This window comes from Dryobates pubescens, chromosome 8 (genome assembly GCF_014839835.1).
Source record: "Dryobates pubescens isolate bDryPub1 chromosome 8, bDryPub1.pri, whole genome shotgun sequence".
In the NCBI taxonomy this organism is placed as follows: domain Eukaryota; kingdom Metazoa; phylum Chordata; class Aves; order Piciformes; family Picidae; genus Dryobates; species Dryobates pubescens.
Window position 1 is genome coordinate 10233300 of NC_071619.1, and position 122451 is coordinate 10355750.

At 43.3% G+C, this 122451-nt stretch overlaps 2 protein-coding genes across 6 annotated transcripts; one reads left to right on the forward strand and one right to left on the reverse strand.

The window, feature by feature from the left end:
• Positions 1-26204: 26204 nt before the first annotated feature.
• On the reverse strand, positions 26205-88696 carry CFAP58 (cilia and flagella associated protein 58). The gene is made up of 19 exons (XM_054163590.1): positions 88688-88696; positions 87246-87392; positions 86437-86721; positions 80876-81021; positions 79240-79396; positions 78069-78263; positions 75316-75453; positions 72566-72725; positions 71731-71813; positions 70454-70645; positions 66704-66865; positions 63406-63552; positions 60017-60157; positions 58636-58859; positions 56688-56799; positions 54317-54421; positions 33331-33450; positions 31668-31801; positions 26205-26325 (listed from the first exon to the last, which is right to left on the reverse strand). The coding sequence occupies exons 1-19, from the start codon at positions 88694-88696 to the stop codon at positions 26205-26207; spliced, it is 2778 nt and encodes a 925-aa protein (XP_054019565.1).
• A 6929-nt stretch (positions 88697-95625) lies between these two features.
• ITPRIP (inositol 1,4,5-trisphosphate receptor interacting protein) lies at positions 95626-118787 on the forward strand. 5 transcript variants are annotated; one of them, XM_054163617.1, is made up of 3 exons: positions 95626-95708; positions 101024-101130; positions 115585-118787. In XM_054163617.1, exon 3 carries the CDS (start codon positions 115598-115600, stop codon positions 117245-117247), a length of 1650 nt encoding a protein of 549 aa, XP_054019592.1. In that variant the 5' UTR covers positions 95626-95708; positions 101024-101130; positions 115585-115597; the 3' UTR covers positions 117248-118787. The 5 variants fall into 5 exon arrangements, with proteins under 5 accessions (XP_054019592.1, XP_054019594.1, XP_054019596.1 ...); XM_054163619.1 differs by having other exon boundaries at positions 101024-101119; XM_054163618.1 differs by lacking the exon at positions 95626-95708 and adding an exon at positions 95920-96105.
• The last annotated feature ends 3664 nt before the right edge of the window (positions 118788-122451 follow it).

Sequence of the window (122451 nt, forward strand, 5' to 3'; positions counted from 1 at the left end):
TGGTTTTGGTTCACATAGAGCTGGTGCTTGAGGTCGAACTGATCCTGCACAAGAGAACTTAGATGACTCCCAAGGCCTCTTCCAGCCCTGCTCTGTACTACAGTGGAATAAACACCAAGATTATTTTTTTTCTCACCACTAGCTCCTTGAATGCTACATTCAGTCTACAGAATCACCAAGCAGCAGAGAAGAACTTGGCATTTGGGACTCTTGGCTCCATTAAAGCCCTTTGGTCCATATGTGGCTTCACACCATCATGTGTAGCACTTTGAGCATGCCTGCCAGCCGTTAGAGGCTATGGGACAACAGGCAGGCTGGCATTCTTTGTGGACTTGGGGCACTAAAGGAGAAAGGGAAAAGATGCCAACTGGCAGTGATAAAGGGGAAGAGATCCATTTCCCAGGCTATGCAACTGCACTGCCTGAGGTGAGGCCTTTTCTTTCAGCAGTCATGGACTGTGCCATTTCCCTCCTGTGAAAATTTGAGACATGGACCACCCCCTCCAGGAACACTTAAGGGCAGCTCCTGGAAGTGGTGGTAGGATCAGCAGAGGTAGAGAGAAAACAACCATTTATTCCTAACAGACTGGAAAACCCATCTGCCTCCCACAAGTAATGTCCAAGGAGTCTCTAGGAACAGGCAGATGAATAGCAATCAGGAAAGTACCAAAAACATCTGTGGACAGATGGCAAAGCCCCCTCCAATCTCACAAGTACCCATCCTGTAATGGGAAGTAGCCTGCCCACCTTTAATCAGTGACTGTCCAGCCCACAAGCAAGAGAATCCTGTAGCAATGCAGCAGGATGATGCTCCTCTATAATCAAAATTAATCGATTATGTTGTGCAACAGCTTATTCACTTTGATGTGCATATCTAGATAATTATTGCAGGTGTATGCAAAACAGGTTGTAGCTTATTAGGCTCCCTATTTTGTTTGGGTTTGGCCAGAATGATTGCCTAGGAAGAAAAATCAGAGAGCTTCAGGCAGTTATTATTGTTAAAAAAATGAAGTTTGTGGGAAGGAATTTGCAGTGGGGAAAAGAAGTCTTATTTTAACAACAAAATTGTTGTTGTTGTTGTTTACGAGCTATTTAAGTCCTGGGGTGGGTAGAAAAGGGGGGAGAAGAGGAATTTATCTGTTGAGCATATTTGAAAGCCCATTTCGAGTTTGAGAGGCACGGTCTCCAGTTTCTAAAAAGAAAATTAAAATAGAGGAGAACTTAATAAGCCATGAAAACAGTGTTAAAAGGGATATGGTTTTTTTAAAATGAACACAAGTAACTTTTCATACTCATTTAAGCTCTCAAGTATTTTAATTTATTCAGACACACTCACCATCATCCCTGCTAGAAAGGCTTGGAAAACAAGATGGCATTTAACTTCCCCCCTTCAAGTCACAGGAAGGAGCCTTTTTAGTGTAGAGCTTGAGGCACATAAGACACCCCAACCTCAGCAAACCTCATCCTCTCTTGCTCTGCTTAGATTGCAGAGGGTGAGAGTTGCACCAAGCACTCAGACTTTGCTCTGACTGGCTCTGCAGCCCACCAACAAAATGAGGAATAGCAACCTACTGCCAGAAGCAGACAGGTTGGAGATTCACACCACACCCTCACACCACAGTGACTTGCAGAGTGGAGGCCTCTGTGGTTAGGATGTTTGTACTAGAACTGAAATATCGGAGATCACATAAGGCTCAGACACTGTTCGCACAACATCTTAGATCCTTTTTCACCTCTTCTTCAAATCTGTTCCTTAATATCTCTTGGTTCAACTGTTGCTTTCTGCTTCACCATAAGAGCTCACCAAAGAACTTTTTTAATTCACTGCACATAAAATAGTTTTGACATCAGCTCAGTTTCTATCTCTTGCCTCCATATAGAACACATATAGAACATATAGAACTAGTTGTTTGGGTGGTGTTTGATTGGTTGATGGGTTGGACGCGGTGATCTTGAAGGTCTCTTCCAACCTGGTTTATTCTATGTATTCTATGTATTCTATATGTAACACCCACGGCTTAAAAGCCCAACCTCCACAGCAAGCAACAAGCTGGGCACCCAAAGGTCACAGGTATCATACCTGAGCAGCTCCTATGTTAAAACTGTTTCTCATAACCAAGCAAAGAAAAGACCAGAGTCACCTCCACCATGCAGCCAGCCATGAAAGACGGCAGTAAAAAAGAACAAGGCAAAAATCCACAGGGGATGTGGTATTTACATGAAGATGTGCATGCACAAAAGCCTTCAGATGTCAGGATTTTGTCACTGTTTAAGAAAAATAAAATGTCCATTCTACACTCTGAGTCATGCTTTTGTGTTTCCATTTTTGTTTGGTTTTGGACTTCTGGGTTTGGGTGGGGCTTGTTTGGTTGGTTGGTTTGTGGTTTTTCTTCTGGTTTTGTTTGGGTTTGTTTTCTGTCTTGGTTTTGTTTTGAAACTAACAAAACTAACACAGGATATATTCATTCACATAAAAAAGCATCGTTCTTGAGAGGCATCCTTGACATTGTGATTTAAATATATTTTTTTTAAAGTTAATTATATAGAAATGGAGGGGAAACCCCCACACACACACCTTTCAGGTAAGTGCTTTGCAAGGGGTAACTTGTTATAAACAGATCAGTGCTTCCTTCCAAAGATATTCCTAATTGGCACTAAGCTAATTACCACAAAACTCTCCCATGGTCAGCACTGACATACTAAATCACTCCCGCTGGCGATTTCTGGAGCTTCACAAAAGCCAGGAGTGGGAAGGATGAACAGTGAGAGGAGTTATCACCTGCTCACCTGGGAATGAGCTGCAGCTCCCACTGCTGCCGAGAGGTAACTCCCCTTGCGCTCTTCACACTCTTGTTTCTCTCCAGCCTTCCCTCTGAGTCAGCTCTAGTCCCTCATCCTCACTGACTGCGCCTGTCACAGCTCTTTTCTCCCACTTAACCACTACTACTTCCACCCTTCCACTCTGTTTGAACCACTATGAGCCTGAGTATTACCAACAGCACAAGTTAGCCAGAGCTTTTCTTGAAAGGCTTTTTCAGCCTTCCCATCAGTTAGCACAAACTCCCTGCAACTGCACCAAGACCTTGCTTCTTGCCCACAACAGATGTTTTATAGCCAGAGGAGAAAGAAGACATACAGCATTCAGTGCCAAATAGTTGGAAGTTTGGCATGTTGTCTTGTTATTGGTTTGTTTTCTCTAAAGGCCAATAGAAATTCCCAAGCAAGCAAACAAAAAATAAATCCATTTTCTTTCCATTTTCAAAAGTTGAGGTATTTCAGGATATCCCTATCAAACCCTACCTTAATCTTCATGGCCTGAAGAGAAGGGAGAAAAGAGGGGAGAGGGAGAAAAGAGGGGAGAGGGAGAAAAGAGGGGAGAGGGAGAAAAGAGGGGAGAGGGAGAAAAGAGGGGAGAGGGAGAAAAGAGGGGAGAGGGAGAAAAGAGGGGAGAGGGAGAAAAGAGGGGAGAGGGAGAAAAGAGGGGAGAGGGAGAAAAGAGGGGAGAGGGAGAAAAGAGGGGAGAGGGAGAAAAGAGGGGAGAGGGAGAAAAGAGGGGAGAGGGAGAAAAGAGGGGAGAGGGAGAAAAGAGGGGAGAGGGAGAAAAGAGGGGAGAGGGAGAAAAGAGGGGAGAGGGAGAAAAGAGGGGAGAGGGAGAAAAGAGGGGAGAGGGAGAAAAGAGGGGAGAGGGAGAAAAGAGGGGAGAGGGAGAAAAGAGGGGAGAGGGAGAAAAGAGGGGAGAGGGAGAAAAGAGGGGAGAGGGAGAAAAGAGAGAAAAAGGGAGAAAAGAGAAAAAAAAGAAAGAAAAAAAAGAAAGGAAAAAAAGAAAGAAAGAAAGGAAAAAGGAAAGAAAGAAAGGAAAAAAGAAAGAAAGAAAGGAAAAGGAAAGAAAGGAAAAAGAAAGAAAGAAAGGAAAAGGAAAGAAAGGAAAAAGAAAGAAAGAAAGGAAAAGGAAAGAAAGAAAGGAAAAGGAAAGAAAGGAAAAAGAAAGAAAGCAAGGAAAAAGAAAGAAAGAAAGGAAAAGGAAAGAAAGGAAAAAGAAAGAAAGCAAGGAAAAAGAAAGAAAGAAAGGGGGAAAAAAGAAAGAAAAAAGAAAGAAAAGAAAAGAAAGAAAAGAAAAGAAAGTGAAAAAAGGAAAGGAATAAAAAGAAAGGAAAAAAGAAAGGGGGGGGGGGGGGTTTGAAGAAAGAGAAAGAGCCAGAGAGAGGAAAAAAAAAAAAACCAAAAGGGGTAGGGGAAAGAGGTGATGATAAAGACAGGAAATTAATCTGAAAAAAGAGAGGAAAACTCCAAGTGTTTTAACCTCAATGTTTGTAATGCAATGTTGTTATTTCAACAGAAGCATGCATTTGGCTCTGCAGGAGTTTCCCAACTCTTTATTACTGCCAGGCATAAAGCAGAATTATCAGGAGGTTCCCAAATCACAGGTTTTCTGGGGAATCCTACTTGCACCAAATTGCCAGCATGCACCAGAGAAAACAGCAGTGGAGAGACCTTCTCCCCTGAGGGCCAGGTGCCTCCCCCAGGCTGGTCCAGCCCCACAGAGCTGGAGCACCCCAAAACCTGTTGCTCACAGGCATCTTTCGCCAGCTCTGGTCTTCAAGCTCTGTCCCAGCTGTAGTGTTTGAGGCTGTTGTAGAGATGAGAACTGCACACAGAGTTGCCCAGGAGGCTGATTCAGAGAAAGAGCTTAATTTAGCCTCTCTGAATCACCCTGGAGAGGAGATGGAGGCTCTCTGACTACAAAAGAACTGGGAAGAATAGCGGAAAGTTTGCCTCTGTGAATCCCTATCCCCAGTGTCACACAATCTGCTTCAGGGCTTAATCCACGTGGCCCAGATCTTAAACTGTTGCTGCAAACGCTGTCAAACAAACAAAACAAAAACATCTGGAGCAGAGCAGAGAGTAGCAGGAGATGCTTTCATTATGGTGCTACACACCATCCCAGATAGAGCATCATTAGAAGCAGCTCCCTGTGTGCCTGTGAGAGAGAGCCACCTGCACTCCCTTCCAGGGGGCCAGCTGGAGCAAGGGTGCATTTGAAAGTCAGGGGAACAAGCTTGGCAGTGGCATGGACATGCTGCAGTGTTTAAGCTTTTAGAGGTGGGGAGCAACCCAGCAACCTGCCAGTCAGCTCTGCACCCACTTAGAAATCAATAGAAAGTCGGGGCTCATTTATCTTTATGTTTTATGTAAAGGATCCTCAGCTGTTCTTGTATCAGAGAGAAACTTAGAGGAGGAAAAAGGTTCTCAGGTTAGCCTCTCACATCCAGAACATTTCCTTTCCAGAAAGAAAAATCTTGATTAAGGGGTTAATGGCTGGGCTACAGTCTCAGGAGAACTCTGTCTCCTCTGTAGGTTTGTGGTTTTTTCCCTGCAAACCTGCCAAGGGGTTTTCTATGACTGTTAAACTTTAGGGACAGGGTTTGCATGCTTGCATTACCTTTAAGTCAGTCTTCCTGCACCCCCCTTTTGCTTGTATCCTCCTCCAGAGCATTTCAAGCTCAGCAGTCAGCTTTGAACAAAACTGATGAAGGAAATCTGCTCTCTGCCCTTAGCAGAGGTGTGCAGTTCTGACTGTGTGATGAGTAGGTCAATTGTCTCAATCTTCTGCCTTTCTGTGGACCCAGACACTTCCACAGGGAAACACAGAGCTGATATGTGGACCACAGCCTTGTCCTCTGCCCAGGAATATAGGCATGAGCAAGGAGAAACATTGAGGCTACCATCAGTGCTCCACTGGGGGTGAGATTTCCCCCACCCACAAGAGTATTTGCCAGCTTGTAGAACCAGACAGTGTACTGGGGCTCTACTGAGTGATATACACTCAAAGAACAGATCTAATAGGGCTAGTCCGGTTTTTGTCTGTGTGTGGAGTCCGATCCATCACTGCAAATCCAAGCCTAGGAATTTACATAACACTAAGTTTCTTTTCTGGCAGGCCCCCTCTACACCTCATGTCTGTGTGCACTCCTTGTTGTGCCACACTAAGGCATGCTGGGCTGCTGCTGCCATCATCGTAATGTCACTGAGCTAAAACTTTGTTTAGAAGCTGCACCACATGCTCCAAGTCATTACCTGAAAAGATTCTGCTCATCACATCCTCTTGTTTTTACCAGCTTTGCTTCTTGCAAGTGATTGGAAGTGTAAAGCAATCTGGAAAAGTGACTGCTTTGCAGATCAGATGCTGCTCATCACAGAATGTTACAGCTCCTAAATTATTAATAGTAAAAAATGAAGTGTCCCAGAGCCACTCATTTCTGGAGGAGGGGGAATAGGAGGGGGCTAAAAAGAAAGGATTGTGCTATTACAGGTTATTTTTATCCAATGTTTCTATGCTTCTGTCATTAGCTAATTGATGACACAGCCTGTTTAATATTATGTCTGCCTTTGGTATTTATAGCTCACCAGTTACTGTAGTATCTAGGTGCTACTAACAAGCTGCTCTCTAGATGCATTTGCATGCTTATGGCTGGATTCTTTGGTGCAAGGAAGTAAGCTAGAAGTCAGCTCTTTCACACTAGCCAAGGATTTACTGACTGGCCTGCTTAATCACCTGTGGTGATGCTGGATCCTTCACCCAGTACTGGGATGCTGCAACAGTACAAATAAGACACTGTATTGCACAGTGCAACTGCCCTTAGACACCTCTGACACGTCTCCTGCACTTGCCACCACAGGATCCAGGGCTAATCCTGCAGTGGAACACCCCCAAGTGTCATTGTTGCCTTCAGCAGGGCCAGAAGCAACTCAACCCAAACATTCATACATTTGATCAAAAGCATGCATTCCCTGGAGAGAGGGAGAGAAGAGGGGCACATTTCCAGGCAACTGTCCAGTAAAATACCTCCAAATATCAGTGATCTCTGCAACTGAATTCACAGCACTGAGCAACAACATCGTCAGCTAGCTGAGGCCTTGCACTCATGGCAGATGGCACAGACCTTTGGGCAATGCTTCTCAGTGAGAGAAGTGGTACTATCTGCATGCAAAGCAATCTCTGAATGTCACAACTGCTCTCAGCTGTGACAGACAGCCACCAAACAGCTCAGTTAGACCTCTGACCAGAACCTCTCATTCCCTCAGTACATTACTAGGAAGAAAATATGCCTCAGTACATATTAATTTCTCTTTCCACCACCTACCCTACAGCTTCTGTCTGACAACAACAAATGCAGTCCCAAGGGCATCTTGTTCACAAAGAGCTCATCCCTTAAGACGCATGTCCCTCGGGCTGCCAGCCATCAGCAAGTCCTCTTGGTCTGTAGGACTCTGCAGAGCCCAGTGCAGAAACTTAGTGACTCAAGACCCACCAGGACAAGAGTTTGTGCAGAAGGTGACATGCACAGGAGCAATTAGCTACAGTAAAATAGCAGTTTTCCTCTACTTGTAAACAATGCTGCTGTCTGTGTATTTCAGTGCTGCCTTTACTGAGTAAACCTGAGTAATAATGAAACCTGGGGAGAGCACCTGAAGTGTTTTGTACAGGGTAAATGCTCTATAACATTAACAAATCAGGGAATGTTACTTCCCAAATAGCAAAATGCCAGGCCATTTAGATTAGCCATGCTCAGATTCCTGCTGTGATCAGTGTGTAATTGTCCACCAGCAAGGAACAATCCTTTAAAATTAGTGCTTGTCACAACTCCAGGCTGTCTGGAGCTGCACTTAATGGGGCTCATAGCTGAAATGCACAGAAATCCGCTTTAAACCCCAAATCAAAGTTTACCCTTTCCAGTAGCATTCTCTCTGCAGCTGCCCCCTGCCTCTTTTTCATCCCTCCTTCATGAGGGAATTTACTTCAGCCTTAAAAAGCATCTTTGTTTTATAGAAACTGGCACATAGCAATGCAGCTGCATGAGACCCACTAGCTGCTCCTCCCACAAGATCCACAGGGACTCCAGGGACTGATGTATCCCAGTTCAGCTTCACATTCCAACAGACACTGTACAGAAGAGATAAGGCATGAGGCAGGACTGAAGCTCAGTGACAGATGAGGGGGACATTTCACAGAATCAGTCAGGGTTGGAAGGCACCACAAGGATCATCTAGTTCCAACCCCCCTGACATGGGCAGGGACAACCTCACACTAGATCAGGCTGGCCAGAGCCTCATCCAGTCTGGGCTTAAACACCTCCAGGGATGGGGCCTCAACCACCTCCCTGGACAACCCATTCCAGGGCTTCACTACTCTCATGGTGAAGAACTTCCTCCTCACGTCCAGTCTGAATCTCCCCTCCTCCAGCTTCATTCCATTCCCCCTAGTCCTATCACTACCTGAGATCCTGAGAAGTCCCTCCCCAGCCTTCTTGTAGGCCCCCTTCAGATACTGAAAGGCCACAATTAGGTCACCTCTGAGCCTTCTCTTCTCCAGACTGAACAGCCCCAACTCCTTCAGTCTGTCCTCATAGGAGAGGTGCTCCAGGCCCCTGATCATCCTCGTGGCCCTTCTCTGGACACCTTCCAGCACATCCATGTCCCTCTCATAATAGGGGCTCCAGAACTGGATGCAGTACTCCAGGTGGGGTCTCACCAGAGCTGAGTAGAGGGGGAGAATCACCACTCTTGACCCGCTGGCCACACTTCTCTTCATGCAGCCCAGGGTCTGATTGTCCTTCTGGGCTGCAAGTGCACATTGACAGCTCATGTTGAGCTTCTCATCCACCAAGCCAGCTCCCCAAGACATCCATAGCTGCAGTGGTTGGTCTGGCCAGAGCATCCACCATCAGAAGAAACACCCCAGCACCAGGGCATTGTTAGCTGCTCCAGCTCCTCCATGTCTAGCCAGAACTTCTGTCACAGTGACAAGAGCACCTTGCCATTGCAAGTTTTGTTAATAGAAGTACTCAAGAGTTTGTTTCAACAAGTCGATATATTGTGCTAAAAAGCATCTAGTTAGAAAAGTCCTAAGCAGCTGTGATAGAGATTTCTCAGAAATGTTACATGCTTTTTCATTCATAAATACTGCCTGTATTTTTAAGTTGGAAAAGTTTATATGCCTTCAAGATTGCATTCTTCAGTGGCAGCTCCTCAACAGGAAAAACAATAGCTTTAATTTGAAAAGAGAAGAGGAAGGTTTCAGAGGCATCAGTTGAAAAGATTAGGTGGGCTGGGGAGAAAAACAGCATGATTAGCTCCTGTCTGCATCCAAATGCTTTCTGCAGGCTCTTCCAGTTAAGTCATTAAACAAAGCAACCCAGTTAGATAGCTTGGAGAAAGCAGTTTTGTCATTCTTCATACCCCAGCACACGCCAGCTTAGTGGCAGAGCTTCCTCTCCAGCTTTTGTCCCTGCCTGCAGGTTTACCCTGCTACACTCTATTTTCTCCAGCTCCTATTTCACTTGAAGCCTTCCTGATCCCTGTGAGCACATTTGGGGGACTGTCCAGAAGCTTACAAGACTTCCACAAGTACTGAGAATAAATTTGTCTCTGGCAATTAGATGGAGACATTTTTCTTCCTTTAGTCAGTTGCAGAGGGAAGCAGAGGAGTGCTTCTGCTTTCTCTCTGCACTCCTGTCACAGAAACAACAGCTATCAGCACAGGCATTGGCACAACAGATCAAAACAGTGGTTCAAATAGCTGAATAGCCTCCCCCCTTTTCAGGTGGAGGAAATCAAAGAGCCAGCTTCTGCCTGCAGAAGTTATGAAATCATTTGCTTTAGCACCTCAGCCTTCATCTGCCAACAGCTCCCCTACAAGGCATGCAAGAGAACAGAGTTAGAATCACAGAATCATGGAATGTTAGGGGTTGGAAGGGACCTCCAGAGATCATTCAGTCCAACCACCCTGCCAAAGCAGGATCAACTAGGGCAGGCCACACAGGAATGAAATCAGCTGGGTTTTGACAGTCTCCTGAGAAGGAGACTCCACAACCTCTCTGGGCAGCCTGTTCCAGTGCTCTGTCATCCTCACCATAAAGAAGTGTCTCGTCGTGTTGAGGTGAACCCTCCTGTGTTCTACCTTGTACCTCTCTTCTTTGTCCTATCACTGGGCACCACTGAAAAGAGGCCATCGCCTTCATCCTACGTTTGTCCCTCAGGTATTTGTAGACTTTGACAAGATCCCCCCTCAGCTTTCTCTTCTCAAGACTAAACAGCCCCAGGTCTCTCAATCTTCTTCATAGGAGAGATGTTCAAGTCCCACAGCCATCCTCACAGCTCTCCGTTGGACTCTCTCCAGCAGATCCCTGTCTCTCTTGAATTGGGGAGCCCAAAACTGGACACAGTATTGCAGGAGTGCTCTCCAAGCTCCCCCATGGGCTCCCCACCATTTGTCCTAGCTGTTGTGCTTGGGCTGACTCAGGGACATTGGGCAGGATGCCTTCTTTGACCAATACCCTTCTACTCTGGAGTTTATGCTGATGCAAGTCAGTAGAGCTGTGCTGACACCAGCACCAAGCATCCTGCCCTGCTTACAGTCCCATGGCACTACATTTCACGTAACCCAGACAAACCAATGCAACAACTGGAACCTTAGCTAGCTAAATGGCCAAGCTATTTCTCCAGATTAATCATCCCTAGATATGTTGCATTAGGCTTTCACAGCCTCTGTGGTTGGTGAGGTATTCACTGTCTCACCTCATTGGGAGTCAGGAAAAATGAAGCAGCTGTGTGAGCTGTCCCATTACTTAAACAGTTTGTTCTGAACCTGAAGCACCTCACAGGGAGGCAGCCAAGAATTCGTCCTTCTGTTTCAATAGTGCTGCCCCTTACCACAGTGGAAGTCTGAGACATTCAAAACTAAAATATAAATCCTCTACAAAGACAGGGAAGTATCTATTACTGCCCTATGCAAATCCACTGTTTCCAGAGGAGAAGCCCTGAATTTGTACAAACATTTAAAGTTTTTAAAGGTGCCCTTTAGCTATAAACCAGATTTTGCTCAGAGTCATGTCAGTAGCAGGAGACACATCCAATTCCTTGCACAGATCTTCCATTCAGTGGATGCTTAGGGCTGCTGAGCTTGAGAAGTGAAAGCAGAGCCAGAGAGAAGCCTGCATTTGAGATTTCCATCCCCCAAAAGTTTGATGCAGACTTCCAAAATGCACATCACCAGCACGGCTATCACCCAGCCTGCATTTCATCCACCAGGAGGCAAAAAATGAAACAGCTGAAAAGTAACCAAATCTTAACTTGAGAGGCTTCCAGAAACCTCACAATAAACTTCACTAGGAACCAAATGACAGAGCATCAAGCCATCCCCAGGCCAGGGAAACCCTGCAGAACTGGTCCACAGCCAGCTGCCAACCACAGTGATAACTCAACCCTGCCCTGGAAGAAGCAGCAATAATCAGCCTCCTACAGCAGCACTACTGGAGAGCTGGTCTCCTTCACCATCTCTCCAGTGAGACTGCAAAAGCACAAATAAGCCATCCTACTCACTTAAACACATCTTCTCCCCCTTCTCTTCCCCTGCTGCTTCTCCCTGCTCTTCCACCCCCCGTCCTCTCCCCCACCTCACACTATCTCTTTTCCTCTCCTCCCCCGAAATCTTCTTTGTGCCAGCTTCCACAGAACTAACTATATTCTGTTGTACGTTTAGGATAGAAGAGACAGAAAACTAGGACAGGGGTCCAGCTCCAAAAGGAGCAAATGAAACCATCCTTCCTGCCCATACAGGGAAGACAGAAGGGTGGACATGGCCACAGGCAGCAGGGCTTCACCAACAAGTTACATTATGTGAAAGCCTAAAAGTTTTATCATTGACTAAAAGCTGTTTATTTTTAGCACAGATGAGAACTGCTGCCAGCCACATTTATCTCCCAGATGAATCAGATGTTAATTACAGTACAGCAGCTCACCCCACCAAAGCATTGGTTGGGGTGGTGGCACTTGAATGCACAACATAACGCCAGTGTCTGGTCTGTTTAATGACCAGACAGCTATATCCTCTGGGCCTCATCCAAAGAGAAAACCTTCAGCTGAGCAAGGGGAGGAGAGTCCAGCAAGATACCACTACAACTGTATGCACATTTCTCTTCTTCAGAAAGATGGCACAGGATTGCTGGTGTTGGGCAAAGGTAGACTCTAGGCACAGAGGTGGGCAACAGCAGCAGGACTACAGAAGTGCCAGAGAACAGAACTGAGTTAAAGCTTCACTGCAAACCAGAGAACTGAAGGCAGGCAGAGTAACTTGTTGATGCAAGGACTATACAATCATAGAATTGTTTCACTTGGAAAAGACCTCTAAGATCATCAAGTCCAACCATCAACCTATGACTACCATGCCCATTAAACCTTCTCATGAAGTGCCATGTCCACATGTTTCTTGAATACTGGGCAACCTATTCTATTCTGTAGTCCTGCCTGGTGCTATTCAGATACTATCTGTTGGAGGGGAGAACTTCAGCCCACCTCATACAGGAACATCTCCTTCAGACAGCTCCTCCTGCACCCTCAGGCCCAACCAGCTTTTGACAGCTCTGTTTCACACTGACCCAGACTACCCAGTCCAGAAGTACTCCATGCCCCAACTGGCAGGAAAGCAAGAATCATAACCCATTACACTTGCCAAGCATGGCAGAGGGAACTGCCTGTGGCTGCAAGAGCACACAGGAGCCCTGTTGGAGGTGGTGGAAGTGGTTATCAGGCAGCGAGCACCATGAACATGGGAATGAATGAGGTGAAAAGTCTCCTTACCCAAGCCCCTCTTGTTGAGCCAGGCTTGCTACTTCTTTCTGGACTTCAAGATCTGGTTTCTGAGCATGGCTTGCTGGGTTTCAGCAAGTCTTCCTTCAACCTGTTATGTTATCTACATTGGTTTTGATGCAGAAATAAAAGCTCCTCTCCCTAAGTCAAATTCCATTTTTGTATTATAGAAGGAATTGTGTTGAGCTACAAGTGAGAAAATACATCACATTTGATATGGGCACATCACAGAAAGACTGGCACAAAAAGGCCACATATACCCTGAGAATAGATGAGGGCCCCTCACACACATGCAGCATTTCTGTGACAGCCTTAACTGCCCATGAGGCAGCACAGCAATGGGAAGCAATGAAGGATGCAGGAGACCAGGTCCAGGAGCAGGGAAGTCATTGTGCCCCTGTACTCTGCATTGGTTAAGCCACACCTTGAGTACTGTGTCCAGTTCTGGGCCCCTCAGTTTAAGGACATCGAGACACTTGAACGTGTCCAGAGAAGGGCAACAAGGCTGGGGAGAGGCCTTGAGCACAAGCCCTATGAGGAGAGGCTGAGGGAGCTGGGATTGTTTAGCCTGGAGAGGAGGAGGCTCAGGGGAGACCTCATTGCTCTCTACAACTACCTGAAGGATGGTTGTAGCCAGGAAGGGGTTGGTCTTTTCTCCCAGGCAACCAGCAGCAGAACAAGAGGACACAGTCTCAAGCTGTGCCAGGGGAAGTTTAGGCTCGAGGTGAGGAGAAAGTTCTTCACCAAGAGAGTCATTCGTCATTGGAATGTGCTGCCCAGGGAGGTGGTGGAGTCACCATCCCTGGAGGTGTTCAAGAGGAGATTGGACGTGGCACTTGGTGCCATGGTCTAGTCATGAGGTCTGTGGTGACAGGTTGGACTCGATGATCTTTGAGGTCTCTTCCAACCTTAGAGATACTGTGATACTGTGATATAAGTTCAGTCGCTTCTACAGCCCTGAATGCCTACTGCTGCTACTCCATGTTCTTTCAGCTCTGCCCTTTCCATCTCCTCCCCTAAATCCTCCACATCTGAGCCTAAGCTGAACCCTTAGTGCCATCTACACAGACCATTACTGAGAATCCAAATACTTTACCCATGTGCTTTAAACCTGGCGCCACACTGACCCTGGGTCAAGCACACAAATCAAGACCAGGAGATCACAACACCTCCAAGCTGATGCAGTTACTATAACCCATATACACCAGGAAATCTTGGCAGCAGAACAACACTATCCTTATCATCCTGTCTGTTAAGTATGTATGTGATGCTGTGTGTACACTACCCATATGTCCATCACCAACATGATTATCTTTTAAACATTTATGCTATTTGCTGCAGTCCTCCCCAATAAATCAGGCTGCAGTATCAATGTCAAGCCATCAGGGAAGAGCCTTTTATGCAGCAAAGCAGTGCTTTAAAATTGCTTATGGCTGCTGTAGTAAAATAATAAAAATAAAACCTACCCAGAGTTCCCACACAGTAATGACATTGCCTTTAAAAATGAATTAGATATTCAACAAAAATTACAGCCCCAGAGGGGATAATTGAAAAAAATGTTACAAAGTAAAATAAAATTAGAGAGAAGGGAGAACAGACCTTCAGCTCTGTAAGTCAGAGCAGCTTTTCCATCCTGAACACAGCAGTAGTGAGGAGCAGCACATGGGTACAGCTGTGCTGTTTTCCTTGCATTCTTAACAACACTTTTGTTAAATTAAGAGAAGTGGCATGCAGAATGAGGGTGTGCTGTGCCCCCACCCCAGTAGCCAAGGAGGAGGAGTCCTATTGGTATCCACAGAGTGCAGTCATTTCTCATCTGAGGGTATACTATGGTCCTGGTGCCTTGAAGTCCCTAGTTACCACCAGTCACCCACACAGAAAAACCAGCGAGATGTGCCCCCCAGAGCTAGGGTAGAGACTACCCTGGCACAGCAGCTCTCATGTGAAGCAACTTAGGACTCTTACTAATACTATTTCTCTAATTATGTTGTTTGCTTCAAGGATCAACAGTTACATCTAAGGTCACTCTTGATGGAGAGAGGACCCTCTGAGAGAGCATCACAGTGTCTCTTTCCAAGGCTGCATAGTTGGCTAAAAGGGTTTAACTCAGGCCTAGTGTAGGGGTGTAGGGTGGTTTCAAGAAACTCAGGCTCATGCTTTGTTCAAAACTCAGCCCACAACAGGTATGTCCCACACTGAGCAACATGCTCTGCACACCCTCCTGCCCAAGGGCAGACTTCCAGTGCTCTACCTGCCAAGACCCTGCCAATGCTACTGTCAAATTCAACTATTGAGCAGGTACAGGCATAGCTCTGTCTACCTAAGGGTGGCTTAGCCAAGTGCCATAAGCTTGGGGAAAACTCAGAAACAACTGTTTTGCATCAAGTGCCTGCCCATCTGGAAATGGCAATAGCATCCAGCAAGTAAAAGTCAGCCCTTGGCCATCTGGTTGAGGCTTAACAGCTCAGGACCTAGTGTAGAGGCAAAGATGCTCATTACACCGACAGAACCCTGCCAACGCCACCACAAGAGGAGTAGTAACAGCTAAGAGCACCCCAGCAGACCCAAGCTTACACCAAGGCCAGTGCTAGCCCTGCCTCCAGAGCCTGGCTTGACACACACATGGCTGGATGAACAGTAAGCATGAGGTTATGTCACAGGCACAGTTGTGCTCCCTTTCCAACAACTTTGGAGCAGCAGCAAGCAAGCAGAACAGCAATCTCTTGCACAAACCCACTGCTGCTATTCTAAAGAAGTGCAAAGAGGGGCTGCACAGTACAGAGAGAGGAGGGTGTTGTTACAGCAGCATTCAGAGAAAGAATTTGTGAAGTTCCCAAGAAGGAGACTGAGGATTTGAGCCAAAGGAAGCTGTTAAGATTATGCAAATGTTCCTCATGGGTCTCCCAGGAGTCCCTGGCTTTGCATCCCCGAATTCTCCAGCTCCTCATTAGTCTGTCTCTATCCCCTGTTCATCAAGCACACCAAAAATGTCATCCTGTTGTCAAAGGCTACTACATATCACAGAGGAAACATTTGCTCCCTCACTCTGGTCACTCTGTGCCAGAAAGACTAATGGCACCTGCCCTTCTCATTCTTTATTCTTTCCCCCAGCTGACATAATTTGGATTTTGAAGAGCTTGTTGCACTCTGTTGTTGCTTCTGCACAGCCTGGCTCCATGCACTCCTTCTGCCCTCTTAGCACCTGGAAACATATGGGGCCACAAAACAAATCAAACCACATAGAAACTTCTCCCACGTGGTACTCACCAGCCAAGGCAACAGGCACAGCTTGGAGAACAAAGTCTGAATTCACACACACACACACACACAAACCACACCAAAAACAAACAAAAAAACTTTAGTGAATTTCAGTACTGCAGGGTTTGAGCCTGAGCCAGCACAAAACCATAGGCTGGGTTGTTAGTGCTTCTGTGGAGCAAGTCAGGATCTACATACACCTGAAGAGCGGGATCTCAGAGATACATAGAATACATAGAATAGAATACATAGAATAAACCAGGTTGGAAGAGACCTCCAAGATCATCGCGTCCAACCCATCACCAATCCGACACCGCCCAAGCAACTAACCCACAGCACCAAGCACCCTGTCAAGTCTTCTCCTAAAAACCTCCAGTGATGGCGACTCCACCACCTCCCCAGGCAGCCCATTCCAATGTGCAATCACTCTTTCTGTATAGAACTTTTTTCTAACATCCAGCCTGAACCTCCCCTGGCGCAGCCTGAGACTGTGTCCTCTTGTTCTGGTACTGCTTGCCTGGGAGAAGAGACCAACATCTGTCTGTCTACAACCTCCCTTCAGGTAGTTGTAGATCTTCCCTTCACATGGGTACCAGGTCAGCTTCACACCCACTCAGCAGCAAAGGCCCTTTCCTAGCACCTCAGGTTTGCATAGCTCACTTTGCCCTCAAGGAAGCATCAAGTGAAATACAATGAGCAGCAGAAGTCCTAAAAGCAATCAGAAGACAGACAACCCAAATCCCTCTGGCAGACACACCAGGTTGGAGGCAAAATGAACAATGAGGGGGAAGTCCTTTTGGAGAACAAGCAGCTTCTACCACCCCTGAACTCTGCAAGCAGAGCAAGGAAGCCTGGGAAGCTGGGTTCAAAGGGGCTTTGACATCTGATCTGCACAGTAAATTAAGTTTATAGGAGAGAGATGGCATAAAAGGACTATAAATGCACAACACTGATTTATGCACAGCCCCAGCCCTGAGCTGTGGTTACAACCCTGTGATCCAGCTGGCTGAGTTTATCACCACAGCTCTCGCTAAACTCTACTCCAGTTCAGGGAGCAATTTCCTCAGGGAAGAGCTCATGGTTCTAGAATTGCTGCATCTTTCACTTTAAGGTTTCTTTCTTTGCCTTTGATGTTTTTTTAAAAATATCCTCAAACTCTTGAAAACTCCTAATGTTTGCCCAAGAACACAGTCCTTCCCAGCTCCCATGCTGCCCTTCTCCTCCAGGGTCTTTCAGTCTCTAAAAACGATTCAAGAGAAATGACAGTAAAGTTATACTCCATCAGCCTCTGAAAATGGTCTTTGTGCTCTTATTATTTGCCAGTGACACTCCATCACACAATTACCACTGTTATTTTATCTCTCTCTGCCTATAATGCTGACGAGGGAGCAGTAGACGGTGCTGGTGTTTAAGCTGACTAAGTGACTTAAATACATCAATGCCCTCAGATCACAGCATACAGCATAGAGCTAACCATTTATCATGCACTGGCTTGATACAAATACTCACCATGATATCAGGCAAAGCAATCACAAGAAAAATGCAAGATGATTTGAGCTTCAGCTGCCTGCAAGTCTTTTACAAGGGTGTTAGATGAAAAATTTCAGAAAAGGGATGAAGCATCTCACCTGGACACAGTTTTTGGTGTGCTGACTCCACAGGGAAAGCAGCCACTTGAAAAACTTCTCAGTAGATTTGCAGCTATGCTTGTAATGTTCTAATCCAGCTAGGGACTGCCCAAGGCTCAGTGCTGGAACTGGTTCTTTTCATGAACAAACCAAAGAGGAGAAATGCTTGAGGCCAGGATGCTTGGTATGGGGGACCTAGCTCAGGTGCTGGCTGTGAAGCATCTCTTCCCAAGCTCAGCCTCATTGCCCTGTCTGTGTGCCAGGACTGAGGCCTGCTCCCATCACTGCTGTGCCAGAAAGTGGTTAAAAACTGCAAGATGCTTGGATCCTGATGAAAAGAGCCTGCGCACCTTAAACACTTCCCTGAGGGACTCTGCCATAGACACAACTGGAAAGATGCTTCCAACTACCCTAGACATAATGTGGGTGTCTTTCCTGTGCAGGGCTGTTATATGGTTAGTGCTGACTCCATTCCTTGTAGTCTTCATCTGGAATGTGAGAGAAAGGTGAAATGCTGTTACGGATCTCACCACGTCTCTGTGAAACCCACAGTCTACCACAGCACCACCGAACAGTGGGGTGGGCAGGTGAACACTGTGGTGGTGATGGCACGTCAAGGACCAAGGCAAGAGCCATTCTCCAAGCAAGCAATTAACCCAAAACCTGTATTCCCACTTCTCTTCCCCTTCAGCCTCAGCATGAGCCCAGGGCAAGATCACGGATGACACTAACCACGTCCTGGAAGCCTTGCATGGTAGCATGCTTTTAACTTTCTCCATCTTGCAGGTGCTTGGAGAGACAAAGGATGAAGTTACCACACATTCAAATTAGGAGCAGCTCTGCAGTCTCTCACCCACCCTCAAGGGTCTCTGGTCCCAACAGTCACCTGCTCACTGAGCAACAGTTTGCCCACAGCATAACCCTGTAAGGCCTGCACTTACTAGGCTGCATTTCCACATGGAAACACTGTTCAGAAAACACTCTTACTGTTTTTCCAAGAGTCCAGTAAAATGCATGGAAGGGGTGATTTTTGCCCCTAGGATACCCAGTTGCTGCCTCTCCCATCAGGTGGCTGCCAGAGGCAGTTTCCCACTGAAGGAAGACTATCCCAGAGCTCCACATCATGGCGTCTTTAATTAAACCCCAGCAGCTGCTCAACCAGCTCAGCCTTCTCCTTCTAGGCTGGGGGAACCGGGGAGGAGAGGAGCACTCTGCCAAGTGGGCCAGCAGCCCTGACCAGCTCTTCTGGGGGGATTTGTCTGTGCATGCAGCAAGCTGTGGGCAGAGTTGACAGGAGGGAAGCCAGGCAGGTTACAGTGTGATGGGAGCATGAGAAGGCTGTTTTGCCTGACACCAGAGGGCACAGCAGTAACACAGACCCCAGTACTCCTCTGGGCTGTGCTCAGGTGAATTTTAGCTCACAATTTGGCACTATAAATCCAGAAGAAGAAAGAAAACAAAACCAAAAACAACACACCTCCTCTGTGACCTGTCTTTCCCATGGTATCTGCAGGACACCACAAGCAGCACATGGCTACTGCCTCGTTTTCTTTACTCAAATTTGGCTCCTTCCCAGGAAATGCCGGTACTGGTGCCTGGATGAAGGCAGAGGCCAGGCCCCACGGTACAGCAGTGAGTGACACCACTTTTCCCCCAGGCAAGACCCAGGCTATTTGGATGCATCATCTCAGGAGCTGGAGACAACCAAGGGCAAAGTGAGCACAGCCCTGGAGCACGAGATGGTGCTGGGGAAACCAGACCTGCCAGCACACAGAATAAAAGAGACTGAAGAAAGCAAGTCCCCATCTGCTAAACTTGATTGAAGCCCAGCAGAAATCTGCATGCTACCAGCAAAGGAAACAGGCAGGGAAGAGGGGCCAGGCAGCAGAGGGCTTGGGTAGTTTGCTGCCAGCTTGCACTAAAGCAGATAGGAAAGGAAAAATCAGTTATCTCTCAGAAGTAAATTACAAGACGTATCCCCCAAGAGCACAAGGTGAAGCTCTTGATCAGACAAGCAATGCTGGCATGTAATTCCCCTTGATATCACCCAATTTGAATTTTAGTGCTTGTGAAGGTACCTGACTGACAGCTCTGGAAACAGCAAGCATCTGTTCCCATGCAGAAGGAGCAGAGCTTACAGCCCTGGGCACAGGCATCCTCACACCGGCTGTGGCCAGAGCTGCTGAGAGAGGCTGCACATCTGGAGAGGGAAGACAGAGCTCATTTCCCTGCTCTGTCCAGCCCTCACATGTCCCACCAGAACCAGACATGCAGGGGCCAATGATAGCTTGTGGGGTCAATCATCTGCCCCGTAACAGGAAAGCAAAAATCAGATTTGCCATCAGAAATATAAGAGAACTCAGGGTTACAAATCACATCTTTCTGACACCTGTCTGGGTCACAAGGGCTAGGTGAGAGCTGCAGAGGTGGAGGCAAGCATGTGCTCAAACATTAGCCAACTACCAAAGAAGTAGTCTCTTGGAGACTCCCTTAGCACCTCCCCACTGCAGGATCCACCATGGGGTCTACTAAAGCTAAGCCCACCAGAAACCCTGTTGCCACCAGAGCCACCTCAGCACCGTAAGACAGAAGCACCTCATTTCTGAGGACATCCAGAGCATCAACATTCAATATCAATGGTGAGAGTCAGAAAAATAAAATAAAATCAGACTTGGATCCAGTCAATACACAGCATATTGAAAGCAAAGAAGGAATTACACTTGTTTACATGCAAATGGAAACACACTAAACCCTCAGCTAATGTACTCAAGCAGAGATCTGTTGGTTCCTGTAACCAAAGTACACTTAACTGCTCAGTTCCAGTTAATATCTCCTCTGCTGTGCTACATACCAGTTGAAATACTCATTTATGCAACGAGGACAACAGGATCTGCTCCAAAACCAAATCACAACAGAGATTGTTTTAAGGAATTTGGAAGGTAACTGTGGCAAGAAGAACTGACTAGTAAAATCTTCTCCAAATTCAGGACTGGTGCAAGTATCAGGACTCAACAAACAGCTGACCACTAAGAAAATAAAGCCCTGCAGGACAGTAACTGAGGACTGATCTGAAACATTTCAGGTCTACCTGTCTTTTTACTCTACAGCATCTGAATCAGCAAGGGACTTGGTAATTTCTGGAAGACTTGTGTACACTCAGTTAAAAATAAAACTCCAGTGATGAGTTTTCCTAACCTGCCAGGAGGGAATACATCTGAATGATAGCACAGAAATTGTAGGGGATGAAGTAGTTCAAACAGGGACCTGGAACATTTATTACCCAGCCAGTCCCCAGCGTTTGCCCTGCCATTCAGCCACACCACGTGCCTCCACACATCTTTCAACAAGGACTACAAAGAGGCACAGCTTTTGCAGAGCAAAATCAAGCAATTCTGAGGCTATTCTTAAATTTGCCAGTTACCACCCTTCAGGTGTGATGTGGTAGCTGAGCATGTGTTTGCTCATAGCCTGCTCTGATTGCAAAGAAAACCAAGTTTATTTAAACTGCTGCTCTGGGCACCTTTTCATTTGAAGTGACAAAGACTGTTTAAGCAAACACATTTTACTCTGCAGCTGGGGCCAGCGAAGAATGTACCTGTGGGTGATTCTTGCAGCTCAGCTGCCATGAGATAGCTCCTGGCCAAAGCAGTTCTAGAAAATTTTCTTTCCCACAGGAGCTGAGCAAAGGACTTGAACATTTGTTTTTATATGATTTTTTTAAACAAAATACATTCATCCTCCAGAAATACTCTGATTTTTAAACAAAACATATCCTTCCTCTGGAAATACTCTGTGCTCAGGATCAAATTTCAGGCTATTCCTGGGGAGGGGAGATAGGACCACATTGACCAGTTTCTTTCTGTTTTCTGTATGGAAGAATGGCTAACCACCCAATTCCAGTGCTGATCCCAAGAACACCACTCCCATACCATTTTTGCTTCTATCACCCTTCAGCTCTCAACGAGGCTGAGCTATCAGTGTGTTTTGCCACTACACAAACATAGCTCATTTCTGCAGGGGCACTCAGAAAATTAAGAGGGATCAACAAAAGTTGCAAATACATACTCCACTTGAAGTGCATTCAAGCCCCATGTAGAGATTCTAATTTCAGATTAAAATGGCTTTAAATTACTGCTTAGTCTTCTGCCAAGAAAGAGCCCTGAGAAATGGTTCTTGCTGTGAAGAACTGTGAAGTTTAAACAGTCAAGACTGGCTGAAAGCATAGTTGTTATATCCACTTCACACTTGGGAAGATTAAAGTGCCCACCATTGAAAAGGGTGGCTCTTGGCCACTTTGGAGGGAAATAACATCCTTCAAAACAACCTCTGCACTGATTTTTCTCTGCTTAGGTAAGCTGAAGAACTCTCACATACACAGAAGGGGGGGTGGGGAAGGAAAAAAAAGAGAGCACAAAAATAATGACATTATCTGCAAAATAAATAATGAAAATATCCCATTTATGATTATCAGAAAGGGAGCAGGACTGCCCTTAAAGCCAGCACAGGATGTGCAGCTAGGAAATTCAGTTACAAAAAACCTCTGAAGAGCCATGACAAAGTCAGCCCAGCCAGCCTCTCATCATCCTTGGAGGATGCAGTACCACCTTGAAAACAACGGAGACTACTCAAAAAGCATTCAGGCTATAAGACAAGAAGGATCACAAACAGAAATACATCCTGGTTAAGACACAGTTCCACAAGTTGTGTATGACTTACAAATACAGGTTCATCATTGCCCTCTCAGAGGGGACATTGCAGGAGATGAGCGCTGCACAAGCCAGCAAAGCAGCAGAGAAACTAGGAGACCCAGCAATAAGTACAGCTGAAATGTCTGTTGAGATAAAGACTATTTACTACTCTATTGCAGGGATATCAGATTATACAAAGGGAAACAAAAAAAACCCAGGAGAACAGGTATCAGCATACACAGCAGACGAAACCGCAAAACCAACCATCACTGTGTGCGAACCAAAACCAGAACAAAAAGGGCTGAACTCCAGCCCGGAAACTAAGAGACACAAAACCCCCAGAACAGGAAACTTTACAAACTATAGAATACATTGCAAGTCCCAGAAATCCCAGCCAATCCCTTGTCTGTCATACAGTGAGCATGATGTGGAAAATACAATCCCATTTCTCACGTTGCTCTGAGCAACTGGGCAAAGGGGGTAGTCCCATCCATCATGCCTACTAGTGGGGTCAGTCAGCTAAAACCAATAGAGGCACCAAGGCTGCTCTTCTGTCCCAATGTCAGGATGCAGCAAGAGCCACCTGCTCCCTAAGGGCCAAGAAACCACAATAAACTCATCTCCAGGACTAAGCTTGTTAAATGGTTCCCATGGGCCTAGGTGGAGCTGATCAGGGCCCTTAAACCCATTAGGGCCCCAGAGCTTAGCACCTGCTGCTCCCCTTACACTGTGGTGCTGGTAAAGGTCTGTGGGTGCCAAATCCTCAGCTTTTCCTTCTGAGGCATCCCTGGAGTTAGTAACTTTCAACATAACCAAGTCTGAGCTGTGACCTGTTTTTCACTGCTGTTGACTCAAAGGGTTCCCAGATTTAGAGCAGCAGGACACGTTACTGGGTGTGTAGTATGTGCTCCTGCTGCTCCAAATTCACAAAGCGAGTGTAAATTAAGGACAGGAATCTTGTGCCAGTTCTTTGGTAGCTGACAGGTGATCCCAGAAGGGTTGTGCTCCTGCCATTGAACTTGATAGTTCAGTGTACAGTGTCTTGTTTGTGTCCAGCTTATACAATACCCTGAATACAGACCTGCCAAACAAGATCAGAGCTTAAGTCTGACGTGAAGTTGCTTAAAAATATCTTCATATTGCAAGACCTCTGAAAATGAACAATATTACACACTTTGCTCACTGAAAAACACTCTAGGATAGATTTACTGTGCAAGCTACTAACAGCTCAAATCCAAACCAATTAAAGTGAAGAAAGAGTTCCTCTGACTTAAGTGCCATGGATCATAGCCCTTCGCCTCCATCTTTTCACGTAAGTTTACAGGAATAAGAAGTTAAAGATATGCTTGCTACTTCTAGGCTTATATCTTGCACAGACTGGAATTCAATTAACATTTTTCTGCAACAAAACTTGGAGAAGCACTTCAGAGCTGCTGCTCACAATGCAGAAGCGACTGAACAAATGATACTCTCATTAACGCTCTGCCTTTCCCTGCTGTGCAAGCCAAATCCTTGAACACTAAAAGCACCTCTGCATCAGCTGGGTTCACAGACATCCAGGGCAATTTTTCAAGCTCCTTGACTTTTATAGACCAAGGGGGAAGGGATTTGGTGTGCTTTAATCCATTCTATTATATGAACTCAGAAATGGTTTTCACTTTCTAGCACTATAAATTAAGCTGGCTGCAGTTATTCTATTCCTGATTAAGCTGAAAGTTACTGGCAATAATTTGATGACTAGATTTTCTTGCCCTTACTTTTTTCTTCTTTTTCCAAATTAACCTGTGAATTTAGCTTCCCTGGTCCTAAGTAAATAATGCAATAAAACTGGGGGCAGTAGCCAACACATTCACATCTGGATGCTTGAAACGGAGGGCAAACACATCAAAAGCTCCTGTATTTTGTAGGTGGAACTCACTGCATTTAAGTCCCAGGCCTTCAGACTGGAGGAACATGTATGAGAAAACAACAAACCTTTTGCACTCTTATGTGTTGTTTTTTTTAATCTAGAAGACTAATCACTTTATGTTAGACATAAGTGAATTCACCTTTGGAAGTCATTAGGCAAATGCTATTGCACTTGTTTTAGAGACCAGAAAAGAATCTCAGGTCAAGAATCATTAAGAACGGAGTTTTTTACCCAATCACCGCAATCAAAGATACTAACAAGGAAATCCAAACATGGTGGGGGGAGCAGGGGAACCTGTTTTCTTACTGTATTCATAAAAATCTATGCAATTAGGGAACAGATTCCATTTGCTTGGCTCCCCTTCCTTTTCTCTGACTACTGTAACACCTTGTCTCCTAAACCCTGATAACAGAGAGGGAAAGATGCACAGAGGCATGAACTACCCTAGGTAAGTTAGAGGTTACACAGTACAGCACAGAGTGTAACAAGTAAATTACTTCTCTACAATGTGATGGTATTGTAGGAGTCTAGTTGTGCCTCTCTCATTCATGTGAATTAATAAATGTGGCTTTGATGATTTATTTCAGAACCAATTACTTCTCAGCATCAGTAAGTGTAGCAGAGTCCAGCTCCAGGTTGGATACTCAGGACCTTAGCAAATACCAGCTTTTAAAAGCTCGAGTAAAACCTACCTGGGATCCCATCAAACTCAAGTGCTTATGTCATTTACTGTCAATTATTCTAACTATAAGGACATGTCAGGTACACAAAAGACACAGTTTAGACAGCACGACTGCCCTAAAATTATAACTTTATCATAATGCATAGTTTCTTCACTTGACAGTGGAAAAGCAGTAATAGTTATTTTGGGAACAAAAGAAAAACACAATGGATCTGATGACTAAGTGTTCTGGTCCCCAGTGTAAAAGCAAAGTAGATCCCTGTCGTATTTAACTTGATTCCTTTGAATTAAATACTTCCATTAAAAGTTTCCCACAGTAGCTTTAATATTTAATTGTGTATTCCACCAAAGAAAAGAACAAAACCTTTGCAAAGGGTTTTTTGTGCATGTGAAATATTTATCAGCCTATCTCTTTGGACAAGTATTTTTATCCCCCAGGCTGGGGAAAAGCTTCCATGTACAAATCAGTTTCAAAACATTTTATTTTAAAGCTTGGAAGTTTTCTATACTTCCAGCACCTCATGCCGTGACTTTGTTATTTCACTTGTTAATGAATGGTAATTAAATCTCTTTTGGCTGAAAAGGTTGGAGGGCTCCTGCTGTATTACAAAAACAACTTCTGAAAGTTACAAAAAAAAAAAAAGGCCCAAGTGTCTAGAAATTAAAGAGTAAAGTTTGCCATGTTTTGAGTCCAAGTCTGAATTGCTTGGAAGGATTTATGTGGGAGAACAGCATGTCCCAGTCAGTGTGTACAGTCTCTCCAGTTGAACAGACATAATTATGTCACTTGGTGTCTATCAGAGTAAACAGAATCGCATTTTTAATAATGCATATTGTGGCCACAAACCTCCTTGATCTTACTAACAACTGCAGGAAACACTGCACAAACCCTCTTACATATTACCTGCACAAAGAACTGCTACATGTGTACATCTAAATAAAGGCTTGTTAATTTTGCATTTGCTCAGTAGGGCTTGAAACATCAGCTTATTAATTTTTCTTCTGTTTTCCTCATTGCTTTCAGGTGCTTTGAGCCAGAAGATAAATGGAAGGAGTGCTTACAACAGAAGCAGATAAAGGGGAAATAACTACATATTAAGGCAACTTGTGGTGCTAAACAGAGATACAGTATTTAAGAAGAAGTATCTGCATGATGTCCACTATGGGGTTACTGTGCAAGCTTCTGCTGGTACCATATCGGCAGACTCGGTCCAGAGTTTGTAAACCAAAACTTCTATTATTTCCACTATAAAATACTTTCTCCTGAAGGCAATAGTGATTTTAGAGGGAAAGTTGATTCTGAATTTCTTTTAAAATGCTGCTTACTCAAAGAATCCAGCACAAACAGATTTTTATCAAGAAACAGGGAACGGGAACGAAGAGATGAATCCATTCCTAAGCTGTAACTTTGGGCAGAGGTCTGCTGAGAGCAAAGCCCCCTCCAACGAAGCGAGGAACATCAGACTTGTGGTGTGGAAACTGAGGTTTCGCGTCAGTCATGAACTGCTCCTTCTCCCTTTAAAGAGAAAGAAACAAAAGGAAAATACATGTTTCATTCTGCAGCCCAGCAATGCTTACCAACTAAGGAAACACGTGTCCTCCAAAGTTTCTTTGATGCAACCACGTATTGAGACATCATTAAAAAATTGTTGATTAAAGCCTGTTAGGATAAAACTGCCAAGACTAGCTGTCTGTTTGGATCTAATTACAAGCCCACTGATGGGGTTTGGAATTATTAAAAATTAGAAACAAATGAGCTTGCTTCGTTCTAACCACAAAATGGTTAGAGCACCTCATTAGAGCAAGCTTGTACATGAGGCTCCATGACTTCACATTCCTAATCACCATCCCACTCTAGCAAGCATATGCCTATTTTCAAACAGCCACGTTCATCAAAGGGAGATGTTTCTTTCTTTGTTGAATTTTAATGAAAAATAGCGTTATCTGTCTCCAGATTTTAACAAAGTTCTAGTGATAATGGCACTGCCTGTGTTTTTTTGCAGAATACCAACAGCGTGCTGTGGGTGCACTGATAACCCCAGGGAGCTGCTCCACCTGAGGATCCAGGAGGGCTTGAATTTGAGGGCCTTGAGGTTGGGGAGTTGAGCACAGCAGAACAAATACAAAGGGCAGTATTTCAGACTCATTGTGATGTAACTGGAGGTTTCAGAGAGAGGTCCCCACATATTTAAAATTAATCAAGTGGAGCTTTATGAAGTTTACTGTAACAGTAGAGGTCTCAAGGCTTTACAAAGACAGTCAGTACCATTACTTTCATTTTACTGAGACACAAACCTGAGTGCAAGCACACTTTTGCAAAATCTAGTCTTGTCACATTAGCACCCTTTCTTAGCCCCCAGTAAGGGAAAACACTTCCTGGAGTTATTATTTTTCTCTTTGTCCCCAAATAACTGTGTCAGAAGAAGAGGAAGCTCAGAGAAACCCTGTAGGATGACTAGTTATGCTTCCTTTTCCAAATTTAACCCATATGGAGATGGGAGAATAGGCAAAAGATGGCACAGAATAACCATGAAAACCACTTAGAACTGCATTTATTTGTACTGATGTAACACTGCTGGAAGAGCCAGCTCACTATAAACTAACATTCCATATTTAGATGGCTCATCCGATCTCACTATTGGGCTTCCAACTTTGGGGAGATAAAATGATGCAGAATCTATGCTCATTCTCTCTTCATGCTCCCACTGAGACAACCAACAGATGTGCTCATCAGTATGGAATATTCTATGCAGCTGAATGCTGTAATACATTATGCAGAATTAATGTGCAAGCAGCCACGTGCAAAAGCTCCCAGGTTACTACTGACATCCCTCAGTGCAGTTTTTTATACAGGACTGCAGGACTGGGTCTCTGGTGTAGACTTAAGCTTCATATTTTCTCATTGATACTGACCAAGATCAACCTGGAGCCCTAGAGTTAGAAGCAATTAGGAAAAGCAGTGAAGCAGAAAAAGTGAAAGAAGCAGAAGAAGAGAATAGGATGGGTAACAAAAAGAAAAACCCAGGATATCTGGGAAAGATAACACTCAGAGCAGAAAAAGAGGATTTCAAATTCACAAACAGATTTTAAACATTGGATTTTCAGCTTGAACACAAAACAAAGCTAAATTCCTGTTGTCACTCATTATATTCCTTCAGCATCTCATGGAAAGCTGCATTAGTTCAGTATCAAGGCTTTAAATTACAAACCAGAACTGTCTTGAGCAAATCAATAAAAGCTTTAGATGATACCTTTGTGTGAGGTTATCTGAGAGTATTAACTCTCTTTCATACGAAGGCAGTCAATAATGCTATTAATGCTATTGTCCTGACAGGATCCTCTTTGTATTAGCAAAACCAGCCACATTTATTTCAGACATGATGTTAACATTAGCCAGCATGATAGAGATCAAGGTTTGTGTCAGATGGGATTTAGATCAGCCTGAGATTGTAGTCAAATGGCTGTAGCTCATTGGGTAGCACCTACACACCAGGCAGTACATGTCCAGCTCAGTCTGAGGCAGGACCAACACGTATGTCGGGGTGAAAGACTCCTTGGGGAAGAACCTGGCTGCACAACAACTCTCCCTGTTGCAGAATGGAAAAGACACATCACACACAACTGGCAGTTTGAAGGAGGGCAGCACAGCCAGGCTGTTTCCTTTGCACAACTGCAGGCCAACACAAATCACAGGGATTTCAGAAGCTGCAGTTATCCAGGACCTATATACCTTGGGGTGCACACATCCTTCAAAGCAGGATGTATTCCAACAGGCTTGTCTGGGGAACAAAACAATGAGGGAGAAAGGAGAGTCCAGCACCTGGCCACCTCTCAGCTGCCACAAAGACAAGAGAAGTACAAGTCAGGGCTGAGGACAGCACAGGGTTGGTAGGTTCTGAGCCTGAAGTTGGAGCAATGAGATGCTGTCATTCTGCAGAAGAATCACTAACAGCATCTGAATGTACTTCCAAAACACAGATGTCACAAAGACACCATGCTCATCAGACTACAGCCGTACCTGTCCACAAGAACAACGACCTGACAAGCTGCACTAATGGCAGATATCTATCCTGAACCTATAAACAGTGTAATGAGTTCAGCACTAGCTGACTTGCAAAAGAAAATTCCGTTCACTGTGTGTGATTAACAGTCACCAGCACCTCATACAATTATTTTTGGCTTACTTTAACGCCAATTATGCACCTAATCAGTGTGGGGTTTTTTTCAGTAGTTATGACAGGGATTAATTCTAGGTATGATGCAACAACAAGCTATGGGTGAATTTCTTCTCATCTGATGAGCAGAAAGAAACATGATGCCAGGGTCCAAAATGCAAACATTAAAACTATTGTGAAGAGAATACTCAGCTGCTGGAAATGGATTATCAGGCATTATGGCAGCCTCACATATTGATCCTGAAGCTCCAGGAAGGCCATTAGCGCTGAACAATTGTTGCTAATTCCAAACATTAAGGTAACATTATGCAATTTGCAGATGGACAAAAATCACTGTTTATCACTGACTATTTTGCTAATTTAGTCATCAAAAGTGTTTTCTGGATGAAATATGTTTAAGAAAGAAATAGATGCAGGCAGCCTTGAATTATATTCAGCAATGTAGAGAATTGTTGGCTTTAGTGTGTGAGAAAGGGACAGGCTGAAGATGGAAAGGGGTGGAAAGACAAAAGGCATACTCAGAAAAGCTTGGTAACATGTCATCTGACTGCAGAAAGCAAAGAAACTTCTTTTTAAAGTCCAATAACTACATTTTCAGAAGTGACTAATAGTTTTGGTGTTCCAGCTTGGAGATTCATTATCAGAATGGTCTTATCTCTCAGACACTGCAAATTAGGCCACTTTAATGGGCTAGAAATTGGGCATTTTCTTTCATCAAGAGGAGAAGATGAGCACTCAGCTGTGGACTGAGAGTAGCAGGGAGGTGTAATCAAACTGCTACTGGTTAAGGACACATGACAACTACCTACAGGAAAATTCATAGGCTGTACTATCTAAAAAGTAAGACATCTGATGAAGCCAGACTCTGATCCTTTATCACTTCCCTCCATCTAGATGTAGGAAGGAAACAAGAATCAAATGGTGAATACTCTTCCTTGCAGCCATCAGCAATGCTACCTGCCACTAGAAGGGGATAGTCATCAGTCCCAACTACCACATCATTGAGTAATATCTTAAAATGCCATTGTTCTTACACCAGGACCATGCAGTTGTCACCTGAAGAAAGACTGTCCCCCATATCATACGTTGCTTCACTATAACTTGAAAAATACACCAAAGTCCTCATAATGCTTGAAGATATCTCATGATATTTGAAAAGTCATGGACATCAGGCACAGCCCTTGGTGACTGGAGAAAGGGAAATGTGGCACTCACTTTTAAAAAAGGACCCTGGGCTCTGCTAACCTGTCAGCCTCAACTGCATGCCTGGGAAGACCATGGAACAGATCCTCCTAGAAGCCATGTTATGGTACATGAAGGACAGGGATGCAATTCAAGACAGCCAGCATGGCTTCATCAAGGGCCAGTCTTGCCTGAAAAACCCAGTGCCCTTACATGGAATGGCAACATGAGTGGACAAGGGAAGAGCTATGGATGCCATTTATCTGGACTTCTTTAAGGCCTTTGACATAGTACCCCACAACACCCCTCTCTGCTGTTTACTGTCTTTGTCAGTGCCACAGACAATGTGATCAAGTGCAGCCTCAGCAACTTTGCAAACAACACCAAGATGGGTGGTGTACTTAATGCACCAGATGGATGGGATGCCAGCCAGAGTGACATGGACAAGCTTGAAAAGTGGATGTGTGTGAACCTTGGGAGGCTCAACAAGGCCAAGTATTAGGGTCCTGCACCCGGTTCAGGGCAACCTCTGATACCAGTACAGCTCAGAGCATGAAGAGATTGAGAGCAGCCCTGTAGAGAAGGACTTGGGGGTACTGGTGAAGGAAAAGCTGGACATGAGCTGACAGTGTGTGCTTGCAGCCCAGAAGGACAACCATGTACTGGATTGCATCAAAAGAAGTATCACCATCAGGTCGAAGGAGGTGATTCTGCCCCTCTGCTGTGTCCTGTGCTGAAGTCCTCAGCACACGAAAGACATTGACCTATTGGAGCAGGTCCAGAGGAGGGCCACAAAAATGATCAGAGAGCTGGAACACCTCTCCCAGGAAAAAAAGGCAGAACATGTGGGGATTGTTGAGCCTGGAGAGGGCTCCAGGGAGACCTTCTAGTGGCCTTATAAGAAGGACAAACATATTGGCAGGGCCTGTTGCGTCAGGACAAGGTGTAATGGTTTTAATCTGAAAGCAGCTAGATTTAGACTAGATATAAGGAAGACATTTTTGACAATGAGGGTGGTGAAACAATGGCACAGGGTTCTCAACAAAGTAGCAGAAGTCCCATCCCTGGAAACATTCAAGATCAGGCTGGATGGGGCTCTGAGTAATGTGATCTAGTTGAAGATGTTCCTGTTCATTGCAGGGGATGTTGGACTAGATGACCTTTAAAGGTCCCTTCCCACCCAAACTATTCTATGATTCAGTGTAAGAGACCAGACTTTAATCTATGTCCTCTGGGCACTATCTCATTGGCATGAATAATTTAACTGGTCTGCAGAACATGTCAGCAACATCTCTGCTGGATATTCTTGTCCTGGCCATAGATCACATTAAATCTTGACTAAACTGAAATAATATGATGGGAAATACCAGGAAAACAAGGCAACAATATTATATCATCCTAGCAAAACTTGGCCACCTTCTAATCAAAAGCAGGAAGTAGCATCAGAAGACCCCTAGTTCATGCAGAAATTTACATAGACAGAACTGTTCTTTTCCATTACTTGGCCTGTTGTTCCTTGCGTTTCTGAGACAGATATTTCTTCTTCACATTCTGAAGCTCGTTGGCAAGTCTTTCAATTTCATGTTTGTATTCTTGGCTCTGTGATTCATACATATTCAGCTCTGAGGACAAAACCTAACAAATAACAGGCAAAAATCAGGAACAGGAGATATTAGTCTCACTTACACATAAGTTAGTACTTTTCCCAGCCCTTTTTCCTTTCACCTTTGATGATATAAGGCATCACTATTTTCCATCACATCTCATTTTCTATCATGGTATTTCATTTGATCACCCCTGCTCACCTAAAGACAATTTACTAAATTAAGACTATGCCATTTAATCGCAACGAAACATGTAAAACATGCTTCAAGTGTTATCAAGGGAAAGGTACTAACACACACATTAGCTCTTAATATTCAGGGACACAAATCTGGGTGAAAACTCAAACTGAAGCTCTTAAAAACAAAAAAAAGCAAGGATTTATTTCATAATAACGGGGTTTATGCCACAAGATTCACTTTGTTATCTGAAGCAATTCAATCCACACAGGCAAAGTAGTACCAAGCCGTCTAAATATTCATACAATGCTGCTTTCAGGTGAATCAGCAAACTTTAAAGAAAGTAAGAACATGCATAGTGTGTTTTCCTTCCTTAAGAAGGAGAATAGCTTGACCTGGCACCACAAAATGGCAGGCACACCAGTGCACCACAGCACCCTGTGCCTGAAACACACGGTAGCAATTGACTGCATTAGCGACAAATGGCAACCGTATGGAAAACTTCAAATCGCATTCAGTGTAGCTAAACTTTGGCTTCTATTTTACATTTTCTGCATTGTTTTTCTTCTCCATGGAAAGCTAAGATTTGCATAACAGCCTCTTTGTTTCCTAAGGGCCCATCTGCTCCTGCATATTTTTTTCCTCATGGTTAGTATAGACGTGATTATGATGCAGTGAACAGGAGATGATGACTTCAACAGGGAGAGATGCTATAGAAGTAGATGAACTCCTGGGGAGACTGATACTTTATGCAGGCAAGAACAAGGGAAGACCAGTTTATTCTATCAAATAATCCCTTTTTAGTATCATGCTTTCAAAGTTTCTCACAAAGTTCCTTCAGAACCAGGAAATCTTCCCTTCTAGTGACAAGGGGCTGGGACAGGTAACTCCTGTCATCCCTACAAAAGTTGCAGGTCTGCACATGTGTACATGTTGCAGAAGAAATTACACTTTAAGACTGGATTCTCAATATTGTCACACTGATTTGTTAAAAAGAATAGGAAACAGCTTCAATTTGCTTCTTAAAGATCTTAACAATGGAAGAAAAGGGAATGAGAATAAGCTTAATGGAAACTGATAGTGGCCCAGAATGCCTATGCACATAAAAGCATTTACAGCATTGTGCTTCATGTTCATATACCAAGGCACTTCCTCTATTTTAAAGAAAGAAACTTGAATAACATGACAAAAAGTTCTTTCTTCTATTGCTGTTGTTTCTCCCTTTGAGAGATGCGATATTAACTTTATTTTCCTGATCTGATATATTAAGGCATGCACACTGGACATTGAAAATTTTCCTGAAGCCCTGCTCCCCAGGATCACTAGTGGTGTCATTCTGCAAGCCTGGCAACCCCTCATGCAGGGACAGAGGGCATCTCTTACTTTGAGCTGTTTAGTTTTCTCTCGGAGAGTGCGCCGGTAGAGCTGCAACTGTTCTGCGGCTTCAGGGCCAGGCTGCCGGGCCAGGATGCGCTTCAGTTCCACATACAGCTTCTCCTTTTCCTAAGAAACAGACCAGAGGAAGAGCCCTTACAAAACTATTACAACCTGTGATGAAATCAACCTCACTCAAAAATGCAACTCAACTCAGGAAGATATTTGCAGAAACAAATCTGCCTGTGTGTCAGTCTTTCCTCGCTAGCCATAAGGTATTTAAAGTTGTTGTGATAGCAGTGGGAGAGCTCATTAGGAGAAACAGCCAACTACTCTGAACCACAAATGAAATACTCACACACTGTCATCTGGGAACATGCTCTGCCACAGAGAATGTGAAGCAGCCACTGAAAGAGTATCCAGGGGTGGGCAATTAATGACTAATATCTGTGCTTATTGCAGTCTTTCTTACAAGCCAGATTGCCTTATATGAAGGATCACGGCTTCACCCAACAGGATGTAAGCAAGATATGAAAATGTCAGAGAAGAACTTTCTTTTCTTCCAAAGTAAATCCTGCAAAGTAGATATACAGACACACATATACATAACCTTTCAGTTTAATTGCAGAAGCCCTGGCAAAAGGAAAGAAACGATAAACAGCAACAACTATGACTAACACAATTACTACCAAGTAATCTTTATTTGTCATGTGTCTCTTCTTCCTTCAAGCTGGAGAGGTATACTTGTGGGAACTGAATATATCCATACCCAAACAGAAACCACTCTAGGACCTGCTTGCAGCTTTTTGTACTGAAATGATGCTTTCAGGTGTGCTTGGAGATGTACTGGTTTTCAGTCTGAGGAATAAAGCTCTAAGCAAAGCCACCCTCCTTGCTTTGCACACAGCAGCATTTTTAGTATCTACCCTGTCAGACTATTTTTATTATTAATAATTAACATTACTTAGCAACATGCCATCCTTTTCTGGTACCTAGAGAGCTGGAACTAAAAAGGAAGGTCATTTTACTGGAAGTCAAGACTAGCAGTCAAAAGATACAACTGAAGAAGGCAAAAATGCCAAGCAGGGGTAGGATAGGTGACTACTTACACTGTCTCTGACAAACCCCTTTTTTCCTGTCTGCTTATATAAACTCTGTCTACAACTCTTACCGCAGAACTCTTCTGTCATGTGGGAAACTATGTCGTAGCATCACCTATAATTGCTACATTTAGCCTTGCTCAGAGGTTGAGGTAGGACATTCCAAATTTGCTTGTAAAATTTTGGGTGTCTACTTCCAAGGGTTTTTAGACATCAGCATTTTCTGAAAACCATACACCATAATGTTGTCAAGTTGGGACCCAAACAATGGAAGCACTTCAGATCATATATTACTTCTGCAAGTGTTGCCCTTAAACTCTGAGTGTTACTGACAAATAGCTCCTCATAAATGAAGTTGTTCACAGTTTCTCTCAGGAAAAATCCAAACCTTCAGAGGCTCAGACTCAAGTTGCATAATGGCAAATATTACACAGAATTCATTCCACACAGAGATCCTATTTCACTACAAGTGGTTTCCACTACCACCTTTTTTTTCTTCTGAGGAAGCAAGATTTAACCACAAGTTAAAAGCAACAGCAAAAGAGGAATCTGCCTTGTCCAAATCTGGCTGGTCAGTATTAACATTCCACCCCTGAATGTATCACAGATTCGTATTTTGGAGGAGTGTAATGGTAATTTGGATAAATATGGAGCACTTGATGGATTGAAGGTCTTATGTGCAATTGTTTTCCAATTTATTTCTCTTCTAACCCTCTAGAAGGGCCTGCCAGGCTCTTCAAACATTGTGCAATGGTGTGTATAATAACCCCATTTAGAGACAAAGCGTGCAGTTCTGTTATAAGGAGAATCTATCTTATGCAACAGAGACTCGTTAGCTGTCCAATGCATATTGTCTCCATAACACAACTGAGGCAGAACCAGCTGTCTTATAATGCATATCCTGTCCTTCCTTGCTAAGTGCTGTCCATCTCTTTTACATCTAGTCAATTAATTTGTCACCGGGTTAGAAGCACCATATGTCAGCAAAATGTTAAAAGAAAAACCTGTGCACTTCTTTCCTCAGCAGCAGAAGTCTGCATTCACAGGTTGGCATTTACATCATTTTTGACAGCTCACCCCAGCATGCAAAAAATAAAATAATTTTCTTAAAAGATCAATTAATTTTAACACAGCACCCACCAGAGTAAATCTAAGTCAGTCACAAGATGCATGTGATGCTACTATCAAATATCCACTGCAAGTGCTTGGTGCTTCTATCTCTACACATAAGAAATCAGGAATGGCTGGGGGGTGGGGGAGAGAACACACAAATTTATAAAGAAAGATTTTGGCTTCTACAATACTCATTCAAAGAACAGACAAGCTGTGCAATCCATATTACATACAGATGTCTTATAAATAGAATAGAATTAACAAAGTTGGAAAAGACCTTTGAGATCATTGAGTCCAACCTATCATCCAACACTATCTAATCAACTAAACCATGGCACCAAGTGCCACCAAGTCTCTTCCTAAACACTTCCAGTGACAGTGACTCCACCACCTCCCTGGGCAGCACATTCCAATGGGCAATCACTCTTTCTGTGAAGAAATTCTTCCTAACATCCAGCCTAAACCTTCCCTGGTGCAGCTTGAGACTGTGTCTTCTTGTTCTGGTGCTGGGAGAAGAGACCAACACCCATCTGGCTACAACCTCCCTTCAGGCAGCTGTAGAGAGCAAGAAGGTCTCCCCTGAGCCTCCTCTTCTCCAGGCTAAGCAACCCCAGCTCCCTCAGCCTCTCCTCATAGGGCTTGTGCTCCAAACCCCTCCCCAGCTTTGTTGCCCTTCTCTGGACATGTTCCAGCAACTCAACATCTTTCCTAAACTGAGGGGCCCAGAACTGGACACAGTACTTAAGGTGTGGCCTAACCAGTGCTGAGTACAGGGACACAATGATTTCCCTGCTCCTACTGGTCACACTGTTCCTGATCCAGGCCAGGATGCCATTGGCCTTCTTGGCCACCCGGGCATACTGCTGCCTCATGTTCAGCCTACTATCAACCAGTACCCCCAGGTCCCCCTCTGCCTGGCCACTCTCCAGCCACTCTGACCATCAGATACAGCATAGAACATGTAAAAAGACCTGTAGGGATGTCTTACGTGTGTGTTGTATCCAAAGTAGCTTTCATTCAGTTGTAGTATATAAATTAACACCAATGGAAGACAGATCTATGTTGCTGTTTTGTTTTGGAAGCAAGGAAAATGCACACACATTGCTTGAAATGTCTGAGAATCCAATGGGGCTGGATGGAGATGAGGTATCCTGACACTGAAAAGAAAATCCTAAGTCAGCAACAATGACCAGCAGTGTAGCAGTCATGCAACACCAAGAAGCTAAGCTGATCTGTTTGCTGCCTATTGGAAGTCAGTTAACACTGTTTTGACTGAAGCAGATGTCTGCAAACATTTCTTTCCGTTGGTGGCTGTGCAGGTGATGCTGGAGAAAAAGCAACCTAAAAACCTGCACCCAATGGGCAGGAATAGGCCAATCCTGATTGCATGTGCAAGATGCATTTCTTTGGCTAGTCCCACACTGCATGCCCTCACACTGCCCTCCGTCCTTGTGCCAGGTGGCAATCACAACATACATCTTGGCAGAGTTAGATGTTCCTGAAATTAAAGGACTTTACAATTTACAACCATGCTGTTGAGACTCTACTCTTCTTCATGAGGAGGTGAAGGAAGATCTACCAGATCTCTCTGCAGCTCTGAGCTATTAAGCCTTCATAGGTTAAGAGTAATGTCCATGTCTTCAGACCAGGTCTAGGCCAGTACCAAAGCTTTTTATGTGATCCTTCCTATGGCAAAATTCCCATGGAATTCAGCAGGTGTTCAACTGTAGGACTGAGCCCATAATGTCAACCAGCTTCACTGCAGAGAGATGAGGGCACATTCATTTTGTGTATGTAGGGCATATTGGGAGACTCAGATTAAGGGTTACAGTCAAATTTCAGGCATTCCAAAGAGAATTTCAGCACCTCTGTGAATACCTGCTGTAAAAATTGTGTAAATAAACCTTCCCATTATTTTTGGAACAGCTCTTGCTCTCTGAGATTTGTTTTGCAGGGGAGCTCAGGGGAGCCCACAGATCTGCCTTTAGCCTCGGCCATAGCAATAAGTTTCTGCATCCCTAAGTCTCTCACCTGTTAATTCAGATGTGGGGAAAGGCAAGAGGTGAGTAGTGCTTTCCTCCAAATTTAACTAGCTGCTGTCTCAGCCAGAATTTGGAGGCCTCCTGGCCTGCTTGTTCTACAGTGAGCTGAGAAAAAAATCATTTCCTTCTGCAAATTGTAATTTATTCTCCAGGACCCAGTGGTCAGTAGCTGCCACAGCCTAAAGCAAGACTGACTTTTGCCAGAACAATCCTACTTCAAAAGAATCATTGCTGCTGACCAGCACAGCCCAGTTTGCAGAGTTCTGTTTGCCAGGGGGACAGGCGGCAACATTTCCAAAGCAACACCAAAGCATTTCGCTACTTTGTCAAGGAATGGGGAGGCAGCTGCCAGGGTTGGGGAAGACCACTGCACCCAGTATTGGCTCTAAAGATGTGACTCAATTTTATGTCATCTTCTCTCTCATCATGACACCAGGAAACTCCTGAAATGATCCATCTTCTTAGTTAGCCCTGGGTATCATTCTGAGTCATACGTTTCCAGAGAAGGGCAACGAGGCTGGTGAGAGGTCTCGAGCACAAGCCCTACGAGGAGAGGCTGAGGGAGCTGGGATTGTTTAGCCTGGAGAGGAAAAGGCTCGGGGGAGACCTCATTGCTCTCTACAACTGCCTGAAGGGGGGTTATAGCCAAGAGGAAGTTGGTCTCTTCTCTCAGGCAACCAGCACCAGAATGAAAGGACACAGTCTCAAGCTGCACCAGGGGAAGTCTGGGCTCGAGGTGAGGAGAAAGTTCTTCACTGAGAGAGTCATTCGCCATTGGAATGTGCTGCCCAGGGAGGTGGTGGAGTCACCGTCCCTGGAGGTGTTCAAGAGGGGATTGGATGTGGCACTTGGTGCCATGGTCTAGTCATGAGGTCTGTGGTGACAGGTTGGACTCGATGATCTTTGAGGTCTCTTCTATCCTTGGTGATACTGTGATACTGTGATACTGTTTAATTTAGATGTATCCCCAGCAGAAACAGGCCATGAAGTCCCAGCTCCCTCATTTTTATCAGCTTGCCTTCTCAAGTAGATAATTTAACAAATTCACCTGGCATAACAGCAACATCAATGATCTTCTCCACTAGAAATTCAAAAACCCTATTGTGCAACAAAAGCTTTCTAGCATGAAAATGATCTAAAAACAAAACAAACAAAATCCAACCAAACAAAAAACCCCCACAAAAAAGCAACACTGAAAACACTCAAAACACACAAAGTCCCAAAGCCTTTGACTCAGAATAAATTCCATTTCTGTTAGCACCTGCCTCCAGCATCTGGGTCCAGGAAAAAAAACAAGCCAAAGATGATACAGATGGAGAGCAAAAGTGTGCAAGGTAGTGTATGGTGGAAGACCTAAAAACGCTTAACCTAGCTAAAAATCCTTACTGCAATCAGCAAGGTGGAGAAAGCAACACCAAATGGGCTGCCCAGGGAGGTGGTGGAGTCACCATCCCTGGAGGTGTTCAAGAGGGGATTGGACATGGCACTCGGTGCCATGGTTTAGTCATGAGCTCTGTGGTGACAGATTGGACTTGATGATCTTTGAGGTCTCTTCCAACCTTGGTGACTCTGTGATTCTGTGACTTTGGTGAGGAAAACAAGCCAGTCAGGGTGCCACAGAGAAAGCAACACAGTAAATCTGTAAGCATAATACAGTTCATCATGACTTTGGTGAGGAAAGCAAGTCAGTCAGAGTGCCACAGAGAGGTTTTCTTACTTATTGGTGTGATAACCAAAATGTCAGCACTGTACTGAACTGCAGAGCCATTTTGTTTGCAATGCCATGCAGCAGCAGAGCATCCTTATGGGGTGTGACACTGAAATCTGGATTAAATACATACATAGCCATGCACATCTAATCATAATCATTTTACCTGTGTAAGCTGCACATTCATTTGTGTGTATATAAGCCTAATACAGTAGCTGTTGGGTCAGGACACCTATGATTAAAAGTTTTATGAGATGTGGAAAAAAAAATAGCATATGGTAACCTTCACAAATTTTATAACAGCAGAAAGTTGCCTCCAGCACTGTGAGAAATGCACAGCATAATCTTTTTCAATAAACACTTTTCAAAAGCTCCTGCTCTTTCTTGTCTATTCCACATCCATCAGCAAACACCTTTGCAAGTATGCCGTTCCCAAGAACAGCTTGTATTTTCATCATCATCTAGACCCTCCTTGAACTGTCCAATGTGAGCTTTTTTATTGGCTTAATTAATTCAGGTTTGAAAGAGGACACTGAAGCTCTTTTCACCATGTGACAACAATAACACTGCACGAGAGACTATGGGTTTTGTTGTTAAATTGCTGCTACCAAGTTGAAGGGAAGGCTGGGATAATCGCCCCATCCTTGGTGAAATTTGTATCACTTTAGGAGGAGTGAAATTAAACCTGTCTAATGACTACAGTAACAGTGACTCTCAAGAGCAAATCTGCACAGAGCAGACTGCACCAAACTGACTGGCATTTTCAAAGCAGCTTAATGAGAGAGGCAAAAACACCTTGGAGCATCTTCTAAGGTCTTGACTTTTTCCCCAACAGTAAAAGCTGATTCTGCATTATTACCATCTTCTAGGAACAACAAAATACAAACATTTCCAGCTAACGTGCAGTTGGAACTTATTATTTTTGTTATTAATCCTAGGCACTGGTACTATTGTGTCTTTCTTAGGAAATGTGTGAGAAAACAGGGTGTTTCATTCCCAACAAACATATCTTCCTCTCCTTTCCACATCTGAACTCTGGGACACCAGGATAACAGTATCAGAAGAAAATGGCATGGATACCTCTAGCTGCAATTCCCTTTTTACTTTTGATATTACACAAGAGTTCATAAAATCATTAACCCAAGTACCTCATTTAATCTGTGTGTTTATATTGCAGAAGATGACCATTTATTATCCCCTGTTCTTCCATATGTGAACAGGAACACACATGCCCATGTATATATACAAAAGTGAGCTGTTCCTTGTAAGTGAGAATTACCCTTGACATGGCATGGAAATAGTCCAGCTATTTGCACAGTGCCTGCAGCTTGACAGTTGGGCTGAAGAGAGCTCTGAACAAAACTTTGTTTCACATTATAGTAGCAGGTTGTCTTAAAAGTGTCTTGGGGGTGATTCAGAGGTTGATACAAATTTTATCAACAAGGCATCTAAATAGTCTAAGTTAATAAGTCTACACAGGAAACAATGAGGAACCTTTTACTGGTGAATAATTAGTATATAAAGGGTTTCAAGCCCCACCCCCCCATGGTCCACCGCCCCCAAAAAAAGTCTCCTCTTCAAATGTAGACTATTTGACTTAAACCCTCTGTGTTTTAACATCAATATAACACCATGTATTGCAGCTACTCAATAGCCATTTGGGATTTTTAAGATATCAAACGAATCAAAGGGGAATTATCACAGCTCTGCTGTGAAGGATTAACTGCTCCTGCAGGTGGAGACTTGGGATGGGAATTCCCAGCAGACCCTGATCTGACAGATGACCTCAAAGGGTCAGAGAAACTGCAGAGCTGCTTGTAGAAATACCTACCTGTAAGTTAGGCAGCTAGATCTCTTTGATTGCTTGCTTGACTTAGATCCTTATTATTCCCTGAAAGATGAGAGCACTTAGCTTCATGTCCTTTGGTGTTCTGGAATTGCTACCTCTGAACAGCTGTCTCAAAGTCAAGTTACCACTTAAACCTACAAATACCTGTCTAAGAAGGCAGTAAAACCTTTTTGACAGGACAGCAGAGTTTCCCTGCACATGCCAAGTACCTCAGGGAGCAAAGAGTGGTCTCCTGTTACACTTTGGAACCTATTAAGAAATAAAAGTATATCTAAGAAACACATGGCAATTCAGAAATCATTAATGTTTTTGTACATGGCTTTCCTCAAGACTCCCTGTAATTAGAGCTGACCTTTTGTTATCCTTCAAGGAGTTCTGTTTCAGCTCCCCTTGCCTGCTTCTTAAAATTCAAAGAAACAGAAAAAAGATTTCAGGAAGGGGAAAGACAGCAAATCTTAATATTCATGTAAAGACAACCACTGTGCCCAAGTGTGCCACCCCTTGTTTAAGATTCCAGCTATATCTACTAAGGCAGGCACAGGGAGACTTGAGCTCTGAGCATAGAGGCAGAACAACTGGCTGACTCATTCACCTTACATTCCCTACAGGTGGCTCATGACTCCCATGCCCTCAACAGCTCATGTCTGGAGGTCTCCAAGTGAAGAATGGAGGAAGAGGGTTATATCTACACCTTTTTTGTGCCCTTGTGTGTCCAATTTTAAGGTCCCTTTTTTAAAAAAGTGCCAACACAGAGACTGTAACTGCCTGCCTCTAACTGCTCCAAACCAGCCTTAGTGCTGCTGCATCTTTCTGCCTGTGTTTCCTCAACGACAGCACCATTCACACTCCTATAAGAATGAAAGTAAGTAATCCAAAATAGATTATATCTAGCCTGTCCCCGGGGAATGTCTTACGTATTGGGTTTTCTTCTTGTTGTTGGAACTATCATGCAAAACAGTAACTAATGACCAAATGGAATACTGTAGATTGTCCAAATCTTGCTGCTGATGTAAGAGCAGAACACCCTTGCCTCAGTGCAGAAACACCTGCCAAAGGGTATGCCTGAATAATAAAGATCTGCAGCTAGCTCTGGGCCGCACTACGTAATGTGGGCTTAGGAATGTATTGCTACACTGCTGTTGCACTCCTCCAGTACTTTAACTCTTCTAGCAACTTCTGGACGGCTGACAGTCAGTATTGGATTGTTAACAGCACTGCAAAGTTTGTGCACTGAATGTATTCAGTCAGCACAGCAAGTCATTTACTTTCCCTTAACAAGATAACTGGTTGATTAATATACTTTACCCTGGGGTGCACAGCAGATTTATTTCCTTCCCAGATACATGCTGAATACAGGAATGAGGAGTAAACACATTTGTTTTCAGTTATTTGTTATTTAGTGGACCAATTCCTGAACTTTTTACTCAAGCATGATTCTAGCAAACTATTGTTGAAGCTAACAATGTTAGAAAAGGGTCATTTGACAAAATATTTTAAATCTAGTGACACAAGGTATCCATGCTCAGGGTTTCTTGGTTCAAACCAGATGTAACTCATTGGAATAAAATACATTGTTGGTCGTAGTTTCAGCTTTTCTGATGCAGGTTACAGATGACAGTGATGTACCTTGGGTATTTACACGACCTCCTCTTTTCAGTATTTGAAGGTTATTTATGTACTTATGCTGAATAGACTAGACTAGACCAGACAAGAATAGACTAGAATAGAATAGAATAGAATTAACCAGGTTGGAAAAGACCTTTGAGATCATTGAGACCAACCTATCATCCAACACCATCTAATCAGCTAAACCATGGCACCAAGCACCCCATCAAGTCTCTTCCTAAACTCCTCCAGTGATGGTGACTCCACCACCTCCCTCGGCAGCCCATTCCAATGGGCAATCACTCTTTCTATGAAGAACTTCTTCCTAACATCCAGCCTAAACCTCCCCGGTGCAGCTTGAGACTGTGTCCTCTTGCTCTGGTGCTGGTTGCCTGGGAGAAGAGACCAACCCTCAACTGGCTACAACCTCCCTCCAAGTAGTTGTAGAGAGCAAGAAGGTCTCCCCTGAGCCTCCTCTTCCCCAGGCTAAGCAACCCCAGCTCCCTGAGCCTCTCCTCATAGGGCTTGTGCTCCAAACCCCTCCCCAGCTTTGTTGCCCTTCTCTGGACACGTTCCAGCAAGTCAACATCCTTCCTAAACTGAGGGGCCCAGAACTGGACACAGTACTCAAGGTGCAGCAAATCACTGCTTCCAGCCAGGGCAGTGATCCTCTTCTCATTCTACAAGAGGGCTACACAGAAAGAGTTGCTACACGAACTGTCAAAATTCACTAAAACTTCTCAGAGGTACAGAGAAATGAAAATTGCTCTCCTAAGCTCCCTTCATGCTGAGTAAGCCAACACATCAGCTCCTCGCTTTTTAGAAACACCAGGGCTAGACTACAGCAATAGGGAGAAGAGTCACAACCAGAAATGACAGTAGACTTTGAGATGGGAAATCTCTTCATACATGCTAAGACTCACAGACTGGCAGTATGTGTATTAGAGTAGAGGAAATCAATTTATATTTGATATTCACTTATCAAGGATGTATTTGTGTAATTAAATCAGTCTTGCATGAGGCAATCTTGCATCTGACAACCTCTACAGTTCCCTTTCAAGCTCAAAGTCAACTAAATACATCAATTCTCCTCAGAAAAAAAAAAAAACAACAACAGATTCTGTATTCAGGAACATTTGTCACCTATAAACCCGAAGAGATTTTTACTCCACTTCCAACTTCTTTATCTTTGTAAATGCCATCTGAATATTTCTTACTGAAATGCCATTAGAGCAGCTAAAAATGGTGCAGATTCTCAGAAGTTACTCTGATCTATTTTCTTCTAATTTCTGGAATAAATTTGCCCCTTGCTTCTGTCCAAAACCACATATCACTGGAAATCTGTTTTGTTTATGAGGTCAATGTAGTTCCACAAAGATTCAGTAAAACCCAAACACTTCCAGTAAGAAAATTCTTCACCAAAAACGCTTGCTTTGGCCACTAACTAATCTGCTTTGCTTCCCATTTACCAGTGCCAGATATATTTGCACTATTTTTACTGGAAAACTATTTTCTTACTCTAAAGGGCAGATGATTATTTTCACCAGTGAAATTAAAGTGATCAGCACCTTTCCTACCTGTTTTTTCAAAGCTATTTTCCTGGAAGGACTTTATTCTCTTCCATTTGAATTGCAACGTGTGTGGGAGAAGGGAAAGAACATAAATGTCAGTGTGCTTTTAAGAGCAGTTTATCAGGCTTTACATTTCTATAGCATAGAACATCTTCTAATTCTAGATGGACTGAGATTAGAAGAGCTAAAATAAACTAATGTGCCAAGAAGTGTATTCAAAAATATGCAGAAATAGAAATCAACTCGTTTCTGAGGAGAGCTAGGGAGGGAACTGAGCATCCCTCAAATCACTGATGAACTCTTAAGGCTTACACAAAACTTTCAGGTAGATCTGTAGACCTTCAACAGACCTTCACACACATGACTCTTAGCTTTCCTGTTGGTGAGAGACGATTACTTATTGTACCATCACAGGCCTGGATACAAGCCCAGGTAAGTTGTGCTGAGAATGAACGCAGTGATTCTACAAGCTGCTCCAGTGTGAGTGGTTCTACCATTAAAGAACTCTTCTGTATACACAGTCATTTAAAAAAATAAATAAACAAGCTAATTGGAAACATAGTATCTGTGTCAGAACAAAAGGCAGTAGAGAAATGCTAATTGTCTGGAGAAATCATCACACCAGGCACAGACTCACTAAAAGACACTGATCCTTCAGCTTACCGTCAATAGTAAACCACAAAACATTTCCACTTGCAGTCAAAGTTAAAATCCCTAATCAAAGCCCTAGTTAATCAATGAGCATTTCAAGCACAATAAAATGGAAATAAGAAAAAGGCACAAGGAGGAAAGATCCTGAAAAACTAGCCCTAGAGGATGAGTCAATGCATTAAGTACTCTCATATCTCACTTCACACTGCATGGGAGACTCCAGTTCAAATCAGATTTAATGCACTGGACTGAAATTAATTTGATGGCAGTTACTTGGTAGACTTTTGTGCACCAAAATATTGTGCTGATAATTAGATCATTTTTGTTCACCACTAGTTAGAAGTGGGTTACAGCCAGAGTTCATGAGAATACATTCGGTTTTTTAATTTGAAAAAAGAATATAAACTCTCTTTGAAATCCAAGTCAAATTAAGGCAATTCTTACAGTGTCCTTGGCACACCAGTACCTAATTCTGCATGGCATTGGGGAACTAAACTTTTTCCTTATGATTCACACTCAGCTGAAAGCCAAAAAGTAAATGTTAGGCCTGAGTCCTTACTGTACTTCTCATTTCTATATTCCAGCATAAATCCCTTGAAATTCAGGCCACTAACTCAGAACTGGAGTGATAAACTCCAAATCCACACTCAACCAGGTACTGGTTTCTCTCTCTTCCCTAAGACATGTAACACCCCTTAGATTTTATAAGGACAGGAAAACATATTTTTTTTCTGGTTGGTTTTTGTTTTGTTTTGTTTTGTTTTTCAATGGCTTGAAGTTTTGCCAACTCAGCCTTCTCAGTCAGTGGTGCAATTTCTTTGTGCTGGCATAGCCACACCAGCTACTGGCTAGGCTAGTGGCTATGCCACTAGCTATGCTACTGGCTGACTGTAGTGGCATGAGAGTCTTGTGCCATTCAATAACTGGTATAAGTTAAACCAGAAAAGTGCCAGTAGGAATGGTAGTTCTAAGTGTAGAAAAGGCCTAGAGCTCAATATGCTCACCCCTTTAATTGAGGAGGAAAGAAGTGCTAGCTTCAGTTGCAAGATAGAACAAGAAAGCCAGTACTTCCAGAGGAAGTCAAATCCTTCAGGAAATAGAAACAGAAAAAAAGCTAAGTCCTAGTAAAAGATAAAAAGCCAAAAAGAAAACTTCCCTTTTCATTTTCAGGTTGAAATATCCCTTCAACATGCTGACTTCACATATAAATTTTAAAGGAGCAGTCAAGAAAGTATTTTGGCAGTGGGTTTTGTTGCTCACCTGTAAGTTTCAGAGGGCATAAAGCACTCTCCCAAAGTGCCTCTGGTAAAATCTCTCTAAAGACAAGATGACAGAGAAACAACAATGGCCAGGTCAAAAGAGACTCTTAGGGATTCTACAGTCATTAGTTTGCTGAAGTGAATTGCAGTTATTTTTATGAAAATAGACAGTTGTGCCAAAAAAGTCTCCAACTCAGCCTATCTCCCCTGCACGTAACGTGCAAGTAGCTCACACTCTCAGATCCAAGTAGAATTGTGCTCAGCACCAAAAATACATAAATGCCAAACCTGAGAGGGTAAAGTAAATCTCAGCCATTTTGAAGATGTACAGATAATAGGTAGATAAAACTGAACTGGGCCTTAGGAATACCAATATAAAGGCAGGTAATAAAAAAAAATCTTCTCCTATTTTCCTTAGCAGGCTGTCTGATGAGAAAATCTCTTACTGACAGAGCACTGAAACAGGCTACCCAGAGAGCTTGTGAATTCACCACCTCTGGAGACATTCAAAACCCACCTGAACATGTTTCTGGATGATTTACTCTAGGTAATCCTGCTGCAGCATGGGGGTTGAACTAGATGATCTGCAGAGGTCCCTTGCAACCCTTACTGTTCTGTGATTCTGTGGGCATTGGAGCACATTTTTCTGTGTTATGTTCTGTGTAATGGAAGCTACATGAAGCATTGGGAGAGAAATGAAGAATCTAGCAGAAGCATGCTTCAGGAAACTGCCAAGCTAAGGAAAGAAAGAATTAGGTTCTCATGAACTGGACTGGATAAAATGATAGAAGGTTGAAAAACATTAGTATTTTAGATAATAAAGGGGCAGAACATGTTTGTGTAATGAATATATGGAAGCAGATCCCAAAGCTCCTCCACTAGCTGGGAGAAAACTTTGATTTCAGTAACTGTCAGCCTGCACAAACCCACATGGTAACAGACTGTTCTCAAGCAGGTTTCTTTATGAAACTATAGTACCAGCTCTGAGAAATAAAGATGATTATGTATGTGCTCAGACACTATAGCAACAAGCACCTCAAATTGGATAGAACAGCTCTACTATGAAGTCAGCACAAACGAAATAAAACATCTGCCTATTTTGAGTGCTTAGCTAGCTATTATTACTACTAAATTGAGTCATGTCTTTAATATATTCATTCACACACCACTACAAGAGTGGAGATTATTTTATTCTCTTTTCCCTTGATGTAAGGCATGCAAAAGCTAAGTAAGCTGCCCAAGGTCACAGAGAAAGTCTCTTACTCTCTCTCCTCCCTGTATCTTACAATACCTGAAACCAAACTGTTGATTTATACTGGAGACAGCAGCATCCCCCCTCCTCCTCCTACTCTCTGTCAGTGGGACCATCAGTTCTTTGGAGGGGATTGAAACTTAGCTCAAAACTTGGCTCTGTACAGGGACATGTGGGTGTTATCTGGCTGTAATCTCTGAGTCAGATATATGAGCTAATCATGCCTTTTGCCCTTGCACTCTGAAACTATGAGCTCAAGGTTCTAACAGTCTGGAAGCATCACATCCTGACTGCCCAGTTATGGTTTGTGATTACTGACAAATTGAAACAATACTGAATAAGAACTCAAAATAATAGTGATTACAAAATACACATGTACAGAAAAACTATAGTTTTCACTACCACATGGCAGGTTTAAATGAGACACATTTGCCCTTGCCTGCACTCCACGAATTACCTTAGCTGCACATCTCTCTCTTTTACATTTATGAACAACCTTCTGAGATGACTGACAACAGAGGAAACTGGCATATAATGTGAATCTTCCCGCTGCTACCCATTCCAAGATGTGCAGCTGAATAAAATTCCACTCAGTCAGACATAAAACCAAATTAGAAGGGCTCACTCTGAAGAGACAGAACTAAATTTGAAACAAATACAGCAGTGAATAATTCACTTTTAATGGGGGAAATTGCTAAAACCACACCAATCATAATCCTAACAAGGCAAACCACTGTGAGCGTGCCACATCACTGTACAGCACGCAGCAGATCAGAACAGGGATATGCCCCACGTGCAAAGTGAGCAAGTACCTCTTTTGCAGTCAGGATTTGTTCAGCAGAGCACTGCCATTTATTAATCACTACACATATCCTTATGGCCACACAACACATTTTGTTCATAGCAGATGGGTTCACAGAGTCCGTCACCCAATCAGGAAATCCTTTGGTTAACACACAAGGTATTCCTCCACCAAGTCCTGCAGTATTACTCAAGAAGAAACACAAATATGCTTTATCTTCTAATTGCACAGGTTCAGAAGGAAGGTAATGGCTCTAACATGGAAGCTGGCTAACCCTGAAACAACATTTCCTACGTTTGGCTAAATTGCCATTGGATTTTTATTGGCCATGAGTATTCAAGACCTTGATTTTTGATACAATTTTTAAGTCAGCATTTTTTGTCAGCACAACACCTCACAACTGTGAGAATGTCTGAGTTAAAGGAGAAAGTATGACCTCCTGCTTTGCAGCTACTCTTCAAAGTCTCAGGATGTCCACACTTACTTGGTTTATGAGAGCTGATAGGTTATAACACAGGATGCTGTGGCTACAGGGCACAGATAAATCAGGAACAAGAAAAGAGTTCAGTATTTTCTATACCATGGGACATCTTTCTACACCTTTTTTAAAGTGTTCACCTCTAAAAGGTAATTCTATAAAAACCCAGCATCATCATGCTGCATATTCAATACCTCTCAGTAAATGCCTGATACAAAAAATTTGCCCTGCTGGCAGGTTAAGAGAGATCTTTGTATGGGACTTTAGAGTCAAGCTGGGTTCTTCCTACACTATCAGCAATCAACATTTTCTGAGTGAAACGTAATGGATCATTCTCTTAACCACACAGCACAGACTGTAGCATGCTTTTACTGCTGCATCTTTTCCAAAGGTGAGAAATACTGAAAAAGTAAGTAAGAAGGATAGGATCACATACCCATCAAGCTCTGGTAAAGCAAGCAGAAGCTTTTCTGCATGAATCTCTACACCATAATCCTTACTTTGCAACAATTTCCATTTATATATTCAGCTCATTCTGAAATGTTGTTCCCTGAATAAACCAACTTTTATTTAAAATACTATTTACCAAAAAAAAATAAATATAAAGGTAACAGCTAGAAAACAGAACTACAACACACACAGTACAAGTGGAATTCTTTTTCCTTATACCAACACTCTGGCTCTGCATGAGACTGCAGCAAGGTGAATATCCTACAAATCAAACTGTAAGTTGCTGACACTGGGCTGAACCATTTCACAGAATCACAGAATCAACCAGGTTGGAAGAGACCTCCAAGATCACCAAGTCCAACTGATCACCCAACACTACCTAATGAACTAGACCATGGCACTAAGTGCCTCATCCAGTCCTTTCTTAAACACCTCCAGGATGCTGACTCCACCACCTCCCTGAGCAGCCCATTCCAATGGGTAATCACTCTTTCTGTGAAGAATATCTTTCTAAGCTCAAGCCTAAAATTCCCTCTGTGCAGCTTGAGACTGTGTCCTCTTGTTCTGTTGCTGTTTGCCACATGTGGAAAGATGGGGGGTTTTCCAAAGTTGTTTTTAATACACAGTAATCAATCCACATAATTTTTTTCACTTTATTTTATTACCATGCTTTGATATGAGGAAATTTAAGTCACATAATATACAGACACAGACAATCTCAAGCTTCACCTTCAGCAAATATCCTATCTGCCAGCACAATGACTACACACACAGAAAAATGGTTCTGTACAGCAAGCAAGAGAGGAAGATCATTTGAGAGCAGATACACGCAATGGCTGTGCCCTTGTCGCAGGGCAAAGTGAAGATGAAGATGACTGGGGGTGAGGAGGTGTGACTTTTGCAAGCAAGCACAGCATGGGGAAAGCAGTGGTTCTCAGACCTCTTTGTAGCCCTCAGCTATCTGCAATATCCAATTCTGAGTACAGGCTAAGCTATCAGTAACTCCCCCAGCCCTGCAAATGAGCAGAGACTGAACTGAACTGAGCTGACTTCCAGAAAAGATCCATGAAAAAACAGACACTGAATGGCTTTAAGGATGAGAGGATTTACCAGGATTAAAAAAAAGTTAAGAAAAAGGATGCTCAGGCTTTATGGCTTATGAGGGAGCAGTATGTTATACAGTGGCTGTTATACTAATCAGACAGCAAATTCAGTAGGCAAGACAAACTATATTGAGGGGACAAAAATTCAAAAGTCTGGAAACGGGAGCTGAATTGCTACTGTTTTCCATAAGTCTATCTTTCAGTCAGGATCCAAACCTACACTCCACTGAATAAGGGTAACTGCCCAGAAGGGGGATTTGGTGAAGCAACCTTCCTGGTGTCCACAGCTCAGCTCCCTTTGGATAGTTAGCATTACTGCTCTCCATTAATTTCCTTCTGCTGGAGGTGTTCCTCTGGCTCACTCTTTCACCAGAAGAGTCTGGAACATGATAGCATCATTTTTGTGGCCCTCCTATACACCTATTGGAGCAGGTCCAGAAGAGAGACATGAAAATGATCGGGGGGTTACAACACCTCTGCTACAAAGACAGGCTGAGGGAGCTGGGGTTGTTCAGCCTGGAAAAGTGGAGGCTCTGAGAAGACCTAATAGCAGCCTTACAGTACCTGAATGAAGCCTACAAGAAGGATGGAGAGAGACTGTTTACAAAGGTCTGCTGTGATAGGACAAGGGGCAATGGCTTCAAACTAGAGAAGAGTAGATTTAGATTGGATGTTAGGAAAAGGTTCTTTACCATGAGAGTCATGGAACTGGAACAGCTTGCCCAGGGAGGTGGTTGGGGCCCCATCCCTGAAGATATCCAAGGTGAGGCTTAATAGAGCTCTGGGCAGGCTGATCTAGTTGAGCATGCCCCTGCTTACTGCAGAGGGGGTTGGACTGGATGACTTGTGGAAGTCCCTTCCTCCCATTCTATGATTCTATGATAATTTTCATAAATTACTAGAGAGAACTTTGCTTTAGTGAGTAACAGAGTATCACTTCACAAAACAGATTTTATCATCATACCAAGGAAAACTAGTACAAAGAATACCAAAATGACTTGTCCAAGGTTATCCAGCCACTTAGCAGAAGCAGCTCATCTAGTACACTTGCAAGCCCAACGTCAATGACCTATTCAGTAGGACACATAACCCTTTGAGGAAATGAGCTGGGGGGCATGTCCTCAGTCTTTGGTTACACCTTCTTACTTACACTCTCCTGTGAAAGGGCACTAATTCAGTCATTGTGGAAGACTTAAAAACACTGTGGCAAAACAGAAAGGAGCTCAGCAAAATCAGTGGCAAAGCCCTGAAAAGAATGTGGAGCATGGTATTTTCAGTCTTCTCTTTACCATCAGAGTCTCAGAGAGAGATGTTCATTTCAGCATTCTTGCACAGGAAATTGGTGCCTGAATTAATCACAGAATCATAAAATAGTTTGGGTTGGAAGAGACCTTTAAAGGTCATCTAGTCCAACATCCCCTGCAATGAACAGGAACATCTTCAACTAGATCACATTACTCAGAGCCCCATCCAGCCTGATCTTGAATGTTTCGAGATATAGTGCTTCTACTTCCTCTCTGAGAACCCTGTGCCAGTGTTTCACCACCCTCATTGTCAAAAATGTCTTCCTTATATCTAGTCTAAATCTAGCTGCTTTCAGATTAAAACCATTACACCTTGTCCTGACGCAACAGGCCCTGCCAATATGTTTGTCCTTCTTATAAGGCCACTAGAAGGTCTCCCTGGAGCCCTCTCCACGCTCAACAATCCCCACATGTTCTGCCTTTTTTTCCTGGGAGAGGTGTTCCAGCTCTCTGATCATTTTTGTGGCCCTCCTCTGGACCTGCTCCAATAGGTCAATGTCTTTCCTGTGCTGAGGACTTCAGCACAGGACACAGCAGAGGAGCAGAATCACCTCCTTCGACCTGATGGTGATACTTCTTTTGATGCAATCCAGTACATGGCTGTCCTTCTGGGCTGCAGGCGCACACTGTCAGCTCATGTCCAGCTTTTCCTTCACCAGTACCCCCAAGTCCTTCTCTACAGGGCTGCTCTCAATCTCTTCATGCTCTGAGCTGTACTGGTATCAGAGGTTGCCCTGAACCAGGTGCAGGACCCTGATACTTGGCCTTGTTGAGCCTCCCAAGGTTCACACACATCCACTTTTCAAGCTTGTCCATGTCACTCTGGCTGGCATCCCATCCATCTGGTGCATTAAGTACACCACCCATCTTGGTGCTGTTTGCAAAGTTGCTGAGGCTGCACTTGATCACATTGTCTGTGGCACTGACAAATACATTAAACAGCACTGGACCCAGTAAAAACCTCTGTGGAGACCACTTGTCACTGGTCTCCATCTGAACATCAAACTGTTGACCACTACCCCTGGATATCACCATCCAACCAATTCCTTAACCACCCAACATTCCACCCATCAAATCCCTGTGTCTCCAATTTGAAGAAAGGGATGCTATGGGAGACCTTGTCAAAGGCCTGACAGTCCAGACAGACAACATCCATAGCTCTTCCCTTATCCACTGATATAGTCACTCTATCATTGTAGGCCACTAGGGTGGTCAGGCAGCCAACCTTGAATGTATAGGACCTCAATAGAGATTCTAGATGTAGTAGTTGACTTTTTTATAGCCAAATTCTGACTAAATTTGGGAAAGTAACAAAAAAATCCCACAGAATTGCCACAGAAGAACTGCTGTATGGACAGAAAGATTGTGGCAATAGCTAGCATAGTGCCATAGTCTTAAATATCTATTATTTCAAAGATCTTCTTGGGCAGGCAATTTAATGCCTCTGTATCTCAGTTCCTCACTTCTAAATAATGATAATGGCTAAATGGGAGCAGACTCAGGAAGATGCAAGATGTGAAAGAGATACTATATAAAAATCTAACAGAATTGGGCTTGTGCACAGGTAAAGCACAGGAATTTTGAAGCTATTTTTGCTACATTTTGTTTAAGCTAACAAACTATTTCATTGACAGCATTTCAGTGCTATGCAAGAAAGATTACCTTTTTCCAGGCAAAGGCATCATATTTCATACATTACCTTCAAATAAAATTGAAGATCTATTTTTTTTCCCTACAAAACAAGAAAGAAGGAGAGAGAAACCCCACCTTGACAGCATCTGCTGAGCTAATTCTTGAGACAGGAGATTCAGGTCACAATGCACTCTCCACTGAGTGATACTCAATATAGATATCAAGACTATTACAGTATCACAGTATAACTAAGGTTGGAAGAGACCCCAAGGATCATCAAGTCCAACCTGTCTCCACAGACCTCATGACTAGACCATGAAACCAAGATGTTAAAAATCATACCTAGATTTGGGAAACTGTAGCTATCTCTGCAGTCACCAGAGAAAAGGAGATAAACTTTCCACTTTTACAACTATGATTGAAGCCCAAGGACAGTCTTTTTTTTTTTAATATAGATATATATGTTTGATAGCAATGTTTGCAGTATAGGAATATAGTCTCTCCTTGATTCTACACCATAAATCTTAATTGGTATTACTGGGATTAATGGACATCTGACAGTTAAAGATAAGCTATCACAAGAATTAGCTTTTGGCAAAGCTCAGCACCAAGATCTTGAGGTCAAAAGTGGCCCAGACAGCAACCTATCTAAATCACAGAAACTCTGTAGGATTCCTTCTGCCAAAAGCCAAGCTAAGCACAAATACAATCCAACAAGGATTTTCCTTCATATCCTGGTCATAACAGGTGTGGTTAAAAGGACAAAAAGCCCTTTACAAAGGTCTAACACTGACTAAACACCAAATTATGACATGAATAAACTGAAGCAAACCTTTAATTTTACTTTTCAGAGTTGCCCAGGTATCAGAAACCAGAATACAGAAATCACCTAATCAGATGCTATTTGTTCTCTTTAGTGAGTCAGTGCTGCCATCTAAAGCTTTCCAAGGGGCATGCAAAAGAAATTCAAAGTCAGGCATCTAGAGAACATTCAGGAAGCACACCCAAGCAGTCAGAGAATGCAGGGTAAGTCATATGTGTTAATAAGATACAACAAAATAATGATGCTGCAGTACCTGAAGGAGCAGTTCTTTCTCTATCACTTCACCTGTCTTGCTGATAAGCTGCTTCTGGAGTCTCTGTACTTTCTGAATCAGTTCATAAGTACCTGGGTCACTGGCCTAGGCAAGAGCAGAGCAATGTTAGTGTTTCTTGCTTGCAAATGAAAACCATAACATCTGCATGTTCAAAGGTGACAAATATAAAATCAGGGGGGAATGTTGGGGGGTTTTAAATAGCATCTATACAAGCAGCCCTCAGTTGAATCTCTGCCTCTTGAAGATCAGTTGAAACGTGCTCATGTTTAACACTACTACCCTTATGAATCCTCCTGAGAACAACTAAACATAAACTTAAACCCTGACCAACAAAGATTGGTAGAACCACATGGAAAGGAAGAAAAAGGAGGCTGATATATAAATTTCAGCAGAAACTGACAAATGAAGAGCAGGGCAATTACCTCACGGTGTTTTAAGAATTTCAGACAATACCAGCCAAGTTTTAGGAAGAGAAAGATTTTTCTCTTGACCAAAAGAAAGAGTAACTGCAATGTAGTCTTGAAACAGGTTGAGAAGTTAAGAGGAATAAATTATGGGGGTAGGCTGATGAATTATTATGAGGCTTTAAAACATCCATATGTGTGGATTCTCATTCTTCAACAGAATTAGGTGCTTAAAAAGGTGACAGAGTGTAGGCACTATATCATTGCCCTCTGTCTACATAGCCTGTTAAGACCAGAAGCTAACAGATGTCTCTCCTTCTTCCCGTTCCATCCTTTTGTCACAGATTGCATCTGGAGGGAGCTCCATGGAGCAAACAAGTAATTTTGTAAGGAGCAGCCTGCCAAGTTTACTTTTTCACCACTTTGTATCCTCTTGTTGAATCCATTAATGAAAACTCTGAGTGAACCCTTTCCCCACTCAGGGATTCGCAAGACCTCTTATTGTTTCTCCCCTCTCATGTGGTGTCTCATAGGGATTAAATCCAGTGCAGTAGAGGAGCACCAAAAGTCCTGTTCTCTGTGTATTTCCTTGAGTTTATAAAAAACATGGTACCTTGTAGCTCTTAATCTTTTGTCTGATTTTATCTAAATTGACTAATCAATTGAGGTGTAATTGGGACACTAACACAGCTAGGGATGCAGAGCTCACAAAACCATTTCCTGAGCAACCAGGCTAAAAAGCAGTTTAGTCCCCGTGACCCACTCAGTCCCTGATTTTTTTATAGCCCTTCCCAAACATCCTGTCAATTTGTGTGTAACAACTGCAGTGATATGAGGGTGTTTATTCATTAGGAACTGAACCAAACCCCCATCAGGATTATTTCATAAGGATCTTGCCATCTGCTGGCCTTTCTGCATTCCAAGTACGAACAAGTGACCTAGAATGGGAAGAAGTAATTTCCCATTACATGTCTCTTTATGCATTCATTTTCCTGGGTATTTGGATATTTTGACTAGCTTGATTTTCCTTTGTTACCAGGTGCTTTTGCAAATTGTACCTAGAGGTCTTTAACCTAATTCAGCATCCTCTCTTTTATTTCCCTTCCATGAGAACCGCTAAGCACACCATTCAGCTTTAAGCTCAGCAGGGAGAGATGAGAAATTAACTATCATGGAGTAAGCATAGCCAACATACTCAGCTCCACTTCTGTAGGTACTAGCACGTTACCACTCATTATTAGAGCAGCTGAACAACCCAGGCTGGCATCAAATCAGAGACTCATGTGGCAGAGAGATCTCAGCTGGCTCTGACTTACTTCAAAAATACCCAGTGATGCCAGCTGAAGTTGGTATATTGGGTCTGTGCTTTACAGATGTTTCTGATTTTTCCCCATTCATCTGGCAGGTTTAGATGGTGTGAAAAGTTAGACCTGCTGCATATGTAACATCTGAACTCACAGTACGTGCAATGTAAGCCCACCACTGTTTATGTGGAGGCCTCTTCTCACAAGTGTAATTTACCTTCTGGTTTCATGTCTGTCCATTCCCCAGACTACCTGTTCCATGACTCTGTGTAATTCTGCCTTTCTTCCCATATACATCTCCCTAACTGGTGAGGATAGAGGATGATAAGGAAAAGATATAGTTCTTTCTTGTCAACCATGCTAAGGAATCACCCCCTTCAAAATTCACCTTATGCATTCCTACTCCCTTTAGCATTTGACTGGCTCTTTACAAATTCCTCTGCAATTTTTCATTGAGAAAATGACACTGATTGCATTGTGCAAGGAAACCATTCAGCAGTTAACCATTCCACTGGTACTATGGAAATTTTCAGTGTGCCTGCCCCTCCAGATAATTTGCATTACAGTAAATGAAATAGGCTTTGTGCTGTGTTCCTGATTTGGTAATATGGACTCTGGGAACTTGAAATGCTGACAGATCACCTCTAGTTTTCTCCATCTGTGAACATTCAAGGGATTCTCCAGTTCTTCTTCCAAAACTTTGCACCGAGTCTGTTCCCTTAATAGCTCCTTCTGCATGTGATGAACCTCCTGTCTTAAGACCAGCATAAAACAGAAAGAAAAAAACCCACACTGAAACCACATCAGCGTGACCAAGGCACTAATATGGACATTAACCAATAATTTTCCCATGCACTTCAGCACTGGCAAACTGAATCTTGTGATTAATAGTTGATATTGATAGCACTGAACAGGTGAAACCACAAGGTAACACAGTTAGAGATCTTCATTCACTTTTCATCAGCTCCTAGAGAATCTACTCCACAATCTATTGGATCTCACTGCCTACATCTTCCTACATACATTGAGGACAGAAAGACACTTAATTCATCCAGAGTAACCTATGAATCAGTTATGGAATCCCATCCAGTTACCCCTGTATTAAATCTAACAGATTGTGTTTAAAAGAAGGCTTTAAATCTGCATGGCTCACACAGTCCTGTAAATAAAACATACTCTAGGACATAAGTATGATATACACTGTTCTTTAGAGAACCCAGGATTTACTTCTTTTACTCTTATTACCTCTCAAGGAGGTGGGATTGAAGGGAGGCAAAAAAAGACACATTTTGCAATGGTCCAACCCTTAGCCCTTCAGTGAGCAGATCTTGTAAGTTCTCCAAGAGGAAAGAAGGGGCAGGATCACCATGTGCCTACTCCACCTCTGAATCATTTTCTGCCAAACTCAGAGTTGCATTTTGCTCAGTAGAGAGAAAAGGACCTTTTCTTAAATATGAGGTTGAGCAAGGTTATGGAAGAGGAAAAAAACCCATATCTCCAATTGGCAAATCAAGAAAGCTAATTAGCAGCACAAGTGATAAATAGAGTCTTTCGACAGGCAGTTTTCATGATGGTTTTGGACTTCATTACAGTAGATGATTGCTGATGCAGTTAGCAAGAATTGATCCACCCATCACAGCATGCATTGCACTATACTTCACTACCATCACTGGGTTTCAATACAGTAACAGACTTTCAGCTGAATGCATGTGGGCAGCAAGTTCAAATCCTATTCCTGTCTGCAGTCAGTCGATGAAAACTGCAATTGCTAATGCTTCGTGCCCAGTTCTCCTTTCTGTTACATCAAATCAAACTGGCATAATTCCACTGGAGTCACTGGGACTGACCATGGACTGAAGTTAATTTGCACCAGTGAAAGCCATGGAATTATATTGACACATTTAAACTAAAGATCTCACCCAAAACTGTGGTAGCATTAGAGAATTAGTATGACAGTTATCTCCTAAAAACATAGCTGCCTCTCCTTACAAACCAGGGCTTATTCCATAGAAAATTACAAGTTTCCCATCAGCAAAGAATACAACTCAAATAGAGGAGCATTAAAAAACAGAAGGGAAACATTAAGCCAGAGGAGGAGACTGCAGCCTGTCTTAAAGAAACACAACCTTCAGTGAAAATGAAAATGATTATTTCTTGCAGAGCAAGCCAGCATCTAAATCTGGAAGGAGAGAGCTCTGAAAATGTGCAGAAGTTTGTTATAAATATATCAAGTGTTTCCCATCCTCTGTAGATTGCCTAATAAAAAGCAGTTCCACTAATTTGGGCCTTGGATGCCACCTAGTAGCTCACTGAACTATGAACACTATTTCTGCTGCCGTCTGTCAAGTTTATCCCATAGGCATTAATTCACTATTTCAACTTTGGGCAAGATGTCTTTTTCCCTCCTTTCTTCCTTCTCATATTTTCATTGTTTTGTGAATTTAATCCGGTGAGCGTTTGAGGTCAAACCAAACAATCCCTTTCTTCAAGGTATAATGTTGATACTAATCTTTACTACTTATGAAAACTATTTTCCATCTCAAATTCATGGATGCAGTCCTACGGAAATGTATTCAATCAGCTTTTCTACCTGAGCTCCTCCACACACGCAACAGTCTTGCCAAGTATTCCCTTCTCATGACGGAGTTTCTTGATCTCCAGCTTGAGAAGCCGCATGTCTTCCATTCTCTGTCGGTACTGGGCTTCACCCTTGTTTAAGATGGATTGCTGTATTTTTATCTTTTCATAGAGCAGAGCTGCTTCTTCATGGCGCTGAACTAGCTGAGATCCTAGGATATCTCTCTCGTTGATAACCTAAGGATGCAGGGCAAAGCAATAATCTCAGTTACCTTTCCTCAGTACAACCCCAAAGTATCACGACTATATTTGCATCAATCAAATCATGTGCCTTAAGAAATTTCACAGTATCACAGTATCACAGTATAACTAAGGTTGGAAGAGACCCCAAGGATCATCAAGTCCAACCTGTCTGGACAGACCTCACGACTAGACCATGGCACCAAGTACCACGTCCAATCTCCTCTTGAATACCTCCAGGGACAGTGACTCCACCACCTCCCTGGGCAGCACATTCCAATGACGAACAACTCGCTCAGTGAAGAACTTTCTCCTCACCTCGAGTCTAAACCTCCCCTGGCGCAGCTTGAGACTGTCACTGTTATTCGTGAAAGATATATGGCAATATATAGTTCCTCCATAAGGGTTCAGCCACAGAATCACAGAAACATTCAGGTTGGAAAAGAACTCTGGGATCATCAAGTCCAAGCGGTAACACTACTCCACAAAGTTCACCCCTAAACTATAACCCAAAGAATCACATCTAAATGACCTTTAAACACATCCAGGGTTGGTGACTCAACCACCTCCATGGGAAGTCCATTCCAATGCTTGACTACTCTTCCTGCAAAAAAACTTTTCCTAATGTCAGTCTTGCAGCTTGAGGGCATTCCCTCTTGTTCTATCACTAATTACCTGTGAGAAGAGATCAGCACCAACCTCTCTACAACATCCTTTCAGGTAGATGCAGAGAGCAATGAGGTCTCCCCTCAGCCTCCTCTTTTTCAAACTAAACAGCCCCAGCTCCTTCAGTCACTATTCATGATATTTATTCTCCAGGCCTTTTTTTCAGCTTTGTTGCCCTCCTGTGCATTCACTCCAGCACCTCAATATCTCTCTTTGGATTGAGGTGCCCAAAACTGAACAGAATATTCAAGCTGTGGTCTCACCAGCATCAAGTACAAGTGGACAATCATCTCCCTGCTCCTGCTGGACATAGCATTTCCACCTGAATGTAGAAACTACATATTCTCCTCACTTCTTAATAGTTTCATTTCAACAGCATTATACAGCTTTAGCAGTACATTAGCTAGGGATCAATGCATTAAATACACATTGGACAAATGAGGGAATAGAATGCAGTGCGTTTGAAAAGTCAAATTAGAGGTTCCTACCTGGTCAATTTCCTTCTTCTGCTTCAACCTCTCAGCATCAGCTTCAGCAATGATTTTTAGGAGTCTTCTCTCTTCTGCTTCCTGATTTTCTATGAAGCGTTTGGTATCCTGAGCCTTACTTTTTGTTTTAAGCAGTTCATCCTGACGGAGTCAAAGAATATAGGTAACAGCAAAGCATACAGTAACATCTTCCCAGTACATAGGATGAAGAGTTAGGATTTTAATAATGTTCCCTCTATTTTACTCCTTTCCTGAGAGGTACATATTTTATCAATTTCTGAGAAAAAAAACCACTAAGACAAGTAAGTATAAAGATCCTTAATGAAATGTTGTAAACAGTATTTAAATACTCTTGTATTATACACAATGAACATTCTAATGGATTTTCATCTATGACAATGGTTTCTGTAACTCAGGGACACCTCATTTAGCAAAAAATTCTTACATATTTGGAAAACTTTTCAATGAAGTTGTTATTTAAAGTTCAAGGTCAGTCTAGGATGTGAGATAGGGCAGTTCACCGTGCTGGAAAAAGCAACAATCCATGCTATGCAATGCCAGTCAGCACCAACTTGGGACAGGTTTCACACTGGAATAACAGAATTGGTGGAGAAGATGGCAACCAGGCACAGAAGAGCAAAATTAAAGAGCTTTAGCACTTTTCTTTTTAGTGGATGTGTAGATGAGGAAGACTGGGAAGAGAGAGGCAGCTCCTAAATACCAGAAGCAATGCACTGTTACAGTGATTGCACATCACTAACATAAACTAACACTGGATTGTGCCCAGCAATTTAAAACCACTGTCATGAACTCATGATACAAGGCACCTATGTCAATAAAAGGTAAGACAGACTTCTTGGATTATTAGAAATTTCTATCATTGCTAAGCAGTTAAGAGTCAAAATGCAACTAGCTGACTACAGTTCATTTTCACAGATATGAAAACTTCCAAGCCTTGACTTAAAGACTGCCACAGCTCTGACCCTTATAAAGAATGATGTTCAAGCTGCCTCGTGGGAAAGAGCATCATCCAATGCTGAAAGAATGTGATTGTGATGAAGGTTGCACCTGCAAAAACATTGATTTAAGACACAAGCAGTTCCACTGTTGTGGTAGTTTCAACCCACAACTGTCATAATAAAATAGCTTGTTCCATTCTTATTTGCTTCAATAAAATCTTCATTTTTCCACAGGTGCCACACTCATACCTCTCTTACTCAGTGTTAGATGTTCATCTGAATCAATCAGCCAAATAAAAATGCAAGCCACTTCATATTGAAATGCAATCAATAGCGTGCAAAAGTTGTCTACAAATGTAAAATTGCTTCTGTTTGGCATTGCTGGGTAATATTTTTTATATATATCAAAATTCTATGTTCTCCTTATGTCAGAAAAAATATGAGCTGTAAACAAGAAGTGGCATTAGGTGTTGGCAGCTAACATTCGTATAAACAAATCTCCTCACTGGAACGCACTGAGTTAAAATAAATCTGAACTGCCTTGTACAGCAATGAACATCAATACTTTAAGACACAGAGAGGCCCCACAAACTAACAGGACCTCCAATTAGAACAATTATGCTAAAAGTTACAGTATAAAGGACTGTGTACATCAGGTAAGAGAAGAGGAAATGAATAAACACAGTTACTATGCAAGCAGAAAATCGGTCAGGTCCGAAATTGCTGTAAATCAGCACAGCTCATTTGAAGCTGGTTCAGAGTTGTTAAGAACTGAGGAACAGTCAGCAAGAAAGACTAATTTATATTGAACCTATGCCAATATCTCAAACCAATTTCTTGCTTAGTTTCAGAAATATTAGCATGAAGTAAGAGATTTTATTATTGTTATTATTTGTTCTGGAGGTAAGAGGTATAAAGGTACAACTGAGTCTGGACACAGAATGCTGACATAATAAGTCAGAGGGTATATATTGTAGTGGCTTTGATCAGGCATCCTTTGTATCATTTACCATGATTAAACATATCACAGGCCTTTATGTCAGCTGAGGCAAGCATAAATATAATGTCTGTATAATCTCATTCCTATGAATCCCAGTGCTCCATGATTTAGCATGTTCTTAAATTTCTCAGGCTTGCTTGCTTCCCTCACATCAGTGCAAACAGGAAAAATTGAAGCCAGCTTGCAAGAGAAGTAATTGGGTTCTTTTGTGTTTGTGTCAATCATCTCCTCCTCTGAATTCTCTTCTGCTTTAGTATTCAGCAGAGACACTCAGGTAGAAGACCACAATGCCCTGAAGCTAGTCAGTAACGTGATGTCAGTGTATGGACATACTTTGTAGTGAATAACTGAGTAGGAAACCATGTAGCAATCATGTGTTTGTCAAATGGACGCCAGACAGTTCTGAGGTGATGGGACAGAACTGGGGACTAGTTAAGGCAGAAAGCTGTACACAAGAAATGAGATGCTGTTTGACTTCTCTATCACTGATAGAACAACTCTTGAGACAGATCAGGTACAGGAACACAAATTCATCACCTTTTTACAAAGCTCTATTGACATCTTGTCATAACTGTAATGTGCTGAGAGGGGCTGAAAACTCAAGGAGTCACTGCAGCATAGCAATAAACTGACAAAAGAAAACATTGTGAAAAGAGGCAGGAGACTTATGTTGGGATGGGTGGTGCTTGTTTTCTGGGTTTGTGTTTTTTCTCCTAGTGCTTAGTGAAGAGAAAAAATAAGCTGCTGTGAGCAGTAACTCCTTAAATCTTTTCAGAGCACAGCAAATTGGGTTGAGATACCACCACAAATCCAATGACTTATTTAAGGATGGGCTGCAACCAGTGCAGAAGAGCCGAAGATTCAAGCTCTGTTTTCCTTTGATTTAAAACAGATTCTTGCTGCTTTGTATCACAAAATTACAACTTTCTGTGCACAGGGACCTGCTAAAAGGCACTGCTTAATTCCCAGAAGACTAATGCTTGCTAGTCACACAGAGACATGAAATGTAAAGTGCAATATAATGGGGTTTGCACTTAAAAACAGCAGACAGAAAAAAGTTACTAAAAAGAAAACCTTGGATTATAAGTGTCTGTACTAAAAAATGCTAGAATCAAGCTATCCCAAAAACCTGAAATTCTGCAAGCAAAATGGAACCTTTTAATAAAAATCTTCAGTCACCAAGAAATTTAAAGCTTCCAACAGACAATCCAGGGTCCTGATTATAATCACAGGCTGAGATCAGATTTGCCAGTTACATGGAAAATTTGTGTAACTAATAGCCTCTAAAGGCTGCTGAGATCTTGGGCTTCAATTACAGAGTAGTTTACTAAAATAGAACAAAACTGCTACCAGAGACCAGGAATACAATTCAATCTGTGAAATCATGGAAACCATCCTTTGTAAGAATGTGTATTTGCAGAAGGTCTTACTTTCATCGATTCCTTCTCCTTCTCTATTTGCTTATGATCTTCCTGTGCTTTCACAAGGGCTGCTTCCTTGTTCGCGATCTCCTCTTTCAGCTGCTCCACCTCAATTGTCACTGTTTTCAGTTTGTTCGTCAGTTCTGCTATCTCCTCCTAATAGGACAGCAAGTGTGATCACCAAGAGGGAATCAGAAAAGAGTTAAGCTTGTGACTGGGACTTAGCCTTCGCTGGAGAATGGAGCCACAGTGTTTGAGTGGAGATCTGATGTACATATCACAGGACATTACCTTTTAATCCAACAGGAAAAGAACAGTTTTATTAAATGACAATTTTCTGTTTATGTCAGCATGACACTGCAGTAAAAATGCCTTTAAATGATACATTGACAAAAATAATGACTATCAGTTCTGAGTATAATAAACCCATTTAATTTAATGTGGTGGACACTTGATAAGAACTAGCAGTTAATACAAATTCCTAAGATTCTGATCTTCTGATCCTATCCATCTGTTATCCTGTATGTCTGTAAGCATGATACCTATATGCCTGCAAGGCAGTATAGGAAAGGCTTATCTCTGTTCTGCATAGCTTGCACATAGCTGCAAGGGGCAGAAGAGACAGGGAAGTCCCTGGTATGAGAATATACAGCATATATTTTAATCTCAAAACACAGATCAAAAATCCTGGTAGCACAGCAGACAGATCAGATCACATCACTCAAAATACTTCCACTCACAGCAGAGAGATGCCTGTCTCCACAAAATTAAGAAACTGTTTGTACTCATTGCAGTGACAGCACATGCTGTGACATGAAATGGAAGCCAGCAAATTCAATGCTTACTTAGACAGACCTGCACTTCTGCATCTAAGCAAAGTAGCCTCAGAAGTCACTTGTCTTCTGCCAGAGGCTGCCACCTCACCGACATTGTAACCTTTCATGTGAATACATTCTGATGCAGTACAAAACTGGGTACCTTAGAGCTTTCTCAGTACTGTCTACCACAGGTGTGGATTTACTTGACAAATGAGTGATGTTTTCTTGGAAGACATGCTTAACGTAGGTAAGCAAGGTCTTGAGTGGTGGCAGTCTTCACATACAGCACAAGGAAAGCACTGATTAGTAGTCTGACAGCCCTCAAAATATAATCTCTGGATTCCACACCTATTTGGCAAATTAAATGAAGATGAAATAAATGCAGCAATATGCCATTAGGCTCACCTGTTTGCATGCTCACAGATTCACAAATTGCACTGGGTTGAAAGGCACCCTCAATGGTTATCTTGTCCAAGCCCCCAGCAGTGAGCGGGGACACCTCCAACTAGATTAGGCTGCTCAGGGCCACATCAACTCTGATCTTGAATGTCTCATGGGATGGTGCCTCAACCACATCCCTGGGCAACCTGTGTTTTACCACTTTCATTGTACAGAACTTCCTCCTTATTTCTAACCCAAATTTACCCTGCTCAAGTTTAAAATCATTGCCCCTCATCCTATTGCTGCATGCCCTTCTAAACAGTCCTTCCCCAGCCCTCCTGTTCAGTCAATTCTGTGAATGCAAAAGCCATACTAAAAGCTATCTTTGCTAAACAGCCCATAAATCTCTTTAATGTTGTTAAAGATGAGAGAGCTTAAAAATACTGTGCCCAGACATGTGCCTCAAACCATTCCTAATTCTGCATTTAATGAAGAACAGTAAAAACATCATTTTTGCTAACAGGTCTCCTAATCAACTTGCTTAAACAAATAAGCTCCTAACACCACAAGAAACCCCAAGGATGAAAGCATTAGATCTTTATCTCATATTAACAGCCTGCTAACATGTTTTTTCCAAGAGATTTTACTGAGCTGAACATTATGATACTCCAGAGAGCACTAGCAAGATGGGCAGCAGGGGATCTTTCCACATGAAGCAATCCAAAAATACTTAGATCTAGCTTTAGCTAAACAAGCTTGTGCAGATTTGTTTTACTTCCCCAAAGGAAAAAAGAATTGGGGTTTTTTTGCTTTTCCTTTTCCTTCACAGCTGGCTGACCTGCTACTGAGCTATGAATGGCTGTTTTTCACTGCTACACGTAATACCATATTGGCCACACCTATCTTCTTGGGACTTGCTAAACCAAGTAAGGTATTGAAGCCTAAACACCAGCCTCTAGCAGCTGTACCCACGAACAGCATTTTGTATAGCACTATATATCTCACAAAACCTGAAAAGATTGATGAGTTGATGGTGTCATTTTGTAGCTCGCCACACAGATGCCAGCTCTTTATAAGTAAGCAAATTTATGTTGTATAGTTGAAAAAAAAACCAAACCACCACACAAACAAACATCACTGTTGCAATTTTTCACCTTTGTTTCTGTTGAGAAATTGCTTGGGAGCACCAAGAATCCCAACACCACATCCACTGATGAAAGGCAGACAGTGGTCAAGCAAAATGGTTCACTCCTCATCAAACCCAGCACTCAGTTTGATAGGGACTTGAACAGTTCATTCCCACCTGCTTCTCAAGTAAAACACCTCCATAATCAAAGCAGAGTATAAATTTATTATCTACTATATATGTTTATGTTATAAATCCTTATTCTGAAATAACCCAAGGCTGTAAATCACAGCTATCCAAAGCCTCAATCTCTGCCAGCTGCAGTAATGTTTGTGTTGTATTTCAGATCTTTACAGCAGAATAATAGAACGTATCCTTAAGTGATCTGTTCTCTTCCTCTAGTATTTTTAGTGAGATCCCCAAGGAAGAGATGAATGGAGAGCTTCATTATCTGAGAAAAATGACACTACCTCAAAGGATGAAGAGAGGTGGAAGCATTAAGTGCTGTCAGAAAATTCCACTTTGGGTGGGAAAGTGTTCCCTCTGCCTTCTAAATCATGACTCACGGTAATGTGCATATACATTCAGGGCTAAGGAGGTAATTTAATTCCCTTTACACCCTGTTTGCCATACACACAGACAATTCCTAAAGGGATAAAACAAAATGGAGACAGGATGGAAAGGAAAAAGTTTCTTCTCTGATAGTTTTGTGATTGTTCCAGCACATCATGATTTTGTGCATGGTTTGAAGTAGGGATATTGACACATGATAACTGTGGACTCCTATTTCCAGTCCAAATACAAACTGACCAGATAAGAGGTCAGAGACCAAAAACAATCCTTTCCCCAGAAGACACAGCAATGTAGAAACCATCTCTGTCACTTAAACAGTATGCTTTCCTTTTAACAAATCAAAATCAAAACAGTAAAAGAACAAAACAAGAGCAGAGAGAGAAGCACAAAGGAAAACATAGCCTTCTACCTTAGCTTCAATCAGGTGTTGACTGTACAGGTTCCTCTCTGTTGTCACAGTTTCACATTCAGTTTGTTGCTGTTTTAAATTAATCTCAGACTCCTTTATTTTCTTCTCATAGTCACAGATCTGTATTTCACATCTTTCTCTGTCTTTCAGGTGCTGGAGGACCTGGAGTGGAATGAAGGAAATTAACACAAAATCATAAAGAGGCGGGAGAGTCTGTGATTTTATTCTAAGATGACAAATTCAAATCCCTGACACAAGAAGTTTCAGCCATAGCTAAAAATCACCTCAGTCCAAGCTTAACAGCTGCTTCTGTGAAGGATTAGAAATGATTGTGTGAAGGTTACCTAAAGAAAATGGGAGTACTGTTGACTGTAGGAAGAAGATGATCACATGTAGTACAAATAAACACAACCACAAAACATTATCGACGCTTCTACAGAACAGTTTCCCCCATAACAATAAAAAAGAATTACTACATCAAAGGATCAAAAATGCAAATAGTTATTAATCATTATGATGGGCTTCCTAATGATTTCTTTTTTTTTAAACTAACAGCCTTCCCTCCTGCTGTACAAAGCTGAAAATCAACGAGCACAAACAAGCAATATTCAAACAGAATCCATCACTGCATGGAAATAAGATTAAAAGAAACAGAAAGGAAACTAAGGATAATGCACATAATTTTTCAGGTTCACTGCTCAGGGGAGAAAACAAAGCTGGGAAAGAGACCAAGCATTAAAGAAAAAGCTGAGGAATCACATGAATAAAATCCAAGAAAGAAGTCCATTACCAACTGTATTTCACGGCCTGTTCTCTTGCCTCTGTTTCTGAAGGTATCCGTTTGAGCTAAAGTTTATGTCAATGGAGAAAGATTTGTAAAAGTTTACATCAAATAGTCAGTAATGGCAAAGTCTGTGGTCAACAGTGTCACCCTTTGCTTAGCAGTAAAGTCTTTTGAGTTCTAACTATGGAGCAGAATCTTAATTAATTGATCATTCTACCAGGTAACTCCCATTCAGCTTTGAAGATAGGGGATAGTTAAATATAGAAAATCTTATTACAGCAGCAGGAATACAATTCCAGCACATTGGTAGCTGACTGCAGAAGAGCCCAATAACTGCTTACAGTGCAATACAGAAACACAGTCTCAGTTTATAACCAACTCTTGACATTTCCTTTTCTGCTAAAACAACCTGTCAATAGTAATAGCAGGAAGAAGAAATCAATAAAGCATGTTTTCTATCTTCACAGCGGTGATCATAATCTGGAGCAAGATTTAAGTAGGTCACTGCATTTGCAGATCTTTCACTTGATTTTGATACAATGTAAGTGCAATAAGCTTGTGGACTAAGTTTTCTGAATTGTGCTCATAGGCTGGATGCTGACTCTACTTTTTCAGGAATGATTAAACCCCAATAATGCAGAAAATACACATGCAGTGTTTCCCAACAGAGCCCAGTGGGAGGTTGAGCATCCTCAATCCTGATGCAGCTGACAGCACACTACACCTCTCAGATTTGGCAACGAGGAGCCAAAGCTGAGCAGAAAGTATTAGGTATTCATAGTTTTCTTCTGCACATTCACAGGCCTTTATCTGTATACTTATCATCTCCTGCTGGATACCTGTGTAGTGCAGTACACCCACTCAAGATCTCACTAACAGTGACATTTAACTTCTCCAAGAAGTGCTGCCATAGTCTTAATGAGATGCCTCTTGAGCATTAGATTTTCCAAAAGATGATGTGAATTTGCAAAAGGAAATGCTAAACTGTAAACCTTAACATTCTAAATGGCTATTTTGGTGGAAAAAAACAACAACTAGAGACTGGTTTTGTGATTTCTCATAAGGCTCAGTTAGAGAACAATTCAGGTGAGACTGAAAGGTATATTTCACTTCTTCCTTTTCAGCAGCCTAATCCTTCTACACGAAAAATAAGATTTAATGATCTTAGAATTTCAGTTCAAACAAGAAATATTCTACTAACATTTGTAGCTCAGTAATAGAGGCTACACCACAAAGAGCAAAGAGACAAGATTGTTCTCTAATTTGTTCTGTCTAATTTAGAAGTAAGCTTATTCAAGAAGTGACACTGGCTTAAAAATGTTACAAATGAGCAGTCAGCCAGGCCAATAATTAGAACAGCAAGTCTAGTATGAATTCTCACCACTAAAATCTTTTACTATTGTGGTTATAGCTTTGTGGACTCTGTTCAACAGTTACTCCATAGTAAGTGACTTTGAAAAAGGAATTCTGCAGCTCTATAGATTCTGTCCTGCTGTAAATAACCAGACAGCTTTCAGAGACAGCATGGCTCTGTCTGCTTTGCAGGACTTCCAAGAAGTCTCTAGACTTAGATGGGCTTGGCTCTTTACCAGCTCTTACACAAGAGTTCCTTCAGAGCCAGCTTGATGATAAAAAGTGAGTGAAGAGCACTGACTGGATGCACGATTACTGCCCATCAACAGCTCATTCCCTGCTATTTGTGAAATGGCAGCTGTAGTTTTGACACAGTTTCTCAAGCCTACATAGGTCAAACAATGAATTTAATAATACCTAGTGGATATAATAATCCTGATCTTATGCCCTCCTTCTATCCTGTGTTTTGCCCTGTCTTATCCTACCAAACAGTGAGTTAATTTACTGTAGGGAACCTCTACAGGGATAAAACTATTGCCTCACATACTCCTGTGCTCAGAAGTGTTTCTGCTGCTCTTCACCTGCAAGCTGAGTCAGGAATTGCCCCTTTAGTGAATCACAAAAGCATGCAAGTCCTTCAGAAACTTGCAATCGCAAAGCAAGCATCTTTATACAAACAGCTCAAGTGTCATAACCCATTTACAGAGGCTCTGTCTTATAAGTAATGACAGAAAACATGCACCCAAAGTGGCAGAGGGGAAAAAAAAAGACAAAGTAAACATGCAAACATTAGTCATTTTCACCCTCAAAATACTGTGAGCGACCTTAATCAGAATGGAAAGCAAAAGCCTTGTAGTTGTGAGTGTTATGAAGTACTCCCTTGCCCTTACAATGTTCTTAACTCATATCTATACTGTTAGAAATGAAGGAAAGATGGAAAAATTGTCTTTGCAATAAAGACAAATCACATTTTCTTGGAATTTTATTTCAAGGAAAAGACAAAATGTATTCCAGATCAGGGAGCATCTACCGTTCAAAAATTATTTAACAGCCTTTGGTCACATGAAATTGGAAAGGATCATTTTGAAGAGAGAAGACAGCAAATAACTTGTGAGTTCAAACAGTCTGAAAGCTAATCAATGAGCTTCTTGGAGGGCCCTTCAATGTGATGGTACAACCACGTTCCTGTGTATACTGTCAGGAATATAGTCATACATAATAATGGGCACCAGGAAACACACATTTTATGCAGTACTTCTCTGCCTCTTCCCAGAAAACCTCCCCTTTGCAGATTAGCTTTAACACATTTAGGTGTTTTCATATTCTGGCAATGATCCCTCAAAATGCTAAATCTCTTATAAACATGTTGAGCATTGTCAGCTCTCACTGGCCTCAATCTGAGGACATCAATAGTATGCATGATGAGGTTCCCTGAGAGAGGCCCGAAACAATAGTAGGCAATATGAACTGTCAGGATGAAATCTTTGTAAATTATGTGATGACCACTGATCTAAGCTTCCTTCCACTGGCATGTCAGGAAATTAGTATATCATCTCATACCATATATTGCAGTAAGACAGGAAAGAACCACTTGCACAAAAAGCAGTTCCTACCTTCTGTTTGAGCTCACTGATTTCGTTGATGAAACAATCTCTTTCCTTCTCCAACTGGTAAATAATCTTCCTTTGCTTCTGAGCTTCCTTCTTATAATTTTGGATTTCTCCTTCCAGGATCTTCTTGGACTGCTCATGCAGCTTCACCAAGTTTATCTGCTTCTGAGTGGCAGTGGTAGCCTTGACCAAGTTCTACGTGGAACACAAAATAATGGCTCTTGAGATGAAAAGGCAACACTTGCCACCACTATGACAAAAACATGCCATTGTGTAAGTGGATTATGGACTTCTCAATATTATTACCCCTTATTTAATTTGTTCAATTGAAATTCAAGTTAAAAACAAAAAATCTCTAGCAGAGCTGCTAAATAGTGCTGCTTCTGATTTGAAGTCAAAACACTAGTCTGCATTAAAAAAAAACAATGGATAGGCTTGTTTACAAGTGGATGTAACTAAGGACTGGAGCAGGAAAATAAATAGTACAATCCAAACACCCTTCCTTCTCACATTAGAAATAGCAAGTCCAAACTGGAAATTAACCAAGTGTGGTTTAAAATTATACATAAGGATTAAAGAGAACACATCATGATAGCACCTTTAAAACACCAGCCTTCTGTTACCACTCTGAAATTTCTTTCTTTATACAGACCAAGCATTTGTTATCTGCAAAGTCTGAGCTTCTGCTAGAGTTAAGACACAGGACAGTGAATCTACACCAAATGAAGCACCTCAGAAATCACATTTTAGCATCGAATTTACTAGATTACCCTTCAGGAACACCCATAAACATGAGATGCTATCTTGCAGTACAAGAATCCTGGGCTGATGGAAAATGATCAGGATGAGAAATTAACCTGAAAGCAAGGATTAGTATTACAGCCTGCCAAAACACTATGTGGTGCATCGACATTTTCATTTGCTCTTTTACTAGACAAGACCTAATTTGCCTGGATTAAAATTTAACTGCATATACTATGTAGTGTAAAAGCACATGTGTAAGGAACTCTTTGGACACCAAACATTTGCAATGAAGGTGAACACAGGCAGCATTTTTAAACTCCCTGATGGTTTGTATGTTAAAAATCTTTTGTGTGTTTATGGGTACTAGCACTATTTCAGTGCACAGAAAAGCAGTGTCAGCTTCTGCTGAAGGAAAACTGAACGCTTTCCTTACCTTTCTTTATTCTACAACAGTTCTGTGTTGCTGCCTTGAAAATACAGACATTTCATTCTCAAGCTGTGAGATTTGTTTATCAGGATTACCAATGCAAGCTCACCTTGTTTAGTATATCCTTTTCCCTCACAAGCTCATCCACAGCTTTCTTGTCAATCTCTGCCTGCTTTTTGGCAGCCTCCAAGTCTAGAGAAAAGGAGGAAAGAGAATAAATCCTGGGTTCAAACTGTATCAGTGTTAAAGATACAAAAAGAACTTAGTGGACTTTTAAAAAAGCCTTAACACTGCATGAACAGTTCAATTAGCTGTGATGAGGTTTTGCAGCCTCAGGTATCAGCTAATTATGTTAAATACTTACGTGGATACTTAAAAGAACTTAGAAAACTCAAGCACAGTAATTAATGGTATGAGGGCTTATGATAGAATAGAATAGAATAGAGTAGAATAGAATAGAATAGACCAGGTTGGAAGAGACCTTCAAGATCATTGTGTCCAACCCATCAACCAATCCAACCCACCTAAACAACTAAACCATGGCATCAAGCACACCATCAAGACCCCTCCTGAACACCTCCAATGATGGTGACTCCAAGTTGGCACACCACAAAGTTCAATTATGTCTGTTGTGTTTTCGTAGAATCACAGAACTGTCAGGGTTGGAAGGATCAACTAGTTCCAACCCCCCTGCCAAGGGCAAGGACACCTCACACTAGATCAGGTTGCTCAGAGCTCCATCCAGCTTGGCCTTTTCGCCTACATATGCTACATTAAGAAAATTCTGTAAGCCTACAAGGTTGTTTTTTTAAATGCTGCTGTAGATTCCAACTGCCATTTGTACAGTTTCATACTAAACACTAAAGCAGAATGATCCTAACAGGAGGATGTTCCTGTAAATTATCAATCAGAAGAGAGATCCCCCCCATCACTTAGGCACCTACCTTTCTCTAGTCCAGCTATTTGATTTTTTAGGTTGTTTCTCTCATGTTCTGCATCAACTTTTTGTTCCTCAGCCACACGCAGCTTATTCTGAAGAACATCTCTTACTTTGCTCAGCTTTGAAATTTCAGTGTGCACCTGAATCACTTCTTCATCTCTGGCCTACAGAACAGCAACAAGGAAAGGAGAGAAAAAAATATCCACAGAAAGAAAATGTCTGTGTACTTGGTATATATTTATTCCATTAAATTCAGGAAGCAAAGGTTTAAAGTGCCGTGGATAACCTGAAAGATGATAATTAGCTACTGGAAAAATACTTAAAATAATTTAAACAAAGCCAGCTAGGGCATGGAAAATGATAATCAAATCACATGTTTTAGAAAATGATCAATAAAGAATCCCCAGGTGCAAGCCTCACAGTGCACTACCCAATTAGTCCAGCAGATGAAACATGGGCAGCTCTAACTTCCTTTGAAGTATTAGGGACAGTGACTGTGATGAGAAAGATAGCTCCAGTATGGTCTGATTGCATGTCCCTGATAGCAGGTATCTGTTATCCTCATCTCTTTCATACCCTATGGTTTTACAAATAAAAGGCAAAATGTGCAGTTTATTTCATTTGCTATACAATCAGGGGGGGGAAATAATCAATCAAAACACCACGTGACTGGTTCCCAGGAAACACGATCAATAATCAAAACAGAAACTAGTCTCCTTCATTTTAAGAGGTAAATATAACTTCCTCATCCAATTCAGCACTGCTGTTAGGTTTTACAACCATCACAGACGACTATGCTCCACTTACAGCCTCAGATGCTGGTTCTGTGGGATGGTAAATCACACTATGTGAGTGTCCTCTGGGAGGATGTGAATCTTCTCAATTCTTACTGACAATAATCTTCAAAGAGATTCATGTGTACTTGCACAGCTTGGGTTGACCAACACCACAGTGGAGGCACTCAGCGCACTGCAGGGTGAAGCTGCAAGCACAGTGCCTACCAAAAGGGCATCTCAGATCATGAGTCTCCAGCCTCTTAGAAGCTTTAGCAATTGGCTTAATCACTAACTGGGCAGCATCTTCTGGTTTTTTTGTTCCCAGAAGTCCACGTGCATGACTCTGAACTTATCTTGAAGCTGGGGTAATTATTTACTCTCTTATTACTTATTACTTATTATTATTTATTTATTACTTATTATTATTACTTATTATTTACTCTCTTATTACTCTCTACAACTACCTGAAGGGAGGTTGTAGACAGATGGATGTTGGTCTCTTCTCCCAGGCAGCCAATACCAGAACAAGAGGACACAGTCTCAGGCTGCGCCAGGGGAGGTTCAGGCTAGATGTTAGGAAAAAGTTCTATACAGAGAGAGTGATTGCCCATTGGAATGGGCTGCCTGGGGAGGTGGTGGAGTCGCCATCATTGGAGGTTTTCAGGAGAAGACTTGATGGGGTGCTTGGTGCCATGGGTTAGTTGTTTAGGTGGTGTTGGATTGGCTGATGGGTTGGACGCGATGATCTTGAAGGTCTCTTCCAACCTGGTTTATTCTGTGTATTCTATGTATTCTATAACATTATAGAATCAAAATCCACTTTTTGATGCCCTAGAACACCAAATGTGAGTAATTTAACAACTGTCAAATGTTAAACAGTAATGGTATGGCCAGAAGTAATGATGAAACCAGCTAACCTGGAAAAGACAGTACTTTGTATTTCAAGTAGGTAAGAAAAATATCTTCCAGTCAGCCTGAAAAAGTACAACAGAAAACAATCTCCTACCATATAGCCCATTAAGGATCCACATCAGAATGATCTGCGTGACTAGTTATAAACTGAGCTTTTAATCTGTCAGTGGTTGATTTTTATCATTCAGACTAACAACAACTCCCTATTGGCAAACAACCCTTTTTATTTAGATGCCTTGGCTGTACTTGACTAAACTTTGAGAACATAAAGGTTTTCTACCCAGATTTTCTAACGTTTAGTATTTTAACCCCAGTGACGACACAAAATGCAAGATATGGTAGACAGAGTAATGACATCTAACAGCTACATGTTACCCTTTAGCACAATTGCTCTTTAAGTACCCTAAAAAATAAAAAAAAAAATATGCAGGAATCATGCAATCCTTCCCCAGCTGAAACTCACCTCCCTCTAAGTAGCATAAAACAACTCCTAAACACTGTAAAATCAGGCAAGAAAACCATTTAGATCAAAAAGTAAACACCATCTTCATTACTCATATTTAACTCTTCCAACCTATACTGGGGGGAGTGGGGGAAGTTTCAGTGTTGGAAACAACTCCCTTCAGTGGAAGCTACCCAGCACATTGTCATTATAATTTATTAATATTTTTCAGTGGATTTTGGCAACATTTAGATTAACCACTGGAAGAAAGAAAGTCATATGTCTTATGTGAAGATCTCACAATTGAAGGACCTTATGCTTGTCAAAAGCACCACACATTCTTTATAAACATTGTGCTGAGCATTTTGGTTCATGTTCTACAAAACACAGCTCCTCCAGCAGGACAAGTGCTACGCTGTCAGGTGGCAAGGTTGGAGATTGCACCATGATACTGCCACAGAAAGAATGGCATCCAGTGACAGCCAGATCTAAACCTCCTCGCATTTCCTCCAAAATGACTTGTAGAGAACTGCCAGTACATGAACTGAGGTCATCCCTTCCTCAAGTGGTAAGACTGCTCTCAGTGCTATGGTTGATAGTATGCATGCACCTTCTTGTACTTACTTTCAGTTCTGCTGTCTTCTGCTGGATGTCCTGCAGCACCTGTTCAAGAATCACATTGTGATGCTCTCTCTCTTGCTTGAGCTTACTGTATCTTGTATGAAGTTGCTCGAGTTCCTTGTCAGCTTTTTCATTCAAGATCTGTTAAAGAACAACCCTATTAACTTTTTTTAATCTCATTACAAGATCTACATATACATGAAGGCAGAATCTTCCATCTCCCCAGGAGAAAAAAGCTGCTTCAAACTGTTGTCTGCTTAAAAACCACACTTCACTGCTGATGAAATTACTAATGTGAAGTATGATGTATTTCCAAACTGACTAGGGGAAATGATAATTTCTCATGAATAACACAGTTTGTGTCATGTTTTTCGTTTCTGGGAGTTTAGCAGGTCTCTCTTGCAGGTGGTAGATAAATATTTTACTTCTTGTTAAGCATTTGGCAAGCATCAGTAACACAACTTGCTACGTATCATTACTGAAAATGAGTATGAGATTCAAATTACCTCAATCAGCAGAGGGCAGGGGAGCTCTGTTTCCTAGCAAGCAAATCCCACATTAATATGCTGATAACATTTTTCTGGCTATATGGTTTGCTGAGACCAGGACACAACCATTTCCCGTGGGCCAAAAGCCCAAAACTGCAGTTTCATGGTTTCTATATAGAAGATACACTTCAATCCTGGAGCCACTGGTCTTTTCTTCTGCTGGATGGCACTTCCCCTAACAGATACTACTCCATAAGAGAGGAAAGGACAACTGTAATGTTTTTCACTTCAAGCAGTACTGTGTGATAAGCTTGATGAAGTTTCTATATACCATGACCTTAAACATTAAAGGAAGTGAAGGGGCATCTCCCTCTTTTGAATGCATGCAGAAGAAAATGCACTGTAAGAAGAAGGAATACGGTTTCTTGTGTTGCAAACATGAGGATAACAGTGGGTTATTGAGACTTAGACACAGGGTGGGATGAACCCTATAGTAGCTGTATCAAAACATCTTCACTGTCATGCAAGCAAGGGTATTTTACTAGAAATTTTAGTGGAATAAGATCAGGCATCACAGCCAGCTACAATTCCACTGAGAAACAACAACCCAATGACATTGTAATAGCTGTGTCACCTTTTCTTGCTGATCTCTGCTCCAACTCCAGCCTCTCCTTGTAAGAGAGATGCTCCAGTTCCCTAATCCTCTTTGCAGGCTCAAGTATTTCCCAATCTCTTTTGAACTGGGGAGCCCAGAATTGGACACACTACTCCAAATGTGGCCTCGCTAAGGCATAGAAGAGGGGAAGGAGAACCTCCCTCGATCTCCCTCGATTGACTCTTCTTAATGCAATACCATTGGCCTTCTTGGCCACAAAGGCACACTGCTGGCTTGCTGTGAACTTGTTGTCCACCAGGACTCTCATGTCCTTCTCTGCGGAGCTGCTTTTCAGCAGCAAAATCCCTAACCTGTACTGGTGAAGGACCCTACACTTGCCCTTGCTGAACCGCATCAGGTTCCTCTCTGCCTAGGTTGTCCAGGTCTCACTGAATGGCAGCACAACCTTCTGCTGTGTCAGCCACTCCTCCCAGTTTTGTAGCATCAGCAAGCTTGATGAGAGTACACTTTGCTCCTTCTTCTAGGTCACTGATGAAGATGTTTAACAAGACTGGACACAGGACTGACCTGGGAGGTCTAGCAACAGACCAACTGGACTCTGCACCATCGATCACAACCCTCTGAGCTTTGTCCTTCAGTTCTCAATCCATCTCACTGACCACTCATCTAACTCAACTACAAGGATGTCGTGGCAGACAGCACCAAAAGCCTCACTGAAGTCAAGGCAGACAACAACCACTGCTCTCCCTTGATCTATCCAGCTAGTCACATCATCATAGAAGGCTATCAGATTAGTCAAGCATTAGATCACAGAGCTGCCCTCAAAAGATGCATCAAATCAGTGATATCAGTGTATCTCTTAATGTGAAGTATTCTACTAGGTCTCTTATATTGACAAAAAATTGTCATAGGCCTCTACCTTCACAAATTCAGGCACCTGAAAGGGAGAAACAGCCATAAAAGTCATAAATTTACAAGAAACACACAACTCTCAAAGAAATTTTCCTTAAGGTAGGACTGTTTTAAAGTGATGAGATCTCCCCTGCCATTTACTGAAATTGCTTCTCTGTGAGTTTCCCAAAGTCAGGGGAAATGGACTGAAAACCTGAAAATCCAAACACTTGCAGAACACTATGTTAGGACATTTCCAGATAACGTTTTTAGAAACAGAATGGGGAAAACACATCAAAAAGGTTTATGAAGACAGCTCTCTGCTCTTTCACAGGCTTGAGAGGTAGATAAAAATTACTGTGACAGAGAAGAAAGAAGTTGGAGGCAAAATAACTTTACCAATGCCACTGCAGTCAATCAGTGGCAAAACTGGCAATATACATCAGAAGTCCAACCTGGCAGTCTCCTATCACCCATGCTCTTCACAGACTTTCCCATTTTCTGTGATCTTTTCAAGATGTTTTCTAACAATCTCATTGCACTACTGATTGATGAGAGGAAATCTACCTGAAATCTGTCAACAATATTTCCATGTGTCTTTATTAGTAAAGTAATACTTACAGTAAAATAAGTAATGCTTGCATTTTATTAACTTAAAATAACCTCATTCTTTCTCCCCTCAAGAAAAATCCTTTTTCTTCTTATTCTGACATCTCGCCCTAGTCTTAGACCTGATAAATAGAGTATGCTATCTACCCTACCTTCTGCTCTTTCAGATGATGTTCCATTTTCAGTTGTTCCTCTTTGCTCTTCTCTATATGTTGCTGTAAATTCTTGATCTCAGCTTGCTTGTTATCCATTTCAGCTTGAAGATTTTTCAGCTCCCGCTCTATTTTTACCTTCTTTCGGGCCTCTTGTGATGCCTCAGTCTGTCGCAGCTGTATTTCCTGCTGAAGCTATAATAATAACAATAATAATACATAAGGCAAAAATTTTAATGTTCCCCAGCCTTTTATTCAGGAAAACAAGGCCTCTCACCTCTCCTTCTACTATGCTTGATTATGAAAACAACAGCTTCCCCACTACTGTACCCCCTCTATGGAATATGCCAGATCTTCTCAGAAGTAACTATGTTCTCTAGTTGCTGAACAAAAAATCCTGCATGAGGAAACCTATTTACTGATTACAAGAATTTGTTAAGCACCATAGTAAGTTCATCTTTCATGGAAGGGTCTGATACATTTCAGACTTAATAGCATTCCTCTGGAGATGCAGAGACACAAATGTATCTTCAGCCATAAGGTTTAGCCTGGAAAAGAGGAAGCTCAGGGGAGACCTCACTGCTCTCTACAACTACCTGAAAGGTGGCTGTAGCCAGGAAGGGGTCAGTCTCTTCTCTCTAGCAACCATCGCAAGCTGCACCAGGGGAAGTTTAGACTCGAGGTGAGGAGAAAGTTCTTCACCAAGAGAGTCATTCGTCATTGGAATGTGCTGCCCAGGGAGGTGGTGGAGTCACCGTCCCTGGAGGTGTTCAAGAGGGGACTGGACATGGCACTTGGTGCCATGATCTAGTCATGAGGTCTGTGGTGACAGGTTGGACTTGATGATCTTTGAGGTCTCTTCCAACCTTGGTGATACTGTGATACTTTCTCCTCACCTCAAGCCTAAACTTCCCCTGGTGCAGCTTGAGACTGTGTCCCTTGGCCTCATTCAGGGTACTGAGAAGCTGTGGAAGGAGCTGGTACATAACAACACATTTTGCAAAGGACACAGACTAGAAGTAGAGAAATATATAAAAATCATTCACAAGAGACTTCTTGCTGAGCACTGCGAAAGAACATGGAGTAATATCCTAGTCATGGAGATCAATTGTAAGAGTGGAGAATGGTTCAGGACAAAGCCTAAAACCACCATCTGGTGACCTGTACAGACCTGCTTAATGGATTGATGTGCCTCATTTTTTTCCCTTTCTGCATTCTGCTGCTGTTCTGTGGCTTGAGTTAGTCTTTCACGTAACTTCACAACCTCTGACAGCAGTTGATCACGCTCCTTTGTTATCTCATCTTTATGTTTTAGCAAATCCTGGATACTGGAAACAAGAAAATAATAGACAAGCAGTGTCACAGACCATTTCTGTTCTTCCTCCTATGCCAGAGTAAGCTCTTTTGTGAGAAACAGGAGTTTAAAAGTAATTGATTTAAACTTTTAAACTCCTTTTGGATTAAGACTCTGCTGGTCAGTCTGTTGTGATCATAGTCATTGTCAACATAAACAGCTTTAAAAGCTAACCTAGTCCAAAAAATCACTCTTTCTGGTGATATCACCTCCTCATGGGTCTGAAGAAACCTTCAGTTTCCCAGAAAGGTAAAAAAGGAACAAAATTCCTTCTTCTCCACCTACTGCAAAACTACTCAGGGACCAAAACCTTTACTTTGTTGTAACCAGATTCTCTGCAGCTTACCCTACTGGGCATCTAACTAGGTTATGTCTTGCAGTCACCTAATGTAAGAATAAATCAGACTCCCTGGTTGAACACATTTACAATCTACAAGAAATTCCCAGCAGTGTGGGTTTAAGTTCAACCTTTAAAATCAGCCTTATATTTATAAAAGACTATGGGGGCTGCAAAGGAGTTGTCTGGTCCCACGGCCTTGTCACTGGGCAGAGTAGGGAAGCATGGAACAGAAGGGCAATTTAGAAGGAACTTTAAAAAGAAATAGTAAGGAGGCAGATCTCAGTAGCCTGGGCAGCAGCTGGAAATGCAGGAGTGAGGAGCTGTTAAAGTAATGGCTCATGGCTCTTGCAGGAAAATGCAAAAAGCAGCCACAGAGAGCTGTCTTTAGGGAGAGTTCTATCAGGAGAGGCCTTCATGACCAAACTTTTAGATTCAGGGACAGACACTGAAATAGTGGATTTCTCATGCATTCAGGTGGTTTATGTGCAGCCACATTTCTTGGAGGGGAAGTGTTTGAGCACAAGCATCAGCTTTTGGAGGGCTTTTGAGTGGGTCCTCAGAATCATTAATACTACTGCACTGTAGCAGCTCGTGGCTTCACTTAAGACTAGGTCCCTCTATGCATATGTGTTCAGTACAATACCCCATAGTCTTGAAAATGTATAGATATAAAATACAAACATGAATACAAACACTGATAATGCCTTATGAAAAGCTGAGAAGAGAAGATAAATCCAGCTTTCTGCTTCCTTGACTTAACTAGTTGACCCTGTTGTCATTACAACTAAAAATGTTGACAGGATCCTGTTCTGAAAGACAGAATATGTTGAAATGCTAGTCAGATAAAGCAGATACTAAGAAAATGCATAATATTGATTTTTATTTGCTCTCTCAGCTTAATCCAATGCTGAATAAACTCAATCATAGCCTGATTCTGTACTTGCTCACTACATAAACACATAAAGCAATAAATGTGAATTCATGGCAAAAGTGAAAGGAAAAAAGATCTCTCTCTCTTTCTTCCCAGTGTCTTTGTGGTGTCTGCATGGCTAAACAAGGTGCAGAATGACAGAAGATCAGATCAGGCTTTCCCCCTTCCTGAGGAAATCTTACTTGTCTTGTCCCAGAGATGATCCAGATCCTTCCTCCACTAACTTACTGAGGTGGGCAATTTTCTTTTTCAATGATTTAATAGTTTCTTTGGCTTCCTGCTCCTTTTCATAGGCTCTGTCCACCATTTTCCAGGCCTTTTCAAGTTCCTAGAACAAAATGGAAAACAATTACATGAATTAAATGAACAATTATGTAAATTAAACCAGCAACAAATTAAAAATTAATTGCCTCATATTTTAGTTAACTTTAAAAAAAAAAAGAGCTTTTCATGCCTTTTCATGATATGATTCATGATTTTCTTCACCAGTTTTCTTTTCAACAAGGGCATTAGCAAACACTTTGAGCCATTCAGACCGCATCAATTTCCACACCAAAAGCTTCAACTCATTTTCTTTAACACACAGACCTGAAGATTATCAAGTCTCATTCTATGAGAGTGCCCAGTCATGTGAGTCTCAATAACATCCAAGAATTTACTAAAAAATTCAGTGCCCACAAAAGTACCATCTACTTAAATAGCTCCCTTATGTCTGTGAAACACTTCTTAGCTGTTATAATGATGAACATCCAATTTGATCTGTATGAAAAAAGATGTTACTCTGGGCCTTTCTCCCACTTTGTCCATTTTTATCTGTGGAGACATAGTGTACTTTGATTTTAGCTACATATTTAACAAGCCAACACTCTCATGCCAAATTTCAGCCCATGGAATTATTCATGCACCTCTCACAAGCTCAGGATTTAATATCCACAAATGGGATAGAGGAGGAGGGTTCACCTGATGCTTTAAACTTCCTCTGCAGCTCTCTCCCTTGAATGAGATCCTTAAGAATAACACAGCAGGCCTATTCCTTACCAGATTCAAACCAAGCTCCTACCAGCTCTGGAATTTTGTGCTAACAAAATGTGTAAACTCAGAAAGTGACTGGTCTGGAAGAAAAGTTCCTGAAGATTCAGTAAATAATGAAGACACTACTTTTGAGACTAGAAGTCCCTGAGCTGAAAGTTACTACATGATGTCCTCTCCCTCTCTCATGATCTTTTCTCAGCTGGCTTTTCTCAGTGGAGTTCTGGACCTAATGGACCGGTACAGATTTAGACTCCAAGTGTGGTTGTACAGCTCAAGGGTCTCCCCAGGCACAGCCACATAGGAGCACCATTACATCAGGCTGTAATATCCCTTTGGACTCCAACCTGCATCATATGAAAATGTGGCAGGAAGGGGAAAAAACCCCATCTCCACAATGAAGAATATCAAGTTCAATAGTGAAATTAATTTATCTGGTTCTGAAAGAAAACAACCACAGCAACAACAACAACAACAAACCCCAACTATTTAACATTAAATTCAGTATGATGACACCTGCATTTTGGTATATTATTGTGGTGGGTTGAAGTTTCCCCCCAGCTAAATTTTAAAGGCATAGCCTAAACCCACCACAATTATTAATACATTTATTGACCTCTTTTAAGTCAAATAAATGCAATACTTAACTATTTACTGCCTACATTCAAAATTCAGCCATTGAACTAGCAGAAGTAAGAGGCTACCTGAGTTTTCTGTCAAAGTAACACAAAATATAACATCTGTAGTCTCTTCAAAATGGAACGGGAATATAGAGCTTTTCATAGCGTCAGGGTTGGAAGGGACCACAAGGATCACCTAGTTCCAATCCCCATGCCATGGGCAGGGACACCTCACACTAGATCAGGTTGGCCAGAGCCTCATCCAGCCTGGTCTTAAACACCTCCAGGGATGGGGCCTCAACCACCTCCCTGGACAACCCATTCCAGGGCTTCACCACTCTCACGGTGAAGAATTTCTTCCTCACGTCCAGCCAGAATCTCCCCACCTCCAGCTTCATTCCACTCCCCCTAGTCCTATCACTACCTGACATCCTGAGAAGTCCCTCCCCAGCCTTCTTGTAGGCCCCCTTCAGATACTGGAAGGCCACAATTAGGTCACCTCGGAGCCTTCTCTTCTCCAGACTGAACATCCCCAACTCCTTCAGTCTGTCCTCATAGAGAGGTGCTCCAGCCCTCTGATGATAGTTTCATTTTATTTATTCAATTAGATCAGGAATGTTTGCTCCCCATTCCCTCCTCCCCCCCCCCCCCCAAAAAAAAAAGATAAATTAAGAGTTAAACAGTGGTCTTCAGTTGTTCAGAAATTCTGAAGGAGATTACAGTCAATTAAATTCACTACCTACAAACAGCACTTTCATTGCTTAATAAGTTACTTAGTTCAGCATTTAGTTTGAAAAATGTGCTTTTCACTTACATCAAGCATATTTAAACAGTTTTAAATATTAAAATCCCTTTTTGTGGTTTATACATTTTGAGCTCTAATTTTCATGTGAGTGCAGCAATGATTACACACAAAGGATTAAGTAGCACCCAGTAAATAATAAATGTTTCATTCATTATTATCTTACATTAAGATGTTCAATTATGAAATTTCAACACATGCAAGTTAGGCTGAATAATGGCATAAAGACAGCATGTATCATCTTAACTGTCATAAAAGCATAAAATAGAGCTGTAAATAAGTATGTTTCAAATTTTCCAACCTATAAGAAGCAACCTCTAGGAAAACGCAAATGGAAAGCAAGATTAAAGCTGATTACTCAAACCAAAGCTTCTTGCCAGCTGATTAGACTGTGATTAAAATTGGTGAATTATTATGATTGGAGTTTTGGAGGATAGAACTGGTGAATAAAATCAATCTGCCCTTTGAGAGGTCTTACTGGCTTTAGTGTGCATTTCGTTCTGGTGAGTATTTGCAGAACTGATCCCCTCAATTCAGATAAGCAGTGTTTTCAGCTCAGCCTAAGCTCAGACTTTTTAACTTTATCTTTCTTTTGATGTGTAAAAACAATTGCCTTGAATCTGTATTAATAAAATCAGTTTTTATCAATCAAGCTAGTTGGAACAGATGATGGCCCTATTAATAAGCAAAATCTAAAAATTCATTTGCTACAGATCTCAGCAACAGCAAAACTGGGCTTCACTCTAGCTGTTTCTTGATTGTGTCTTTGAGTAGCAGATCAACACATTGCTTCCTTTAACTTCAGAAGTAAAGGAAGGAAATTTTTGATGGTAAATGATTCCCATTAACAAATATTTGAATGATCACTTAGTGGAGAGGGAAACTGACAGAATGCAAAATGTTGGCATCACTGGGTAATAGCAGTACCTGCTTAGGTAGGTAACACACATTGCAATCTGTTGTATCATTAAAGATGGAAGTACTTTGGATATTTGCAATAAGAATTCTTTGAGAAGTATGGGAAATCTGGAAATTGTGAAGCAGAATTCATAAACTGTGGCTGCCTTGCTTTATTTTCATTAGATATCCCAACAGATTGCATCATTTTAACTGCTCAGAAACTGAGAATTACTTTCTGTCTATATTGGATTAATATCCTTGGAAATTGAAAACTTGGTAGTTCCAAGGAGAGCAGTACAAGCTTCTGTAAATTCTCCTTCTAGCATTCTTCCAGGGCAGCCTTGTGGATCAGTGTCCCTATCAATGAAAAAGAGAATTGTATTCTCTTTGTGTTTAGCTTGGCCCTTTGCTCCTTTAATATAACTGAACAGCAGACTGTTATGTCCAGCTTATTAAAACTACAAAACAAAGCAATGAACACCCATGAGACATTTAACAGTTATTGATTATCACTGACCTGGGTCCTACCAGCCACTCATCTGTGCAGTTAACCCCTGCCCCTACACAAATCCTACTGATTACAACCAGGCTCCACATGGAAAACAAAATGTTGCTTCTGCAACTTTAATTTGTATATGAAACAATGACCTCGAAGAGGAAGGCTGTACACCTGCTACCCTGATGACCCATCAAGTCACCAAGATTTAGGGGCTTAATTTGAAGCACCTATACAATTTTTACACGAACAGCACCACTAGGATTCTCCTATCTTGTATAAATAATGCAACAGTGGAAGAGATTGTTTAATTTAGCGCTGAAGAACATCACCTTTGCTGTTGTAGCACTTGAACTTCCCTCAGCACTTGCCTTGGGCACTTGTGAAAGACGTTTTTCAAATGTCAGTACAATTATAGTGAAGTGCTACAGCTGTACTGGAACTTCCATTTGGGCAGAAGAATATAACGTAAAATATGAAGTGTACACCAAACAAAACTCCAAAATACAAAAATGAACATTTCAAATAATACCCAAATAACTCCTGAACATTTAAAGGAAAGCCTATTTCTCACAGCCAAACTGAAAAAGCATCAGCGCTATTCACTTGGCCCACAGCACACTACTAGAACTGAAATGTCACATGGTGTGCATAGCATGTCATTTCTAATAGGATCATATTGTCAAGCATCTTTTTCACTACAAAATCCCTTAGCTGGTTCAATAGTAGGTGGTATTGTCAAGGCAGACCTTGCTTGAGCTTCAAATTAGCTGCTGGAATTGGAAAGCCTCTTATTTTCCCTACTCTTCTGGTCCTCAGTTTTATGACAATCTTATTACCAAGACAATGTCTAAGAATCGTTGCAGTTCCTGACACTCACCTACCAGGTTTTGATTAGCAGCAATGAATATCAACAAGATTTTCTACAGCTTTTCTACTCCTTGAGGATGCTTTGAGCAGTCCCGTGGGCTTGAAAGCTGCAGCTATAGGATGACAGCACTGCTACCCATATTTAACTCTGAGTGTATTTTCTTCAAGTTCTAAAGACAAGAAGCTTAATTTCAAAGGCCTGTATTTTTGTAGTGCTCACAGATCACTTTGGATTCTTACACTGAATTTACTTTACTGAAACAAAACTCCTGTAAGCCATGGAGGTTTCTCAATTAAATGTTAAATTAAAGACTGTCTAAGTACCACAGCCGAAATTCTTCTGGTGTCATCAGAAGGAAAAAAAATTCAAACCACAGTCTTCTGATCATTTGGCAGCTTTAGGTTTCTGGTAGTCAAACCTCACTAATGCTGAAAACATTGACTGTTTTTAGCAAGTCAGGTACTTTGATTTGACAGAGTTCAAATCAATAAGAACAAGAAACACGTCAGAGTAAATTGGCAAAATCACATTGAAATGCTATATAGGATTCCTTTTCAAAAACACCATGAAACATTTATTTATATGAGTTGATGACACTTCCCTGGTCTACAATCCATATTTCAGCAAGTAAATATAATTTTTTTTTCCCCCTATTCTGGCAACAGTTAAAATGCAAGCAGCCCTTCAAAAATATTAATGAAGCAAAACTTGTATACCAAGTTGAAAATGTGCTATTTGACATAGGGAATGCGTAAACAAAAACAATTAGTGAGTACTGGACAGCAGATAGAGTTGGTTTAGTTCAAGTAAAGACAACATTTGACTGAAACCTGTAAAAGCATCAGGCTGAGGATGCAAAGCAACTCGTTAGAGAGGAGAGGTTAAAGAATTGTAGACGCCAGCTCTATACTTAGTCCTCCAGCTAGTTCTCTACATAAAACAAAGTGCTCTTGCAGATGCTTTTCTTACTACCATGTTTTTCAATTACAATTTCAGATCATGCTTAATTCTATTCAAAACACTACCTCCTTCAATGATGATATTGTTTCCTGATCATCTTTAGAGAGCTCTGTGAGTACAGCCACTTTAGATGAATTCGCCACAAGTTCGGCATTCAGCGCCCTGCATTTCTCCATGAGACGCTTTTCATTCTCATGAGACTTCTTCATAATAGCATAGAGCTTCTCATATTCTATACAGAATTTTTCCAGAGTTTTATCTCCCTTAAGAAGACTGATGACTTCTTGGAAATCTTTTTCCAGTGCTTCAAATGCACTCTCCTCCTCCATATATGGGTTGTCAGCCTCTTCCTGAATGAAATGAGAAGATCAACAAACAGGAGGAATTCAACATCTCACACATGACCCACAGGTATAAAATGCAATATGGTGAGTGTGGAACAGCTACTAAGAAATCATGACAAAATTTTCTGAAGTAACAGGTTTCTTGCTAGCATATGAAAAGCACATTGCAGGCTGTATTTCAAACAGATTTCCCCTGATTTTTACTGAAATAACTTGTGCTTTCACATAGTTCTTGTAATCGAGTACCATAACTCTATAAAATAGCTATAAAATATCATTGTTGTGACAGTGTTTAAACAATACATCAACTGTTCAGGAAGGCTAGGACTTTAGCCTCATTTCTTCCCAGTTCTCTGCACTCTAAAGTCTGATTAGCTTACACTTGCTATGCAGATAGTGCCAGCAAATCACTTGCAGATAAGCGTGTTTGAAATCCTCAGTACTGCCAATGCAAGCCAATCCTTCATCCGCAGGAAATGCTACTGTTAAACCTTTCACAAGAGACATTTTTGATCTAGCTCAGTTCTGACATCACATGTTGCCAGCTTGGTTGCTGAAAACTTAATCCCACCAGTATTTTTCACAACAGCTTTAAATAAGCCTCCATTGTAGCCCTCAACGTAACACAACTGTACCGAGATGAAGTGGCATGGCCATTTCTTCAGAGTTAGCTCAATCTAAGGAGCAAGACAAATCAGCCCACAGGTTGCTTCATGCTGTCACTGATACATGGCTGTCATTAGTCAAGCTTGCATAAAATTGATCAGAAAGTCTCTATGCTGCAATTGGAAGTCCAGGCATATATCCTTATGATTGTGTCAGAGGCGGACTCACTAGGACAGGTAAACAGCTCTCCTACTAGCACTGGCCATGGATGGTATAGCGAGACCCCTCACAAAGGAAAGGCAATGACACGTACAGATCCCACAGCCTTAAAAATCATAGAATCATAGAATCAGTCAGGGTTGCAAGGGACCACAAGGATCATCTAGTTCCAACCCCCCTGCCATGGGCAGGGACACCTCACACTAGATCAGGCTGGCCAGAGCCTCATCCAGCCTGGTCTTAAACACCTCCAGGGATGGCGCCCCCAACCACCTAAATCTGCCCTTGTATCTGTCCATTCCCCCCCAAAAAATGGACTGCTGTTTCAAAAATGGTTCAGGGCCCTACTCACCACTTGAATAGTTTAAAGGTGAGAAATCTATCAAAAAATGAAAAAAAAAAAAATAAATTCTGAGCACAAAATGACATTTCCTTTGTTTCATTGTTTGGGGAGCTGGAAGGGGAGAACGTAAGTTCACACTACCTGGAAAATCTGAAATTAAAAGACCCTTATGACTTGATAGAAAGATGAGGCTCCACAGTATGTCAAAGCAGAGGCAGCAGCTCCAAATCCCCCCTCGTGTCAAGGTTCTGATTTGATAATTTTTATTGTTGGGTTGTTTTTTGTTTCTTTTGTCTGTCACAGAGTTCAGTGAGAAAATAAGCAAAAGCAACTGGCATATTAAAGTCCTCACTGGGTTAGTCTGTGTGGCATGGATGAATTTTGCTGCATAATCCCTTCAAATCTGCTCCTGCAGCTCACAGCAACAAATTTGGGTTTCTTCTTATTTCATCCTCCTCCCCAACATCAAACCTTCAGTTTGGCTCTTGTTTACATTTGTCATCATAAAGAGGAGCAACAGCAAGTGGGAGAGGTGGGAGAGGAGGTAGCAATTGACACCCATGCTCTTAAAAGTAGCAGGTGTTCCTCAAATTTAAGTGTTATTACTGCCTTTGTGCAAGTACTGTAATTGCTCGTATTTTCAACAAGGATCTATCTGAGCTAGGCTCGCAAAAGTAACCTGACTCGTAAAGATGGCATACTGATATCGGTGATCTGGAGATGTTGTTGGACTTACTCTGTGGTACAGCGTTCCTTCTGTTCAAGAAACAGGCGGGGAATGGAGGGGGGAGGGGGGTGTCTCACCTCAGCCATGCTGCCGGTGGGCTGGGGGCCCTGGAAGCTGGGTCGGGGATCGGTTCTTGTGCCTTGGAGGGCCGAGGCCGCGGCGCTCCAGGGGCCGCCGCGATGTATCCCAGCAACGGCGGCGGGCGGGGCCGTTGTGGCCGCTGTGGCGGGCCGTGGGACTGGGACACCGAGTGTGGCCCCCGCGGTTGCGGGACGCACACTGTTTTGTGGGCCCAGAGGCTACTTGGAGAGGCTACTTGGAGAGGCCCGTTGCAGCCCTGGCCCCTCGGCCTCGTTTTTTTCCCAAAGCCGTCCATCTTGCTGTGGAAATCGTGCCTTCGCGGACTGTAACCAACGACACTGAGGAGTATCGCCCCCCTGACGTGGAAGGCCAGGTGACGCTCCTGGGGCAGAGCGGGGCGGGCAGCGAGGTGTAGCAGCTCAGCTCAAGTGTCTCCTCAAGGTACGGAGGGAGGCAGGGCCCCGTGGAAGGCGATAAAAGCACATTTGTGCGGGTTTGTTGCACAAATGACATTTGGGGCCTGGCTCCTGTCATTTCGGTGCACCTGCCTATTTGTGCTAGCTCGTATCTATATGTGATTGATTATGTACGTGCTGTAGGAGAAGGGAAGGCAGGCCAGTGGCTGTACACTTCGAGAGCTAGGCTCAAGTAGCAGCAGGTGCTATTTGCTCCACTCCCAGCCAACCCTTCAAATACTTGCTTTTATCTCTGTGGGGCCAGAAATTCATTAGTTTAATAGCTTTTTAGGGCAGGGGATGCACTGTACCATATATGCACTCCCTTGAAGAATGGATGTTAGATGTGACCTTAAAGCCACACTTGAACCTAATAATGTCAATGGAAAACTTTTTCTCTTCCTTGTTCAATGATGCCTGAATTGCAGGGCTTCATTTTTCTGATTACATGGCAAAGTAGGCAATTTCAAATGGTCTGATTTCACCAATAGAACTGGAGAATAATAGATATTTTATAATGTATCCCCTATATGTATATATCCTACACATTGAAACATACTTTCAATCATCCCAAAGCACACTTAAAATAAACCAAAAATCAGTAAAGTTCCTTTTCTAAGTTTTGCAGTCTTTTTTTTTTCCTCATTTCTTTTGTACTGATGTGTTTTTTTTACAAATTAAAATCACTGGGAAGATGATCAGGATAAAGTCCTTGATTCCAGGATTTTGGATTCACAAATGGGCCAAACTTTTAGCCTTTTAAAACAAAATTACTACGTGTGCAAATAAATATCAAAAGGTATGATTTTAATTTTCTAGCAAAATGGAGAAAGGAGATAACATTCAGAATTTAAAACAATAGTAGTAGTAGTAGTAGTAATAATAATAATAATATAAACAGACATCTCTTCAAATTTACATGTTAAATATGTAACCAGGATACTTATTATAGTCCTTCTTATGGCTTTGACAACAAAACAGGCGTGGAAACTTAGGAAGGGGGGTAATTATGTTTGTGCTTTGGGTTAATGTTTGTACTCATGTGTAACAGCATAAAGGACACCCATTTACTAAGACACTCTCATGAGCTTCCTGATCTACTTGAAGGGCTGCCTGGGGAGGTGGTGGAGTCGCCATCACTGGAGGTTTTTAGGAGAAGACTTGACGGGGTGCTTGGTGCCGTGGGTTAGTTGTTTGGGCGGTGTTGGATTGGTTGATGGGTTGGACGCGATGATCTTGAAGGTCTCTTCCAACCTGGTTTATTCTATGTATTCTATGTATTCTTATTGCACAGGGGTTAGAATAGATGATCTTGAAAGGTCCCTTCCAACCCAAAAGGTTCTATGGTTCTAGTCTATGTTTTTCAAACTCATGGTGATTTGTGTCCTGTGAGACACTGCGAGGGTGGCTGTACAGTCTGGTCTCCCAGATGAGTGCCATTTGAGCTAAATTCATTCAAATTTGACAAGTTTGCCATTATGGTAGCTGCATCGCTTAACTGTAGTTGCAGACATAGGGTTGTGTCCATGATAACTCATGCAAAAACCCATTTTTGGTAAGCCAGTCATCAGGATTTAAAATACCACAACTCACTGCACATAGTTTCAAGTGCTATCAGGACACAACTATGTGACAAGACTCAAGTATTAACTTTAAATTAATTCTGCAGCAAACCTGCAGAATGCCTCAATGAATTAATGACCAGGGAGCTAGACTAATGATCAAGAGGACATCTGGGTTTCTGACCTTAAGAACTTTCTGTAGCTTGGGAACAGCCACTTAAAATTCCCAGTGCTTTATATATTCATCAATAAAGTGGAAATTACCACGTTTGCCATCCTGCAATAGTGTTGTAACTCTCATGGCTGTAAATGATGCACTCTTGTCACAGATCGACCCTCTAGACAAGACAGAGGTCTTGAAGGGGGATCACTTTTTAACAATCCCATTTAAACTGAGCCTGTGTTCCCAGCTTTGGGGGGAAACCTTTCTGCTAGTAAGAGCAAAAAAGCTCCCACAGTCACAGAAGGGGAAAAAAAGAAAAAGAATAAATCACATTAAATAAAAATAAATAAATCTCTAGTAATAGCAGGGACAAGCCATGCCCACAAAGTTTCAGTTCAATGAAAAGACTGGTTTGGATTTTTTTCCCCTGAATAGCTGACTTTGTTCAAGAGACACTCATACTTTATGGTAAATAGGCAGAATCACCTGTTTCACTAGCTGCATAAAAGAGAGGTTCACATCAGTGGGGTGTGTTTGTGTGTGTGCAGAAAGGGTTGCTAGAGAAGAAATATTTGCTTACTGATTTATTTGAGGTCACAACCCTCAGGCAGTTAATTTAATGCATGCTTTAAACTGTAGTGGCATGAAACTGATAAGCCATCGCCGAGTGTGAAGATTTATGGGCTACTGCAGAGATATAAATAAATAGAGTTAAATCTTATCATAACATCAAGAGAATGTAAGCAATTTAGGGTAGGTACCACGACAGTACGTGTCTTCTGGAAAGCATAAAATGCACCTTGTGGACACGGGAATGTAACAAGAAGTGATAAAGGAAAGCCTGGGAGTGGTGGGGTTGAAAAGGGTTTTCTTTCACACCATGCTCTTGTAAGACCATCACTAGGTGGCACTCCACCACCACAGTGGTTTGAGAAACTACCCCCAGCCCTCCCCCGTCCCCTAACAGCCACTTTCAGCCCCTACAAGCTCGAGCTTTTCTTGCTTAGAAACGTGTTACAAATACTGAGTAATACATGGAGACATAATGGTTGGGTGGACGTGTTCATGGAGGAGGGCCTGCATTTGCACACAATTTTATTCAGTTTACTTAGATAATATGATTGATGGGAGGTTACCACAAAGGAAAGCAGAATTTATCTAACAATTTACTATTGGTAAAATATTCTTTTATATATACTACAGATATGTTACATAGATATTACTTATCTAACTGCAAGTCTTGTCATTTCCCCAGTGATATGGAGGTCCATCATAACCTCATGGCCTCACACATCAATGACATTACACACATTGTGAATCGACTGATGTCCTGGGACGTGCCCTGGAAGCCAGTTTGCTTCCTCAGCCTCCCATCAGTTTTGCAGTATTCAAAGGAACAAGAGCTTGCTAAAAATACTTCTTTTTCTCCAGTGACAGGGAAGTGCTATGTGGTCCTTGATTACTTAATTATCTAACACATTTTTACTACATCCTTTCTGCATGTCTTCTCCTCCTATTATTGTCAAACTAAATGATAGATTTATAATGTGAAAAGTTGTTCAGATTAAATTGGATTGAGGCTCTCTACTTTGTTCATAAAGATCACACAACATCTCAGAGAGCAGTAACCTTTGATCATGGTTGGCACTGGAGTTGAGCCAGTGTTCTTAAGAGGAAGAAACATTACCATTTTCATAAACAGTTAAATCATGGGAATGTTTTGATTAACAGAAACACCCAATAAAGAGCTTGGTTAGTTCTGAGGCAGAAGCTAAAGCTGACAAGCGGTCTGGGTGTAACGTACAATTACATGCTCTACATAAAAAATAAAATAGATTACAATTATGGAAAGCAACTAAAATTAAGTCAATAATCCTGGAACTAAGCTTCTATCCCCCAGCACGGTTTGAAAGTGCACAACAGTTTTCCCTCCCATTTTTTCTCTCAGTTTTGCAACTAGGATTACAATGGGCTGCCACACTTTTTTAGAAGATTCCTCTCCTCTCTCCTTCCCTGAGCCAAATCCAGGAAAGTGCTTCACAGATCACCATCACTGCCCACTGACATGCAGCTCTGGAGAGTGACAGGGCAGGCACTCTTCCTCCTATAAGTTTTGGAAGAATGGTCTGGTAGAAGTGACCCTCCCCATCCCAGCTGCCCAGCATCATTAATCCTTAGAGAGGCTATGAAGGAAAGCCTACAAGATAACAGAGATGCACTTGTCCCTGCACAGCACTCAGGTTTCCTTCAGTGCATGATTTCTATTAGCTGCTTACCCATTCTGATCCATAGCTGTCTTCTCAACATTTGGGTGTATTTTAAAAGGAGTTTCAAGTATGTCTAGAGTCTTCATGTGTTCATGAGCAGAAACAGCTTCCCGCCACGCTTTCCAGTAACAGTTCCAGCAGCAGATTCCATGTCTTGATCTCTGATTTGTGTTCCACTCAGATTTTTTTCTTCACCCTTTTAATTTTCAACCACCAAATCTTTCCCCAGCTGAAAATTTGTCTGAGCCCTCTGGGAGGAAGAGGCTGTTAAAAAAATTTGTAATACCCAGGGAAGGCTATAGGAATCTCAGAGATTTAAGATGTTTGTAAGGTCAGGTGTAAGGGTGTAGATGAGGACACCATATGGTGAGCGGTGAGGAGATGACTCCCTGCATATTTCCTTGCATGGTACTTAGGAGGTGTGAAATATTCACGGGTGGAAGGGAGTCTCCCACTCCCTTTTCCCCTTGGCCTGCTCATGCTCCTGCTCTGCTGGGTCACACTAAGCTGTGCCTATTAAAATCCTGTCTCCTTTAGGCTTACACAAATGCTTGCAGTAGGGGGCCAGCAAGGCCTGATTTGAGCAAGATTATTATTCCTGCTTTCTCTGTGTTGAGTGTAATGTGATTCCTCTGTGTACTACAGGTTAATAGCTGTCTCTTGTGCTCCTTGTGAAGGTGACAGCTGGAAGCATGGTTCACCCATGGCCTCTCTATTGCATCTGTATTCTCTCCTTGGAGATCTTGTGAAACTACGACTTTTATTTACTGCTTGTAATAGTTTAAGGAAATATTGCCAGTTTTGTAAGAGATGAGAAATACTAGTGGAAAGAATATAAAATAATACCTCAGTCTCCCATGACATCTGAAGGCAGATGAGAAAGATATCTAGAATTTAACTCTCAGCCCAAATCTTGCTCTTGTCCTTCTCCTGCTGATGGGATCTTAGAGTCCATTTTAGAAATAATACTATATATAATTTCTGCTGCAGTAGCAGCCATGTGACAGTGCCACAGGCTATGTCCCACTGTGCAAGGAACTGTGGTACTGTTACTCCACTGTTCACAGCTTCAGGTCCTGCCCAACATCACACTAAGGTTAGCGGAGCTTTGCTCATTATCAGATAAATTACTACTTTCAGCAAGATAATGATCTTAAGGCTTCTGCAGTGCAGCAGTCCTCAAACAATGAATCATGTGCTGGAGTTGTCAGGATATGTGCTTTTACCTTTCCCTCCTCTTTCGAACTGCTGAACTGCATCCAAAAAAATGAATACAAATCAAATCAATGTGTCTGGGTTTGACTTTTCCATTTATATGTATCACATTGTTATCATAATTTTATACCATTTTGGGTGGCATGGAAAGTAGATCCTGAATGGGATGGTGGATGTGTAATACAATCTGTTGGGCTGTGAGCCTTCCTTTGAAAAATGTTCAGACCTTTTCCCTGTATCCCAGGGAAAATTTGCACCTGAGTATAAATTATAGTCACTGTAACCTATAGTGATCTGTATTGTCCAATGTGTATACACATATGTAGGCCAAATCAGCAATTACTTTCTTGTCAGGCTTTATACAGGTGATATTTAATAGACAATTCCCTTTGGCTTAGGTGATGAATAGCAGTTATCTAGGAGAAGGAGCGTTTTTTTCTCTTTCTTCTGCTGCTGCCACAAAATTCCCAAGGGAAATAAATAATTCACCAAGATGGGCCGAGTCCTGCAGCACAAAAGTCAGGAGACTCCACTACTGCTGTTGCTAGAGATGATTTTCATAGGTTATGGTATAATGAGAAAGAAATGTGCTACCAGCACCCAGGTTGCCAATAAACCTGAATAAACTCAGTTCAGGTACTAAGGAACACACACATTTAAGAACACAGACTTTTTGAGTAGCATTAAACCTGTTGCTAATTCAATAAGGATGTCAAGAAAATCAAAGAACAAGCTGACTTAACAGTCCCAGGTATCAGTCACAAGCCTGATGGTTTCAGTGCTGAGCTGCACCACTGCATGTGTGGTGCCTTCTTGATACCGCAGAGTCTGTGTAATGTAACAGACTGGCTCCCACCACAACACATGCCCACCACCTGAGGTTCAAAAAAATCAAAGCAGCAGTGGTGGAGAACACGCCACATGCCTTATCAGTGGAAATATAAGACAGTTGTTGCACACCTGGGGGAAAGAGGAAGGGCTCAATAAAGGGATCTATCTATAGTTCCCCTAAATTGGATAGATGTCACTATGCTGGTGCTCAAACCTGGTGCCCTTAAGCGTCTTTGGAAGTAATAGTTGTCAAGTAAATGTTTTTCTCTGGTTGGTCTGTACGAAGATGCCCTTTAACTGCAGAACGAGGGCAGTGTTGGAGACTACTTTTTTAAGATCTTTTACAGTGGCCTTTTCCATTGGTTAAGCTAACCTTCCTGTGCCCCAGCCCCCTCACCCTTACAAGGAAACTCGTGCCACTTCGCTGCCCCGAAAGGATGTTGCTCATACCCACAAGTTTCTACTTGTGTCAGCTCTGAGCAGGAAAATGGTTCGGCGTCCCTGGGATCTACTCCTCTGCTTTGGTAAGATCTGCAAGCGAGGTTACGTCTCTCAGCTGATTCCTTGACTCTCAGGCACGACCACCAGGAGATCAAAATACCTCCGAGAAGCAAAATGAGCGCATTTCCTCTCCCTTCCTTGTGCCCTCAGTGCAAAACCATCTGGGAAGTTAATGGGGGATCCGGGAGGGAGCTCAGAGAGAACTCTGCACCCTACCGCGTGATGGCTCGGCTCCTAGGGCTGGCGGGGGTGGTTTGAAGGAGGAGAGAAACAAAGAGAAAAGGAAACCCGCTCCGGCCGGGCTGGGCGGACTCGCCTGCACCTCGCCGAGCGGAGCCGCCGCTGCGGGCCGCCCCGGGTAGCGGCCGCCACCCACCAGTCGCGGGGAGCGGCGGCCCCGGCGAGCCCCGGCCCGGCCTGGTAAGTTCCGTCGGGTGCTGCGGAGACTTGAGCTCAGGGTGGGAGAGCGGAGGGGGCGGCTGGGGGCTCTTTGTCCCGCGTCCAGGCGCTGCGCCGTAGGACGGGCTGCGCCAGTGCTTGCCTGCTTGCCGCGGCGGTCTGCGGAGCAGAGTCGCGGAGGAGGTGCTGGGGGTGCCGGCGTCTACCTGCAGCAGGTCGCTTTGGTGTGACTTTCTCCTGTGGCTCTTTGCGGAGTGAATTCTACATTTTGTGCTTTCTCCTCACCTCAGTGGCTCGACTCGGTGGGCATTCGGGCATGGTGCCTAATCAGGCCCCCGAGGCACATTACTGTGCCCACCAAAGTTTCTGCATATTCTTAGGCTTTCCCCTCCCAGCGGCCCAGGCAGGGGCCAAACGCAGGCAGCAGAAGGCAGCGTCCTTCAGGGCCCCCGAAGCTGCAGGAGGACGGGCAGCAGCTCCCTGGTTGCAGCACTTGGGGAACCTCTCCAGGATCGAGTTGTGCCCCACCAGCCGCTTTGGGCTGGTGGCAACAGCATATGGGGTTCTTCTGCCAGTGGTGATCTCAAGCACCAATGCCAAATGCATCACTGAGTTTTGCTGCCTCTTCAGTATGATGTGGCTCAGGCTTAGCTTGTTACAAAACTTCTTTGCCTTTCTTCTGAAATACAATACAGTATGTGTCTCTAGTGAGTACAGAGAGAAGGAGCCGTGTTTTTTAGTGGAGCTGCTGTTCATGTGTATGGGCATCTGTTTGAAGGTGGTCAGTAGGTACTTGTAGCACAACTCGGAGTTAATCAGTACTGGGATTCTGGAAGTCATGGGCCTAAAACTGACACGCAGAACCAGAGACTTAGAGGCCTTTGCATCTTCAGTTTGTCAGTCTCCCACTGAAACAGTTCTCTTGGGAACTGCCATATTAACATCCTTCAGCAAAGTAGAACATGTTGCTATTGGTGTCTCGTTATCTGCACCAGCAGTGTCTCTAAGCGAACATTACTATTAGCATGTCTGTAATGAGTGCCATTGGCCTAAACCATATCCAGCACATCTCCTTCAGGCATGAGTTTGACATGAGCTGCTAGGCAAGGACCTATGCTGACAGTGCTTGGGCAGGAGAGCCCAAGCACTTGTGAGTGGCTTGTGAGGTTTTTAATTCAGTTCAGAGATGATGATAATGCTGTTCTGCAGCACTGACTAAAATGTTTCTGTCTACCTTCATAAGCATCTGCTTTTAAACTCTTTATTTTTCTCAGTATAGGTGAAAGGAGCTCTTTCAGTCCTTGAGAAAAAGCAGAACATGGGAATTAGGAATGGAAACTTAAAAAGCCTTCTCTTCAACCTTGTTTCCAGCGCTGTAGATGCTCCACACTAGTCCTATGTGGGAAAGGACATATTAAGTGTGATTGCCAGGGATGTAGAGAAGTGAATTGATTTGCCAAAGGACAGAGGGCCAGTGTCAGTACTGGGAGCAGATCTGAGGGCTTCTTCTTTGCTACCAGCTGGCAGGTGACACTTTTTTTCACACATGACTTTGTTTTGCAGAACTAAGTGATCTGTGTTGGCAGTGGCATCTGCAAGGAAGAAGTTACCTGTGCACAACAAAGATGTTGTACCTGTTTTATCAAGAGCTCAGGCAGTAGCTCCTCCCCACTTAACTGTTGTCTTCTTTTTGTTGCTTGAAGTATTACTTTATTTTTTTATTCTTTTTTTTTTTTCCCTCCCAAAAGTCACACTAAATGGCCCTGGCTGGGAACTGGAGGATGTGGTTTTCCTGAGTGATTGTTTTGGGCCATCTGATGACTAGGGCCACCAAAGCTGCATGTCCTGCTCCCTTTTTGGTTTTTTGTTGATTCCATGGCAATAAAGGCTCCCATATGCCTCTGCTGTAGGGTGGTCTCAGAAGGATGCCAATGCTTGTGATCCTCCTTACATGGCAATGAGTAACAGGGGGAGGGAACCTGACCCACAGAAACCTAACACTGGTGTTCTACAAGCTGATCTGATTTCTGAGTTTAGGAAGAGACTTGATGGGGTGCTTGGTGCCATGGTTTAGTTGATTAGATGATGCTGGATGATGGGTTGGACACAATGATCTCGAAGGTCTCTACCAACCTGGTCTGGTCTATTCTATTCTATTCTATTCTAAGTTTGTTCTTAAAACACTATGGTTTTCTAAAGGACAGTTTTAGGCTGGTTTTTGCAGCTGTCTACCTGCTGACTTTTGTGTCAGTATCTTGGATCTTGCCTACAAAGAAATGAATGCAGATAGTGTGATATTAGTAAACTAGTCAACATGCTTAGTGGGTTGTATTATGATGTACTCTTTCTTCCCCCCTCCCTTATAGCTTTAATTAGTTCAATGAGTAGACAGCAAAAGGGGCGGTTTATTTTCCATCTGTATTGTTTTCTTCTGGCATATCTGCATTCCCTTGAAAACAACTGTCATGGCAAAATTTAAGCTGAATTCAGACTGTCAACAAGAATATTAAGAAGCAGTTGTTCTGGGGAACAGTGCTGAAGTATTTGAACTCCATGAAGAGTCTGCACAAGCCTGCATGCTGTCCTTTGCTGTTCTGCCCGCTCTGCTCTACAGAACTGCAACTGCAATCCATAGCAATGGTGCAATGGAGAAGAGAGATGAAAAAAAACCCTACTGTCTTTTTATCTCAGATCCCCTTTAAAATGGGCTGTTGGGCAGGTCAGCTTTTTCACCCCAAGTGCTATTATAATCCATTTATAATAGGGGAAAAGCAAGTTCATTGCCAGGTGGCATACTTTCCATCAGCACATGTAATTGCTGGGTGATGGAAAGAGGTAGAGACTTTGGGTTTCAGGCTCAAGGGAGGAAGCATGGCCAGAATGTGCCCTGGGAGGCATCACCGTGTGCCTAACCATGAACTTCAGGTTTTGCAGGGATGTGAGCTCAGCTGCCTGTTCACACTTCAGCGTGGGCAATAGGAAAGGAGGCGAGTAGCCAAATTTCAAGCAGCTTGAGGGACAGAGAGGTGGCCCAGGGGTGCAATAGAGCTCTTTTTTCTTTTTTACTTTGTTTTGATTTCCACACACAGGTGGGCCTTAAAAGGTGGGTGAGCCAACCTTGACCAGCAGTTCAGTGAAACAAACACATTTTACTGCCATCACCTAAAGGTCAAACTAGCTGCTGAGCTCCACTGGAGCAGGGACAGGCTTGATTTCTGGCATGGAAAGGAGGATCTTGCGTAGGACTGACTGACAATGAACACTGCTGTGTTGCTCAGTCTGCCTCCAAGGAGTGAGAGGTGATTTGTGCTAGTATGTGAAGTCGTTAAGATTTGGAACAGGCCTCCCAGGGAAGTGGTGGAGTCACCATCACTGTAGGTATTTAAGAAATGTGTAGGTGTGGTGCTTAGTAGCATGGTTTAGTTGTGGGCTTTGCAGTGCTGGGCTAACGGTTGAACTCATGATCTTCAAGGTCTTTTCCAACCCAAACCATTATGTGATTCTGTGATGCAGTGCAGACACATCCACAGCTGAGACGTACCGTCTTAGACCGTCTCCTCTAAGGTTCAGTCAGGATCTCTCCATCATCTGTACACATATAGTAGAGGGAGACCCTGATTTAAATTCTTACTTTGGAGATTTAATGACTATTTTAATAAGTGAGGGCATGTGCATCCCATAGCAGCAGTTTCTGCATGGCACTTTGTGACTCCTTTCCTCCTGGGATTGAGGTGTCTTGTTCCTGTGCTCAGCAGTCTGTCCTGCTGCTAGTAGTGTCGTAGTGCTGATTGCACAGAGACGAACGCAGCCCCACAGGCTGCAAGGCACTGGGCAGTCAGAGCAGAGCCTGTTTGCCCAATTGTGCCTCATTGTTAAAGACAGAAACAGAAGTGAAATTGTACACGCAGTCTGGTCAGAGAAGGTACGTGGGAGGAGGGAAGGCTGAGACATCCCCTCCCCAGTGGCTGCTGAAGTGAAGGGAGCAAGGATGTGTCAGCCTAATATTGAGAATGGAATGGAATGGAATGGAATGGAATGGAATGGAATGGAATGGAATGGAATGGAATAGAATAGAATAGACCAGACCAGGTTGGAAAAGACCTTTGAGATCATTGAGTCCAACCTATCATCCAACACTACCTAATCACAAAGCTTTGAGATCTGAAGCCCAGCCCATCAAAGGGCTGTTCATGATTTCATCCACCTTTGAATCAAGACAAGATTTGAAGCAGTGATTGTGGCTGGTAACAAGGGTAGAGGATTCCTGCATGTGCACAGCTAGGTAACAGCTCCTTTATCTGCCAGCAACCAGCTTATTTGGCCTATCCACTCCTGCTTCTGCTTGAAGGACTTTTTTGTTTCCTGTTTAACCTAAAATTTCTTAACTTCTCTCTCTTAAAATATGGTAGTTTATCTTCTGCGGTTCTATGTTTCACATCTTCCTGTGTGCTCTTAGACTTATTTCCTGCCTTTTCTGTTTCTCACATTAGATCTCTAAACTCAGCTTCCCGAGCAAGTATTTCTACCTTGCAAGCTGCTTTTCTTGATACAAACCAATCCCAGACAAAACTAACCCAGACAAAACTGTCCCAGCCCTTGCACTTAACACAGCTGCTAATTTGACCCTAATCCATTTTAAAAGGAGAGGGCTGGTGGGTGAGCGTGGAGTCAGTGGGAGGTCCCTCCTCTGACACACTTGCTGGTGCCTGCAACACTGGCAGCCCAGCGGTGTGATTTACACCCGTTCCCATGGGAGAAGCAGTGTTTTGACTCTGATCACTTCAAAGCTGATTATTTCTAGTCTCCTGAGCTTTTAAAATCGTTTTATTAGGTAAGGGGTGAGTTAATCTCTCTTTTAATCAATCCCTAATTTAGGTAACTGCATTACATACCCATGTGCTGCCTGAACTTCCTCATTTGTTCTCTTTGTGTTTTGCAGACTTCCTGGCTGTGCTTCAGTGGTGGGTGACTGAAGGTAGTCGTCTCGGCATCCCCGTGATAGCAATAATGTGAAGTTTAATGAGCACCTGCAAAGGTGTGTAGCAGGTAGGTGCTTCAGGGGTCATTCTTCCTTCCAGAACTGATGTGTGATTTTTTAAAAAAGCTTCTTGATGGGCTCTCACTAGGGGAGCTTGATCCTTGCAGCAGAACTGCTGGAAGGAAGGTGGTGTGGTTTAGTAAATGTTCCCAGCAGAGAGGGTCAGTCAGCACTTGCAAAGCAAAAGCAGCAATATCATGAAGATTAAATTTGGAAATGGCTTCAGTTTAGAAGATTACTGTTCAAAGCCTCCCTCTTTTGGCATTCAGTAGAAAATTCTTCTTACCTGATTACTTGGTATAATTGGGGTCTAGTCAGAAAGTGATGGTGCAAGGGATCAGATAGGTCCGAGCGCTGCTGACAACAGCTACTGCTACATCTGTTGCTATGCAGGAATTTATTCCAGAGGTACCTTACCTAGATAGGGAAAGCAATGGATTCCCTCTCTTCCAGGTATAAGAGACCAAAGGCCTAGAGTGCCTGGTCAGCCTCCTGACAATTAGGGGGTAATAGCAGAGGGAGACAGATTGAAGGGAAATAGTAGCATTTGCACACCAGCAATGCTTTCATGTTTGTGTGAAAACACCTTAAAAACCCACTGAAAGCAGAACTGCCAGGTGAAACCCAGATGTCTGGTGCCATTGTTCTGTGAGCAGGTGACAGGAGGCTCTGCAAGTAGTCATGGTAGGAAAGGAAGACTGAAGCTGGTGGCGGCAGGAGCCACCAGAGCAGCAGGCCTGGCTACTACAACGGTCTGCTACAGCTCTGAGTACCTGTTACTTCATGTACTCCACATGATTTTCATTTTTTTTTTCATATTTATTCTGTGTCTGTGATGGGTGGTGTCTGTCCCCTTCTTCTCATCCCAGACAGTTCAAATGTCTGCTCCAGCAAAGCTCAGCTCACAGCATTCCCTGGAATGCTCCTCCAGTCAGTCCTGATCAAAGCTGTGAGAGCTGGCCCATAGCCATCCTATGTGTGTAAATGAAGCTGCCTTTTTTTTTTTTCCCTTTCCTTTTCCCCCACTGTCTTTCATTATTATCCTTCTTCCAGAGGCAGGTTTTTCTGGCTGGTCTAGCACATTATTTGTATCAGTGATATTTGCCTCAAGGCAGAGATGCTTTTTCAGCGTTTATAGAGAAGAGCATCTGATGCACCCCGCTGCCATGCATGTGGCTTGGAAAAACCAAGCATGGTGTTGGCAGGGATGAAGGCCATTGAGGCCAACTGTTCCAGAAATTAGGCCTGTTAGGCACAGTCTCCAGTTCCTATGGTTATTTCAGTTGCCTGGCAAAGGAAAACATAGTGTTCCTTTGCTTTGGAAACCAGGGGGAATAGCACATAGAGAAGATTCTTGAACGTGAGCAGAAAAGTGACATTAGCTAAGGTCTCAGCTGAGCCACCTGTGCAACCAGGTGCATCTTGCTCTGGGTTGGCTCAAGGCATGGTGGGTGCTGACAATTGAAATGTGGGCAAACTCAAATGAAAACAACAATCAGCTTCAGGGTGCCCTGCTTTCAGTTCTTCCAAATTGCAAATTCACCAAATTGTTTGCTGAAGTCTGGGGAGCACCTGATGAGGAGTGGGAGCAAAGGGTTCCCACGCTGCTTGGGGGGAGGGAAGTAAATCCCCAAGACATGATACTCCCTGTATCTGCCAGAATCCCAGCAGGGCTTATAGCTTGTTTTGGAGAAAGCACATGCAGTGTTAAAGAGATTTTCCTACAGGTAGAGGTAGTTAAGCAATAGTGTAGACTGCCTTGGGAGGCAGAGATGGAGGTTTACTGGAAGCTTTTCAGAACAAAATAGACAAAAGACTTGCCAGGAGCTATCCAGGCACAGTGTAGGCCATGCATGTAGGCAGAGTGGGGAGACTCTACTGCTTTTTCAGCCCTCTCTTGTCTCTATCTTCTTGTGCTCTGGTAGAATGTTAATATATACCAGAGATGTAGCTAAGGAGTTGTTCTCAAGCTTAAATTGTGACACTTGGTGTTTACAGTATAGTGTTTCCCAGGAGGGCTTAGATCATAAGCTATTTCATCCTGGATGTTCAGGTACCAGGTTTCCACTGGCTTCAGATCAGAATTTGGCATCTAAAGGCCTCTGGAGACTCCAGGACTATTGGAAATGTGAGGGGAAACACTTGGATTTTCTGCAGCACAACCACTTACACACTGCAGATTGCATCCCATTCATGATAACTGAAGAAGAGCCTTATCTTTTTCTCCCAGGCTAGTAGGGTCAAGGGTGAGATGAGTGTCTGTATTTTGGGTAACTTGAAGCCATCAGCTGACCCTCCCCTATTGTAACACACAGTGATGTAAATTATCTGGCACACTGGGTGGCTTAAGGACACAGAACTCTAGAAGGGTCCTACATAGCAAGCTTGCTGTGCTCTAAGTACCATGGCCATGGTCTTTTGCAGTCAAAGTCAAAAGACAGTCTGAAGGTGTTTGGCTGATGCACATCCCACCTCCCTGTTGAGCCGTAGGACTGCTTCATGCTCTTGCAATGAGTGCAGGGTTACGATCTCAAGCTCTGAAGAGGTTGCAGGGAGAAATGTCTTCTGAAAGGGACATGTTTACATCACAAGTCATCCACAATGTCTGCTTTCAGCTCAGCCTTGTATTTGCTGCTAGCCCTGGACACTTTCAGTCTCCCATGTGGAGCTGGAAGCTATCTTTGCTCCTCGTTAAGCTGAGCTCCTTGCCTGCTGCAGCAGGGGAATTTTATATCTATGGACAGGGGCCCCACAGCTATGACTCACAGTTCCCATTACGTTTCACTCAGCCTTTAAGTGTGCAGAGAGGCTATCCCTTGGCTTTCAAACAAAGCCTGCCTTTGTTGTGCTTATGTTACAAGGGAAGCAAATATGTATGTTCACCCCACATATCTCAAATGAAAACCACGTGGCTTCACAGTCTTAACATGTGTGTTTGGTACTTTTGCTGCAGCGGTGCATGTTGCATTGCTCTTACGCCACTGGTGTTTGTTTTGTTTTAAGAGCTTTTCTTCCCAGCATTCAGTTTACAGCCTCCTTAGGTGGGGGGGAGAAAAAGAGCCTAAATATCTTTTGTTTTGTTGGTAAGTAGAGGGACTGAGCAAAGACCAGATGAAAATTATTAAATAAGGGTGCATGTGGCAATAGGCTGCTCTTTGAGTCACTTCCTTGGGTGAAAATGCCTCGGAGTTGGTGGCCACGGGTGCTGAAAGGACGAGCCTCACGGGAGTACTGTATGGAAGTGGAGCTGCTTGTTTTCTTGTATGGCTTTGCTTTCTTTTGCTGATTTCTATTTATTCAAACTCATTTTTGAAAAGCAGGCTTAGCCAGCAATACTCTGCAGCCAACATATTTGTGTGCATGCGTGTCTCTTGGCATTTTTCAGGTTTGTGACTAGCGAGCCAAGACTGAGCTTACGGCTTCCCGAAGCGTTTGTGTTGTTTCCACTGTTTGCTTTGAAAGCCACAAGGTAATGGAATCAGAGGGCCTAATTCTTCCTGTAGACTCTGGTGTGTAAAGTTGAGTGCCTCTGCTGAGATCCTAGTCTAGAATCATCCTAGTGAGAATCAGGGAAAGGAGGTATTGCAGTAAAAGTGCTCCTTCTTGTTCTCTTTTCCTCCCACACCCTCTGCCCATCTCTGCAGGGGCTTCCACAGTCTGGTTTATTACAGGGGTTTTGTGTTTTGTTGGTTTGGGGTTTTTTACTTTTATTTAAGGAACTATATTTTGCTTTATAAAATCTGGGATTTCAGGCACTGGAATAAAGAATTGCTTTTAATATCTGTGGTGATGTTTTGTCTACAATAGCCAGCTTCTAAATATTGTTCTTCCCAAACTGTTAGAAAACAAACAGCTGTAACTAGTTAGGAACACAATAGTCCAATGTCACCCAAACCTCCAATCCCATCTAGTGTTTTTGAGTCCTGTTTAGGCAGATCATTTGGGCCTGCAGATCTACTGACAGGGGAGCATGACTTTGTAAGTGAATCAAGACTGTGATGGAGTGTAAAAGTTCAGATCAACCAAATTCCCAGGCCGCAATGACAGTATCTTTTTGCTGTGTTTTCATTCAGCATCTCAGTATGGAAGTGTCTGGCAACTTCAAGACACGGATTAGTGAGCATGGTGATGCTGGGCTGATGGTTGGACTTGATCTTAGGGGTCTTTTGCAACCTTAAATGATTCTATGGTTCTGTACTGTGCTTCCTGCTGTCTGTAATATGTAAGTGCTCATTGTTATTTGACTGAAGGGGGACTTCATATTGGCACACGTAAAACACAGCCGTGTTGTGAATCATGTCTGAGCTGTGCCAGTATCCACATGTGCTCTTCTTAGATGTGCTGGAGTGATGTATCCCTGCTGGGAAATCGACTTTCTAATAATGTTTCCACCAACTCTTTTAATACCAAAACATTGATTTCAGTGGATGTACATTTTAGTTAAGTTGGGTGTGTAGCATTGTAGGACATGCACTCAAGGTAGGATGAAGAGGGTCAGAGTAACCACTACTTGAATTTCTTCAGCTTGTTGAGAATTAAGTGAAGAAGAGGAGAAAACATTTAAACGACCATTTTGGCACTTGAACCCTTTGTGTATTCTTGCTACCTTTCCCTGGGGTGGCTGCCAGCTCAGAGCAATGAGCCATGGTTGCCTGTATGTACAGGGGAAATCATGTGGCTGAGAGGGTGACAGCCAGAGTGGGTCCCAGCATGAGCCAGAGAGCATCTGTGTGGTGACATCGCTCCCCTACATTGTGCTTGCCGCTATCAGGCTTTTGGTAAAGCAGCAGGGCGGTTGTGTCCATCTGTGCTGATGAAAGATTGTGCAAGAGAATGAGCTATTGCCTGGGCTCCCATCACACTGAGTTTGAGGAAGAGGGAGCTGGCAAGATTGGTAAGGCAATTTTATTTTTTTTTTGCCTTGGTGTGTGTCTTTTCTCCTTTGAAAAAACAAAGAAAGCAAAAAGAAATACAGATGAACACAAAACATCAGGGGACAAAAATCACAAAATAGCTCAGCAAAAGTTCAGCCTACTCCAATTGTTTTCCATACAATTAATAGACAAAAATTTATTTGGCTTAAAAAGCTGTTCCTGGCTGGGATCCTACCACAACAGCTCAGTACGTGGGTGGGAGCCACATGCACACTTCCTACCTTTCCCCTTCTGCCTCCCTCACAGCCAGCACTCTGTTGCAATTTGTAAAGCCCCCTCTCAGCTGTAGTAGTGGGAACCTGCAGCACTGCACAGACTGCCCACGTGCCACTTGCTGACAAGAGCTGAGCTGCCTTGCACTGTCAGAAAGCAGTCAAAAGAAAAACATACTCAGGCAATGGGCAGGGTGCTGAGTAACACACTCCTCGTGCTGTTAGCTTTGTTTCCTGGTCTCCATGGCCACCCCATCTTGGGTCCAGCCTTACAGTGAGGAAACAGTGAGTGCTTTAGGAGCATGATGTGTTTCTACATTTATTTAGTGGTTATTACAGCTGCCTTTGACAGTGGCTGCCAGCCTCTGGTGGCAAGAAGAGGTGGCTAGAATCACATTCAGGTTAGTGGCATGATACCTCTATACACTGAGAATGGTGACCCAGAAATATCCAGCTAAAACCTCCACTTGCTGACGAAACTGAAAATCCTTGGGTTTTGGAAAAGAGCCCCAGGAGGCAAATAACACCTTTTGAGTCAGAAAGAAAGCATTGTACTATCTGGGCTTTGGGGTGAGGGAGGTCATGGGGGTTTTATGGCAATAACTTACAAATGCATCTGTGTGCAGTGAAAGCTAAGGCAGGAGGGGAGGGCCTCTGAGCATCTTGCGTGCTACTGCAAGAAGAAATAATCTTACCAACAGTGGTAATTGGAAAATTAGGGTTTCAAATTGCAGCAAGGGAGGAATTAATGAGGCATGATAAAAAGCTGCCTGGTGACAAAGGTAGTAAATGACTGGAAGACATGAGAGAGAATCCCCATACTTCCCAGGACAAGTCAATTACTCTGCTGCTTGGAGACATGCTGGCAAAATGGGTCCTCACTAGGACCTGGGGCTGTATGGGAGCGCCTGCCTCCAGAGCAATGTCAGTGCCACTCACGTGCTTAGCCACCGTGGATCTGCCTGTTCATGGGAAAGGGAGGGCTATCTAGTCCTGTACACAGGATGAGCATCAGCATTTCCTTGGAAATACCTGATCTGGTGACCCCAGCAGGAAAATATTGCTTCCGAAAGGCCCCGGCAGCCGTGTTGGGCAGGATGTCCAGCTCGGGCTGCGCAGCTGACCTTGTTGGCATTGCAGCTGGCCCGGGACAGGATGTCCACGGATGTGCAAAAGGCTAACATGTTCTCAAACAGCAAAACAATAGTTGTCAGGCAAGTGGCCTCATCCAGTTGCTCTCCTGTAGCTAGCAGCTCATCTGGGGTGGGGCTTCCAGGCATGTTTTGGAAGGCAGTTGCTCTGCCTTACCTACCTTTTTGTCGTCCTGGGCAGGTCAGCTGGCTTGTTCTGATGTTAAACGTTTGTGATACCAGTCTAAACATCCAGGCCTCTGCACCTCATTTGGTCCTTTCCACTGGTGGCTTTGGCAGTAAGCCAAAACCAGAGTCTAATCCCACCAAGTCTGTGCTGAACCAACTGCAGTTGTGCTGGTGACTGGAATTAGGTACTTTAGCACAAATTTAATGCTTTAAAAGACAAGTCAGAGCGTGATTTATAGCTGCTGTGGCTGGCACTGTTGTGTCCCAGTCAGTAGCTCATCACACCAGCATGCTGCACTCAAGCTTAATTCATAGGGGGTGAAAGAATAGCAGAAGTTGCTGCTGCTCAGGCTCTCTATGCCATTTTTGTGGCTCTTGATTTTCCTGGCTGGGCTGTGTGTGCTCAAGACATGGGAGAGCAGCAGCCTCTCCTGGATGCCCTGAGCTGTGTGATCCCTGGGTGTCACAGCTGATGGGGGAGTGGGAAGTGGGGGAGTCTTCATGGCTCTTTACAGATCTGAAGATATGTTCTCACTGTAGCAGTGGGGGCTTCATCCTGGAGGGTAGAAATCACCTGAGGATCCTTATCTGAGTGTTCAGGCTCTTGCTGCCTGTGCCAGGTGAAAGCTAGACAAGGTCACACATGCTGGTGGATATACAGTGGATTGGGAAGGGTAGACTGATGCAATAAACCCCTAGTCACCGTGGGTTGTGTTTCAGTATGTCAGCTCTGATGCCTCATGCATAAGAGCCCTCCAGCCCCTGCAAAGGTTCAGCACCTTGCCAACTCCACTTGATGCCACAGCCCCACCTTGCTCAGATAAACGTGGAAACTCATGTTTTGAGATGCAGTGCATAGGCATCTCAGGCCTGCAGGCCCCAACAAACATGGAGCTGACCTGAGAGGAAACACTGCTCACTTGTGGTCTAAAATTCTTCACCAAAATGGGCCTCCTCCCCTGCCCACCCCAGAAAATACTTCTTCAGTAAAATGGTCTCAAGAACAAGGCAGGTGTGAGTGAAGTCCTGCCAAACTAATCCCTCAAGCCCTGTGAGATCCCTGGTCAAGTCTGGAGAGCAGAGCATTGAATTTAAAGCAGCTCAGTGATGAGGGCAGCAACCTCAGGAGCCAGGAAGGAGACCAAAGCTTAGATTACTGTCACTCCCTCCTGAATTTGAAGGAGAGCCTTCAAGAGACATTTCTGTCATCCCAAGTAAGCAATCAGACTACAAGGGGATAGGTGTGTGCTATGTTTTTTAAATATGTGCATAAATGGAGTTTTTCTCATCCTCCTCAGTGCAAAAGACTCGAAACTGGAACAACAAGATTCCAGCAATTAATGGCAGCCTGATATCTTCATAGAACCATAGAATGGCTTAGGTTGGAAGGGACTTCAGAGATAATCTACTCCAAACTCCCTGCCACAGGCAGGGATGCCTCACATCTAGGCTCAGCTGTTCATCCAACCTGGCCTTGAACACCTCCAGGGAGGAGGCCGCCATAACCTCTCCAGGCAGCCTATTCCAGAGTCTCACCACTGTGAGACTCTGCTAAGATCCAGTCTAAACCTGCTGTCCTTCAGCTTAATTCCTCCTTGTCCTATTGCTGGACACCCTGATGAAAAGTCCCTTTCCAGGCTTCCTCTAGGAAGAAGGTCCTCATCGGGTTGTTGCTCTCTCTAGTGGTCCCTTCGTCTGTTTCTGTGAGCATCCATGCAGCCTGTGTCTGTTCCTGAGGCTTTACAGGTAGCAGCTGGAAGGAAGACTGCCCTTCCCATCTGTCCTGGGCCAGGAAAGGCCTTCTGACTGCTCTGTAAATCATGGGAAAACTGCTGCATGGTGTGGTGTTGACTGGAGGAAATGCACTTTCTGAGGTTTTGGCAGGAATAATACTACTGACATCCATCTCTGCAATTCTGCTTTCTCTTCCACTGCAAACAGTTCTTACAATGTAGAGCTTGCAGTCCCCAGCAAGAGGAAATGTCATTTCTTTCTGCTGCAGCCAGGCATCTCTGAATACCTGCAGAGGTGACAACAGTATTTGCAATTTGGAGAAGGACATAGTGTGTTACAGAGAGCTTTCAGCAAACTTTTTGTCTTGACTAGGTCTTTGTAAATGCAGCAGAAGCGTTTTCAGACTATACCCTGAAAGGCCAAAAGGCAGTTTGTTTTCTCTAACAGCAAGGAGAGGAATCATGGAGCTCCCAGAAGCTCAGCCATGCGGGACTATGGCTGGGCTGGTCCTGAATTCACATCCTCCCAGTAAGAAAGTATCAAGTTCAGGTTAGTGGCTCTTTTGGGCTATCAATCTCTTCAATGAAAACATGCAGCAGAGTCCTTTGCAGGCCTCAAGAACCTTCCCAAAAGTTGTCTCAGAAATCATATTTGTTCCCAGGAAAGTTCTGGTTTCAAAACCTTGGCAGCTTTCAATGAAAAAAATCTCCCAACCAGCTGGAGTTTCTATCACCTCTTCGAGCTGCCTCCTCCTGCAGCCTACCAAAGCAAAACAGGCAGCCACCTATTCACTGCCTTTTGTGTCAGCCAAATTGCAGGAAGCAATCAAGTGTGTAGTAAATGATCTCTTGGCGGATTCCAGCGCAGGACTGAATGACGTTCGGTTGCTTGACTAGGGTTTTCTAATTTAAGAATCAAAGCTTCAGCTTACTTCAATCAGGTTTATTGCTGAACACCAGCCAGAGCATGTCTTTTGCTCCCCATTAATTGAAATTTAAGGGAATAAAAAGATGGAAAAAATATAGCTGTATGGGGAACTCTTGAGGAAACAAAGGGACTGTTAATGAGAGGGAAATATTCTCCCATGTCTCCAGGGAACGTGGAGGGTTATCTGGGCTTAGAGCACAGAAGCAAGTTGCAAGCTGCCATATAAATCTCTTTGGCTTTTCCAGACTGAGCAGGAGACAAAAGGGTCTGAAGGTGCTGTAGAAAAGGGTGTGAGGAAGGCTTAGGTGCATCACAAGTTGAACACATTTTAGCTGGAAGGGACTTAGTTATGGCTTTGGTAGTCATCATCTCTACAAAGGACTTTGCTGCTGATACAGAGAAATTACTTCCCTGTGGCAGAGTGGCTGGTGGGAAGGAGAACACACAGTGGCTGTCCCAAGTCAGCCCACACCAACACTAGATGAGCTCTGTGACGCTCACAGGTCAGGAGGAGGTCTTCAAGGCAGAAGCTGAGCTATGTCCCCATGCCACATGAAACATCAGTAAGTGCACTAGCATGCACTGCAAGCAGTATTCATCTTCAGGGCTGACTGTAGTCAGGTAACAGTGCAGTGAGCAATTTTATATTGTCTTGCAATAGTCTTTGTAGATGATTTTTCTTCAAGACCACTGTGCAGGGACCTGGGAAGCACCGCTGATGCAGATAGTTACTGACGAGATGCCAGCACGGCAAGCACTGGTTTCTAGAGCTCAGCACCATTTTTCTTCTCCAGCGTTTGGCACAGCTGGTGCTGGCCAAATGTGGCAGAGGAGAAGGCTTTTCCAGCAGCAGTTTTGGGGCAAGCCTCTCAGTGCACATTCATCCCTTGGTGTTTATTACATGTATGCAAGAGGATTTCAGTCAGCTCTCAAAATCCTCATGCAGAGGATGCTCTCCAGCTATCACTTGACCTTAGGTAAGCCACTGCCTGGCTCTGCGCAGGTTTTGTGCACCTGTGACCTTCATATGCTGCTTCCCTTTCCATGCAACACACCCTGTAACCATGTTGCAGATGAGTGAGTGAACCAGATGTTACTGAATTGTGCAGCAAAGGGCTTCCAGATCAGCTAGTGTGAGAGCTGGCCTCTTATCACTATGGTTTCAAATAACCAACCTGAACCACATGACAGCAGTGTCATCTTTCCCCACCCCCTCCTGGGGCTCCTCACGGCATCCAGGATTTGCTATGGGTCTGACTGGGATCCTCCAGCCAGAGAGGCTGCTTCAGGTTTGAAACTTGTCTGGGAGCTGAGGGTGGAGGGCTGCAGGTGCTCGTGGTGAAGCCTTTGAGCATGCCAAGTGCTGCAAGATGCAGTTGATCGTGGTTTCTAATCGAGCAGCAGAGCCACCAGCTGTTCTTATCTCTCTGAGCCCTTACTCTCCAGCCTGCCCCCTCACTTCCCAGGATTGTTCTGAGCCGTCATTAACCTTAAAATCAGTGAAGCACCCAGTCACTGAAGTGGTGAGTGTCAGAGCACAGCATAGAAGGAAACCAAATCTAATGCCAGCGGCAGGTTTGAACAAGCAGCATCACATGCTGGGCATTGAGCAGAGACAGCGTTTTCATCAAGATGTTGGGGCTCCACACACTTCCCTCCAGCCTTCTTCCCTTCCCTGTGCAGCATTCCTTGGTCATGCTGCTCCTTTCCTTGCTTTGTGCCCATTGGAGTCTAAGAGGTGGGGGTCTCTGCTCTCTCACCTTGGGAATGCCCTGGCAAGAGGGCAAGAGCAGACTTGGCTGCTCACAGAGGTGGCCTGTTCGCAATGCAACAGGGACCATGGTTCCCTCTTTCAGGGGGTCTTTGGAGCCCTGGAACTGCTTCAAGAGGGTCTGCAGAAGGCAGCTGAACGTAAGACTGTTACCAAGTCTGGACACTGTACTTTGAATGGGAAAAAATTGGCAGAGCCAGGAATCTGGAAAAGGTTGAAGGTTGCTTTGGGCACTTGCTGTTTAAAACCTCATTCATACTTCATTTTATTTCTTTCCTTTCCATACTTGAAATGTTGCTAAATTTGATGCATAGATGAAACAATGATGTTTCTCTTCCTTAATCTCCACCTTGGAAACATTTGGACTCTCTCCCTCTTCCCCACACAAAAGCTGTCTCAGCCAGGGCAGGCATAAATATTTTTATCAGACTTAAATTGCTTGGGCTGAAGTTAAAAGCAAAGGCAGAAGAGCAGCCTTTGTTACGGGAAGGCTGGACTGCCCTAGCAGGCAGTGCTACTGGTTTCACATGTATTCTTTAGTCTTTCCATATTAGCCAGGGCAGATGTGTCTGATGAGGTGTGGGAACGCTCTGCCCGTATCACCCTTGCTGCTGTGAAGGCCAGGCTCTACCATCTTGGAAACTAAGCATCATTAACCATGATCCTTAACTGAGGCTGATGATTGGCTTCATTTTATGGTGTGAATAGCTACAGCAGGAAAAGGACAGTTTTAACCATGAGAACTTCCTTTGTTCAGGCTGAAAGGAGACATGTGTCTTGCAAATTCATGCAACCTGAAGATGTTGTCACTTCCAGTTTTCATCCTGACTCTTTTCCAGAGGTTGATCCTGTAGAGCTTGCTGAGGGAAGAGGTTGTGTGTGTGCTTTCTGAGCTACTCTTGCAAAACCACCTGGGGTAGCCTAGACAGTCAGTGTGATCCCAAATGAATTCTAGCTGATCTAGCCAGTAATGAACTTGGGGATGTCTGGCCTAACCCCTTGTGCCAGCAGAGCTTTGGCACAGGTAACCTTCGGGAGCGGTGTGCCCGTGGGCAGCTGAGCCTGAGAGATTCTTCAGGGGTTCAAAACGATCCTGAGGAAGCTGGCTTCTTTCAGCTGTACACATCTAAGAAGTAATCTGGTAACAGTAAAACATTTCCTCTGCAAAGACAGGGGTCAATGTCATCCTGGTCAAGACTGCAAGAGGAGGCCCCTGGCCATGTTATTTTTAAGCTTGGAAAGCACCCGTGGTCTGCAAGAGTGTAGCACTAAGGAAAGGAACTCGCTAGCACTTCCTGCCCTGCCCCAGCAAACTTATAAAGCCCTTTGCAATGCAGGGCAAACCCAGTTTATTTTTAATATGTGCCCGGGTGTGGAGCTCACAGAATAACTGGGACAGCCAGCTTTGGCCAGTAATTCAGCTTTCACTCATTGCATGATAAATTAAAGAGTTAATGTAAATGTAGAAAGGAAAGAAAGGCCTGCAAACCATCTCCAGAGCAGCATATGCATGAGGGCATTCATCTATGCAGGTACATGGGATCTAAAAACAGAACAGTTAGGTAATGTTACACAGGGAGGGGCACCGTGAGCACCGTGTGAATTTCATGCTGCTTGGACAATGTGTCTCAGTCCTGTTCCATTCTCTTGTTATTCCAGTCCCAGCCCTCTTGTAAGGAAAGAGAACTGCATGCTGAAGGACACAGTTCCCATGTACAGTAAGTGCTCACATCAAGGAAATCTAGGTTCCTGCAATCGAAAGCCAGCAGTTTGCTGTGCAGTAATGATAACAAGGCCCACTGGGATAGATCTATCTTTATTGCATGCCCTGTGAAGGTATTGATGACATTGCCAGAGATGTGCTCCTTCTTGCCAGATACTGGGACAGCAGGAATGCTGTGGCACCTGAACATGCTGGGTTCAGACCAGGAAGGAGCTATTGCAGGGGAGCAAATTACAGCCCTCATCTCCTTGTACTCCTCACCATCTCTTTGTTTTCTGTGAAACAGCCTCATTCCCACAGCAGGATGAGTTGGTTTGTTAGGAATGACATTACTATTTCTGGTCTGACTGATTAGTTATTTTAGTGATAGGCTTTATTTCTGTAACAAAAACTCTTCTCTCTCAAACACACTTTTGAGACACTAAAGCAGTTGCGTTCCCATGTCCCAGCTGGAAGAAAAAATACCTCTGCTTGTCCGTCTTGTCCTCCTGGTCTCCCTGTGCTGGGACTGAGGGGTAACATTGCTAGAAAGAGGGACTGGTGAGCTTGCCATGTCTCAGCAGTGGGTGACAAACTCAGATTTTCCTGCCCTGAGCAGGCACTTGGGATCTTGATAGTGATGCCAGCCCTTCAGAAACAGAAATGCCACCTGCCAGGAAGCAGCCCAGATTTAGCTGAGCACCCTCTGACCCAGACCTCTGGGTGGCCTCATTAGGGTCAGACAGATGCCTCAGAAATGGAGCTGTGTTCCTGAGAGCTGGCAATTAAATTCTTTCATCATGGTTCCCATGTCATGGAAAGCTTTAGAAAGAGTGATGTCCAAGCAGCAGGGGCAGCAACCACACAAAACATTGCAGCAGACTTGGTTATGCCATGGGGCTGTGCAGGGAGTGACATGTGGGGCTGTCACTGGCCCACGGCTGCCTGCAGCAAGCACTGAGACATCAAGATCTGGGGTATGTCTCACAGACACATTGAGGTCACTTCAAATAGGAGCAAGCTGGCTGCAAACATGCCATTTAAGGGGGTGCTTCAGGGAAACGGCTTCAATCAAAGCCATGATGTTTACTAATGTCTTCCATAGATTAGTAGTGAAGTGAGTTCCAAAAATAAACACTCTGATGATTTGCAAACCACTGGGCTAAAGGAAACCCTTTCTAGTTTAGAGAGCTTTCTGTCTCTGCCCTTTTTCTGGAAACCACAGTCATGAAGCATCCTTGGAGGCTGGGAGGATTTGCCACATCTTGATGCTGATGGTGTTGAAAGGCAGGAAGTGCTTTGCCTGTAGTGGCTGCTTAGAAGCACAAAACTCTGCAGGCTTGTGCCCACCCTGATGCACACACCAGCTCTGGAAGTGAAGATTGCTCTGACCTAAGCTGGCTGTGTGGGTACCCAGATATGCTTAGCATGGAAGGGGGCCAGGAGAGCCCTGCCTATACCATTGCCATGTCTGCAGCATTAACCTTACATGTAGGGAAAGCAGTGCTCATCTCAAGCTCTGCTTTTTTATACCTGAGGAGGTTCTGCCTGCTTCTTTCCCTCTGTGTTCTGGGACGCTTTCAAGGAAGGGGGAAGGACATGCCCTCCCACAGTGCCCCAACAGCATCACAGTGGGTTGATGGTAACATGGGTCTTCGTAGTTCTGTTCTTAAAAGTCCTCACCATCTGCTGATAAAGTCTTTGGTGGAAAGCTTAGTTGATAACTTGTAGAAACAGGCATGCACTTAGGAGCTCCTGGACTCTCTTCAGGGCTAGGAAGGATGCCATAGTTTTTATTGACGTGGGGACTTCAGTTTTGAGGGAATATACTCTGAATTGTGGCTCATTCTGCCTTTCTTCCAGGGAAGGAACTGCCATGCCTGTGGGAATCTTCCGGGTGTGCCTAGTGGTGATTACAGCCATTGTCAACCACCCGCTGCTCTTCCCTAAAGAGAATGGCACTGTTCCTGAGAGCACCGAGGAGATCATCCAGAAGATGAAGGAGCGGGAGCAGAGCCTGCGGCTGGAGCAGTTGCGCCTGGAGCAGGAAATCGCAGCCCAAGAAGCCAGAGAGAAGAGCGCGGAAAAGGCTACAGAGGTGGTGGAGGAAAGCACAGAGGAAAAGATCCGATGGGATATGTGGACTGCCCTTTCTATGGTTATCTTCCTGCTGATTGAGCTCTGGAGGCAGGACTTCCAGGAAGGAAACTGGCAGGACACGGGAGGAGAAGAAGATGACATGGCTGTCCTGGGGAAAGCATTTAAAGGAGTGGCCTTCCCTGACAAGGCTGTCTTGGCCAGCTTCTATGAGAAGCGCATCCTGGCTACCACTGGAGACATGGCCAGGATGAGGGAGATGGTGGAAGGCTTCGCAGATGACCTGCTGGAGGCCTTAAGGAGCGTTTGTAACCGGGATGCCGACATGGAAGTGGAGGACTGCATGGGTGTGGGGAGCATGTACGAGAACTGGAGGGTGCGCAAACCTTTCGTCTGTGATCTGATAGTGCCTTTTGCCCCGCCAGAGCCATACTGCTTTCGGTCCCAGACCTGGTGCTCTGGCGACTCGTTTCCTCCAGATGAACAAGGCTATGGCACTATCAAGGTGTGCAGGGCAAATGAGGATGTGGCAGGTTGCATATGTGACAAGACTAAACTAGGGGAAGATATGTTGTGCCTCCTTCATAGCCAAGCCAATACCACCAGGCCCAGCAGTGAGATGGAAGACCTCCTGTGCTTCAAAAATACTCAGTATCTGGATGCTGACCAAGTCATGAAGTGGTTCCAGATCGCGGTTACCAAGGCCTGGAACAGAATCTCCCACAAGTATGAATTTGACCTCTCCTTCAGCCTCCTGGACTTGCCAGGAGCCCTGAAGATCAAATTTAGGTCGGGAAAATCAATTGCCTTCAACCTCACCCCTGTGGTGCAGTACGAGAACTCTGACGTTTACTTCATCTCTCATTTCCCTCGGAGTGGCCTGGCAGCAGACCTTCCCTCCAGCACTCACTGGTTTCTCACTTTCGCAGTGTATGAGAGGAGGTTCATCCAGCTGATCTCCAAAACGCTGCCTGCCAATGCCTGCCATGTCAGCTGCCTTCAAATCCTCTCCTTCCTCCACGGGAAGCAGTGCAGCCTCACAGGTCCGAGTGGACTCACCAACTACCACCTGAAGACAGTGATGCTGCACCTCCTGCAGGCGTGTCCCAGTCAGGACTGGGCCCCAGAGAAGCTGGAGGCCCGTCTGCAGGACATGCTGAAATTTCTGGAGAAATGTTTGCATGAAAAGAAGCTCCACCACTTTTTCATTGGCAATGGGAAGGTACCAGCAGAGCTGGGCTTCCCCGTCATATTCCAGAGGGCTGAGCCTCTCAACCTTTTCCGTCCCTTTGTGCTACACAGGGATGTTTACAGGAAAACAGTGGACACATTCCATGAGATGCTCAGGAACATGTCTGCACTGATCAACGAGTACACAGTGCACATTCCTCATGCACACACCAATGGGATCCATAAGGAATCCTTTTAACCAAGGCTGGCAGAAAAACATCTGTTCCTCTATGCACAAGTCCACAAGGCAGCTTTCTGAAGCTTCCTGGAGACAACTGACTGTGCCAGTACAACTTCTTGTCTGTAACTGGTCCTAGGCCATCGTTTCTTCAGTAGGGGAGAGGGGATGGGGGGAGGATAGGGAAAAACTGGAAGGTGTGGTATAAAAGTCTCTGCTCCACTGGTGTGCTGGCTGGGGTTTATGCAGCTAAGAATATATTTTTCTATTGTGCCTCAGTCACACTACAGTGGTGGTGAGCAACAAACACAACTAATTTATTCAAATGCCTGCAATGCAAGTGGTGGTGGTGGCCATATAATTAATTTCCTTTGGAAAGGGGAGGTAAGAAAAGGGTGAAGGAATCAGAAACAGGATCTTAGGATTGCAGGAGCTTGTCTGCTTGCAGGCAGCAGAAGCTCTGTGACCAGTGCAAAGCACATTATAAGACTCGGTGCTGATGTGGGGAACAGGAGGGGCACGCACAAGATCTGGGCTGGATGGAGATCCTTAAATCAACCACAGCTCTGTAATCAGAAGGGAACTAGTTATTTTTAAAAAGCCTTCTTGATAGGACTTGTAGCAATAATTTAAATGGCTTGTCCTGTCCTGCAGAAACACTTCTGCACCCTGCACATTCTTCTGCTTGAGGAGGTTGTAGCAGAGCAGGCAGCAGGGTCTGTGTCTTCAGACCATTTCATTCTAGTCTTCAGTTTTCATCATGGTAACATGGCTAATGGGTTGTATTCCTGACCATTTTCTATGGATACATGGACAGGAACCTTTTCACCTTAGATACAACAGAGAAACACCATTACGAGCTTCTGGCATTTTTGTTGATTTGTTTGTTTTCCTTACCTTGGGGCAGCAAGGCTGAGAATGGCCAAGAGAGGAAGGACTACTATGGGTTTTGCTTTTCTGAAAGAAAAGGTTCTCCAAAATTAGTTTGTAATGAAGCCAATCTCACCAGTCTGATAACAAGAGGGAACAATCACCCTCCAAATGAGAGTGTGACTCTCCCAGCATGGTTTTGATGAGGCCAAGGCCTGCTGGATGGCTCTGAGCTAGAGCTATCCTGCTAGGTGGTGCACAGGGTTAGAGATGCACATGCAGCAGGGCTTGGCAGTGCTGTCTCTGCAGCTGCACATGTCTGCAGCACATCCCTTCTGCTCCCAGATACCCAAGCAAAAGCTACCTGTTTGCCTCCATATAATGTCTCATCAATCCTTTTGAAGACTGCTGCTCTGATGAGGCTCAGAGGAGCTGCTAATAGCAGACTGTAATTTGCTGAGTCAGGAAAGTGATGGGGAAAATGACAGCTTCTGCAGGCTTTCAAGCCAGGGGAGAATCTCAAGGCATGTGCTAAAAACCCCAATGCAGAAATGATGCCTGAAGTCCCTCAGGAAGCAGGATGTTAGTGCCATTCTAGTGGGCTTCTCGGCCCTGGTGAGGTGGCTTTGTTGGAAGAGCAGGTTCAGCAGTTCCTCATCATCTTTCATGTGCTTCATACAGGTTCCACACTAGGGCCGCAGTTCAGATCTGTTTTGTGCTGGTCATAGGAGCCTGGCCTCCAGTGCTCCAGAGCCTATCCTGCCATATTTGTACACTAGAATTTCCTGCTTCTCTGAATCTTGCTTACAAGAGGCTAGTTGTTCTGGGTGGTGAGACCCATCAGGGATGATATCACCATGACAGGTCCCTTTATATCAATCCTCTCTATCACATGCAGCAGAGAGAAAAATTAATCCTAGATCACTTCTAGGGACAGCATTCAGCATGGAGCTTATTATCCAGCCTATTGATAAGCAAACTCTCCACAGATGTCTCATATCCTCCTGCTTCCTGGTAAAAACCATTTCACTATCTCCTTGATGTGTGCTCTTGTCTGTCCTCTCCACCAATGAGGGACATTTCATGCACAAAGAGAAAGTTGTAACAACTCCCACACCTGGTTTTTAAGCAAACACAGGTGGGGACAGGGAGCTCTGCTCAAACTGCTTAGCTTCTATCATCACAGCTGTGGGGTGGTTAGGGAATATTTCTGAGCAGAAAGTAAGGGACAGGAAGCAAGACGGGAGAGATGAGGCTGGTGGGTATTGCCCTGCAATAGGAGAGAGTCTTGGATCATCTGTGCTTGCTTCAGCACTCTAGGCAATGAATGCCTGGGAGACTGCCAGTGCTGGCAAAGCAACAGGACAGGACTAATTGCTAACGCCACGGAGTGCCGTAAGCGCCTGGATTTCATTAGCTCAACCAAGAAAGCCTTCCCCAGTAGGAAAGAGGGCAGGCGTAATCCCAGGGGACATGGCAAGCAGGTAGTGACAAGTAGAGGTAGAGGGAGAGTAAGTGAATACGAGAGTCTGGAGGCTACATTGGAAGCTGTGTAAGTTGTTTGCAAACCCAAGCAATTTGCCATTCTTACATGCCCAGGTTTACTGCACAGCCCTTGTAGGAGATCCAGCTTTGCATGTGTTGCTGGCAGGCAGGTCACGCTAAGCAGTTGTGGCTGGAGCCACTCCTAAATGTTTCCCAGCCCAGCCAGAAAGAAATAAAAATTTCTCTGCTGTTTCCTGTCAAGAGTCTAAATTTAGACTGTCCAAAGAGCAGAAACAAATTTGTGGCCCAGGTCTCTCAGGAAATGACGTGGAGGGTTGAAAAATAGCTTTTATGGAAGGTTGAGCAGGGAAAGGATGAGAAGAAAAAGGCTGTTGAACAGAATAAGGTAACTCCCCTACTGAAATGTCAGAACAAAGGTTTGTATCTCCAGTCCTACGGGCTTGTAAGCATGCCTGAACTCGTCTTTACACAGCTTCAAGCACTGCTGCTCAGATTCGAAGGGAACCTAAGCTGATAAGTGAATTGAATCTTTTGTTGGTGTGCCTGTTCTCTCTCTTAAACCCCAACTGACCCTGAAGCGTTCCCATGGGGTTTAGCTGAACCCACGCTGGAGCTGAACCAAGGAATTTATGTATTTGATTCCCCTGAAAGCAAATGGGCTTCATTTTCCTTCCAGTATGATCATTTTGCCCAGAGCACCTTTTAAGACATCTGTTCTGTGCATTTAGGCTATGAAGGAACCCACTCCTGCCTGTCCAGGTGCAGAAGTGCTCTGTGATAAGCTGTGTTCCAGTAAGCCTCAGGGCAGAGATCTTTGTAAGCCATATACCAGTATATATACCTGTGGTATATACCAGAGGTATGTATCTATCCCATCAGAGGAGATGTGGGGTACAGAGCATGAGTCTGACTCAGGCCTCTGCAGTGGTACAAGGAGGGCACATCATTCCTTGTCTTTCCTGTGCTAAATCTTTGCTCACAAAGCACTGGTTCCGTCAGGAAAAGGCTGCACTCACATTTCATAAAAGAGGTTCATAAGACAGTTCAGGTCCATTAGCTGTCAGCCAGTAAAAATGTCCTAAGATGTTGTAGTTCTGCCCATGTTTAGTTTTGCCTCAACCAGTATCTGGCTGGCCATTCATAGGAAGCAGCTTTAAAGGGGTGGAAGTAGGAGTTTGTGGTTTAAAGCAAATAATGTTCTTTTGGAACCAAACAGCGCACAACATGCGTGTGACAGACACACAACTTCTCTTTGGTGATGCCTGCATCTCCATGAGAGCACCTAAGGAAGGGTAAACAGCCTGCCCTCAACTACTTTCTTGTGTCTCAGTGCTGCTCTTGCTATTTGCTAAGCAGGTGAAGTTAACAGATGCCTTCTGCTGATTTCCAGTCACTCCCTCCACCCTCCAATTGTGGTTTTAATAGTTTGTTATAGGCTCTGTCGAAGCAATGGAATCAGTGATGGCTTGAGAGCAGCCCCTGATCTACAGCATAGCCTCAGGAGCTATTTGCCTTTAGGACATGTCTGGGTCTAAGGTTATTAGTGCTGTTCAGGAGCTGAATGTCTTCTAAGGGGAGCTGTTGGGAATTCAATCTTTAGTATGTGGCAGCCTGGCTTCTCGCTCTGAGTTGCTCTCTATACAAGTCTTATAGGGGTAGAAAGATGTATTTTAACAAAAGGATCCAAAAATTTTATCTAATGTTCAAGCACCAGGATTTGCTGCTTGTCCACCAGATGTTTTTAATGCAAAGCCTTTGCAACATTTTCTCTGTGGTGAAGTAAGATTTTACCCACCTGTAGCAGCTCAGCTGCTGGTGGTTGAGGGGTTAGCTCTCACAGGATCCTAGACAGTAAATAGCTTTATTTATTACTTGTCTTTTGGGGGGGTTGGGTTTAGTTTTGGTTTTTTTAGGGTGGTGTGTGTGTGTGTGTAATATGTTAGCTCAGAAGCAAAACTGTAGTATGAAGATCAGTCTTGGCAGTGCAGCTGAGATGGGCAATGACACCAAAACTCTCCAAACAGAAGTCTTCCTTGTCGGACAATGCTGTACTCAAACCGCTGCTCTTATAGCAGGACACTGTTGAATTTGTATAGATCTGTTCATGCAGCTTTATTTATAATAAAGGAGGTCTTGTACAAACTCTAAACAAAGGTGAAGTCTGTTTTGTTTCTAGTTCCCCCCAAAATGTTTCTGAGAGGGAAGGATGGAGTGGAGATACACACAGTGTGACCCTAGCACAGTGCACCCAGTAGCAAGAGCTGCTGTGAGTTCTGACTGCCTGTGGAAATGGCTCCAGAATAAAATGCAGTGTGAACATTAAGTGGATAGCTATTACAGAATAATGCCAGGCATGTCAGACTTGACAAGGATATGAATCCACATGAATTCAGAATAATGATTCTGGATATCTCTGCTCAAAAACCCTCCTTTTGCAGCCAGCCCTAGATTTTGCTGGTAGATGTTGCCCTAATTGGCTGCATTAGAAACCCCCAGAATTTCCAGTTTGGCTAGAGGAATCCTCTTTACCTGCTTGTTTTGCAAGTATCCACAGACAAGTTCCAGCAACCACCCACCACCACTTAGCCTCCTGCTTAACCCCTTTTCCTAGTTTGAGGGAATAGCATTACCTTGCTAATATTCTAATGTGCTCTGAAAGGAAATTCAAAGCTAGTTCCTCATTCAAATAACAAACCCATCACTGTTTCCTTGGCAACATGTCTTCCAGCCCCACAGAATGCTTTGCACACCTTTAATGAATACCTCTGCCTTCCAGCAATCACTGGGGCTGAATCAGCATTGAGCAGGTCTGAGAAGGAGCTGGCTTAAGAGTTACAGCACAAGCCTAA

Bases quoted from the DNA above. Each gene is read 5' to 3' on its own strand.
- CFAP58 (XM_054163590.1), bottom strand. The intron at 79,397-80,875 runs GTAAGATTTCCT...TCTTGTTTCCAG, and splicing joins TCATCTCTGGGACAAGACAA to TATCCAGGATTTGCTAAAAC. The intron at 78,264-79,239 runs GTCTGTACAGGT...TTATTATTATAG, and splicing joins CACATCAATCCATTAAGCAG to CTTCAGCAGGAAATACAGCT.
- ITPRIP (XM_054163617.1), top strand. From the start codon at position 115,598: ATGCCTGTGGGAATCTTCCGGGTGTGCCTAGTGGTGATTACAGCCATT.